At 33.2% G+C, this 104,500-nt stretch overlaps 3 protein-coding genes across 6 annotated transcripts; 1 reads left to right on the top strand and 2 right to left on the bottom strand.

Annotated features, from left to right (window-relative positions):
- Positions 1-7,147: 7,147 nt before the first annotated feature.
- On the bottom strand, positions 7,148-21,958 carry LOC148598881 (uncharacterized). Of its 4 annotated transcripts, none has more exons than XM_088561557.1 (8): positions 21,765-21,958; positions 15,769-15,839; positions 15,211-15,507; positions 13,812-13,960; positions 13,280-13,342; positions 10,233-10,305; positions 8,436-9,582; positions 7,148-7,741 (listed from the first exon to the last, which is right to left on the bottom strand). In XM_088561557.1, the coding sequence occupies exons 2-8, from the start codon at positions 15,825-15,827 to the stop codon at positions 7,694-7,696; spliced, it is 1,836 nt and encodes a 611-aa protein (XP_088417683.1). In that variant the 5' UTR covers positions 15,828-15,839; positions 21,765-21,958; the 3' UTR covers positions 7,148-7,693. The 4 variants fall into 4 exon arrangements, with proteins under 4 accessions (XP_088417683.1, XP_088417682.1, XP_088417681.1 ...); XM_088561556.1 differs by lacking the exon at positions 21,765-21,958 and adding an exon at positions 21,552-21,723 and having other exon boundaries at positions 15,769-15,842; XM_088561555.1 differs by lacking the exon at positions 21,765-21,958 and adding an exon at positions 21,552-21,723.
- A 27,364-nt stretch (positions 21,959-49,322) lies between these two features.
- On the top strand, positions 49,323-59,029 carry LOC148598880 (uncharacterized). Its single transcript, XM_088560283.1, has 8 exons — positions 49,323-49,445; positions 51,501-51,566; positions 52,528-52,809; positions 54,947-55,014; positions 55,591-55,665; positions 56,677-56,760; positions 57,078-57,153; positions 57,650-59,029. Exons 1-8 carry the CDS (start codon positions 49,429-49,431, stop codon positions 58,845-58,847), a joined length of 1,866 nt encoding a protein of 621 aa, XP_088416409.1. The 5' UTR covers positions 49,323-49,428; the 3' UTR covers positions 58,848-59,029.
- A 2,381-nt stretch (positions 59,030-61,410) lies between these two features.
- Positions 61,411-99,171, bottom strand: LOC148598879 (acetylcholine receptor subunit alpha-like). The gene is made up of 4 exons (XM_088560285.1): positions 98,912-99,171; positions 84,305-84,509; positions 65,391-65,491; positions 61,411-65,012 (listed from the first exon to the last, which is right to left on the bottom strand). Exons 1-4 carry the CDS (start codon positions 98,950-98,952, stop codon positions 64,520-64,522), a joined length of 840 nt encoding a protein of 279 aa, XP_088416411.1. The 5' UTR covers positions 98,953-99,171; the 3' UTR covers positions 61,411-64,519.
- Positions 99,172-104,500: the final 5,329 nt, after the last annotated feature.

Here is a 104,500-nt window from a genome sequence, read left to right as displayed (position 1 = left end):
ATTATTGATATTTTAGATAGGGAAATCTCAGAAGGCGAAATTTTGTCAGCAGTGAAAAATTTATGCAATGGTAAAGTTCCCGGGGACGATGAAGTAGTTAATGAATATATAAAAAGCACGGTACATCAATTCCTACCTATTTATATGAAACTTTTCAATCTGGTGTTTAATGCGGGGATTATTCCAAACTCTTGGTTAACAGGGATAATTAAACCATTATACAAAAACAAGGAAGACCCAAGCAATTTAGATAATTACCGTGCAATTTGTCTTACGTCAAATCTGGGAAAAGTGTTTACCTCTATTCTTAATTCGAGACTTAATAAATTGTCAGATGAGATTGGGATTATTACTGATGCCCAGGGTGGATTTCGAACGGGTTATTCTGTTCAGGATAGTATGTTCGTCATGCATGCTTTAATTTCATTATATTTGAATTCGGGTAAAAAATCATATTGTGCCTTCGTAGATTTTAGAAAGGCATTTGACACTGTGTGGAGGGTGGGACTTTGGCGAAAACTTGTAAAAAATAATATTGGTGGGAAAATGTTTAATGTTATATTAAATATGTACACTGATATTAAGTCTTGTGTTAAGAGTGGGGAATTAATAACTGAATTCTTTCCTTGTGAAATTGGTGTAAGGCAGGGAGAAAAGTTATCTCCCTTTCTCTTTGCCTTATACCTTAATGACTTGTAAGATATTTGTCTGAAAACTCTGTGGATGGTTTAAAAATGTTGAGTGAAAAGATTATGGACAACCTTAATATGTATATAAAGTTATTTATTCTTTTATACGCCGACGATACTGTTATTTTTGCGGAGTCGGCACCAGAGTTACAAAAGGCACTTTCTGTCTTTGAAAAATATTGTACTGATTGGAAATTGAGTGTAAATGTAGCAAAAACAAAGGTTGTTATCTTCTCTAAAAGGAAATCACATCAACATGTTTCTTTTAAATTGTTTAATCAAAATACAGAAATAAGACTCCTATGTTTACTTGGGTCTTTTATTTAATTACAGTGGAAATTTTGTCCAAGCACGGAAAAAATTGGTTGATCAAGCTCAGAAAGCTCTTTATGCACTATATAAAAAGATTCAAAATATTTCCATTCCAATTGATCTGCAATTAAAATTGTTTGATGTATTGGTTGTTCCTATTTTGACATATTCTTCGGAAATTTGGGGGTTTGAAAATAAGGCTAAAGTTGAAAAATTACATCTTCAGTTCTGCAAACGTATACTGGGTGTTAGATCATCTACGCCAAACTTTATGGTTTATGGGGAACTTGGGAGATTTCCACTTGAACTGCAGATCAAACTGAAAATGGTTGGATTTTGGCATAAATTAGCTTCTAGTGAAAATAAACTGTCTGGTAAATTATACAAATTATTATTCTACATGTGTGAACATGGTGAGTATAATTTTAAGTGGATTAACTATTTAAAATCTATATTTGATAACTGTGGACTCAGTGAAATATGGAATATCCAAGAGAATGTTGATGATAATTTTATGAAAATTAACGTTAAGCAGCGTCTTCAAGACCAGTTTATTCAAAAATGGTTTACTGATATGAACAACTCGTCTAGAGGTGAATATTATTCTGATTTTAAACATGAATTTCAATTGGAGCCTTATCTTTTAAAATTAAAATTGAGTTACCGGATAAATTTTTGTAGATTAAGGGTATGTAATATAAAGTTTCCCATTGAAACGGGGAGGTGGAGGAATATCCCAAGGGAAGATAGAATATGTAGAATTTGTGGAACTGGTCTTGGGGACGAATATCATTATTTTTGTGAGTGTAATAATAATGTAGTTTTAGACTTAAGAAGAAAGTTTATACCATCATTTTATACGAGGTATCCAAGTAGAGAAAAAATGTATGGCATGATAAAATTTTGCAATATAAAGGTATTAATAAATGTGTCGATATTCATGCAAAAACTGCAAAAGATGTTTAATTAGATATGCTATTTGTATGCAATAATATTGTGAAAATATTGTCTTGATAACTTTATGTGTGATATTTTGTGTTTATATGTATGTACTTTATATTTATATATACATTTATATACTCCTGTCACGCAGTACTCTGCGGCTGAGTTTTTCTTCTAATAAACAGTATAATCTATGTTTTCCTTTCGTTATTTACAATTAACTACGCGATTATACGAAGACATTCTACAGCTAGGATTCCCTATCATTAATATGCCATATCATTATTATGCTGAGTTTGCCGAAACTTTAGGTAGTGAAAGAAACGAATGATAAACATTGTCAAGTAAATGCCAAGAATTATAATAGCTGCAAGTACATGTACCTCATTTCGATAAAAAAAAAAAATTAACAACTTTCACTGGAAACTGTGAACATACCAGTTCAACCTCCGAGCCTCTTGTTGGAACATTTGTAGATATTGTTCTAGCTCACAGTGTACAAATATGTTGTCCAGTGTGGACACAAACTGGTATGGGCAAATATGGACGCAGATTGGTATTGCCCAAAGAGCAAATTTGAACATACATACGTTTTGTCTTGAATGTGTTTGAAGTGTCTAGAAAACTCCTCCATCTATTGACATCAATAATTAATTACATGTATGCATATGTTGATAAATATCCATTAACATATGTTATTAAATATCTACTGACATCAATAAATGGGAAACAAATTCCGCAATGGATTGCCATAACAATAAGACAAGTCATATACATATAACAATGCTTCTTTCTTGAAGGTGTACTTGCATGGATGTGTTGAACTTGATATGTCATGTTAAGGATTGACCATTTCACTTTATGTACGTTAGCTTGGTAAAATCCTGGACTCTCGGTTTTTTTTTTCTTTTAGATTAACAGAAACCAACAGCGTGGTATCTGTCAGTTGCATGGATGGCCCTAATTTGAAAACGGCAGAGGTCATAAACTCAAAATTAAATAGGAGCATTCCTTTAGTGGTTAGTTCAACCACATCCAAATTTCATATCAATTGACCAACCATAACTAAAGTCATTGCACGAAAACCAAGTGAATATGGACGACGACGACACGGACGCCGCCGACGATGACGCCGCTGTCAGCACCATATAAATATACGCTGCAATTTTTTTTGCGGTGACACTATAATTTATATATACATGTATATACATATATATATATATATATATATATATATATATATATATATATATATATATATATATATATATATATATGTATATATATATATGTAAGGGTCTGAACATTTTCCAACGATGTTAGAACTGTCAAATTTGCGAAGCAAATTTTTGGTCGTTCCCTCCGCCGTACTCAAACTCGTACCGCTGTGACATCTATTGCAACAACGCCTGCACAAAGTCCAGCGCCCTACACCACTAAGCCAGCTAGGCTATATAAATAATATAGCTTTCGCTGGCCGGTCGTTCCACCTCGTAAACGTTATGTTTTGAATGAGTAATCAAGGGAACCAAGGTTATAGCGGTAATCAAAAGAATGTAATCCAGGGACAAAGACCAGACATGGAAAACAGACATTCACAACAAAGAACATAAAGTAACTAAAATCATACATACAAAGTAACAAAAGTAAATGAGCAACTCGGACTCTACTAAAAACTGGGAGCATGGACCAGGTGCACCGGTAGGGTAAGCGTCCTCTGCTTTTCTAGAAACACCCGCAGAGTTGCTCATAAAAAGTCAAGTCCGGGGTAGACAAACGAGGAAAGGAAAACTATGACCCGTTGAATAAAATGTTCAGCGACGGGGTAATCTGTTTTTTAAGTTCTAATTAAAAAAAAAATTAAGTTCATCCTCTGGCATAACCGAGATCAAGTACGTTGGATATTCAATATCGGTACGGTCTTCACATCTCTTTGCGACAAACGACGCATCGATGCAACAAACTTTTGACAGTTTGTCTGATAGAGTAATCAATGGAACCAAGGTTATAGTGGTAGTGTCGAACTTCCTTGCTTTGTTCCGTATCACAAAATCCGGATAAGTTCACGATCTCGGTTCCATTTGTTTTTAAGTTCAAGTCATGCACTAACTTCTCGGTTATAAAGGACCTTTGCGCGCATTCGTCGAATAGAATATTAGCTTCTATTTGCTGTGTGTCTGTGCTAACTTGTGTAACGGCGGTTTTGAGTAGAACATTCGTATGCGTCTGTGAATGCGTACTCGCGTTGTGTTGAATAGTGCTAACGTTCACGTTTTTCCTCGCTCTGTTGGCTATTCCCTTTTGATATGTGCAGGCTAGTATGGTGGCATTTTTGACATTTTCTATATCTTTAATTTGATTTGCAGTCTGAAATTCTATGACGGCCTAGACAATTGAAGCAAAGACGATCCTTTTTACGATATCCATTCTCTCTCCAGGTAGTTTCTCAAGTATGATAGGGACCAATAACGAACCATATGAAGCGTTTGCATGTCCTAAAGACTCAAGACCTCTGACATAAGTTTCAACATTGTCGTAGAAATTCCGTTAACTTGTGAGAGTGTTTTTAGGAGACGGAATATGAATGAATTCTTTCATGTATTTCTGGACGATCTTATGGTCTTGACCATATTATTGTTGTAGTAAGGCCATAGCTCTCTCGTAATTTGAATTTGTTAGTGTAAATCCTGTGATTGTCTTTCGGGCCTCATCATACAATAACGATTTTAAATAGTTAAATCTCTGGACATTGTTCAATGTATTATTCAAGTGCACCGCGGATTCACATGAGTCCCAGAACGACTACCCTTCTAAAATGTCACCTCTAAAATTGGGTAAATTGAGCTAAGGAAGTTTATGGTATTCACTTGTGACGCTTGAAAAGGAATGGAAGTTAGAAGTGCGGTTTGCGCGTGGGTTCCATCAATGCAGGATTCATGTGTGTTTGTGTTATTACTTGCTTGCGGGACTTGTGGGATGTTTGCTCGTCTAGTTCAGCGTTGACGCTTCATTTGGATGTAAGGACGGACAAATATTTACTGATATGGCGTAGTTTGGTCTGTAAATTAAATGCATACTCATCTAACTCGATGATCTTTGTTTCCATGTCCTGTCCATTCAATCCTTGAACAATATCCTCATCCAATTTACGCAAGAATTCCTGTCTCCTTTTTAAAGTGTCCAACACATTTGAAAGTTCCTCAAAGTCAATGTCTTCCTGTTCATCGTTTGCATTTCGTCGAATTTCTTGGTAATTCTGGAAATAACGCCTCTGTGGCCAGCCCTCGCTGGAAAAAGAACGTCTTAATTATATCTATTTCTATAACATATCTAAAGACAGACGTCAAACTGGCGTGACGATACAACAAAGCGCGGCTATACGGACGCTGTCTCTGAGCATTATTTCTAACAGGCGCCAAGAATCTCCTCTGCCCGTCATGTATAACAAATACCACGTACGAGTGCAACCGGGTCTAACAGTATTGAGTATATGTGTTAGCACGAAAATGAAAATTAAACCAAGTATAGGAACAGCCAGCTGATGATCGGCGTCACTCATATTGTGCAAATGATTGGCCAACATTATTACGGAATATTTTTGGGGATTTTAGTGGTTTATTTCCACAAAGGCAGTCGAATTATCTGCTCAAAGCAACGATGTCCTAGCTTTATAATGCACGAAATGAATGGTGTAACTAATATACGAAAATTGCTATTTATTCAACTTTATTGTTATAGTGTTATTTAATTAATATCCAGAATTGTGGAATCTTCGTACATCTAGAAGATGATTTGGAATAGATCTTTACAAACTCTTAAGTATGAATTGCATTCGTATATTATTCAAAGTATCTACTCGATGAATAATATTATGAGACAAGTTCATATGTAGCGCCCTATAACACCATCCTATGAAAATATTCCTCAAATTTTGAAATGCATTCTTAGACCACCAGTCACTTGCAGTAAATTCAGCAATCTTAAATATTGAGTTAAAAAAAACGAAGTAAGAGGCGCAAAATTGCATCATGTAATAAAGAGGTTATTTAATCACATTAACCTCCATTTAGCGATTTCAAACAGAAGTCCATATTTTGCATTAGAAAACCAATAAAGTCTGGATAAGCGAAATAGTTAGGACACAACTTTGGACGAACAAACGAACGGACGGATATATATGCCGCTTTATGGGATGTAAAAAAGTCATTCATCTGATCACTTAATATTATTGCTTCAATCACGAGTAGGCATCAGCTATATAAGTGAGGAGAGTGAAGCATAAATACTGGGGTGGGCGCGTTTTTCAATAAACGGTCGTTATTCTAATGGGAACAAATTGTGTTCTTCTACTTGCTGTCCTATTCCTTCACTCATACATTGTATGAGGCTGACTTTATAATTGATCTGACCCAAAAGAGGGAACATTTTTAAGCTAGAGCAGTTTCCTCTTTATAGATGACGTATTATCATCAAACAGTCCTAGTTTCGAGGATTTGATCCATCGCATCTACCCCAAAGAACTTGAAATAAATTATAATACAGACACTGTGAAGTCGGCCTCATATCTTGACCTACACTTAACGATCGATGTTATAGGAAAACTATTGACCAAATTATACAACAAACGCGGTGTTTTTGGAAAATAAGAGGACGCCTACCCTACCCTACCTGTGCACCTGATCCATGTACCCAGTGTTTAGTGAAGTTCGAGATGCTCATTAACTGATGCTATTTTGTATGTGTTAATTTGGTTATTTTGTGTCCTTTGTTGTGTATGTCTGTTTTCGATGTCTAGTCTATTCTTTTGTAATCCACTAGAATCTTGGTTCCCTTCATTTCTCTTTAGTACCATTGTAAAACTGAAACTACAGGGTACATATTGATACATATACATATCAATTTACTTCGTTGTGTAGAAAGAAAAGGTTTGATGAATAAAAACAAACTTAGCAAAAAAGGTAGCCAAAAAAATATTCAAAAACGCTTCAGTTTATTTCTTGGCGACAAAATGATTCGTAAAAGGGAGGTACATTTATAAGGGTAGCTGAAAAAATAAAAATATTGTCGATGAGTGGGATGGGTTGAATGTTCACGAGAGTTATTTCAGCCCACATACTATCAGTGAATTCAAAGCAATGGAGAAGTGGAACAGCGGACAAAGATACAAGATCCCAATTTTCCCGAATTTTTTAAAAACAAATTAATGACATATTCACTTCTTTTAATTAGAACAAAAACAAGGAAAAACAATGACTATCACATAAGATGTAGTTACTTTTACTACATCATAGTATTATCCTTTACATGTATATATTTTTATTTGTTTGATTTAAAGAAATGTAAAGTTTCCTCCGCAAAAACAGTCAATATTTGTTGCTTCCGGGACAATTTTTTTGTCCATGTAGTATTGGTAGAGCTCACACCACTTGGCAGTGATCGGAATAATTAAAAAACTCAACAAAACATTGCTGCTTACTCAATCTCTTATTACTCGAATGGGACAGGGAAGTGTCGGAAGTGGCTGTAAATTGTCGAAGTAAATAAATTATTTGAACTTACAAAAAACATTTTACTTTTAAAGTTATTGTTCTAGCATGAAAATTTAAAATAAAACTTTAAATTTGGTAACTGGTATTTAATGTCATAAATCTAGCTACTGACAGTTACTATCTATAAATTTAATAAAGAAAATGCACTATCAGTTCAAGGCAATGCTAATGGTTATGGTCATTCGATTTGCCTTCCCTCTTCTAAATCATAACACAAGCACTCGACCTTTGTGCTTTATTCTTTGTGACCTACCAAAAGAAAACAAAGAACAGCTGATGATTATCATTTAAGTTGTATGTAAACTCTGACAACTTGCATTGTCTCTGATCCTAATTGCCATGGTAGCTTTTAATTAAAGCCTGATTTTACAATTGAAACTAAAAAAAGGACTATTCTTTGTTTCAACATTATTCCCGAATGTTAACCAAGATAGAATATCTTTTGTATGGTGTTAACATTTTAAGCTACTTTGACGTATTCATTGGCGTTCATCTTCAATCAAAATTTCTATGAATAATCATTTCCAGATAATTTTACACGATATGTGCTATGTGTGTACACATGAAGGCATTTGAATCGAACGTATTTCAGATATTCTTAATTTACTATCATCGATTCTATATACCTTATAAAAAATTTAAGGTTTCCTCGATTTATGATAATCTAAAGTTAAATCATTGTTTGTTCATTCATATTCGCATTATTTTACATCCACCGATAGCAAGGGTTAAATAACGACATAAATAGCCAGTTCATGGTATAACAATGATGAAATGGAGTTTCTGTGATTTACTTCGATTCTAATAGGACTAGTTCCTTCATGTTTTTGAATAGATGCAGCCTATGAGTTGCAAGAAGGTCATATGTTTATCGCTTTTTTTACCATGGCTGTGGTCTTACGAGCTAAGAAGCACTTTATATTAGAATTTGTTTTAACTATACCTTCAATTCATTATGGTCATAACCTGTGTTTAGTTCTTGTCCACAGGTTTGGCATGGCCACCCTTGATCGGGTCCACACAATCCATCACTTTTAAATATTGTGTCAGATCTTTCCGTATAAAATTCGTCATCGTATTTTTGTCCACAAAATACAGACCCGCTTAAACCTTGCCATCTGTTATCGTTTACAATGCGTTCTACTTTTTCTATCGGATCAATGCGATCATTTTCATTTTTTATGCCTTTAAATACACGACATGCTGGACAATTCGGCCCGTACGGTCCGCATTTTGTGTGCCAACTGGGTGGTGTGGTTTGATTGTGACTATGCATAACATCACGACCACAATAAAGTAGTCCATAATTCTCGTTTATTTTCGGATTGTACCAGTCTCTCACACATGGCGGGTACACCAAGTTTAAAGACACTTTGTTAAGTTCACTTAGTGCATCTGATTGACCTTTATTAGATGCACCTCTGACCTCCCAAATGGGATCGCCTCTATGTCTTTCAATGCCAGAACCTTCAGAATACATCATTATACTGAACGGATCAAATCTGGTGAGCATTCCGTAATCTATTGTTTCATAATTTGGACCATTGTTTTGTACAATAACTTGGTTCTCAGCATCATACCGCTGAAATTCATGCATGAATCCGAGAGCATGTAATAATTCGTGGGTAGATGTACCTTTTCTTTTGTCCTCAGGCCAAAGTTTTCCAAGATTCACTTTTACTGGCTGAGTAAATATTCTTGTGAAGCATTTAGTTTCATCTTCGTCTTTTATAATAATCTTAAAGTTTTCATTTTCATACAAATTTAACCCAGGTGCTGCGTCATTGATTTCTGCTATAGAATTTTTGATATGGGGTATCCATCCTTCATCTACACCATCAATAAATATCCCGACATCATAGGGTTTGGCATTTCTAATCAAATCATGTTGATATTGATTTTGATAAAATATTTTTGACATGGTATGGTAATCTGACGTTTCAATAGCTTTAAGGAGGGACCTGACTGATTTTAATTTCCCGTGAATCTTTAAGTGTCCTTCTATATTCCACTTTGTACTGTTCTTATCTAACTCATTCTGGAGTTCAGCTGATCTTCTGTTCATACGTATGAAAGGTATAAATTCATTACTAAAATAAATAATGGAAACAAGAATTACACAAATTGCAAGGCTTTGCATGTAAGTATTTATTGGACAAAACGCACATCATGCACGGCCAATTATTTGTTAAATGTTTCATATTTATGTATTGTAACTTTGCAAGAATGCAACACCGTCAACCCGGCAGTAAATCGAAATTAAATGGTCTTTTGTTTTTGCGAAAATGAGAGCATTTATGGGAAAAAATGAGAACTCAGCAGACTATATGATAGCAAAAGTATGATGGCGTATGTGCGTTGTAAGGTCAAGACAGAAAGGTACAAGCTAAAAATGAGACCAAATTCGATTTGATAACATTTGCTTTTTACAAATGATTGAGAAATCGGTACACTTTTAGCTCTGAATACTAGCAACTGTTTTTAGCTTGATCATTGTAACACTGAATGCTCATATTGTCATATAAATTAACTTAAATGTCGTTCACATCAGAGCGATTTACTTAGGCTACCCACTTATTTTCAGCGTAAATCCGGCTTTGGAACCGTAAACCTCCGTTAGGGTTTAGACACGGTGATATATTGTAATCAATATGCGCATTGTGATTTTATTTGTATTTGTAAATAATCATCGTCATTAGGTTATTATGATCTTGGTAATGGGTATCAAAATTTTTCTTACCTCACAAGCAAACTTCTAGACATTATATTTTCAAAACCATCTAATATTGTAGAACAAGTCTCCATTGCAGTATCTTTAAGCAAAGAAAAATGATAAAGCTTTACGTACATTAAATAAAAAAAATGAAATAAGTCGTCAAATCGTTTACTAATAAATATATGTCAGTGTTATATTTAATGAATACTTGATTGACATTGTAAAACATGCATGTCCTCTCTTCATGTACAATATTTATATTATACAGAACTCTGCACATTCCCTGATATGGTAGTGTTAGAAACTGATCAAAAGTTCAGATATATTCAACCACTAAGTCATGTTCACAATAAATGTTACGACATATCAAATTTTGAAATTGTTAAAAGGCTTTAATATAATATGACGAGTATTTCGGAGCCAGAGGCACGTAGTGTTTACCCCTTTTTTTCTTTGTCGCCACTAATATGACTTTGAGTTATTTTGCTATTGTCTGTTACAATTCAACTGGACATATATATGTTTCCGATTGTTGTTAAAAAGCATACTCACCTTGGTCAATTTGTAATATTCTTATAACAATATGAAGACCTATCCTGCCCTATTCATGTTCAGACAAACAATTTTGTACGTTTAAGGTCTTTGATTCGTACCATAGTTAACAGTATTTTCATTAAATCTTAACAAGGCGAAAATGATTAGTAGAAAGCAGAAGTTAAGCGATACCGGGCTTTATATAGATGTTCACAACAATACTAAGAATGCATACCAAAAGTTTTATTAAAGAGTAATCAAGGGAATCAAGGTTATAGCGGTAATCAAAAGAATGTAATCCAGGGACAAAGACCAGGCATGGAAAACAGACATTCACAACAAAGAACATAAAGTAACTCAAATCATACATACAAAGTAACAAAAGCAAATGAGCAACTCGGACTCCACTAAAAACTGGGAGCATAGACCAGGTGCACCGGAAGGGTAAGCGTCCTCTGCTGTTCTAGAAACACCCGCCGAGTTGCTCATATAAGGTCAAGTCCGGGGTAGACAAACGAGCAAAGGAAAACTATGACCCGTTGAATAAAACAGTTTTCATGGTGCTGATGGATACACCATAACGATCCACGAGTTCATGATGACGACCATAAAACTTCAATCTTGTAGCAACATGCCTATTTGTTAGAGTTCTAGCGCGATACAAAAAGTCTGCGTAGTTTCGGCAAGCTCTGGCATGACGTAAGAGTTGTGATATGAACACTTCATACGCAGGAGCTGAAGGGATGTTGCCACATATGAAAGGAAAGTTGACAATTCTGAATGAAAAGTCATCACGTTTGTCGTAAAGTTTGGTCAACAGTATTCCCTTACCATCGATTTATAGGTGTAGGTTAAGATATGAGGCTGACTTCACAGTGTCTGTAGTATTCTTTATCTCAAGTTCTTTTGGGTAGATGCGATGTATTAAATCCCCGAAATTAGGATTGTTTAAAGATAATACGTCATCTATATAGCGGAAACTGAGATTGAAGGATGTAGCCAAACGATATTCTTTCTTTCTGATCAGATCAGCTATAAAGTCAGCCTCATAAGAGTGAAGGAATAGATCAGCTAGTAAAGAAGCACAATTTGTTCCCATTGGAATGCCGACCGTTTGTTGAAAAACACGTCCACCACACTGGACAAATATGTTGTCGATTAAAAATTCCAGCATTTTGTAAACATCTTCCTCTGTATATTTGGAAGATGATTTGGAATTATTTCTTACAAAGTATGAGGAATCTCTACTAAGAACTATATATTTGTATCTAGGTGTACCATCGCTTTTGGAAAAAAAAACGATGTATAATGTTTTTAAGTCGGGATTTGAACTGAGTATGGGGAATAGAAGTATACAGTGTTGACAAATCATAGGTTTTAATACTATTATATTCAGATAATAGTCTTGAACTGATTGTCCCCAAAAGATCTTTCGAATTTTTCAGGATCCACATTGAATTAATACCACTATGGGAGTAACAAGTGTTGTGGTAGGACTGCAGACCCTCTTTAACAGTTGTGAGTATAGAAGTTAAAAGTTTTGAAAGAGGTGTGGTGGTTCATTTTGCAGAACAAGCTATGAAACGTTGTTTGTATGGATTCTTGTGGAGTTTAGGAATCCAGTACATAGACGGTAAATCACAATCATCGTCCTTGATAGAGAGACCAAAAGAGGATAGCACAGATTTATGGTTTTACACAACCTCTTCTTTGGAGAGAGTGGTAGCACTTTAGGTCTTATCACTGCTATTATTTTCTACGCCTACCTCTGGTAATAAACATTGGATATAAAACAATGTTGTTTTGGGCTTTGTCTGCTGGTACGACAACGTATTTGTCATGTATAGTAGACAATGTTTTTGCTACATCGCGGTCTTTGAAAAGTGATGTAGCCTTGGCACTCATTGACCTACTTAAAACTTTCATTCGTTTCAAAATTAAATACTTCACGGCCTTTAACCACCTTGACAGAGAATCAATATCTTCTAGTTCTCGTTTTATCCATTTTCTTGCATAGTCTTCTACGGCATCCACTTTAAAGTTATAATTCCAATTTATGGAGCGTGGTTCACGGTACTTGGGACCTTTAGAAAGGATATTACGCAGAGATTCGTTTTCGATAATGGTTAAATCTCCCGTAACGACGTGACCAGAAGGACCATATTTGAATGGAGAGGTTTTGCAAGAACAGTCAGATGGTTATAATTGTGATAGGGACATCGATCTGTGGTCATTAAATGATAATGGATACAGTAAAGAATTATTTCAAACCAGTCTGCACTATTGAATTTTGACTGGCCGATTTTACCACACAAGACGAGTTCGTACTTATCCTGCGTGTTACATTTGACGGCATTTCAATATTAATATTCATTCTTGATATAGAAAGCGTGAATACTCTTCGGCCAATTACCTTCATAGCATTTATACGTTAATTCTATCTTTCATCACAAACTATTTATATATACCCTACTCGAATCAATTAAAAAATGTGTACTTCTAAGTGTCATTGATACTATTAGCTTATTCTTATATACCAGTTATCTTGTCATCCTCGAATAGAGGGAGTAGTTCTTTCTTCTTTGTTGGGTCAAAACGTTCTATAAAGATATAAAAGTCACATATATCTTACACATGCTGTACATACAATTGATTTTTTTTCTTTCTTCTTTTGTTTTGTTTTGTTTTGTTTTGTTTTGTTTCTGTTTTTTTTTTTTGTTTTTTTTATTCAAAGTTTAATTTTACTATCTTTATGTAAAGAAAGTTAGAATACAGTGAAATGTTCAGAAAAAAAGTATGGTCGATCACAAAAAGACCATATTTTGTATACCAACTTTCTAAAGTGATGTGTAACATGCATACTACATTAACATAAAAATGGACAGTAAAGCTGATAATTACTGCTTATGCAATTATTCTGTTTATTATTAGTTTTGGTTTATTTTATTTTATTATTTTTTAAATTTATTCTATTTCTGTTAGTACCTTAGGAAAAAAGCTGTCATTTAACTACAAACTGCACTTGCCTTCCGCATAAAAAAAGTATGAAAGAAAAACACATGCTTTTACCATCGTTCCATGAATAAACATAAGATTCATATCCATCAGGTCGTTTTACTTCGTTAAGTAATGTCTGAAATTCCTTTTTACTTCCCAACACTCTTCCGGAGATAGCACCAAAATGAGACAAACTAGTCACATGTTTATCTAATAACTCTCTGAAAAATTGTGGAAATTGCTTTTTATCATTTAAGTTAAGCTTTTGTCTCGTGTAACTCGATATTTTTCAGGCAAGATAAGATCGAATGAAATACAATATATATATATAAACTCAGCATGTGACGACTCTATTTGCTACACTGCTCCATCGGATCAAATTGACACGGGGAAGATATATAAACGTATAGAAAGGTCTGAAAAATTCCCAACGATGTTAGAACTGTTAGATTTGCGATGCAAATTTTTGGTCGTTCCCTCCGCGGGACTCGAACTCGTACTGCTGTGACATCTATGGCAACACCGCATGCACAAAGTCCAGAGCCCTGGACCACTTGTTGTGACATGCATCATTAATTTGATCCTCTATCCTACATATTAACATCTAAATGAACTGTCCCGTACCACCATACATTGTGTACTAAGTTACAGCCCTAGAATAATACTACGAGGAGGAATGACCCGGCCAGCGAAAGCTATATTTTCATATAGCCTAGCTGGCCGAGTGGTCTAGGGCGCTGGACTTTCCAAAATGGGATTATCCACGACCAAGAGCACACTCATGTCATGTATTTTGTTTTAATTATCCTTTTTTTCTGAAAGACAATCGGCAGAATTTTTACGTTATTTTTTTTCTTCAAATTTCAAATAAAAGCTTATAAGTAGGGAGTCTGAAGGAGGATCAGTAAGGTGACCGAAAACATTTTTAGGCATAAACATGATTAATATGATTTTATTAACTACTAACGAAATGCCCTTTTTTGATTTTGATTTTATGGTCCCTACCATTTTAAAAAAAAGACCATCCATGTATCTTACAGATACTTCACTGTAGGTTTCTGTTAAATTGAGAGTCCGGAATTTTATCAAGTTATCCTATTTAAAGTGAAATAATGACGGGGTTTCAACAACGTTCTATATATGTAGATACAAAGAAATTTGAAAGACTCAAAATGGTTTACTCCAAAGATTATATAGCTCGGGACAAAGGCATCGAAGAAAAAAAAGATAAAGGTACATTATTAAGAAATAAAGTCAAATGTTACAAGTTTACATCTATACCTATCAATCCCCTCACAATATCGTAAAATGCATCAAAGGTTGAAACTGTTTTTATGTAATAAGGACGCAATGGACGTAAATTGTCAAATATATAAAATAATATGTGCGCTTAGTTCCTGCAATAGATATTAACTTTAAATCAGTGAAAAAATATGCGTTTGTATTGATATACATTGTATACTTTCCATACCTATCTCTCAATTTACGAATTATCTCATCAAAAAAATCATACGGTCGAAGTTTTTTTCGTGCCTGCATAAAAAACTTTCCAGCACGCAGGGCTTCTATGAATGAGTCTGCGGTAATAGCCTCGACATCTATGTGAGTTTCCTCAACACAGCTGAATTTCCACCGTGTAATGAACCCAATGTGACTAAACTTATTTTCATTTTTCATCTCACATCGCATGTTCCCGAAGTTACTTATTGATAAAGGAGAGCGATCACTTTTGCAAACCCATTGATTGTCTTCGCTCCTACTTTCAGATCTACAAAATAATACATGTTTGTTTCTTAGATGTTTAATTACAAAATAGCTGCACGATTGGGGGTTCTTTCATATAAGATTTGTTTTGGCTCTTTTAGATCCATATTTACTAAATGAAAACCTAAAATAAAAAAAGATGTTAATACACTACAATAAAATATATATAATGAATATTATCATTCAAAGTATACAACAAATCAGTATGACTTCATTGAAAAATACAAAATGATATCAAGAATTCAAAAAGCAATAATATACTTACTTTTCACAACTCTTTGTTGGACATCCGAACACTGCAGGAATCCAAACTTCCTCAGACATTTCCAGTTTAAACTACTTAGATAAATAAACATTACGATGAGTAAATGATTCTTAAAGATAGAAGAAAAATGTAGAGGGGGAAGCATTTTGCCGTTTACACATTAATATGGCATTGTGCGCGCTTTACCACCTAGAATGCTGGTATCGGAAATCACATTTTCGAATTCAGACGTTATTGAGTTATGCTTTTCATGATGTTTAAAACAAAAATGTCTTGTCTACTATATTAAAATATAAAAGTGTATATTTTACAATGTTCAGATGGTAAGCTTGGTTGATCTGCAACTGCCTTTCAATGCTTCAATGGTACACCTAGATACAAATATATAGTTCTTGGTAGAGATTCCTCATACTTCCAAATCATCTTCCAAATACACAGAGGAAGATGTTTACAAAATGCTGGAATTTTTAATCGACAACATATTTGTCCAATGTGGTGGACGTGTTTTTCAACGAACGGTCGGCATTCCAATGGGAACAAATTGTGCTCCTTTATTTGATGACCTATTCCCTCACTCTTATGAGGCTGACTTTATAGCTGATCTTATCAGAAAGAAAGAATATCGTTTGGCTAGATCCTTCAATCTCAGTTTCCGCTATATAGATGACGTATTATCTTTAAACAATCCTAATTTCGGGGATTTAATACATCGCATCTACCCAAAAGAACTTGAGATAAAGGATACTACAGACACTGTGAAGTCAGCCTCATATCTTGACCTACACTTAGAAATCGATGGTAAAGGAAAACTATTTACCAAACTTTACGACAAACGTGATGACTTTTCATTCAGAATTGTCAACTTTCCTTTCATCTGTGGCAACATCCCTTCGGCTCCTGCGTATGGAGTGTTCATATCACAACTCATACGTTATGCCAGAGCTTGCCGAAACTACGCAGACTTTTTGTATCGTGCTAGAACTCTAACAAATAGGCTTCTAGAACAGGGTTATGTTGCTACAAGATTGAAGTCATCACTACAGAAGTTTTATGGTCGTCATCATGAACTCGTGGATCGTTATGGTATATCCATCTGCATCATGAAAACTGATTTATTCAACGGGTCATAGTTTTCCTTTCCTCGTTTGTCTACCCCGGACTTGACTTTTTATGAGCAACTCGGCGGGTGTTTCTAGAAAAGCAGAGGACGCTTACCCTACCGGTGCACCTGGTCCATGCTCCCAGTTTTTAGTGGAGTCCGAGTTGCTCATTTACTTTTGTTACTTTGTATGTATGATTTTAGTTACTTTATGTTCTTTGTTGTGTGTGTCTGTTTTCCATGCCTGGTCTTTGTCCCCGGATTACATTCTTTTGATTACCGCTATAACCTTGGTTCCCTTGATTACTCTTTCTAGCATGTATGTCATGCACTTTGTAAGAATAGATTTTGCATACATTCGATCAAATACTCTATTTTTCACAATAAGCGTAAATTCCTCTCAGAGTAAGAACATGTAACTGACCCTTTATTTTCATTGTCCACTATTTTACCTGAAACCTTACAAGTGATACAATAGTCAATGAAACAGCAATAAATATATATATTTGTGATCTCGTTTTAGCAATAAATCACTGATAAGAAAATACAATAAAAGAAGGTACTTAAAAATGGAAAATGAAAACTTTATATAAGTATAGGGACTGATAACGTTAAAAGACATAGATTTAAATAGATTTACTTTTCTAAGTTTCTAAGTTTCTAATTGAATTTTTGTAATAATTCCACCCCAAGTGCAATGAACAAATTGTGGAATATCTTGGTAGTTGGGAATTTGTTTCATTGGTCTATAATCAATATCTTTCCTTACACGTTAGTTTTTTGTATATTAGAATTTCATATTGATGTTCTGTCATAAAATGTAAATCATTGTCATATGTTTAATCCTTCATTTGAGAAATGTTTGTTATATATCTATTCCCCCGCTTTGAAGTACCCTGCAAGCGTTCATTAAATATATTCATCTGAGGAGTCAACAGTTTGGCTGGCCATTTATTTGTCAGTTATTCATGCATTCTTCAGATAAACAAAGAATTTCAGATTTTAGTGTTTGCAAAAAAAAAAAAGAAGTTTACATTGTAGTTTATGTATGCGTTACTATCGGCAAAAACATATCGAAGCAGCAAAACAGAAATACAATTGAAACACTTCAAAATTGAATAAACATGCAATTATATGTCCAAAACATGAAAAGAGCAAACAGAGACGATCTTTATACAAAAGTGGATATCATAATAAAATATGATTAGAAGTCTACATTTAGAGCTTGTCGAAACTACGCAGTCTTTTTGTACAGAACTCTAACAAATAGGCTTCTGGAACAAGGTTATGTTGCTACAAGATTGAAGGCATCACTACAGAAGTTTTACGGTCGTCATCATGAACTCGTGGATCGTTATGGTGTATCCATCTGCGCCATGAATACTGATTTATTCAACAGGTCATAGTTTTCCTTTGCTCGTTTGTCTACCCCGGACTTGACTTTTATTAGCAACTTGGCGGGTGTTTCTAGAAAGCAGAGGACACTTACCCTACCGGTGCACCTGGTCCATGCTCCCAGTTTCTAGTGGAGTTCGAGTTGCTCATTATCTTTTGTTACTTTGTATGATTTTAGTTACTTTATGTTCTTTGTTGTGTATGTCTATTTTCCATGTCTGCGCTCGTTGTCCTCGGATTACATTCTATTGATTACCGCTATAACCTTGGTTGCCTTGATTACTCTTAGAATACAAAAATATTTAACATTTTAGATGCATCGAATTCAGGTACATGGACTGAACTTTATGACAGGAATTAAAGACTATCTACATAAACAATATAGCGAACAGAATATAATGTAATTACATATGAAAACAGAAAAGAAAGAAAAGAAGAAGAAACACAAAAATCTAAAGCACTAGCAATATGAACTTGGAGTTCTATTAGATGTCTGGAAGCGTAAGCATGTCCTGCTCCACAAGCAGCACCATATCACATTACAAGTATCTATAATACTGTAATAGTTTTGCTACAATAATGCCAAATATTTACTTGTTTTAATCATGCCATCCATATGCATAATTTTAAAACTCTTTACTAGAAAGTGTCTTCTTTATTACCCTTTCTGTTTATTTTTGCCATTGTTTTGCCTTAAACTTATCATTTTTCAGTTCTAATTGTATTGATGTTACAACCCTTGATATTAAAAAGACTGCGGTCTTTAACACAAATGAATCTACCCTGATCATACCATAATCATTCCTTATTGAATTATTATATTTGAAAATATCAACCTACACATGAATAAAACTATCCCATATAAAGACGTAAAACTTGTTTGATTTTACATTTTACCTTTGCTTATTTATTCCATTCACCACACCTTATTGAAGGATAAATAACTGTAACAACTTTAAGTCCTATACGGACTGAATCTTGAAGAAATAATATTTCCTTGATACGAAATGACCCACGGAAACATCAACAGTTTAACAAAATTGGAGCAATTATAATAACCGACTTTGTGTGCTATTCTATGTAAGAAGTAATTGTAAAATTCTAAAGAAATTACTCCTATAACCCGATTTATTCAGTACCTGTAGGGTTCTTCCAAAACTCGAGTTTCTCAAATTTGTAATGTATCAAAATAAGGCCAAAACTCACGTTACTTTTACATTGCCTCATTATGCCATTAAAATAGACATTAGAGTGTACTTTGGTACTTCTGGTGCAAAAATCTACATATCTACGGTTAATAACAATAGTAACTTGTATTAGATGATCTGTAAGTTAAAGAGTTTCCGATTAAAATCGACTGTATTGCAATACCAATAATTTCATTTTTTTTTTATATTAATAGCTATCCTACCGCCAAAGATTTATGCCATATCATAGTGATATAAACACTAAAAGCTAAAAAGAACCGGAAGTTGAATTAAAATGAAAACTAGAAAACCATTGTCCACCGGTCAAAATATTATGCACTCTCTTCACTATATGCAAATGCAAAATGCATCGGAAACGAGCGCAACACACATGAAACACGAGTCCTTCTACTCTGCGACTTTACTTCAAAGTGATATTCCAAAGATCGACAATGCTATTGTGTAACCTTACACAATGCCTATTTTTGTATTTCGACTATTCAACAATGTATTGTGTATAACAGTTCGACCTTTTGGTGAACTTTTCCTCAAGTTTTTAATACATGTATTTAATAGTTATATACATTATCTTACTTTCGCCTTTGTTAATATAGAAGATTGATTGAGCTGTGTCGCAAGACAAGCCATATCAGTCTCGTTTAAAGAGGTAAAAATCATATACCATGACAGTGACCTTAGGCCTGTATATAAGCCCTGTTCCACGTGTTATTTTCATTTTTTTTAATTGAGACGCAAGACAAGCTATTGTTAGTGAACGCCGTTCACATTTGATAATTGTTTGTCTTTTTAAGATTTTACATTTACTGTATTTTGTATTGAAATTTACCATGTTAACTTAACGATCATTCACTATTTCTAGACGTAGTCTAGGACTTTTATATTATTTTATTACATTAATTTGATTTTATGTTAATGTTTAATGTTAACTAAATATATATATATATGTAGTTTTAATATATCCATCTATTGCTACACGTAGTGTAGCTTTTGCAATGACTTTGTTGTGAGGTCTATAAATAGAATACATAATTTGTTCTAGTTTGTGAACTGTTAAAGGCCAATAGAATAACCTTTCCAAATTATTCGGTGGGAATGATTAATAAGGAAGCTGTTGGCATAAAACATGTATATATTTTACTTTGGATTTTTACATAGATTAATCCCAACACGAGTTTTGTTAGGACAAATTTAACAAGTGTGTACAAGTGATTGCAACGTGGTTTTGAGGATAGTTGTTGAAACTTAAATAATCAAGAATTTGCCATTTTGAATTCCTCGATCTTAAAGTAATTATACGTTCGCAACCTAGAATATAGGACGGTTTTCCTTCTGCAATCTATTTCTCTATTTTTTGAATTCTTGTCCCATTTCTGTTTATTTTTGTTTTGACCCCCTTATACCAGTACCCTGTTATTGACCCATGGCCAGTAATGACAAAATTTGGTTATGAATCTTTTAGAATTAAATATGCAGTATTTTGGCTGAGGTATTTGTACTTATTAAGACCTTTTTATATGGTGTCATTTACAGTGACAACTGCAACTTCATTTTAATACCTTAATGGTTGAGTTATATTAATCATGATAATAATTATCGTACATTCGCCTTCGTTAAAGATGAAGGGAACATTGTACAATCAAAAGTTTTAAACATTTTATAAGTTTTCTTACGCTTAAAGAAATAGTCCTTATCCGTGTGCATATGGATAACATGGAGATAAAAGGACGATTCATCAACGCTTTCTCCCTATTTCATCTCACTATATGCTTGTATTGTTCACCTGCTTTGTGTAATAATACACTGAACGAAATTTGAATTAGACAATTTACGCAATGTCCATTTTATGCATTTACTCATTAAGAATTTATGCACTATTTTTTAGTCTGTCAGTTTATTTTTATTATTTGATCTATATTGTTTTGTTCAAATTGTTTTTTTATTAATTTCATAATTACTTTACTTTACTTTACCAATAAATATTGGTATTCAGATTAGGGATGAAAAATAAGATAAAACAAGTTACAAAAGGTATACCTTCATGGTAATAATTGGTACCAAAAATTAAAAAAAAACAAGTTTACCTTGTTTATTCCTGCACGATGTGATATGAATCAAGTAGTATTTCTGAGAATATTAGTCTATTGGCTTAGCATCCTTATTCTTCTAAATCTAAGGTAAGAAATCCAATTTCATATCTTAGAAAAGAAATGGTAGGATAATTAAAGAGCATTAAAAACCTTTATACTATTTGATCGGCAGTAGATACGACCGGTTATATATGTAATCTACCTTACCTGTGCTTCAATTAATTTTTAATAAAAGATAAAACTGTTCCTCTTTTACTCCTACGAATCAGTAAATACTTATTTAAACTTCTATGTATACACATCAACTGTCAATTGATATTAGCATTTTCCTTCTTTTGTAAATTTGTTGATTTTTCAAGCATGAAAAGTGCATATTTTGTTTAACCCATTTTAAGCCCGTTGTTAAAAATGCGCATGACGTTTTAACCACTGGGATGTGATTGAAATTCTGCGCTGGTTTTCCGTCATTTTATATTTGTCAAGTTATCATGGGAGAAATCGATAATCATTCAACCTATTCTTGATTTATACTATTTTTCCACTTTCAAGAGAAATCAAAGTGCTGAGACACCGACTCAAGGAAGACCTCATAAATATTCATGTAACCAAATTGCAAGCTTAATAAACCGATCGATCAAAAACTTAGTCATTTTCAAGAGTAACCATCTGTTTTAATGAAATGCATATCAATACTGCTTGTTTTTTAATGTATATATGGGTCTACTTTTCTATTATTGCTTTTTGGTATTTCTGGCTGTGAACGTTTATGTCCTCAACTTTTCTTGACACTTTACACCTTAACCAGCATTTCGTAAAAAATATGATCTCCTCTGGGAATCACTGACTATCAATATTAGATGAATTTTCAAAGTAAGAATGAATCCACACTTTGGAATTTCGGGTTGGAGGTGTATGAAGTAGAAATGAATCATGTTAACTGGGGAGGTTGACCAAGGACCTAATCTAAACGAAGAAGTGATCAAAACCTTCTCATTATTTGTGCTCACTTTGACAGTGACTTGTAATAGACTAAATGAACAAATATGTAAATATTGTTAGTTTTCAAACAGAATTTACTTAAACTTGTACTTGTCATTGTTGTCTAGATAATGCCCTGAGTTGATCAAAGAAACTGAAACTAATAATCAACAAAACCTTGCCCAGTTTGTGCAAAAAAAAAATAAAATGTTTAAACTATACACTTTTTTTTTTAAATAAATGATTACCTGTCTCTAGGATTTTTTCAATTCAAGCAAGGATACAAACTCTTGTTATCAAAACTTCTATGCAGTTTAAAGATCTTTAAACTAAAAAAAAACTTTGTACCTCATATATTTTAGCAATTAAAGATTCCAATCAAGTTGGAAAGTCAAGGATAAAGAGATCTAGTGAATGCAGGAAATATTATGTCTTTCTTTATTACAAATACACTTTTAATATAAATCCATTTTTTCTACTCCCCAAAACAAAATGGTTACCAGTGTACCCATAGCCCATGACTACCACTTTTTATGATGAATAACTATTGCGCTTTAGCTGAGTGTTTTATATCGGTCTACCTTCAATAATGTATGTGCATTTCTTTCATTTTTTTTCTGCATGATTGCTTCACAAATATGTATAAAATTGCAATACAAATAACTCTTATGTTTTGCAAACAAATAAGTGTTAAGAAATCAGACTTCATATTTGTAGTTTTTATTAAAAGATGTAGACATGTACCAGAACTTGAAAATCATGAACTTTATTTCATGCTGAAATAGTGTCCCACCACAAAAATAGTCCATTTGGCTTTTGCTTTCTTCTCGCTACATGTAGTGAAACTTTAAAAATAATTACCACTGAAAAGAAAACACGGAAAAATAATAACAGTGTCTTTGATAAGAATCATAAATGCAATATGTTACAATGTAAATGCATGACAGTATATACGTGTATTTTAACCAAATGATATGGAATTACAGAAACATCCCCTTGATGAGAAATATTCTTACATGTACATATAATTGTGTGTAAAATCAGGCAAAATAGAGGTTAGCGGTTATCATTGTCCCAGGTTTTTTACTGGGTTTTAAGCCATCCGGTCAATATTATAATTTCTGTCCTACATTATAAAATGTTAATACAATAGATGTTTACTATATTTAAGAGTTCTGAAATGCTGTTCTTGAAATATCTCTATCAGCTGTATTAATAAAGAAAAAATAAACACTAATTTCCCTAAAATAATTCAAATTCGTCTTAAATAAAACATAACAAACTTTACAAAAATGTAGGGGAGGCTTTAAAGGTTGGTTTTGGAAAACGACCTCCATAGATGTCCTCATTAATAGTTCTAATTAGTGTCATTATATAGTATACTTTAAACATGTAAGTATAAGAAAGGGGGAGCAACATTATGACTGGAGTTATCTTTCTTTGTTTATATTGGTTTTTTTTATTGTGTTTTTTTTTAATTATTTTTGTGAATTAATTGAAATTTCATTGTCTTTGTGTAATAATGTCAAATTGAATGGCCACTTGGAATAGATTTTAAATTTTGATTTGATTTTCTCCTTGGGATGTTCAATGGATTGTGTAACTTGAATAGATGTCTCACAGATTAGAGATATTTGAAACTTTTCATTTTACTGGTGATGTCAATAGCCCATGTATTGATTTTTAACCGTTTTCATTCTGCTTTATGAATATAGTACAGGTGTAAGGACCTGTTGTGCAATGTTTACCACTAAGAAATGATTTGTTATCGTTGTTTTAATTATTTTTGTTTTAACATTTTTTGTATTCAGTTTGAATAATTAGTGTTTCTATTTTGACTAACGTCTAAAGACTATACGCACTATCTTAAGCTATACACGTTGTATATTTGGAACGTTAATAGCTTTTGCCTTCCATTTTTATTACAATTAGATTTTTATAGTCGACTTATTCATCACCAAAAACAGATGAATTATACCTTTTCATTTTTATGGGGCTCTATCGGGTAAATTCTTTTTTTCACACTTTCAATATTTACATGTCGCGTGTACTTGACCTGATGTTTTGGGTAAACCATTGACGAATTTTCAATTTCTCTCCATATTTTCATTTGGCGTTTGTTTTCTACGCCCTTTTTCGTTAAAGTTTGAGACTTAAATGATCGCTTAATGTTTTTCTTTTGTTATTATAAGGAGATTGATTTTTTTACTGCTATAGTTTTCGATATTTGCACGCAAATTTGCCTTGAATGTGTTATGAGGCTCTATCGGGTAAACCGGTTTCCTTTTCATACTTTCAATGTTTACATGTGGCGTGCACTAGATTGACCCGTTATGAGGTAAACCATTGAACTGTATACCAAATTTTATTTGTCTCTCCATATTTTCATTCACGGGTTGTTTCCTTCGCCCCCTTTTTTTAAGTATTTGTGATAGGACAGTGGTTAGACATTCTTGATTAAATAATGTTAGAGAGAACTTTAGAGATTTAAGTTCAACATGGTTCGTCCTCAAGAAGGGAGTCTTAAAATATATAACAGTATGAGAATCTGTTACTGCTATCTTCCAAAGAAAGAGTCAGAAGACTCCCTTCTTGAGGGCGAACCCTATTGAACTTAAATCTCGTAAGTTCTCTCTGTAATAAGTTCCTTCTTAGTCCTCTTTTTAGGTTCCCTATCTCCCTACATATACTAACGATTATGTAAAACAACTATGTATTGGTCAAACCCCCTGGTCATGTCTATGTTATGATTAATTTATCATGTTTATTTCCCCACTTTTAATGTGTCATTAATAGTGCCCTCTGTATTTGAACCTGTTCAACCACATTTTTCTCATGTACTCTTGTCATCTTAATGGTTTTATTCTTGTTTATATATACAGGTATGTCATATGTACATGTAACATATTTTTGATTTGCACAAGTATGTGGTTAATATTTGCTTTATTATCTGTTGTCCACATTGGAATTTCATTATGTATTTGGAGTTATTTTGTACTTGTACTCATGTTCTGTATAGTTGTTTACCCCTTATACATATTAATTTAATCAAAAGTTCACATATTAAAATATCAGTTATAAAGTCTCAAAATGTCCATACCCTCTCCTCCCTTTCTCAAAGACTAACATTATTTAATCAAGAATGTCTAACCACTGTCCTATCACATATTGTATGACGGGTGCTTTATAAGGAGAATGAATTTTTTCCTGCTACATAATGTTTTCAAGTTACTTAGACTCAAACTTTGAGCCGTGTTATGAGGGTCTGATAGTAAATATGTTTGTTATGCTGTCGCTTACGTTTTTATACTCTCCACCCTCTTTTTTGTAAGGAGGGAGTCTCTTTTTCTTTTTTTTGTGTAATTGTAATATACAACTAGATACACCTATTTTTATCTAGTTTTCATTTACGATTTCATCGGCATACGTTCTTAATGTTATTCAAAGACACATCTGGGCACCCATAATCAGAAGTGGCCACCGACCCTTTGGACTTCCCCGTGCGATCGCGGGGAGGATTAACACTCCGGACATTTTCGAAATCGTCATTCTCTTGCAGATTTCCAGAAGAGAAAAGGAATGAATCTTAACCTAGAAGTTAGCTTTTGGCACCTGGTTTCCTCCGGGGTTGGATTCATTGTAGTGTTTGTGAGTGTTGAACCCAAACATCGAAGTAAGTTTGCTTACTTGCAACCAGGGGCCCTCTTATGTAAAGTTCGATCAATTATGCTATTGTTGTTGTTGTTTTGTTTTTTGTTCTTTCACAACGCCAATTCATATATTAAACGATAAATTTATGTTTGGAACACCTGCTTCGGCAAATATCAGTCATTAACCTCGTAGATAGCGATTGATATAATCGTGTATTAAACGAAACATAGCAATTTTTTTTATTTTGAATAATTAAATGAAATATAAAAGCATCTTTACGTTATAACACATTTTTTCAAATCTCTAATAATCTTTTTTACCGTCCAGTTAAGTGTTTCGGTTTAGTGTCCTTGTTAGACGAAGAATTAGTGTACATCCTATGCAAGAGTAATCAATTCTATTTCTATTCTATAAATATAAATAAGTTTCATCATTTAGTAACAGTGAATATTGAACCAAAACTTTTTTTCTGACGCTTGGTATACTTAAACTTGTGTTTGTAATAAAAAAAAAAGGGAGATCACCCTGCTTCCTTTTTCAGAATGTCAATCAAGTCAATCCTATGTGAGGAATGCGAAGAGACATTTGAAAACAAACAGAATTTTATCCATCACCACAGAATTTTCCACGACCTTCCATCGTATTCCTGTCGTATATGCGGAATGGCATTTACACGCAATTATAACAGAAATCGACATGAAGGCAAAATTCATGGCGAATGTTCAACAAGTAAATGGTGTTCATGTGTGAATACGTCCAATATGACTCTAAATCAAAGGTTTCCTTGTTCTCGCTGTTCTAAAATATTGAGTCGGAAAGACAGCCTAAAGAGGCACATCCGGTTGGTTCTCTAGAACCAGAAGCACATGCACCAGAGCATCACCTTGCCATCCAGAACAATGCAAATAAACGTAAAATCAGTACACAGAGATGTTATGATATGGTCGATTACAAACCCGTTCGTCCATATGTGCACCACAGAACACTGTTACATTAAAACCGTATTTATATTCGGCCTCCAGTTGTCGTCATGGATAATGACCGTTTCAGGAATATGTTTTGTACACATGTATAACTCCACTACTTCGATCACCCATGAACATTTTAATATTTTTCTCGTATTTAATAATTTATGGATTAATTGATTAGCTTGATATATTGGTGTTCTTTCTATGTATAAGTAAGGACAGTGCCCTTTATGGAGTTCTGGAAATCAATCATCCGTAACTTAAATCTTGGTACCTCTATTGACATGTTCCTTCCGCTCTCGGCTATTATCGTTAAATTTCACTCCATTTCTGTGCATGTATTGTCGATAAGGAAATGAATTGTATCATTTAAAGTTATGGCACAATAATGTTTTTCGATACCGCAACTTCATAGATCTTCTGTTGTATCTTCTCCCTTAAAATTTACTTTAGTTTTTTCACAGTTGTCACAGTGACTCTCTGGATTGCCGTCTTACTCTTGGCATACTGTGCTAACTATTTTGTGCAACAAACAAGTTTGATCAATGTTCCATAGCTCCAAACGACAGTTATAACCGACTTAATTGGGCTCCTTCATCTGAGGAAATCCATGTTGATCAAACTTGGCTTTGGTCGTTATCAGGGAAATAAGGCTTCTCATATGAGAAAAATTAAGTGTTTTGAATTGAATTGAAAGTTTTACAATATCATCTTTTATAACTTTATTAGGGTGTCTTGCACTTGATGTCCTTGTTTGTAGATCCAGCCCTTCAATTTTGGTCATGAATTTTTTTGAAGTCATCTTGTACAACATATTTGATGTAGACTTTACTTGTGACTATGTATTAACTTTTTTGTGTTGTATGTTATTTGTAATAAAAGATATGGCAGATATTTCTTCTTGTTTCTTAACATCATAAAAACTGATTAAGAATAAAGAAGTGCAACATCATAACCAAATGAACAAAACCTGGGAAAACAAAGGAAGCCTTTATTTTAAAGCAGGAATATCTACAACTAAGAGAAAACATTCATTTTACTTTAAAAAACACATCTCTCCAAAAATACCACGAGTTACTGGAAAACCTCAATGAACCTCGCGAATAACATATAAACTAGCAGCTACAAAAAACGCAGCAGACTTTCGACCATATTCGAGCAGCAGCGGATAGAAGCAGCAGCAAAGATACCTCCAATATACAACCAGCAGCAGCAAGAAGGATGACCCCAAACACGAACAGAAGCAGCAGCATATTCTTCCATATACAAGCATACAAGCAGCAGCAGAAATATCCCTTAACATATAAGTATAACTGCTTCATCAGCCACTGAAAAGAGATTTAACACTAGAAGGTTCTTGCTTTAACAATAACATTCATAACACAAAGGTCTAGCACCAAGCCTTAACCAATACAAAACCTGCGATAGACGCAAGTAACCCAGCACAATTCTGAAGATTCAACCCCAACTCTACCTTAATAATTTCCTTTCAACTAACTTTATTCGACCTCAAGTGTATCTTCTTTTCCAACCGTAACCTAACCGAAAAATTATTTCTCACATTGGTTGGCCATAGTCCTAAACCTAACCCTAGACAAATACCATTGCTTCTATAACACCTAGATGAACTGTCCGGTACTACCATACATCGTGTACTAAGTTACATAAGTTACAGCCCTAGATTAATTCTACGAGGAGGAATGACTCGGCCAACGAAAACTGTATTTTTATATAGCCTAGCTGGCCGAGTGGTCTAGGACAAATTTGACAGTTGGGACAAATTTAATTCCCATAGCTCTCCCTTTTTTTGCCTAAAACATGTTGAGTTGAACATAAAGAAATTGCTTTCTAAAATGAATTTTAGTCCATATGTTATTATTTTTTTTTATCAATTCTGCTTGGAACAATATCGGGGTATGTTTCTAACCAGTACAATATTGCTTCTAATCCGAACTCGTGTAGAATATTTGTGTAAAGATTAATTACATCGAATGATACTAAAATCGTTTCTTCACTCGCTGTTTTCGGGAGGTATTTGAGCATATCAAGGTCATCTCTGACATAACTCTTTATATAATGAAGAAAAGATTTCAGTTAAATATCTAGAAAATTGCTCAATGAGTTTTGCATGCTTGTTTTTAATTTTAGATCTGGCGGTGAGTTCAATGATACGTACATTGATGTTGAGTATTTTTTTTACGGACTACCAAAACTCCATAAAAGTAAAATTATAAGTCTAAAGGAATCTGTATATAACGTCTCAGAATGTGGCGACTCTAAATTTAGCATCGCAAATTTGACAGTTCTAACACCGTTGGGAATATATATATATATGTCTGAAAAATTCCCAACAATGTTAAAATTGTCTAATTTGCTATGCAAATTTTTTGTTGTTCCCTCCGCGGGACAGGAACTCGTACCGCTGTGACATCTATGGCAACACCGCCTGCACTAAGTCCAGCGCCCTAGACCAATCGGCCAGATATGCTATATAAAAATATAGCTTTCGCTGGCCGGGCCATTCCGCCTCGTAGGATTAATCTAGGGATGTAATTTAGTACACTATGTATGGTAGTACGTCTCAGCATGTGACGACCCTATTCGCTACACTGCTCCATCGGATCAAATTGATACAGGGACGATAACGTAAACTTATAGAAGGGTCTAAAAAATTCCCAACGATGTTAGAACTGTCAAATTTGCGATGCAAATTGATGGTCGTTCCCTCCTCCAGACTCGAACAGAGTCTTTAATATTTTCTATCTCTCTTAAAAGACAATAACGGTGGTTCGGGGAATATCTGTTTCAAGCGCGGTGATTAATTGAGTGTTTTCATATTTTTTCGCAAGATTCTATGTACATTAGGCAGTGCTCGCGAGAAAGTTTAAACAAGGGGTATCCTTGAATTTTGTTTCTTTTCGTGGTAGCACAATAGATCTTCACGCTTTAAATTGTCTACTTTCTTTAATTGGTCTTCTCCTTAGATGTTTTTTTTTATTTCTCGACGTTTCTTTTCGTAGTCACTTTCTTCGAAACATATTCGTCGAACTCATACTCTCAAACCATACGGAATTGCTTTTTTAACACATAAAGTATGGCTTGAATGCGCATGTGAATATTGATGCGCATCTGTTTCGTTAGTGAAAAGCTCGGTTTTGATGAAAGCGCTGTATGAATGTCCTAAAATTCGATGCTTGAATTTGAAATTTGTAATTCTGTTTGAATTCTAGGGTGCATGGAATCAATGCGTTTATGAAATTCTTTCAAAGATTCTTCGCCATAATCCCATGTTCCCCATTTGTCATCCACGTATTTAAAATAGTTAGAAGGTTTCAATTTACAATTCCTTAATAATTCATTTTCCCAAACTCCTAGATAGGTGCAAGCATAGTTCGTCCCTAAGTGTGAACCGATGGCTGTTCCTTCTTTCTGTAGATAGTGCTATTCATTGAATGTAAAATTATTATTTTGTACTACCAGATCTACCATCTCTAGTACATTTTCCGTCGGTATTGACTTGTTAGCTCTTTCATTTAGAGCATCGATACAAGCTTCTCTTGCATCATTGCGAGGTACACTAGGAAATAACTTTTTACTACCAAGACAAAATAAAATTGTTTTTTTTTTTTTTGGTAACGGCTGTGATATGTCATTTACTTTTCTTAAAACGTCTGCTGTATCTTGTATGAAGCTTGGGAATGATCGTACGTGTTCTTTCAATTCATTCTCGACCAGTTCTGCAATTTTCTCGGTAGGGTGATTTCGGCCCCGTTTATAATTGTTCGAAACGGGTGTTTTTTTTTTTTTTTTTTTGTTTTTTTTTTTTTTTTTTGTGAAGTTTTGGATAACACTGTACTTTACCTGCATGCGATCCTTTTGGTAATAAATAGTGTTTCATTTCATTTGTAATAACCTAAGATTTATAAAGCTTATGAACTAATTTTTTTACTTTGTTTTCATTTTTTTTGTCACATCGGCCTTTACTTCTTTATCAGTATCATCTACGTTCAGTTCATTTTCTAATTCATTTGCATATTCCTCTCTATTTAAAATAATTATTGAAGACGTTTTATCGCTCGGCCGTATCACTATACTATAGGATCGTCGAGTCATGACAATGCAGCACAAACAAAAAATATATCTACGTCTAAAGGGTTGTACAACGATACCGATAAAGATGTCAATAAACTATAATAAAATATATAATGAGCAACTAATTCAGTCAACTAATTACCCTCTTCAGTGCCTTAAATAAACTGTGCTTGCGCAGGGAAACAGGCAAACGTATACCTTCACTTCACGAAGGTCCTTGGATCTTATATTAAGAACACCTAAAATCTACTCCTGTTACGGAAAACGGAGGCTTCTGACGAAGTCTTACGGCTGGTAGGGTGCTGGATCAGGGGTGGGATACGGTCTACACATCACTTTGCGGCAAACGACGCATCGATGCAACAACCTTTTGACAGTTTGTCTGATAGAGTAATCAAGGGAACCAAGGTTATAGCGGTAATCAAAAGAATCAATCCAGGGACAAAGACCAGAAATGGAAAACAAACACACACACCACAGAACACAAAGTAACTAAAATCATGCATACAAAGTAACAAAAGCAAATGAACAAGTCAAGTCCGGGGTAGACAAACGAGGAAAAAAAATCTATGACCCGTTGAATAAATCAGTTTTCATGGTACGGAGGGATACACCATAACGATCCACGAGTTCATGAAGACGACCATAAAACTTCTGTAGTGATGACATCAATCTTGTTACAACATAACCCTGTTCCAGAAGCCTATTTGTTAGAGTTCTAGCACGATACAAAAAGTCTGCGTAGTTTCGGCAAGCTCTTGCATAACGTATGAGTTGTGATATGAACACTCCATACGCAGGTGCTGAAGGGATGTTGCCACAGATGAAAGGATAGTTGACAATTCTGAATGAAAAGTCATCACGTTTGTCGTAAACTTTGGTCAATAGTTTTCCTTTACCATCAAGATTGTCGTGTTTTCATTAGTGGCGCTACTTCTAGCCATTACTAGTGTAGTCTGGTTGTCGTGTTCTAGATACGCACAAGTTCTGTACGCTTTCATACTTGCGTCAGTGAAAATGTGCAGTTTTGTTCCTTTGTTTTCTGAACACTCGTCGAAATAGTAACGTGTAAATTCAAGTTGAGTACATTCACTTGTTTCTTGTTCTATTTTTGTCCATTCTGTTACGATCTCTGACGGTAACGATTCGTCCCAATCTGATTTGTTTTCCCATATTATCTGTATTAAGATCTTGCTCCTCGCTGTAACGGGGCTAATGAGTCCTAACGGATCAAATATTTGTGATGATTTGCGTGTCTTCTCGTTTCGTTACGTTGCTGGTTGATGAGTTTGAACTTTGCGCAAATGTCAATGTATCACGTTCAGAGTCTCATCTCAAAACAAGAACTTTGATGATTTTGTTGTTCTCTGATACGTTTTCCTGTGCGGCATGTTCTCTAAGTGACTGATAGTTAGATGCCCACGAGCGCAACTTAAAATCTTCTGTACGTGACGCATAAAAGAACTTGATCAAATCTTCCTTGTTTTGAAAACTCGAAATTACGTTGTCAACATGTAAGTCCTTGTGTATAGTATCAGTCCACTTGTTTTGATTCATTTTCAAGTGTTTACATATAACGTATAAATAATGAGCAGGTTGCTCCAAACAGGACGGACTTAAATCTAGATGTAGTCAGTTCACTTGTGTGGTCCTTCGGATCACTAAACCAGCAAAACCTTGTTGCGTCCCGATCCTCTTCGTCCAAACCAACGTTAAGGACAGCTTTCTCTATATCTGTCGAAACAGGAAATGGGTGCGTTTGAAATCGTAGTTAGATTTCTGATAGTTCATTAAGATCGGGTGGTACATTCATCAAGCATTCGTTTAGACTCGGACTGTCGATGAAAGCTTTGCAACTGCAGTCAAAGACGATTATGATTGGTATAGTCGGACAAACATTCTTCACGTAATGGTGTGGTATATAATGAACTTTTGTGTTGTTTAGTGTGTGCTCCTCAACCTTCTCAATGAAGCCTCGTCGCTTTTGATCGACAAGGATTTCCCCGTATTACTGTAGAATAGTTTCATTTCGACTGACCCTTCTGACTATGTTTTCGATTCTACGCTGGGAAATCAGTTTATTTTTGGATAGTGGCAGGTGATCTTCTCTCAAAGACAACTTTGCGAAGTAACGGTTGTCATGGTAACTTATGTACGATTCCTCATACTGCTCTAGGAATTTTGCCTCTGTAGATGTATTAACTTTACCTTCAACTCTCGCTGCTTCTACTCCCCAAAACCACTCGAGATCAACTCCTGTTTTGTGCATGACAAGAACGTTCATCATTGACGTGGTTTGTGCTTCCCGCACTTCTCTGCTAAAGGGCCGGACAATAGGTAACCGACCTTCAATTTTACCGCTGTTGGACCATCGCCTCTAATTACTCTATCTTCGACTACGGACCAGTTACAATCAGTTTTTATCGATGCTGCGATTTCCGGGACGATCAATACTTTCATTTGCAATTTTCAAAAAAATTTACAAAAAATGTATGATGCCGGTTTTCTGGTGTCGAACTTTCTTGCTTTGTTCCGTATCACCAAATCCAGACAAGTTCACGATCTCGGTTCTATTTGTTTATAAGTTCAAGTCATGCGCTAACTTCTCGGTTGTAAAGGATCTTAGCGCGCCTTCGTCGAATAGAATATTAGCTTCCATATGCTGTGTGTCTGAGCTAACCGCGGTTTTAAGTAGAACTTTCGTATGCGTCTGTGAATGAAGAATAGTGTCCGATTCATGCATACTCGCGTTGTGATGAATAGTGCTAACGTTCACATGTTTTTCCTCGCTGTGTTGGCTGTTCTCTTTGGATATGTGCAGGCTAGTATGGTGGCGTTTTTGACATTTTCTATATGTTCGATTTGATTCGCAGTCTGAAATTCTATGACGGCCTAGACAATTGAAGCAAAGACGATCCTTTTTTTACGATATCCATTCTCTTTTTTGGGTCAGTAATCTTTTCACATTTAACGGACGGATGCTTGTCATGACAAGATGCACACACGGGGGACAGCTTACTTACGCATTTATATCAGGTGTTCTACTGTATGTTCTTCTCGGTGACTTCTGTGACTTTGCGTTCGTAAGAAATGCGGCGGTAGCAAGCGGTCTGTCTTATATGGCGTAGTATCTGTACCAGCTTCCATAATGTATAACTCATAAGATATGCACTCTCTCAATTCATCTAGTGTCCTGTTAGTAGAGCGATGTTCTCGTGTAAGTTTGCGACGTACATCTCCAGGTAGTTTTGCAAGTATGATAGGGACCAATAATGAACCATATGAAGCGTTTGCCTGTCCTGAAGACAGACTCTGGACCTCCGACATAAGTTTAAACATTGTCGTAGAAATTCCGTAAACTTGTGAGGGTGTTTTTAGGAGACGGAATATGAATCTTTTTTTTTCCATGTATTTCTGGACGATTTTATGGTCTTGACCATACCTTTGTTGTAGTAAGGCCACAGTTTATTCGTGTAAATCCTGTGATTGTCTTTCGGGCCTCATCATACAATAACGATTTCAGATAGTCAAATCTCTGGATATCGTTCAATGTAGTATTCAAGTGCACCGCGGATTCATATGAGTCCCAGAACGACTGCATTCTATAATGTCACCTCCAAAATTTGGTAAATTGAGCTTAGGAAGTTTATAGTATTCACTTGTAACGCTTGAAAAGGAATGGTAGTTAGAAGTGCAGTTTGCGCTTGGGTCTCCTTCTATGCAGGATTCATGTGTGTTTTTGTTATTACATGCTTGTGGGATTTGTGGGATATTTGCTTGTCCAGTTCAGCGTTGACGCTTCATTTGGATGTAAGGACTGACAAATATTTACTGATAAGGCGTAGTTCGGTCTGTAATTTAAATACATACTCTGACTCGATGATCCTTGCTTCCATGTCTTGTCCATCCAATCCTTGAATATTATCTTCGTCCAATTCATGCAAGAATTCCTGTCTCCTTTTTTTAGTGTCCAACACATTTGAAAGTTCCTCAAAGTCAATGTCTTCCTGTTCATCGTTTGAATTTCGTCGAATTTCTTGAAAATTCTGGAAATAACGCCTCTGTCGCCAGCCCCCGCTGACCTCATTTTCATGGTACTCATGCTCGTATCCTGGTCATACAGCACCAATATCGGAAAATGGTAGAATCGGATTTCTATATGGCTTGAGAAAAAAGACGTCTTAATTATACCTATTTCTATAGCATATTTGAAGACAGACTTCACACTGGCGTGTCGTTTCAACAAAGCGCGGCTATACGGACGCTATGCATTATTTCTAACAGGCGTTAAGAAACCCGTTTGCCCGTCATGAAATACAATTACCACGTACGAGTGCAAACCGGGTCTAACAGTATTGAGTAAATGTGTTAGCACGAAAACGAAATTAAGCCAAGTATAGGAACAGCCAACTGATGATCGCCGTCACTCTTATAGTGCAAATGATTGGCCAAAACTGTTACGAAATATTTTTGGGGATTTTAGTGGTTTATTTCCACAAAGGCAGTCGAATTATCTGCTCAAAGCAACGATGTCCTAGCTTTATAATGCACGAAATGAATGGTGTAACTAATATACGAAAATTGCTATTTTTTCAACTTTATTGTTATAGTGATATTTAATTAATATCCAGAATTGTGGAATCTTCGTACATCTAGAAGATGATTTGGAATAGATCTTTACAAACTCTTAAGTATGAATTGCATTCGTATATTATTCAAAGTATCTACTCGATGAATAATATTATGAGACAAGTTCATATGTAGCGCCCCATAAACACCATCCTTTGAAAATACTCCTCAAATTTTGAAATGCATTCTTAGACCACCAATCACTTGCAGGAAATTCAGCAATCTTAAATAGTGAGTTTAAAACAAAACGAAGTAGGAGGCGCAAAATTGCATCATGTAATAACGAGGTTATTTAATTACATTAAACTCCATTTAGCGATTTCAAACTGTAGTCCATATTTTGCATTAGAAAACCAATAAAGTCTGGATAAGCGAAATAGGTGGTACACAACTTTGGACGAACAAACGAACGGACGGATATATATGCCACTTTATGGGATGTAAAAAAGTCATTCATCTGATCACTTAATATTATTGCTTCAATCACGTTCATATGGAGTAGGCATCAGCTATATAAGTGAGGAGAGTGAATCATAAATACTGGGGTGGGCGCGTTTTTTCAACAAACGGTCGGCATTCTAATGGGAACAAATTGTGCTCTTCTACTTGCTGTCCTATTCCTTCACTCATTCATTGTATGAGGCTGACTTTATAATTGATCTGACACGAAAGAAGGAACATCTTTAAGTTAGATCGTTTAATCTCAGTTTCCTCTTTATAGATGACGTATTATCATTAAGCAGTCCTAGTTTCAAGGATTTGATACATGGCATCTACCCCAAAGAACTTGAGATATATGATACTACAGACACTGTGAAGTCAGCTCATATCTCTGACCTACACTTAACGATTATAGGTATAGGAAAACTATTGACCAAATTATACAACAAACGCGGTGTTTTTGGAAAATTAGAGGACGCCTACCCTACCTGAGCATCTGATCCATACCCAGTTTTTAGTGGAGTCCGAGTTGCTCATTAATGATGTTTTTTTGTATGTGTTAATTTGCTTATTTTATGCTCTTTGTTGTGTGCATCTGTCTAATCTTTGTCCCTGGAATACATTCTTTTGAAAACCACTAGAATCTTGGTTCCCTTCATTTCTCTTTAGTACCATTGTGAAACTGAGACAATAGAGTACATGTTGATATAACATATCAATTTACTTCGTTTTGTAGCATATTGAAGTTCGATGAATAAAAAACAAATTTAGCAAAAAAGGTACCCAAAAATATTTAAAAACGCTTCAGTTTATTTTTTGGCGACAAAATGATTCGTAAAAGGGAGGTACATGTATAAGGGTAGCTAAAAAAACCACAAAACAAAGCAAACAAAAAACAAAACAAAACAAAACATATCATTGTCGATAAGTGGGATGGGTAGAGTGTGCACGACGGTTATTTCAGCCACATACTACAAGTGAATTCGAAGCAATGGAGCAGTGGAACAGCGGACAAAGATACAAGATCACAATTTTTCCATACTTTTTAAAAACATATTAATGACATATTCATTTCTTTTAATTAGAAAAAAAAAACAAGGAAAATTTAAGACTATCACATAAGATGGAGTTACTTTTACTACAAAGTAATTTTAATCTATACATATATATAGTTTTATTTGTTTGATTTAAAAAATGTAAAGTTTCCTCCGTAAGAACAGTCACTTTTTGTTGCTTCCGGGACAAGATTTTTTTTTTCGTCCATTAGGATACATGTAGTATTCGTAGAACTGACACTACTTGGCAGTGATCGCTATAATTAAAAACTCAACAAAACATCGCTCCTTACTCATTTTACTTTTAAAATTATTGTTCTAGCATGAACAAAAACTTTAAATTTGGTAACTGGTATTTAATGTCATAAATCTAGCTACTGATAGTTACTTTATAAAGAAAATGCAGTATCAGTTCAAAGCAATGCTAATGGTCATGGTCTTCGAGGCAATGCTGATGGTTATGGTCTTCAAGGCAATGCTAATGGTTCAAGGTATTGCTAATGATTTAAGGCAATGCAAATGGTTCAAGGCAATGCTAATGGTTATGGTCATTCGATTTTCTTTCACTCTTCTAAATCAAAACACAAACACTTGACCTTTCTGCTTTATTCTTTGTGACCTACCGATCGAAAACAAAGAACAGCTGATGATTATCATTTCAGTTGTATGTCAAATCTGAAAACTTGCATTGTCTCTGTTCCTAATTGCCATGGTAGCTTTTGATTAAAGCCTGATTTTACAATTGAAACTAAAACAGGACTATTCTTTGTTTCTAAATTATTCCCGAATATTAACCAAAATAAAATATCTTTTGTATGGTGTTAACATTTTAAGCTACTTTGACGTATTCATTGGCTTTCATCTTCAACAAAAATTTCTATGAATAATCATTTCCAGATGATTTCACACGATATGTGTTATGTTTGTACACATGAAGACATTTGAATTGAACGTATTTCAGATATTCTTAATTTACTATCATCAATATATACCTTATGAACATTTTAAGGTTTCCTCGATTTATGATAATCTAAAGTTTAGATAAATCACATTATTTAAAAATAAATCACGGAAACACTATTTTATCTTTGTTTTACCACAGACTGGCCATTTATATTCGCATTATTTTACCTGCAGCGATAGCAAGCGGTAAATAACGGCATAAATGGACAGTCCATGGAAAACAATGAAAAAATGGAGTTTTCGTGATTTACTTCGATTCTAATAGGACTAGTTCCTTCATGTTTTTGAATAGACGCAGCCTATGAGTTCTAAGAAGGTGATATGTTTATCGCTTTTTTTACCATGGTTGTGGTTTTACGAGCTTTGAAGCACGTCATATTAGAATTTGTTTTAACCATACTTTCAATTCATTAGGGTCATAACCTAATGTCAGTTCTTGTCCACATGTTTGGCATGGCCACCCTTAATCGGATCCACACATTCCATTACTTTTAAATATAGTGTCAGATCTTTCCGTATAAAATTCGTCATCTTATTTTTGTCCACAAAATACCGACCCGCTTAAACCTTGCAATCTGTCACTTTTTAAAATGCATTCCACTTTTTCTATCGGATGAATTTGATCAGATTCATTTTTATGCCTTTATATACACGATATGCTGGACAATTCGGCCCGTAAGGTCCGCATTTTGTATGCCAACTGGGTGGTGTGGTTTGATTGTGACTTTGCATATCATCACGACCACAATAAAGTAGTTCATATTTCTTGTCTATTTTCGGATTGTACCAGTCTCTCACACATGGCGGGTACACCAAGTTCAACGACACTTTGTCAAGTTCACTTAGTGCATCTGATTGACCTCCCAAATGGGATCGCATTCCTTTCTTTCCACGCCACAATTTTCAGGATACATTATTATACTGAAAGGATCAAATCTGGTGAGAAATCCGTAATCTATTTTTTCATGATTTCTGTCTTTTTCTTGTACACTAACTTGGTTCTCAGCATCGTAGCGCTGAAATGCATGCATGAATCCGAGAGCATGTAATAATTCATGAGTAGGTGTACCTTTTCTATTTTCCCCAGGCCAACCTTTTCAAAGATTTACTGTTATTGGTTTATTAAATATTTTTGTGAAGCATTTAGTTTTATCTTTGTCTAAATCTTGTATTATTATCATAAAGTTTTCATTGCTGCGGTCTTCATACGACTGCAACCCAGGTGCTGCGGCATTGATTTCTGCCATAGAATTTTCGATATGGGGTATTCATTTTGGATCTAATGAGATATGATCTAGAAATATTCTGACCACAGAGGGTTTGACTTTCCTCTTTAAACTGTGTTGATATTGATTTTGATAAAATATTTTTAACATGGTATGGTAATCTGACTCTTCAATAGCTTTAAGGAGGGAACTGACTGATTTTAATTTCCCGTGAATCTGTAAGTGCCCTTCTATCTTCCACTTTGTGCTGTTGTTATCTAACTCAAATTGGAGTTTGGATGCTTTGGTTATACCTGTGAAAGGCAGCGCTTCAATTTCATTCCTAAAATATATTTTTAGAATGATGCAAATTGTTATTTTAACCACACAAGGATCTACGGCTTCTTTACCAAACAATAGATAAAAACAATGGATTTTCGACAGAACAATATGACGTATTGGACAACCTTATTCAGAATTGGCGCACTTTCGTATTTTGTATTTTATCAATTGGCAGTTTTGATCATATTTAGGATAATATTCAAACCTTAGTCTATAATAACTTTTATTCAGTATTTGATTCTGTTCTTAAGACAGAGGTTTTGTGTTATCTATATAATTAGTTTTACCGGATGTGGACTAATTGATCTGGTCTGATATTAATGTGAGTAACATATCGTTAAATTAACAGATATACCTACTCTGATAGCAACACTCTAGATACTATGTTTGATAACCATCAAGGATTGTTGAACAAGTCTCATCTGCGTTGTCTTGAAAAGTGAAATAGAAAATGTACATTTATTGGAGACAGAAAAAAAGAAAAATATTTTGTAAGATTACTTATAACCGTGTGTATATACATATAGACAAAAAGTTATAAAAATTATGTAAAGAATATAAAAGTATAATTGATATAATAATTCAGACATAAACGATAATCATTATTTACACTTACTTTCTTAATAAATAATGGCTTTATATCAATATATACCAGAAATATTATCATTTTTAAAAAGTGGCGGTGGGTCTCGTTTTCCTAATGTAAAGCGCTCTAAAAAAAGATTAATTGCAATGTTAAAAAAGTATACACAGAACCAATTTAATGAACTGCATAATCATGAATAAACAACAGAACAGAAGGTATATAATAGTTACGTTAAATGACTCATGACCAGTGGTAATCAGCGCCTTATAAAGGGTTTAATATAATAAGTGCGTTTGTTAACAGTTTATCATAGTATACGAGAAACCGAGCAATGTGCATCAACCAATGAAACGCCCAGTTCTCATCTTTTAAACGTTTTGAAACGAATTGAAAAGAAAAGTAAACATAATTTCGAGGCTGGCAGAGAAAGGCATTCTTACCCATCCAGCGCACCTGATGTCACTCCTGGTTTTCCTTTTAGTGGGGTTCCTATTGCTACTTCTTTAGTTTCTTTTGTGATGTCTAGTTTTCTCAGTTATTATATGTAGTTGTATTATATGTTACATTATGTATGTAGATCGTCTTTGTTTCCTGTTTTCATGTTCATGCTATGTATTTTGATTTTGATATAGCTGTTCCATTATAGACGCGTCTTTTTTGTATGCCGATACTGTGTTTATTTGATGAAAAAAAATGTGTTTTTCTCAAATTTATATCAATCTTTTTTTTTCAACTAAAGCTATCAATATCAGTATTCAGTTTTCTCATCGCACGTGTAATCTCTACAGTCATTTAGCTACAAAGCTCTTTGTCTTGAAAATGTCACAAAGAGTGCACATGTGTTCGTAATAAATTTACTTTTATTGGTGCTAGGAGAACACTTGATTATTCCAGCACTTCTCGCCTGGCTACTCGTTGACAATGCGCACATGACTAGATGACTTTTTTATTGTATTTAATGAATGATTAATGTAACAATAAAAATGAATGCCTATACCTGTAAGTATAAAAGTATATATCCTTGTATATCCAGTTAATTTGTTAGAAATTAAAAATAGAAAATTGTCCCATTTAGCAATGAGTTTTCCAATTTCCAATTAACCTTATTCAAAGTTTTGATAATAGTTGTGCTATAAATATGCCGTCTTCCCATGCATAGACATGTTTATCGTCTTTTTCAAAATCATTTGAAGACTCAGGTGTGGCTGGTCGGGGGTCATATTCAGAAGGTCGTACTACTTCTTCAAGTAAAGAAATAATTTCTCCTTCGTTTGCTACAACTCTTTCAGAGACTGCCGGAAGATGAGAGAGCGTAGTATCAAACTTATCCCATGATTCTATATATGAATCAGATATCAACATAATGCGATGCATGTTATGGGAAAAAATACAAACGGTCGGCATTCCAATAGGAACAAATTGCGCTCCTTTACTTGATGACATATTCCTTCACTCTTATGAGGCTGAATTTATAGCTGATGTGATCCGAAAGAAAGAATATCCTTTAGCTTGATTCTTTAATCTCATTATCCGCTATATAGATGACGTATTATCTAAAAGCAATCATAATTTCGGGGCTTTGATACATCACATCTAGCCCATCTATCCTTGAATCAGCCTAATATCTTGACAAACACATAGGGATCAATGGTAAAGAAAAACTACTGACCAAACTTTACGATAAACGTGATGACTTTTCATTCAGAGTTGTCAAATTTCCTTTCATCTGCAGCAACATCCTTCAGCATCTGCGTATGGAGTTTTCATATCACAACTCATACGTTATGCCAGAGCTTGCCGTAACCACAGACATTTTGTATCACGCTAGACTTCTTACAATTAGGCTTCTGGAACAGAGTTATATTGCTGCAAGATGGAAGTCATCACTGCAGACATTTCATGGTCGTCATCATGAACTCGTGGGTCGTTACGGTGTATCCATCTGCACCATGAAAACTGATTTGTTCCGCGTCTCACAGTTTTCTTTTCCTCTTTCGTATAACCAGGACTTGACTTTTATGGGCACCTCGGTGGGTGTTTCTAAAAAAAAGCACAGTACGCTTATCCTACCGGTGCATTTGGTCCATGCTCCCAGTTTTTAGTTGAGTCCGAGTTGCTCTTTTACTTTTGTTATTTTGTATGTATTGTTTTAGTTACTTTATGTTATTTGTTGTGTTTTCCAAATCTGGTCTTTGTCCCTGGATTACATTCTTTGATTTCCGCTAGAATCTTGCATTGGTTCCATTGATTACTCTTTGTATCGAAATATATTTCTTTTGAGTGTATTTAATGACTTACCATTTTTGTCTTGGAGTCCAGGTCAAATTATTGAAATGTACACGTTGGACGGTGGTGTGATTGAGCTACATGTATCTACAGCATGTCACGGCATCCAGGTCAAATTGATTACCATGCGTTGTCTTAATTGATTGCTACATTAGTCGTATTGTCAAAGTTAAATTATTCAATAACTTAAGTATAACAATTTGACCAAATTTGAAATGTCGGTCTAAACACTACTCGAAAATCTTGACATACGCTTTGGATTTCTTTTTTAAAACAATGGAAACGGGTCAAGCTTTGCAAGTGCTCGCTGAAAGAATGACGTAGGATTTGTACCATGCAGTTCACATTAGCCTTTTCCACTGTTTCATGAGATACAGATTTACAGCAGAACCGCCAACTTGATGCTAACCCCTCGTGACTGATAAAAGCGTCACATCTTATGTTTCCGTAGTTGTTAATTAGGAATGGATAATTGTCTGATGGCCTCTCCTGTTCAGACTATGTTGTCTGAACACGACTTTGATCGCATAACTTTTTGTGGAGAAATACTAGTTCGCTTGTGAACATATTGATGAGGAAAGTTAACAATGCAATGTGTACATTGTGTCCAGGTGTTACACAGGCAAAACTTTTTCACATGATTTTCGTACGAACTTTACATGCTTTTCATAACTTTGAGAAAGAATGAACGTGAAATTCAGGTGAATCGACCCTTCACTTGAAATTAACTTGAACTTTTACATGAAGTTCATGTTCAGTAAATTTCACGTGAAAATCATGTTAATTTCACATGAAGTATAAGTAAATATCTTGTAAAGCTTGATTCGCATGCATTCAATTAGAAAATTATTTGCCAGTCTAAATTGCAAATAAATTCTGTTTATTATGGCAATTTAAACAAAATATCAAAAATGAAAATATGTAGGCACTGAATTAAGATGTTTTTGACGAGATTCATGACTTTATGTCAGAAATAACAGTATGCATTTATGTAACTTCAACTTTTAACATTTCAACAATTTTAAGATGGTTTTTGTGTGGAACGAACTAGCCACATATCTTCTGACTCACGATATTTTTACAGTTGTAACTGACCATTTTACACAAAATATATGAATCTTGAGTCAACACACATGTGGCCATTGTTAAAAAAGTGAAACACTGCACAAATTTTGGTGTTTTCAGATTTTTCCAATTTCAACCAGGTTTGATGGGCATTTATGACCGTATATGTTCAACTTATTGCCATTTGCCAATAAAATCAATGTAAAACACATTAAAGAGCAGGAGAAACAACATAAACTTTTCTTTGTAGTCTTTGTTTTTAGGGCAATTTTCCCCTTACCGCACCAACTTCTTTCCTTAACTAAGTAGAGACAAAATTTTATTAAGGTGTTAAAGAGAATAAAACAGCAATCATGACTTCAGTTTTGTTTTTCTTTGTAACTATAACTTTACCTTTCACACGGCTTTGTAGGACATCCAAAAACCGCTGGAATTCATACCTCTAAATCTTAAATTGAACTTCATTAATTAAGAAAGGTAACACTATAATTACGAAATAGCTCGGAGTGTTTTGACCTTTTCAAAGGGAAGATGCGTTTAAGAATACGATTTTATTATATTTGAACACTATGATCTGTAATAATGGCTATGTGACAACCCAGTGTTGCTCCGTACCATTACAGTGTACCTTTGGTCATTATAATAGGCCTTGAAAATATAACTCGTCCATTAATATGTACCATTCTCAATCCCGCAATCTTTTTACTGTAAACTAGCAAACAGTCTATCATAATATGATGCAGGTGTAAGAGGACGAAGTTGTATTTTGGCATTTTTAAAGAATAATCATGCCTTGTGCAGTTTTACATTAACTAGGATTTACTTTACTTTATCAATTTATAAAAGTTAAAGGTATAAGCTTTAAACACTTAATGATAAAGCAGGGACATTACATAATCCCTGGTTAAAGATTGGAGACTAGTTAGATCCTTTCTCTTCATTATAGGTTTCCGACATAGATTTTACTGCACGTACTTATGTTTTTAATTTAGTTTACCAAAATACCTTCCTCAGATTAATTTTCTGTCAGACTGAAAATCAGGCTCCAGGTGCTTCTAAGGTCAAAGTGTAATTCATATATACCACTATGGAGACCTAGTCCTCTATTAAATATATATATTTAAATGAATTTTAATATGTTAAGCAAGCATGCAATATTGCAATGTAACATGTAATATTTTATCTTTAACCTATAAATGGTCTATTATGAATAAGTATTATCTATTAAAAAGATAAATTTTCTCGCTTTGTTCATTCAAAATCCGATTTAGGTTTTTTTGGGTGACTGGGTGATCACTGTGCTATGTTTTGTATTTCATTTATTTACATGTTATTTGTTAAGCAAGTAAGCTAATTCCTATTATTCAATATACCAAAGATTATTCATAATTCAATATATGAATTCCGGACACCAATGCCCCTAATGAATGCCCCTTGATCTTCACAGTTGGTATCACTTTTTTGTAATGAAATACAAGGTTGTTAACTATATCGATTATGTTGCCATGGTTAAGCATAATGTTAAAGCGAACTCAATTCCGACTGTGTCGAAAAACAAAACATCTATAAAATAATACACTAATGACGTGCGGCTTGTCCCGTTCGACTTGATTTTCTGAAACATGTAAATGGTGCTGAAACGGCCTTAGTATAACTCTACAAATGTTGCTCTTGCCAAAGCAAACCGCTTAAACGCAGTTCAAATATTAACTGTTAAAAATTTCGGAAGCATTACACAAAGTAACTAGTTATCAGCAGCATAAAATCCAAATACAGAAAATAAAAAGACATAGGAAGATAGAGTTTTGAAATGAATAGCATGTAGTCATGTAATCGAAACTCACAGCCAAATCACAGGCTCAAAAACAATTGCTTTTTAAGTTAGCATCATCATCTTCTTCTTCCTCATTATCATCAAGGATATGAAATTACTTTACCTTTTTTGTTAAAATCAGTACAAAAGAGTAATCAAGGGAAGCACATTTCTAGCGAAAATCAAAAGAATGTAATCCGGGGAACAATGACCAGACACGGACAAAAGACAAACACAACAAATAATGCAAAGTAACCAAAATAAGACATACAAAGTAACAAAGGTTATTGAGGAACTGGGACTCAACTACAAACTTGTAGCATGGACCAGGTGCATCGTTGTGGTTCTTAAAACACCCACCAAATTGCTCATAAAAAGTCCGGGATAGACAAATTAAGGCTTGTTAAGTGTGATTAAAAGCCTTTGCAGAAGGTAGTCTCGCAAAGTCTTGACAAAGGTTTAAGTCATATTATATTATATAAGCCAACAAAAGAAACAATAGAACATGTTTATCAAATACAATTGTTTACTTTCTTGTAGGAGCAATCGAAGTAAAATATTTAATTTTTATGTTCTACTTGACACAATATCAAAGTTTCGTATCAGTCTGTTTCTGCACCAAATACGGACGGATCCAAATAAAATCCAGCATTTCTATTTGTGGAATGAAAAAGCGAGATAAATGGATCTTGCAGCTGATCCTTAATTCTTTTGCCATGATGAACATATAGACCGTCTCTCTTCAATGTGTTCACGTTTATGCGGTGTTTCTTTTTTATTTAACGTATTTTAATATCATACCAATGGTGACTCTTCGGTATTTTTTTTTTGCGATATCACGCATGCATTGTGTTATTTTATCCAATCAAATGTGCAATAGCATTAACGGTATTATGTGGTCAAGACCATTTAATCATCATCTGGTGAATCAGTTTGCGTTAGACAAAATTTGTGTTCTTACCATATAATGTTTTGCGATGTTAGCTTGCGTCACCCCTCAGCAAACTATTCCTACTGTCTGTTCACGCTTATTTTGAAGTAACCATGGCTACCAAATTTGTGTTTGGACCCACTTTAAAGATCCATTTTTAACCTGGAATATTATCTAAAATGTGGACATCAAGTAAATCAAATCCTTTATTGATTCACGGCGAAGTCGATGATGGGACAAAAGGTCATATTCCGGACAAAGGATTAATAGATGCTTGATTATCCTATTTAGAGAAAAACGTTATCCAAGAAGCCCCAATTGAAAAATAAATATATATATATATACTGCTGTGACATCTATGGCAACACCGCCTGCACAAAGTCCAGCGCCCTAGACCACTCGATCAGCTAGGCTATATAAAATATAGCATTCGCTGGCCGGGTCATTCCTCCTCGTATCCTACATAATAATATCCAAATAAACTGTCCCGTACTACCATACATCGTGTACTAAGTTACAACCCTAGATTAATCCTACGAGGAGGAATGTTTTTTGTGTTTTGTGATAAAAGATATCTTATTTGTAATATTAGAAAATGAATTTGTAATATTACAAAATTATTTTTTAATATTAGAAAAAGCTCATTTTTGTCCACTTCTTCTTGTCATATTTCTACCTAGATGAACAATGAGTGTTGTCCGAGATTTATGGCAAATATTGTCTACTTTACATGCATTTATTGTCTTCCATAAATACGGATAGACCAGAGCTCGAGTTTAGAATATTCACTTTCAACATTTGGAAAGAATCGGCGTATATTTTCATATCTTCAGATAATCGACTGATACGATATATAACGTATAACGATAGAACAATATGTTATCCAAGGTTAACTCTTGCACGCCAGTAAGGAAAACCAGAAAAGCTCTTCTTATGAAATTAATATGTATATGTATTCGAGATATATTTGCTAGTTGATGAAATAGGAATTTTCGGCGGCTGTTTCTAGAAAAGCAGAGGACGCTTACCCTACCGGTGCACCCGGTCAATGCTCCCAGTTTTTAGTGGAGTCCGAGTTACTCATTTACTTTTGTTACTTTGTATGTATGATTTTAGTTACTTTGTGTTCTTTGTTGTGTATGTCTATTTTCCATGTCTGGTCTTTGTCCCTGGATTACATTCTTTTGATTACCGCTATAACCTTGGTTCCCTTGATTACTCTTTCAAACTGAATGAATCGTTTCTCGTCAAATTAAAATGTGTGTTAAATGTCAAAACTTGTTAAACATGAAGTATGTCGGGGTATCAGAGCAGTACTCGTAAATTCAATTTACACACCTATCATATGTTCATGATGTTGCTTTTTCATTGTGAAAGTTTAAAGAATCCTTGCTTTTATAACAAATTATATTGCTTGCTATAAAAATTAAATGTCGTCAGATATGTACTATTATTATTACGATTTGCAGATTAGCTGTGGTCAGACAAACCCCAAAGTGACTTGATTTTCGCCATTCCGATAAAATATTTTTTACGGCCATATGCACTACTTTATGGACATATTATACATTAAATGGAAGTAATGCACATGTATTTATTATCTCTTTAATAATAAACAACACATATTTTTGTTTGCATAATTTATTTTTTCCCTCAAAGACAAGAAGTACAATCTTTAGTCGAATAAGGCACAGATGAAGAGATATTATTTTAAGTAGTAGTCTTTGTAAGAATCATGCAAATTCTGTACAATGTGATACACTTACAAAAAGGATACATATTTTTATTTTTGATACGAAGTTGAGATATGGGTCTATATTATGATGTAATGATTCATTCTAACCTGCCTGCTCTTTAGAGATAATCAACATAGAAAATCTAATAGATTCCATTGTATTTGAGTGTCATTTACAGAGTTATCTCCCTTAATTTTAAAATCTACAGTGCATTCTATATAACTTTTATCTGCTAAGAGCATGAGCTATGTAAAAAACCGAATATTAATTTTTGTTTATTATGTCATTTCAAATAAAATATCAAAAATAAAAATATGTAGGCTTTTCACCCATGAATCACATTTTGCATGATTATTAGCTAGAGTACTACATAAACATTAAGCTCTGCATTTTAATCATTCAAAATCCGTGCAGAAATTCCATAGCTAGCACTGAGAGAATGAGTATGGGAGTGAGACGAATAATCTGCAAAACAAGAGTCAGTGCAAAGGGGGGTCCACCAATACCCGTTAAGTTGGTCGATGATATCCGGCAACAATGATTGGTATTAGAGAAACAAGTTTGTCTCACCGGGTTGGCCATTCTAAAATGTTGTTAATTGTTGCTAAACATTTATAATTACTCATGTGAAGGATCTTTTTTAGTATGATCGTCAAATTATGTCATTCAATTTCAAATTGCATAATTTATATATCGATGGTAATTATGTACTTGCTTATTATCAGTTCGGTTATTTTGTTATTACCTTTTATTAATAAAATGAATTCAAGTGAAATTCACCAGAATGTGGTGGAGAAACTGACCGTCTTTACAACATTCAATTAAAAGTGTATTTCGCATTTTCTATTTCTATATTTTGTTTCAACTGAATTTAAATTCTAAACCATTAAATAAGTAATACTTTGTATATTGATTGATTTTCAGAATTCGACAGTAACAACGTTATCCAAAATATTATCGTTGATAAGGAAGTTAACAGGTAAATCGATTCGTTTACTTGGTAAGATTATGTTTGTGCTTTCCACGAAAATATTTCTTAAGTATATAAATTATTTAATCTTAGTTTTAATACTGAATTCCACACCTTAAGACGATAAGAGAAACACTACTATTTGACTAATTGCTACACTATGCAGGCAGATTCAAGGTAGGACATATATTTTTGCCGTTAACATGACGAAAAAAAAATTGAAACATAATTCATTTTCTCTGTCAAAGAACAAAGAACGTTGCACAGAAAATTAGTTTTGTTTCAAATTCAACAAAAATTAAATAAGGGAGCTAAAATTATGGCTGTTGATACTGCAACAGCTCTATGTATCAAAAACCTCGAATCGTTGTCATATCGAAATTTTTGTCTATCAAATTGTATAAGGGTGTTAAGTCTGCGCCGGTGTTGCATTAGTTCTATATTTATTTATTGTTTTCACCGTTTTCTGATGAAACATGAAACTTGATGGCATTCAGACGCGTGCAGTTAAAATGGTTTTAGTTTCCTCTTTATGACTTTGTAATGTCAAGAATGGTCAGGTATATTTGAAGTATCTATCTTTCAGATAAACGAATGTACCCGGACAATTCTTGAGCATTATCCATCCGTTTACATTTTATATAGGAACACTTTATTTCCATGTTAAGGTGTGCAAAAGCATTTATTTATAATGAGGTTATATCTTTATTCGTTTGGAACTCATTTTCAAAGTTTTATTGAAAAAACTGGACCATGAAATAAAATAAATCAGTCAATGATTGTTCAGTAGAAGAAAACTCATATGACGAAGTTAGAATGGATGGAGCAGCTTAGCGAATAGAATACGTAACATTCTGAGACGTAGGTATAATGTCGATTTGTTGTGACTTGTTTTGTTAATATTTAATCCAATGCTATCTCACAAAATCAACATTGACATATTTTGTCACAATGTCTCGAAATTTAATAAGAAGGGGTCTTACACAACAAGGAAACAATCATCATGGTCCGATCAGTATCAACTTTTCTATCAAACGATTTTATTCCATGTATGTAAATGTTTGTGGACACGAAGTATAACGTCACACTTATCTTTTTTCCATAATTATTTGATCTCATCAGGGAGGGAACCAGATCTTCAAGTAAGGGGGTGTAAAAAAAATATTAGCCGAGTGTTGCAAGACAAGACAACTTTCTAGGGGTAGAATTTACGTAAAACAGAGATATAATGGAAAAACAATATTTTCCCATTTTAGGGGGGGGGGGCGTGCCATCTATGAATTCGCGCGTGTTGAAGATTGAATGACATGATAAGCCTGATAAAACAAAGTCTACTTGCATACATTTTTATCAAATAAAAGTCATATTTAGACATTTTATGTAAACAAACATGTTAATTTAGTGATATTGAAATACGTACTGTGTTTTAGATACATGTATACAGGTGAATTTTGGCTTTGCCTATGATTGACGGAACTTCTTTTGTTCAAATAATTATTTTAATATATAGCCATTGTCTCGAGTAACGGAAATGTTCATGACTTTCAAGCGCTGTACATGTGCGCTTGTATGAAGCTTGTATAATCATTTTTCTACTGTATTCATTATTATCGAAATACGACACTACCGACAGAACGATTTTTCGTCTACCCCGGACTTGACTTTTTATGAGCAACTCGGCGGATGTTTCTAGAAAATCAGTGGACTCTTACCCTACCGGTGCACCTGGTCCATGCTCAAAGTTTTTAGTGGTGGCCGAGTTGCTCATTTGATTTTGTTCCTTTGTATGTATGATTTTATAGTTACTTTATATTCTTTGTTGTGTGTGTCGGTTTTCTATGTCTGGTCGTTGTCCCTGTATTACATTCTTTTGATTATCGCTAGAACCTTGGTTTCCTTGATCACTCTTTCGCCATTCATATTTCGCAGCATTTTTATATAAAGATGGTACCTGACACTCTTTCCTTACAATCAATCTATTTTGAAAGAGTAATCAAGGGAACCAAGTAAATGAGCAACTCGGACTCCACTACGAACTGGGAGCATGGACCAGGTGCACCAGTAGAGTTGCTCATAAAAAATCAAGTCCAGAGTAGACGAAAGAGGAAAGGAAACTATGACACGTTGAACAAATTAGTTTTCATGGTGCAGATGGATACCCTGTAACAATCAACGAGTTCATAAATTACATACAAAATAGTTTCTCTACAATTTTACTGTATTGCTTTGCAGGGCTAACGATTCAAATGATATTTGGATACCTGCAGTTTTCGGCTGCCCTATAAAAAATTGTTCTAGGTAAGATATTTTACTTACGCTTGAAGTCTTTCTCTTTGCTTGTTTCATTTATTTGTAAGTTGTTTGCTGTAATCCGAAATTAAAAATTGTTGTCCATCAAATAACAATTTCGGTCATATAATAAAGTCCAATAATGACATATGATAATCATTGACGCATACTGAATATGAAATGAAAAATTTCATAACCTTTCAAAAAGTGTATAAACATGAACGCTTGAATTTTCAAAGGGAAACACAATAGTTGACATATATATATATATATATATATATATATATATATATATATATATATATATATATATATATATATGATTTTATAACATTATAGTCCATTTTAACAATTAATCTGAATACATGTACACTATTAAAGAAGATCAAAGATATGTTCAATTTCTAAAGTTTGAAATTTGAATGTTCTCATCATTATATTACAACTCATGACTTAGCATCTTATCACCTCATATGGAATGTCAATTATCAGTACTGAGCCCATTAAAATACATTTTTTAATGTTTGTCTTTGCTTGTGTAATAAAAGTATATATATTCTTCCACTGTAAATGTAATTTAATTTATACGTTGTCTTATTCAAAATTAAGTGTTGATTTTTTTTTATACAAAATTACCATACAGACCTAGTCTTTAAGAGCATTCACAACGGCGGAAACAAAAATAGTGGACAACTTCTATTCACGACGTGTGCACTTATACAGTTAATTTCATCTACTCCCTATTTCATTTATTTCATTCGCATTTAGTAGTTTGAAATAGAGTCAAAATTGTTGTAATAGCCATAAAAATAATATGGTTATCTTCTTAAAGTAAAGTAAAGTAATTAAGTCGCTATAGTTCGTTATGTGATATCTTAGTCGAAAACAATTTACCATGTCACATAGTCGCGTATATGCACTATATGCTGTGCTGCACTTTATTATATAATCAGCAGTACTTCTCATTAAGGTGGAAAGGCATACAATGGATATGTAAAGAGGACAGAACGCCATTATACTTAAACAAGGATGGTATAATACGATGCGAAAAGAAAGCCACAAAGAGCATTTACTGTCACTCAGCACCAATTCATAGTTGGAAATTTAGATGCGGGTCACATCGGGGTCTTTTCATAAATGCTGATCTCCAAACATGCGTCAAAATGTTTTACAACTCAAAATCGTTTAGATTGACCATAAAGACTCACAAAGGATTCCTTGATGATCTGAATGTAGCTGTGAAAAAACAGAGGTTGGTAAGGTCATATTTATTTACATTTTATAAACCCTTGTTAAAACAGGGGCAATAGCGTTAAAACAATAGACAGTAATTTCAAAACAAGCTCATTGAAGATATTTGTTGTCCTCCTGATGCATTTATTATGTACTTATACAAATTAAATTACAGTGATCCTTGTTAACATATTTAAACTATCATGCTTTTATATTTCCATTTACGTCTAAATGCATATGTGTTTTTGTTAATTGCATTATCAGAAAGGGAGAAAATGACCAGCCAATATCCTTTAAACAATTGACGGATTGTCTTTGTATCATCCTTTAAACAATTGACGGATTGTCTTTGTATCATCCTTACTTCAAGGATCGATTTCACTTGTTATACCAAAATGAATTTGAAATAAAAGACACAAAGGATGCACCTTCCTTTGTTTTATACATACACTTTAACCTATATATTGTACATTAATGACCGATGACGTTTCATTAAAAACTTAATAATTGTAAATCCCCCTTTCCTAACCCCGCCAGGAAATAGAATATAAACATTTCAAAGATAACCCAATATTGTCATATATTAGGTTATTAAACTAACACTCTTATTAGTGTGAGTATGCTGCCAAATAAGCTTCTACACATTTAAGACAGCGATTTGATCAGCCTCGGTTGCTATCATCACCACAGAAGATTGAAGTGTAGGTTCGCGATTTTTTTATTCAAGAAGGTTTCTATCGATTCTTTTTTACACCATAAACAATTTTATAAATTTATCTTACTATACAACGAACAATTGTTGAGAATTTGTTTTCAGTCTAACTGAGTCGCGCCGATTTTCAATCTTACTGAAACAAGCTCTTGTAATTTGTCCACAACGTTCCCGTGAATGTATTAGACACATTACAAGGGCTAGTTTTAATTATACATTTTCTGCACAAACCTCGGAAGTATTGATATCTAAAGCCCCCAAAAATGGGGTTTACAATGAAGGATCAATACGTTCGGTATTCGAAAAATTCACTAAACTTTTAAATACGCTTTAAACAAGTAAATTATTACTTATACATAATTAGCTATTGGTATTTATTATACAGTATAAAGATATTATGTATCAATATATAGAGTAACATTTTGGTTCTTGTTCGTCATATTTTAGAACATTTTTTGCATTGTGTATGGAGTTTCAAAACCGTTGTATACGCGGTCTTAATTGAAAAGTCACTTTGCGATTCAAGACAGTAAAAATTGTATAGGTATTTTAAAAATCAATTTTGTTGTCAAAATTGCGCATGTTCAGTAGGCATAAACAAGTTTTCTTCCTAGAAAACTAGAACAAGCTTCATGCATACCCAAATTTTGAAAAAAGAAATCGTGAACTTTTATGGTAGTCCTCAATATGATTTGATTCAGCGATATTAATTTATCACTGTTACAAACGTTAATGCTACCAGAAAACATGGTTTTCTGTAGGTCGTTGAAATTTTAGAATCCACATCTGATTCCCGCCATTTGCAGATAAGGGAAATCAAATAAACTCCTGATTCTCCTCAACAACGTTTTGTGTAAATTAGTATGGAATGGAATTGTAAAAAGGTCTGTATTGTGCATTAGGCAGACCTAGCGATACATCTCTCTTTATATCCAATGAAAGGAAACGATTGCATATTTTCATCACCTTATTATATACCAAAGGATCTTAGAACAGACAAGTATTTTTTTTATTATGCTCTCTTTGGGTATGGTGTAGTAAGTATGTTCCGTTTCAAGTGAAGTGACAAGACCAATTACCTGACAGTCAACGCTGTTCACAATTGCAATATTGGCGGGGGATTTATCTGCTGGTTTGACGACATTTTTTTTGTTATGACAATATGACAAAGTCGTTAGAATTAAGACTAGTTTTAGAGCTGAAAATGAACTGTACTTTTCTTCTTAGCGAAATAAAATAAAGCACATATGATAAGTTAATGCACCAGTCTTGTTCGGGTAATAGGGGTTAAAAAAAACATTTCTCAAATTATTTGATTTTCCTTGAATGTCGAAAACACTAGATGAACAGTTGTGGAAAAAAATTAACTTGAGAATAAATGAGGATATTAGTTTACTCAATGCAGTAAATAAAATCGAATATTAATAATGCATTTCATATGCAGAAATGAAGTTAGTGGAACTTTTGAACATCGAGAGTTTCGTGCAACAACAGAAGATGATAGTGGTGACGGTAATGAATAAGATTGTTCACGTTGTTTTACCATTATTGTTTTAATGATTCACAAAGAGTTTAATTACATTTACAAGGAGGCTTTCAACTATTAAGAATAACCAGAAAAAAAACTTCAACAAGCATAGTATCAACCTTTTGCAAGCTCGTTGAATTGCTACAAAAGAAAAGATCTATGTCATGTTTTGTTGGTTTTGTCTCGATTGTTGTTTTGGCAAGAGTGATCAAAGGAACCAAGGTTATAGCGGTAATCAAATGAATGTAATCCAGGGACAAAAACAGGACATGGAAAACAGACATACACAACAAAGAACATAAAGTAACTAAAACAAAACACGTCTGTATAATCTGTTTGCCAGAAACAGAATATTTTCAATGAAATATTGTTATCGGGCGTAAAAATGTTAAGGCAGCGTATGAGACGTATTTTTCTTTAACCTAGGTCTCGTCTCTTGACATGAATTTTCAACTGTAAGTGAATATATTTTCGGTTTTGTGGAAAAAAACAAATGTAGCGGCGCCCATATTTGTCATTTCATTTGTTTCGTTTAGTGCATTTTTATTGGTATTTTATAGAAGTACCAAACGAGGACAAACCATCAACTACTCTATCAAACTCTTCGCTTCTATTTTCCAAGAGAGAGACGCCAGGTAATTACTCCTTGTTCCTTATTTAATCCATATTTAAGACCAATTTCAGACCAATTGTGTGTAGATCATTGATAAGGTACTTCTCCGTCTAAGAATCAGGCAAAATGTGTATAAGGTGTGGCGCATGAAGGAAAAACATAGAGATTTTATTGCATTTAACAAATATTTATACCTGATAACCCCCAGAAAATAACCATCAAAGTGTTTGTAAAATTTGCCTTTTTTAAGATATTGATTGGTCAAATTTAGTTGAAATGCATAATGGAATAATGGCGGACAAACTTTCCATACATTTTCCTTATATGAGCAGTAAAAAAATGTGTACATCACACTTCAGGATATATTTAGATAGCTGTAAGGCAAAAAAGACCAAATTGAAAATTATGCGCCACCCATTGCCAGATTCTTACAAGAATGGTTCTTAAGAGACACACTCATTTGCGATAGAGTAACGAGGTAAAGTTGAGGTTTTATTTTTCTTTTTTGATTCTTGAAGCAATTCAAAAAATCACTCCATTGTACGCACTACAAAAGATCATACAGGCTCATGATAATTTCGCATGTAAATTATGTGTAGTGTCACCCGAGACACACCAAAGTTTAATGCAGGTGAACTAGTCATATTGTGGTTTCTTTCACGTGTATTTAAATATAGAACGTAGCCAATCTTAAAATTGAATAATATATGATAATAATCGTAGATTTGAAAGTTTCCGTTGAGTATACTAATTTAGATAAACCCAACTTACAATCAAATCAATCCAAGTTTGGCGCTCTTGATATTCATATATTCACAGTTATCTCCTAAATAAAAAAATCATGCCAAATGATAATACTTTTTCGATAGTTTTGGTTTTGTGTACTTCTTGTATAAAACTAATATTTTGGTTATGATCTTCCTATATATTTGATTTTAAAGCTGATGACGAGAGGTTACTCCTTGAAACACGTGTACAGCATATCGAAATTTACGATGTATAAATCTGGTATTTTTTGTATTTTAATACATAGGAATCACAGACCCTTGGGAAAATTATCCATTTTATTTTGAGAAAAAAGAATTGCCTCTTATGTTTGACAAAGGAGAAGTTACTGGTAATAGTATAAATTACTTATGTTTGACAAAGGAGAAGTTACTGGTATAACTATAAATTACTTATGTTGATATTGTATATTCTTAAATATAAACAGATTATATAATTTAAATATTTTTGCAATATTTCGAAGACACTAAAGACATTACTAGATGCTTAATGCCCTCCATGACAATGTATGACACTGCATCGAGGTATAATCTTTTTCGACAAAAAAGCCAAATTAATACAGACTTTAAGATAGGTGTACTATTACACAGTTTTAAGAACAATACTCTAATGCAGAAAATATTGATAATTGTTTTCTTTCATATACAGATAAGGCAAATGAAACAATCAACATAATGTATGCAGGTGTCGAGCAGATAATTTCTAGGCTTGCAATAACGGAAAGGTAATATGTGTTATATATAAGCCTTATTTCAGTTCCTAAATTTGTATTCACATTTTCAATTTTAAAACCATACAATACGACACTTTAAATACTTAACTTTGATACCGAAAATGAAATTATGAATTTAGAATACAACGAAGTCATTTTTCCATTTATATGACCTTTTTCACTAAATTTCAACACCGATGGCCATTTGTTTACTTTGTTTAAAATCTTCTTTTCCTAAGATTGCCAATGCATTTGATATAGGGCATATGAATGATGAAACCAAACAAACACCGTTTAAATATAGACTGGTTTCCCCCTGACTCAGTGAAAAATAAAATAGTTCCCGGTTAAAGAAAAAATTAGCATTCTGGATTTATCTTTAAAACAACTGATAGAAAGGATTAGGTGCGCCTTTGTTTTTCCTTTTAAGAAATACCTTTTGTTCCTTTTTACTATAAATCAGCAGAAAAGTCAGAAACATTTAATATATTTCGTTTTATGTCTAAAGAAACGTCGACATGGAACTCTTTACGGAAACAACAAATGGATTACTTTTATCCACGGAGTTACAAAAAAACAAGTCCGTTTGGTATAAAGATGGACATGACGAAATGCGTGCACGGTTTGAATCACTGGATAATCTTTTGGAGGCTATCAGAGAAGGAAATCAAGAAAAATTGTTACAGGTATTTTATCAAGCGCAACATCAGCATACTCTTCAGGGTCCTGAGAAGAGACTGGAAATTAAGGTTTACTGTGAAGATAAACTTTCAGACGTATGGAATGAACCAGTAACAAATGCAATAGAAAGTATTAATGAGGCCGCACCTGGTTTGCACCTACAGAAAGTTCCTTTTCGGAATATTGCAATGATTGTTATAGGAGAACATGTATCGGGAAAACCGGATGAGGCTTTTAAAGTTTCTCAATCTATTCAATTTATTCATTTGGGTTCAAAATGGCCAGGCAACAAAAATGGAACAGCAATTCACGAACTGTTGCATGCACTTGGTTTTATGCATGAACACCAACGTTTCGATGCACACCTGTATGCAGACATTGATTTCAGTGAACAAAATCCGAATAGGCTTCAGTATAAACCGCTTGAATTTGCTCTTTTGACAAGATTTGATCCTTTCAGTATTATGATGTATCCAGAAGACAAATACCTCAAACTGAAAAGAAAAAGCGATTCCTTGTGCCAGTTAAAAAAAGACGGTAATCGATGTCAAACTCTAAGCGAATTAGACAAAGTTTCATTAAATCTAGTGTATCCCCCATGCTCTTCCGATTTGTACAAACCTATTATAAGCCCTGAAACTAGAATGCTATATTGTGGGCGAAAAGTGATGGAAAATCATAATCAAAATACACGAGCAACTGCAGACACATTTTTGTGTGGACCGAAAATATGGGCGAATTGTCCGGCATGTCGTGTGATAAAAAATACCGGCACCACTAAAATTCAGACATGCATTAGAAATGGAAAATGGCAAGGCCTGAGTGGATTATTTTATTGTGGCAGGACTTATTCAAAAAAATGGTTCAGTAGTGGAGTCAAATGTATAGCCGATGGAGTTTGTGGACCAGATAATGGACTACCCTGCAACGATTGTGGCAGAGAACTGGATGCAAAGTACGACTGGCAGAACTGGAACATGGGGTTTTTAACTCCTGAACAACAAAAGTTTTACATGAACGAATAATTTTTTTTCAGAGGAAAAGAAAATATAGATGTGTTTCGGTTGAGCACGACCTATTTTGTGTTTTGTATATGTTTAATTAAGTTGCATTATGTTGTTCGTCGTTTCTTCTTTCATATTTAAAGTTACTGACATTGTATAGTACTGATTTACACACTTTTGAAATATAAAATTAAAACATTGTAGTCAAGTTTTTTATACTGATTTTAGCTTAACGTGCTCAAGCGGGCATTTATTGCATTTCATGAAAAAAAGTGTTTGGTCAATCAAACATAATTGACTTTGTATTTAATCTAACACGCTGAACCGGTTTGTAAATGTACATGCGAAGGGACACCAAAGGTGCAGTCAGGTTACTTGAAAGTCAACTTAGATTTGAAAAGGTGTTAAATATGCGATCCTCAACATTCAAGGCGAACATGCTACCGCGAAAACACTTAGCCACCAAAGAACCAAACAAAATATTTTATCAGATTTATTGTTGATCTGTTAGGAATACTATAGTAGCGAACCTTTCAAAACTGAAATATTATATGCTCTAAAATGGCCAAACATTCTTCTGAATTTTTACTAGAAGATGAGAACACGTATACATTCAGACGACGGTAGAAGATAGGAAAAAGTGACTATAAATTTGCGAAAATATTGTAGCATTAAGCACCATATAGAAAGAGTAATCAAGGGTACCAAAGTTCTAGCGGAAATAAAAAGAATGTAATTCAGGGACAAAGACCAAACATGGAAAACAGACATACACAACGAAGATCATAAAGTAACTAAAATACATACAAAGTAACAAAAGCAAATGAGCAACTCGGACTCCACTATAAACAAGGAGCATGGACCAGGTGCACCGGTAGAATAAGCGTCCTCTGCTTTAGAAACACCCGCCGAGTTGCTCATAAGAAGTCAAGTCCGGGGTGGATGAAAGAGGAAAGAAAAACTATGACAAGTTCAACAAATCAATTTTCATGGTGCAGATAGATACATCGTACTGACCCATAAGTTCATGATGACGACCATAAAACTTCTGTTTTGATTACTTCAATCTTGAAGCAACATAACCCTGTTCCAGAAGCCTACTCGTTAGAAGTCTACAAATAGTCTGCGTAGTTACAGCAAGTTCTGGTATAATTTATGAATTGTGATATGAAAACTCCATACGCAGGTGCTGAAAGGATGTTGCCACAGATGAAAGGAAAGTTGACAATTTTGAATAAAAAATTATCACGTTTGTCGTACTTATTTGAAACACGTTTTGAAACTTTTGGTCATGTGGATGATCAAATACGTTATTTAAAAGTTATTGTATGAAAAAGACGTTATTTTATTCAATGGTCTGTCTGTTGTGGCAACTAATGAATTCGGTAGACGTTGAATCTATTGTAAAAATAATAGTTCTGCAGCGTTCTTGAAGATTTAGTTGCACGTAGAGCTAAGTCATGAAGTTTTATACATTTCCAGTTGAAAACAAACATGACACACTTTATTGTCACCGACCTACCAATATCGGAAGATAACATGACAAGTAGCATTGACTGAAGGATAAATATGGTTTTATCTAGTTTAGTCAGATAGTTGTCGCGTTTGTAATGAACATATTAGAGGTACCTGACAACACGTTTACACCTACACGTCTAAAATGCTTTACGAGAGATCTGCCTATTAAAAGATAATTTTGTAGAGATGGTTTTCAGGGTTGGAGTGTGTCGTCTATGTTTGAAATGGTTTATAATAAAACTTCACCACAGAACTCATTAGCAGACTAGATTTAAAACTTCTATATGAAACCTAAACTTTGAATTTGAAATATATTTTAAATGTTTTGATTTCTAGTTTTGTCCTATTGTATCATCATCCTCATTTAGAAGAAGTGTGTCTAAATTTAATGTACCGAGTTGATATGAACATTTCTGGTAACGTTATTGTCGTTGATGTAATGCACAACTCATCATAAAACGGCCTTTAAATTCTGTTACTCTTATATTCATGTTAATATTCAAATAAACATCCATCATGGACAATTGTTTTAACAATTGATATAATATCACATTAGTAATCATTTTGTGTTTGGTAAGATTCCCAACCCAATAAAAGTAATATAGGCATTTAATGTTTGTTATAAAACGTATTATTTTACTCAATTTAAGGAGAATGGATGTGGTGAATATGTCAGCCACTACAACCACTCAAGTAAGAAAAATGATAGCTCAAGGCCACCAATGGGTCTTCAAGGAACGACGAGGAAGCCCTCTAATCACTGGGCAGGCTGTAGGCTGTCCCAAAAGAAAATTATACACATGTATGGGAAAACACTTGCCTCTATATACTCTAAGAATGTAAGTAAACTGAAAGTGAAAACGAAACAAGACATATAGAGACGATTACACTACTCTGTAAATCTTCTTTTTATTAACTTGTATGATTTTGAATTATTGAGCTTTATATGGTCATGTGTTCCTGTCTCTTATGTAGCTTCTTTTTGTTTCTCTTGGAACATTTTTACAATAATTAATAACTCTTATATGAATTATCTCAATTATATAATAAAATACGTATGAACACACTCAACTCAAATACTTTACTATCAATATTCAACAATGGATTCAAATCACATACACACGTTTTAAACCTTGTTTTCTTCTAAATGCAATGCAGGTTTAATACAGGATAGGACAATGTAATGTTCACATATAATTTCTTTTGTTAAGAGGTTAATTTGCTGAATTTTATGACTTCATCTATAAGTATACAGAAACAAATTTAGTGGTTACTAATAAATGTGCCAGAGAACTCAATACACACTACGACTGGCACAATTTGATTTTTTAACTAAAAAATCAAAAGTTGTACATGAACAAATGGAAATATGTCTGCTTTTAAACTAAAGGAATGCATGATCTATAAGACAAGTTATGAACAATCTGTTATTTTGTGCTTCTTTTCACATTATTAATGTATCGAAAATTTAAGCTTTGCCAAAAGTACCGCTCTACAATTCAATTCAGGCACTCAGTCAGCATTCGTACATTTATACAACTTAATGAAAAAAAAGAAACTGTGCACATCTTTCTATCTAGTTTAATCATTTTAAGACGAAATTATTTTTCTTCAAAATGTTCACACATTAATATCTTATTCCCATAATATAGACATCACAATTCGCGCTTTAACGATTGGGAATCGGCAAAAATATCTTAACAATAAAGGAAAGGTTATGCGAAAATCTGATCTCGAAAATAGCGTACATTTTTAAATATCGGATTATGATTATCAGTTCCGACGAAAACATTTGATTATCATTCTGTGGAGAGTGACACAATTGGGGTAACAATAAAGTATAATGTATTTCTTTTTTTTAGGGTTAAAGTGTTTTTTGTTTTTGTTTTTTTTTTTTTATTTTATTCTCCGAAAGTTGAATTCACGCATTTTCCGATTTTTGCCGAAAAATGAAACTATTACTTTGACATTGTATGAAAAATTCAAGCGAATATCTGCAATTATAAGGTTTTCAGCGCATTTGAAGTTTCGTTACTATTACATTTGAACAGGAAGCACTGTTTCTTGTTTTCCATTAGTATAATACATAGGTATCTATAGATACATATTTTATAGCATTACAGTACAAAATAACTAACACAAAGTACATACAAATTATGAAGGCTTGATCGGAAGTAGGCTGATCTAAGTAATTCAATTTAAACATGTTCAAACTATCTGGGTATTTATGGTTGTAGAATGAGCTTATTTATTGTAATTCGGTTTTTTTTTCAAAACAAAAGATATTATATCAACGACCTAGGTGTGGTACAAAGGCAAACAGAATTCATGGGGTCCACGTCAACTTTATCTAGACTGAAACGCTGTGATTTACTCATGAAATTTACATCTTATGTTTTTCATGTGATAGCTCGCTTCACGAATGTTTTAAAGAATTTTACAACATCACATACTTCAATCGCTTAATTCATACTTTTTCAGTACTTACATGAATATCTTTCAAATGATCAAGCTTCCCCATTAGTGTGAAATACGTTATATAAACATTTAAACCAGTGATGGGTACACACATGGACGTATTTCAACAACAAGGAAATAATGATTAAGTATTATGTATACATTATAATATAATACAATTATGACAGTTCACGATCACTTGAACTTTATTGCTTGATAACTTAATTTCAAAGGTAACACGCTTTCTGATTGGAACTCATAGACCAAATTTTGTAATCTGAATATGACGTCATCAACTTTATCTAATGATTAACTCGTTTAATTTTGAAACTAAAATTAAATTATAAGGAATAACTGTTATATTCTGTCGGTTTATTTAATATAAACTCAATGTCCTTGGTGCACACTTGAATATAACCTGCTATGCAGGTTATGTAGTGTGAACCACGTGAATGAGGTTATTTCTTCACAGACCGAAGGAATAAATCAGTCACCCCTTAATATATTACAAAACAGGTTAAAAAAAGTCCGTACCAAAAGGATTTTTTTTAATTGTTAAAATTATGTTTTACCAACATTGTGAATTTATCTCGACAAATCATAGAGTTTAAGAAGATAATATACAGAAAATTTTAATTTGGCGAGCATTTAAAAAATGGCAAATTTAAAGAAAAAAGTAAATTGTACGAATGTTACTGGAATATTATTAGCTGATAATTCTTCATTTGACCTTTTCAAGGTTCTTCCACTTACATTATTAATTCACGTATCAATACAATATTATATAATTTAAAATGATTCATCGATGTTATAAGACATAAAGGGTTCAATTGCACTCAGAAAAATATCTAATATCAATATTACCCTTTAAGTAGCAATCTTTCTAAAAATCAGACAGAAGGTGATCCGTGCATGTCAGAAACTCACCGAATTCATTTTTATTTCTTGTTCAGACAAAGTTACTGATCACAAATCCAGTCTTATTTTTTCCTACTTTTGTTTGTTACATTTTTGAGATAAAAATTATATAGATTGTACATGAAATTCGCACTTTGCAAGAGTTATCGTTCTTGATTAGGCTCAATTTTGTTGATTATAGTGGGAGATGAATGTATGGTTTTCAAAAAAGTGCAAATCGGAATGCAGAAAAGATGGTTGTTATATAAAAGTATAGCATATTTAGACTGAAAAAGCATTTTTTGTTCGGTGGGTTTTTTTTTCGCCATGAATCACTTCACCATTGGCAGTGTCTGAATTTTATGTGGACTGGTACTTAATACGTTTATCAATTAGTTGGAATAAGTATTGACATATTCAGTATAGCTCCTTTAACGAAATCACGCAGAGAATGATGCATTAGTTCATGATTTCCATAATAAAGTAAGGTAAAATAACATAAAACAGACCCTCAGACAATGAAATGTTGTAAGTTGGTTAATTTCAATGAAATAGATTGGTCGGTGAATAGATTGATAGTATTTTTTCCTAATTATTTTTTTTTTAAATATTTAGTCAAATTATTTACATATTCCAAAACTGTTAAAGTTGTACTGACATATTCATTCATGAAAATTGTTTATTTTTAATAGTTTTTGGTCCAAAAGATTGTTTACAAAAATGATACATATGTACTTCTGCATGATCTGTTGTCGTAACAATACTGAAATAATGCCGCAAAGAGATCATAAAAGAGAAAAAGAATGAAGACTTATTTTAGATCAAGAAGCAACATATAAACAAAGTCCAAAAATAAGTAGTCCTAAGCGCTGTATTGTTTTTCTGGCATTATTTGTATAGTTGTCGTCTTCCTTTTCATTATCATTATTTTGGCGGGAAAACTCCATTTTAGACATTTCCTTCTTATCGAAAGTCAAATCGCAGGATAAAACTGAAAATGTATTTTCTGTAAATGATGGTGAAAATTTGAAAGGTCCCTTCAATTGGTGCTCTTCTACAGCAGACATATTTGCGGTTATGTTTTTTACTTCAATGTGCATGTCTGATGTCAGTAACTCTTCACTTGCTGTACACTGAGTTTCATTGAATATTATTTCAGACGCTGGGAAAAAATTTGAACCTAGTTTCACAGTGCAAGTGTTGTTCGATCCCCTACAAGCCGTTTTGACTCTATACCTGTGATTTGTATATACATCACCATTCTTCTCTATAACAAGGAATCGAGGTTTCATCAAATATTGCCATGGTTCGACCCTATCAACAATAATGTAAAATATTAGCATTGCTTTACGACTTAAAGGGTGCTTCCAAGAAATTCATTGAATGTAAAACGTTTGAATGTTTTATCGTTGCAGTTGTCAAATATTTCAAGGAAATGACATTCGCATCCAATTTCCAAAAATATAACTTCACATTAAGCTATAAACAAAAAAAATCTATTCGTCATTCAACTCTCTACATCTCTAGGTAGATATTCTAAATGCAGTGTTTGTCAAAAATTTCGAACATTAACTTGTAAAGCAAGTATATTGACAAAAATAAAAAAAATAACATTAACGAAAAATATATTTTATCAACATCGGAGCGTCCAGTTAAATTAATAACAAAATGATACTAAACGTCTTTACTTACGCGTTTAAAAACTCAATGTCAGGAGTCCAGATTGTAGTTTCGTTAACTGTAATGTAGAATATTATTTGAGAAGTCCATATCAATCGCTTATCTGCCCATTTCTGAAATAAAAATAAAAATACCGATTATTTACTCAAAGGCATTGGCATACGACTTAGTTCCAGTGCGGCAGGGCTATGTAATTTTCTAACCTTGAATGAGAAACTCTCATTGTCAATAGTAGATATGAATATGATGTGTAAAATTCATGCAGTAAGTGGAACATGGTATGAAAAAAACCATCATTTTGATAGTTTAATGTGACGATTTGCACCATCAGTATTAATGAAAACAGACAATACTTTCCATATCATGCTGGACCATTGATTTATGATTTCATTGAAATGCACGGAAAATGAACATTTCAAGTGCAGATACCTAAAAAAAACCTCATTTTTCTAATATTCTATTGAAAAAATTCTGGGTAATGCAAGTGATGCCAAGATCAAATAATATACAAACACTTGCACTTAATAAAGATTTATTCTTGTCGTTGAAAGACAATATCCAAACGTCGTCAGTTTTGATTATGCCCATTTTTACATGACATTCGCCACGATTTTAACCATAAGTACCACACAGATGGAATATTAAATATAGGGAGAGTTATTTCTCAAAACTTATTAGAAATTACATTTTCCAGTATTCAATAAAAAGCTTCCGTAATCTGACGTAGAAAAATAAATATTTCTCCCCAATCACTTACGATGTGGTATAAGATTGAAGTCATCAAGTTTTATGGTCGTCATCATGAACTCGTGGTTCGTTACGGTATATCCATCTGCACCGTGAAAACGGTCATAGTTTTCCTTTCCTCTTTTGTCTACCCCGTACCTGACTTTATGAGCAACTCGACGGGTGTTTCTAGAAAAGTAGAGGACGCTTACCCTACCGGTGCACCTGGTCCACGCTCCCAGTGTTACGTGTTTCTCATTTACTTTTGTTACTTTGTATGTATTATTTTGGATACTTTATGTTATATGTTGTGTGTGTCTGTTTTTCATTTCTGGTCTTTGTCCCTGGCTTATATTCTTTTGATTTCCGCTAGAACCTTAGTTCCCTTTATTACCTTCTCTACTTCAAACTATGTGCATTTCTGTAGTACACTGTTTAGTTCAAATCCTGTCTCTCCATGTATATTAGTGTATTGTATCGGGAAGTTTCCACCCAGGTTTTGGAATCGTTGCGTTCAAGCATTTTATATATTTTCATATTCATGAAATCATAATTAAGAACCTTGAAGAGTAACATATTGTGCAATTGCATATGGAAGATGATATCAGGTATGTTTAGGAGATAAATTTGGTGATACTATGGTTCTCATACCGTGCAGCGGGTAATTTCCGCGGGTCGCTTTTTAGGGGTTTTTGGCGGTCTGTCCAAAAGCGCCAAAATAAATTCCGTAGCCTTGGCCTTAACCAAAAAATATCATCCGTCAATTTATTTTTCTTTCGATTACCTTATTGCATCGTGATCGCTAAATTTTACACCCGTAAAAGTTACCCGCCATGCGGTATAACATTTTTTAAAACATCACCAATTAAATAACATTGCAGATGATAGTATAAACTCCTGGTAGCCAGGGGTAGTTTTGGTACGCAGTGTAATGAGTTATATGTATTTGAGTTACTATTAAATTTAATTTTGGCACGCAAGCTTTCATGTCGGTTATTCACCCGTACTTAGTTAAAAAGAAATTTTATGATTAACATTTAATTCTTCTTCAATATTGCAGACAAGATATGAAAATCCTTTGATTCGTTTCATGATTTATTTTCGGACGTTCCCGCCTTATGTATAAAACTTTGTTTGATGTAAAAAAACATTAGACACTTTCCTAATATTATCACAGCCAATCTATTACATGAAACCAGCACGAATTTTTGTCAGATGATTCAATCGAAATGATGTTCAGTCTAATATTACAGCATTTTATTTACGTCTAAGGCTCACAAATTGGTGAAAAGGAGCAATCATTTAGAATCTCAAAATAGTATGACTTCGGATATTAAAAGTAAGGTGTGTTTTGTGATGTACCAAATATCGATGGCTAAATCTACAGTACGTGATGTAACAGTATTAGTTAAATTACACAAGATAAGTATAAAAAGATGAGACGTGATTTCGATTGATAAGCGGCACAAACCACGAATTTTCCACTACACCCACCGAATCATCAATTGAACGGTGAATGATAAACACCTTACAACATTTGGATATAAACGACACAGGCAAAAAAGATGAGTAATGCCTACTGTAGCATCTTAAGTATCAAACAAAGATCATAATACCAATACACGATAACAGTTATTCTAAGAAACAGCAATGTTTTTTTTTTTTTTTTTTTTGAATAAATGAAAGATGCAATTGACACCGACCGAGAGCCAGCAATATCCTATATAAGTATATATTGGGGGCTTAAACCTGAATGGCTGGCAATCGTTTCGTAATATGTAAATTATATTTTACTCAGGCGTAGGCCATCCTTACAATCTCACGAATAAACAAACCAGAAATAAGACTAGTTACGAACATATTACTTTTTACACCAATAAAACGCAGAATGGGTGAGTCAATATCATACGAAAATTCGCAAAGATCAAAGAAAACTAATTTTATATGATATAACCTAAATCAGATGGTCTCAGTTGGAAGTCCTGAATGTAATTCATTTTACGTTATTCAAATTGTAGTAAGTCATTAAACACAGCACCTTAAATACAAAATGGCTCTGCATTCGTTCAAATTGTGCTAAGTTCAAATTATAGATACATTGAATAATTAGTAAGAGTAAGTTGTGCAGTTAAGAGATGTTTATATAAAGTCATCCCATCACTCACATTTATTGGTAATACTACGTTGATAAAGTATTTGATAAAGAATAACGGTTTTTTGGGAAATGTTATTTTTAGAAATACAAAAACGTCAAGCGTGAAGAACTCCGATGGAAAGGGTTATCATGGAACAAAGAGAAACCTGCGGGGAAAACAAAGGTTGACACGAGCTAAAATCCGTGGGATAAACAAAAAATAGTGCAGATAAGGACCATCAATTACACACAGCACATAAAAGTACACACAGAAATTATTGTTTAAAACAATTTCATTGTTAGGTTACATCCTGGCTTTTTCAAGTTTAATTATGATACCGAAACACGTTCAAAACCTAAGGCACTACGCTTTTAATGTTTTTTATCGGTGAGAGTGCCTTATTGGCTATCAAAAAAGTCACATGATAGCAAATTAACTTATATCAGGTAGCGAAGAAACGAAAAACAAACACATACTTTCACAACGACCAAACGGCTAACACGATGACAGCAAAAAAGGGATTTACGGCATAATTCATTTTTCAATCAGAAAAAAAACTAAGAAAGGTCTTTAAAAGACACATATTCAAAATTAATTTAAGAAAAAAACTTATTTAAACAAAAACAAATTAGACTATAATACATTCAGTGTAAGTGAATGTCCAATAATGGCCACATATAAATAGCTGCAGCGTCATGATTTAATACTGTCTAGTAAAACAACATCTATTTCTATATATGTAAGGAAAATGGATAGAGTGAATATGTCAAAGAAGCAACAACCCCAGCGAGATGACAAATGTCAGTTCGGGCTAGCCAGAAGTCATCCATGAGAGAAGAGGAAACTGTCACACTATAAGGCACGCACGATAGCACCAAAACAACATACAGGTAAAGCAAATTGTTGTCTCTACATACTCCAGCAATATAAAAGTACATAGAAAGTGAAACCTAAACAAGACATACATACATTCCTGACTTGGGACAGGTGCAAAAAACACGGCGGGGTACTTTGGCGTGATACCGTCTAGAAATCTGGCCACTGTATCTGCACAATATATTAAAAATATTACACATTTAAAGACTTGCATAACAAAGGAAACGTAAAGATTTGAGATAGACAGAAAATAATAAAACAATAAAGATACAAATTATGTAATGTTTAATACATTTACTGTTTAAACTTCATAAAATCCTTTTTATTTCATAATATAATACACCTGTACGAATTATATAACTGTGTTCAAATGTGCGTGTAAACCTAAGAATTTAGAATTATTTATCTAGAAAACTTTTACTGTTGTAAACTACTAAACCAGTCAACCTTGCTACACAGGTCGGAAACAAAAAACAATGTCTACAATGTTGATAAATCAGATCACTTTGAATATGCTACCTGTACCTGTAAGATTTATGTCAAAGATTTCTTGAATAAAGTATGTTTTGAGGTTAAATAATAGTACTTATTAGGAAGTTTATTTGTTAATGCCTGTAACATAGTAAAAAGACTATGAAATATAAAATCGATAAGTTAAAAGATGTTCGGCTTTGGTAGGTCAAATGTATTTTACAGATTTACAGTAATACTGAAAGAGAAGATGCTGAGTTTGTGCCAAATGTATTTTACGATCGATTTGCATCAGGCACTGACTGATGTTGTTAGTTAAAATCAGACAGGTCTCTGACAGAAATTGGGCATATCACGTAAATTAACTCCCTTGTTATCAAAGGCTTTATGCAAAGAAAGATCTGAAAGATTCACCATCAAAGGTTCTGCCTGACCAATTTAATTTCAACAACATTTACTTAATCTGAAAGACAGGGAAGGATGTTTTATATTGCCTTTGCTCTCCCTTCATCTTCTTATTTTGGTCTAATTGATAAACTGCTTGCTTTCTACTTACAATAGATGTCGGGCATTTTTACAATATAGTTACTTAACATCAATAAGCTATTTGTAAGGAGAGCTTGTAGCTGCGATGACAGAAGAGTCGACCCTGAAAGTTGTATCTGTATGATATATCCACACTAATCTTATTGAATCTTTTAACATACAATTAGTAAAAAGGATCGTTGATGCAAGAAACCGTTCGAATTAATATGGACTTCCCTTTTGTATTAATCATTTTATATTATGGTTTGTGTCTTAGACTGGTATGCAGAGTTGATATGTGATAGATATTGTATATTTTGTCTCGTTTGTACTTTGATAGTATACAGTGCTGGTATGTGATAGATATTGTACATTTGTCTCGATTGTACTTTGATGATATACTGTGTTGGTATGTGATAAATGTTGTACATTTTGTCTCGTTTGTACTTTGATGGTATATTGTGTTGGTATGTAATAAATATTGTATATTTTGTCTCGTTTGTACTTTGATGGTATACTGTGTTGGTATGTTATAGATATTGCATATTTTGTGTCGTTTGTACTTTGATGGTATACAGTGTTAGTATGTGATAGATATTGTACATTTTGTCTCGTTTGTACTTTGATGGTATACTGTGTTGATATGTGATATATATTGTACATTTTGTGTCGTTTGCACTTTGTTGGTATGCTGGGTTGGTATGTGATATACATTGTACATTTTGTTTCGTTTGTACTTTGATGGTATACTGTGTTGATATGTGACATTCATTGTATATTTTGTCTCCTTTGTACTTTTGTGGTATGCTGTGTTGATATGTGATATATATTGTACATTTTGTGTCGTTTGTACTTTGATGGTATACTGTGTTGATATGTGGCATTCATTGTACATTTTTTCTCCTTTGTACTTTTTGGTATGCCGTGTTGATATGTGATATATATTGTACATTTTGTGTCGTTTGTACTTGGTTGGTATACTGTGTTGGTATGTGATATATATTGTTCATATTTTATATAGTTTGCACTTTGTTGGTATGCTGGGTTGTTATGTGTGCGCTTTGTTAGCATTGAAGATCTTGGTAAACATATATAAATAATATCACAACGGTTAAAACTACAATCAAACGAGTTATCAAGATTCTAGTGGAAAACAAAAGAATGTAATCCAGGGATATAACCAGACATGGAAAACAGACATACACAACAAACAACATAAAATAGCCCAAATATTAAATACTGAAGTAAATGTATTCGTACCATTATTAAAACATGTTTTTTTAACTGTTGAACTGTAAGCCTAGAGTACTGATATTGCTATTTCGTGTCTATGCTATGTGTATGTATAAAACAGAATGGAGTCTTGTCTTGGAGTATTGACTTTGGGTTTTGAGTTTACAGACTTTTTTAAAAATTACATAGTTTTTATTCTCATGTGTTTACTACGTCTATTGCAAAACCTTCTCCAAGCACTCCATTCAGTGACTTCTCCACTTTAACACTCTACAATCAACCCCAATACTCCATATAGTGATTCTATTCTTACACTCCATTCATTGAGCCACTCTTAGCCTCCACGTAGTGATTCCATTGCAACACTCAATTCAGTGGCTTGATTCGACTCGACTCAAGCACTTCACTCGGTGAGTCAGCTACAAAACAAAACTCCATACAGTGATTCCACTCCGACATTCCATTCCATCTTACGTGGTGCCCTTTTATACACGTGTTTACATTTCTTATTGATAGTAATGTGTTTTAGCAGATTTAAAAATGTTTTGGTTATGATAATGGTTATCATATGTTTCTTTTTTTATTATTTGACCTTCACATGCCGGTATGACGCCGTTGACCTTGACCAAATGTTACGCATTTATATGCGTGATAAGGGTATATGGAAGCAAGAAGTATTTACACCGTCTTTTTAAAACAAGTCTTGTATTTGACTGCTATAATATCGACGAAGCACTTCGATTACCTCTATTATTGATGGTTTTAAATACTCTAAAAATTAAAAGCCATTTTTCCCAAGTTTCCTCCTCCGCCCTTGTGAAAACACTATGATGTTGATGAGGAAAAATAAAAAATTACTTAAAGTCTAGCAAATACATATGTAGAAGATAAGATGCAATATTATTTCAACAAGACTGTCTATCATTATGAACATAAAATAAAAAATATATAATATATAAAATAACTTTTCGGAGAGAGAATTTCATAATTAAGTGAAATACATGCTTGAGTAAGAGAATAAATATAGTATACACCCTACAGTACAGATACAAAGCAGATTCTTATACATCAAGTTTCAAGTTTTCTGTCCTTGATAATATATCTTCCTTTTAAAACGACGTTATCTTCATTTTAGAATAATTTTACAAATGGACACACAGTGACTGTTTATTTCTATACTAATTATCTACTTTTTACACGAAGTAAACGTTTGTTTTGTTGTTTTGTCAATAAATCACCTCAAACAAGATGTTATCACATGTTAATACTTTTCGTACAACAACAGAGGCTCTGAAATGTGAGGCACGTGCTAATAAGAGACATTGACATTTACAACAAGACGTAACATTGACGTTAACAATACAATTAATATTTACACTTTTGCCAACTCAAGAGTTTAAGTCAGTACATATATTTTTAAAGTATGTTTTACTTACAACTAGAATAGATAATTTCATGAAATAACTTCTCAATCTATTCACGGTAAAAATTCAGAATGAGCCTCATTCAAAATTTTATCGAGGCATTTGATAGGCCGCTGACCTGTATACCATCAAGACATGGTTTAAGCATTAACAACTTAGGTGTCAGTCTCTGCAAGAATCAGGGCAGTGAGTGAAATATGGAGTAAAAAAACACCATTTTTAAAGTTTACACCATCAGAATCAAGGAAAAAAGACATATAATTTCATTGAAATACACTGAAAATGAACATTGCAAGGGCAGATAAATCTGTAAAAAAAATCAGTTTGTATAACATTCTATTGAAAAATTTTTTTCGGAGCAAATCCAGTGATGCAGAGATCAAATAATAAACTTTTCAAATACAGAAAGCATCCTTGATTGCAATTATATTGTTATTTCGGTGGCATTATAACATGCATATTTTTGACTTTTCACATTTTGCCTGATTCTTACAAAATCTTACACTTAATAACTTCTCCTACAACATGAACATCATTTCACTAAGTGAATATTTTGGTTCAATATCGAATATTCGACATGAATAATTTCATTGTGTTTCACTATAAACGTACTTTGTGATGACTTTGTTCATCTCAAGAAAAATACTTTTTCTTCACACAGACAAAACAAAATGAAGCAATGACTGTCCGAAAATGAGATCGTATACAAGAGCCAACGACCAGGATTTAAGAACTAAATATGCAAAGGTTACATAAGAAAGGTTTTTTCCTAATTCTAACAGAAAAAAATAATGCTCTCATATGGGAAGGGTTGTGATGAAGCAATCAATAAAATAATTATGCCTTTGACCCATGCTACTAAATCTCAAGTTAAGTCCAAGTACTTCATTCAGTCATTAGTTTCTGTCTCATTTCTTCTAATTAGGATGTGTATTTCATTCTGTTTTGTATATTTACTTTACCTAATTCTTGTTTTTAACAAGACTTTATTGTTTCTCATTCTAATCATGTTCTAAAAACAATGCCATATAATTCCACGACAAGTTGTGTTCCAATTATTCATTGCCAACTCAGTTTACAGTAGGATATTTGAAAATACATGTGTACGCGGTAACCTGGAACGTAAATTATTGACGACAGACTTGTCATGTATATGACTACCACAAGCGAGAGATAAGACTGTGACTACAATGTTTTCCCTGCCAACAATAGCAAATGTTAAGGATTTTCACCCTTACAAAAAAGTCTTGGCAAGATATGTTCTTGTTGTATGAACACAAGAATGTTAGCATTTTTCAATTAGAATAAAATCTAGGTGAATAATAAAAATAGTGCATGGCCATGTAATATCTTCAATTTTAAAAACTTCAAAATATCAAAAAAATACCTAACTTGAAAACATTGATTACGCATCAATCTTACCGATGCGAACAAGTTTGTTAGGTCAATTTATTAGTTCAGCTGTGACTTAACATGATGTGTGCAACTCGGTGATCCTTTTTGAACAGCCAGTCCATGCTCGCAAATTTAGTAATGTCTGCTATCCCACTTTTTTATTATTATTCTTTGTGTAATTTTTGCTTGGTTTTCATTTGACATCCAAAGGCATTGTTGATGTAAAAATTGCTACTCGTTCTGTTACCGTAATCATTTTTTACCTTTGTAGGGCGGGCCTTTATGAGCTTGATTAATTGTGTGTTTACACTTATTGAAGACCATTTGGTGCTCTCAGGTATTTCCGTTTTTGGATTTAGGTCAAACGCTGGTGCATTTCATCCTATCCGTTCTTATTCCAATTATTACTTTTCTGTGTTTTTTCTTGCAACATGTGTCTGGTAGTAGCATAGGATATGGCACATTTTATTTGCAGATAGAGATTTGTACAAAGCATTCAATTATTATTTATGTTGTTAGTAAAATGATATTTGTTTGTGTCTTTACAAGCACAGTGTCCATGGTTGTTATGTTTATGAACCAAACATTACGGACCATTATAGTACATAAGACAGATATAAACATGTATCAACCTGTTCAAAAATAACAAAATATCAGTGTCTGTAAGAAGGCCATTTGGAAGTTTGTAATGATGAGTCACTTATTGTGGTTTTTGATTCAATTTCGTAGAATAACATAGTAACTCTTTAGGAGGACAAATAGCAGTTGCTTTTATTTCCAACCTAACAAATAAAGATAACGTTAATGGATTTTCTTTCAAATATTTAACGAAGTACTTTTTGTACTTTCCCCAAAAAACGTTACCTATGATGTTCGTAATTGTTCATTAAACTAATTAAATTTATGCTGAACCACTTGACAGGATCATAAGTATATGTTTACATAGGTTGTTTAAACAGTGCCATGTCTTTGATATAAATAGAACAGAAAAAAAATGTACCCCTAATGTTCATGTCATCATTTTGGCTATCTTCTTTTAATGTTTTGACCTTGCCAAAATTTTAAGAAGTCATCGACTTCAACGAGACACATTTTGAAGTTAGTTTGGTAGTCATAGTAACATGAAAAAACGGAACGGCAAACATGGAAGTAAAAAAAACAAACTATTAATGTAAATACAATTTATACAACCGCTATGGGTTAATCATACATATAGCAAATCATTATAGAAAAACGAGTACCCTCATTCAAAATTTAATGTACACACATCATACAATATTACGGAATTTAAAACAACCTAAATGGTAAAGTATGAATAAAACGTAAAAAATATTGAAAAATATATGAGCCCAATGTTTCGGCCTCACGGCCTTCGTCGGGAGTATAAAATAATGAGATACTTTTGCCCCTGACGAAGGCCGTAAGGCCGAAAATTTAGGCTCATATTTTGTTTCAATATTTTTACGTTTTATTCATATTTTATTTGCATGTATTTAGTTACTTTTTGATCATTTAAACGTTGTTACTGTTCACCAATTTATTATTAAGTCGCCGAACACGAAGTGGCGGTGACTTATGGTTTTTACTGTCTGTGTTTCTTATTATAACTATTATTATTATTATTTTAATTCTCCTGTTATCAAAAAAATGCTAACGTGTTCGCTCTTTTTTTCAAGAGTGACTGGTCCGATTGAGTTGAAACTTTGCAGGAAGTCAAAATGGCCGTCAGACTGGACGTACCCATTTTTTACACCGGAAGTTTGAACATCATATATCTCAAAAACCGCAGATCAGAATTTGATAAAACTTAGTGTAAACATTGAGCTCTAAAGTCCAAACAAAATCACAAAACAAATCGCTTGCCTCTCGGCCGCCATTTTCAAAATGGCCGCCAACGCGGTCGAAAATAAAAAAAATTGTCTGACTTCGATGAAAATTGATATCTAGGTTCTTTGAGTCGTCCTCATTAACAATATGCGGCTCAATAGGCACTTTGAGCTATGTGTCGGACGCCATTTTCAAAATGGCCGCCACTACGCGCGAAAATTAGATATATTGTCAGGTTTTGATGAAAATTGATATCTATGTTCGTTAAGACGTTCCGATTAAGATTATCAATCGATAATTTGAACTACGGATCGACCGCTATTTTTCAAAATGGCTGACACCGCCAGAAAAATTCAAAGTCGTTCGATTTCGAAGAAATTTGATATCCAGGTTTTATGCGCTGCCTCGATAAGCAGTTCCATTGACGATTTGTTTCTCAAAGGTTGATCAGAAAGCGGGAGGCGACTGCTATATGTTTCGCAGAAACGTAAATTTTAATTCTTATTTACGTTTACGTTAACCACTTCATAACATATATTATTTCTAAATGGCATCCCAAACTTGAGGAAAGGAGATTATTATTAGAATTGTAAATGAAAAGAAGTAGAGTCAATAAGTAGGTAAAGAAGGTGAAATAAACAAAAAGTGTGTATCGAAAAAATATAATATCATCCTAAACTGCGTTTGCAAATGGTAATTTCTAACATCTGAATACCTTGAATATCCCTCTCTAAGCATAGTAAGCATAAAATGAAATTGACCGTATTAGTCCATGGGCTGGGAGGGTCAACCCCCAATCATCAACTTCAGGGTGATTTGTAGGTACCTTTATATCTCCCATTACCGAATCAATTTGTCGCCAAAGAATATTCTCGGATTCTTCTTTCAGTATAAGCCTATAGTTATACACCACTGGGACAAAAAGCCAAGATTTTTGTGACTCAATTGTTTGAACGTCTAAGCCTTCCTGGGAAAGCATGTGTGAACAAACAAACATATTTAGGAACTATCATGTAGCCCAATGTCTCAGCTTTCCACTGGTACCAAAACACTTGGAGTTAAGGGGTAAAATGAATAAATTTACCCCTACCCAGCCGAAAAATCGCTTAAATTGACATATTTTTCAATGTCAAAACCCCTAGAGTTTTTATGCTTCAGTAAAAAATGACTTATTTGGTGTTTTCTGTTTAGTATTATCACAAGTTATACTTCTGAGGTTCTTTTGATGAATTTTGCCGATTGTCGTAGTCAGAATTTATCCAAAAATGCACAAAATCGGATTTTCGAATTTTCCGTGCAAGTCAGATAAATTCTACTCTACAATTTATTCCTCAACTGAAACGTCTAAAATCTGGTATCATGTAAATAGATAATTTTATTTTCTACATAAATAAACCACTAATTTTCAAGAAAAAGTTTTCAAAAAATGGTAAAAATATTACCCTACCCCTAGAAAACTGGTCACAGTATCAAACATAATTCTCATTTACATCATACCGACAGTGTAGAACTCATATTTTAAGCATTCATAATTAAGATTAAGATGTACAAAACATATCTGATCCATCCAGGTGCTTAGTTTTTCCTTTTAGGGTGACAATTACTATAAAATCATAGAAAGATAAGTTGCTCCATAAATGTGTGTGAATACACAAAAGCTTGTTTGAAGTAGGTAACTTCAGAAAATTCCCCATTTTATGAAAAACTCATTATTGTCATCTTCAAACTAAAAAAAAATATTCGCCTGAAATGAGAACACATGTATAATACATTGATATATAAAACATAAGTACCCAATATGTCTTTTTTCGCATCGATTATATGCTAAACATTAACATTTTGGTCCATGTTGAGGTATTCTTCTCATGGGTAGGGGTGGCAATATTTACCTAATTGGTCTTGGAAAAGTTCAAATATTTATTTCTTGGGTTCATTAGAAAGCTAAGACACTATATAATTTTGTTTGAATATACAAACGCTTGTTTAAAGTACGTTATTTTAAAAAATAAAAAAAATTCAATTATAATTGTGAAATTGAAGACAATATTAAATTCCGGAAATGTCCCCTTTTTATGAAAAAAACTATTATTGTTACATTGAAACTGAAAACATCGCCTGAAATGAGAAGATATTTAAGAGACATCGCTAATTAAAACAAAAGAACCCAATACGTCTATTGAACACCCTTTATTTGCCAAAAATTAACATCTAAATTCATGCTGGGGCATTTTTTTCGTGGGTAGGGGTGGTATCTTCCCACCTAACATGACATCAAAAAGTTCAAATATTTATTGCTTACAGTCATTTTGAAGCTTAGACATAATATTAATGTGCAGTATCACATAAGGTTCTTTAAACTAAATACTCGAAAAATGGATTTTTGCCTCAACGAGGTATAAAAAATAGCCAAAAAATATAAAAATCCTTCAGTGAATTTTTTGGCGACAAAAATATTTTTAAATGGGAGGTATAAGGGTACCTGAAAATCATATTTTGAATGATGATTGGGGGTGCACGAGGGATTATTTCAGTCCAAGTACTATATGCAATTTAAAAAAAAATGATATATTAAGGCTTATGACATCTTTAGCCTAGTAAATTTTGGATTTGGAATTTCAATGCATATGCAGCTGAGATAATCCCTGTGTGAACAATATCTTGCACATAACAGGTGATTAACGTAATAATCTACCTTTGTGACGCATTACAGTTATCGTGCAAATATACTGGACACATCAAAATACAAAAATGTACATTGTTCCATGAAAACAATCCATCTTGGGATACTCCAGTGTGATATAAAATAAAGACCATCATTTCGTAAAAATAGTTTATAAAATTGGGCGTTTATTTCCTAAGAACTTTTGATAAATTAAAGAATTCTGTTTTTGTTAAGTTCACATCACTTTAGCACACCAATATGATTACCATGAAGAAAATGACATTTGTTTTATTCATTTCATAAAATAAATATATCATGTTTTATAATATCGAACAGCACAAAAATGGAATAAAAAGCAATACAAACATTTTTAATTTAAGATTGCTGTCTGCGTACAAAAATGTAGCTTCTTTTGAAGTGTTGTCATAAGTGCAAGTTGCAAATTGGTGGCATTGTTACCTCAGTGAGATCATTTTACTGACCTCAACTTCATACAAAAATATAGAACAACATATAGGATATATGTATAAACAGGAAAATGTCATTCTTCGCGTAATTAAGAAATAATTCATGGAGGGGGTAGATTTGTACTCATTTTAACATGGGTACGGCATTTATATTCGATTATTTAACACCGAGCGACAGCCAGGTCTTTAATGAAAATATAAATACCAAAGCCATGTTAAAATAAGTACAAATCTACCCCCGGAAGGAATTGTTTCTTTTCTAAAATGACAAATACGGTAATTTTTGTGACAAAAATTCCCCCAGGCGTAGCCAAAATAACAGCTGTTCTGTTCAACCTCCCCTGTATGGAAGTTGGATTAAATTTGAATATTTATGTTATCGTATGTGTTAAATGTGTGTATTTATATAATTGATTTTCAATTAGATAGCCTTTCAGCCATTATATCATCGCGTCAACGTTTTTAAATGAGTGTTTTGTCTCGTAGCGACAGTGAAAGAAAAGAGACAGTGTGCAGGTGCTAAAGGTGGAGTTGTACCGACATATACTGTTTGACGACATGAAGACGCTATATTAGAAATCAGAAATAAAGGATGGCGAGTAAATCATATGGAAACGGGTTGGTCTTTATTTAAATCTAATACTTTCTGTTTCGTTAACACATTATTGCAATTTTTTTCATGTGTTGGTATTGCAAAATTGTAATTAGTAATGTGAAATTGTTTCTAGTGGGGGAGGATATTTATGTAAAATCCCCGAGACAGATGTTCCCATGCTATTCTATCATTAATTAGAAAAAATCTGTACATTATTGTATTTGAACAGGCAATTTCCAATCCATTATTTTAGATTGCTCTAGCATAAGTAAAATAGGGAAGAGTGTAGTAGGTTGAATTGGAAGCTACTTGTAATTTACCAAAGCGAATAATAATAGGTTTAACTTATTCTAGTTAACATGACGAGTTATTGACCAATTTAAAAAAAATATATGAAAAATGTCTAAAACCATCCTCCTCCGCAAACCTTACAGCACTTTTTTGACTAACTATGTATCACTCTACTAACTTAATTTGTGGCTATTATATACCGGATGTGACATTTCACATGGCAACAGTTCCCCAAGGTGCTACTTATTAAAATATGCAAAGTTTTTTTTCATGCAAACGGGTGAGGTACTTGGTTCTAGGCAGGCAGGTTGTTACGTCTCTTAAATAACGATTATACATTATTGAAGAAGATTTGTTTTAGATAAAAGTTCGAAATTGAACATTATTTGGAATTTTCAAAAAAATGTATACAAAAAGAAAATGTGATCTATATTTCAACAAAGCTATGATTCAATATATATGATATTTAATCCAACTTATGTACCAGTCCATATAAAATTCAGACACTACCAATGGTAAAGTGATTCATGGTGTAAAAGTACCCACGGAACAAACGATGTTTTTTCTTTCTATCTTCAGATGCTATATTTGTAGGGAACATATAGTCTTTTTGTATTCTTATTTGCACTTTTGAGAAAATCATATATTTATCTCCCACTAAAACTAACCAGATCAAAACAAATCAAGAGTAATTACTCTTGCAAAAGTGCTATTTTCATGTACAATCTATATAAATTTTATCTCAAAAGCGCAACCCCCAAATAAAAAACCAAGGATTGATATGTGGTCTGTATCTGATTCTGAATAAAAAATAAAAGTAAATTTGGTGGGTTTTTGACATGCATGAATCACCTCCTGTCTGGTTTTTGTAAAGACTGCTACTTACAACTTTTAGACAAGATACCATGTCGTTCATATGTAATTGTAGTATCAATTATAGTACTCGTCTATTAAAAACATTTTATTACTTTCGTGTGATTTATACAATGAGGAGTGCTTTATATTTTCTATCTGTGTGCTACAAAAGCTGAATTACGAATCAAATGCATCACAAAGTTCCGTGCATAACCTCCGTATGACACAATTAAAGAGTGCTTCTGAAGGAATAAAAAAGACTGCAAAAATCTTGGTAACATCTGTTTTCGTGCTGATATTATCGTTAAAACTGAGTAAAACAATCTGTTTTCCTTGTTCTATGTGCTATTGTTTATCATAGTATTAATGTAAAATTAGTGATATGGCACGGTAAAATGTGTTTTAAGATGCTTAGAAATTTTCTCATGATCATTAACAAATTGTCAGAAAGAACACGAACAACCTCTATTATTATGACATCTTCAGATGATTTTCCTATCAAGCTATACATCAAAAATAGAAAGGAAAGCTAATTTTGTCTTTTGATTAATTATCGTTATAAGTTTTGTAATTAATCTTACACGTATCACAGTTTAAAACTGTTTTTGCTGTGCCATCAAAGAAAACTACTTAAATAATTTGAACTTATTCATTCTGTAAACATGGAAAATCTAAAAAGGTTATTGTTGCTTGTCCATACTGAGTCTGTTGGATTTTTTTCCAATGTTAGATTTAGGTAAGGAAATAAAAAGACATGATATCTTTTTAGTTTTTTTTTTTATTTAATCATCATAAGTTTTATGATTGATCTTATGCGAATCACAGTTAAAAAGTGTTTTGGTGTGCAATGAAAGAATACTCTAGCAATTTAAACTTCCAACCAACTTCATTCAAAGAAGGTTATTCTCGCTAACCTACACGGTGCATTTGGGTTATGCTTTCAATATCACATCAAGTTAACTGTAAAGTAACCGTTAGAAGAATAGAGTCAATATCACATCAAGTTAACTGTAAGGTAGCCGTCAGAAGAATAAAGTCAATATCACATCAAGTTAACTGTAAAGTAGCTGTCAGAAGAATAAAGTCAATATCACATCAAGTTAACTGTAAAGTAGCTGTCAGAAGAATAAAGTCAATATCACATCAAGTTAACTCTTAAGTAACCGTCAGAAGAATAAAGTCAATATCACATCAAGTTAACTGTAAAGTAGCTGTCAGAAGAATAAAGTCAATATCACATCAAGTTAACTCTTAAGTAACCGTCAGAAGAATAAAGTCAATATCACATCAAGTTAACTGTTAAGTAACCATCAGAAGAATAAAGTCAATATCACATCAAGTTAACTGTATGGTAGCCGTCAGAAGAATAAAGTCAATATCACATCAAGTTAACTCTAAAGTAGCCGTTAGAAGAATAAAATCAATATCACATCAAGTTAACTGTAAAGTAACCGTCAGAAGAATAAAGTCAATATCACATCAAGTTAACTGTAAGGTAGCTGTCAGAAGAATAAAGTCAATATCACATCAAGTTAACTGTAAAGTAACCGTCAGAAGAATAAAGTCAATATCACATCAAGTTAACTGTTAAGTAACCATCAGAAGAATAAAGTCAATATCACATCAAGTTAACTGTATGGTAGCCGTCAGAAGAATAAAATCAATATCACATCAAGTTAAATGTAAAGTAGCCGTTAGAAGAATAAAATCAATATCACATCAAGTTAACTGTAAGATAGCCGTCAGGAGAATAAAGTTTTCATACTTGCCTTCATTTGTCATTAAACAGTGAATAATGAGAAGTTAATCTACTCCGTTCATTTCTTTAAATAAAAAAAGACAAAGTCTTTACTCATAAAGGAGTACATGGAGGGTGCTGAAATAATTGAAATATCAAAGTAGAATGTATCCGCCAAGAGCTCTGTCATCCTGATGACTTAGTGGTAAATATTGACTTCTGGACTGTCACATGTGTTTTTATGCATTCTTAATGAAATAAGAAACAATTTACTCCTGTCCATTAATTATACAATAGGACAGCCTTTACATTAGCGGATTGATACACAAAAAGTTAGGAAACGATTACTGGTCTGTGGATAAAATTGCATATATATATACACAGAGTGTTTAAGCATGCGGAGTGATACGTAGTTTATCAAGTCGTGAAGACGGGATTGTGGCGTAAATTGGCGTGTAAAACGAGAAACACCCATTTTATCGTTAGCTTTGAAGAAAATTAAACAAATGCCTAATTTGATCACCATTTTAGAAATGTTAAGCACTGCTTGATTACGTAATGTCATCTATATGATTTGCATATAACCTGACTATCTTCTTTATTGTTGTAATAAGTCTCATAGAGTAAAGGCATAACTAATGCACATTAATCGAATGCATTGACAGTACTATGATGTAACTCAAATGAAAGTACAAATAATTCTTCTTGGAGCAATCAATATTGTTTATAAATTATAAAATAAACATTTGCGAAATTGGGCGGCAAATTATTTTGTATATGTTTTAAAAGCATGTAGAATGAATGTTTGGCAATATATTTCAAATTGTTTGTATGAAGATTTCATTGTTATGACATCACCAAATGATTTTGCTATCATGCAATTAAACAGAAATAGAATCAAATTCTTATTTTGTCCCCTCGGTCGCAAGTGCTAAACAATTTAATGGAAACTCGTATTGTTTAGTACTTATGTTCTGTAGTTGAGAGTCAATGTTTTACTCTTGTCAGCACGTCCATATTTGTGCATATGCAGGCTTGTTGTATTAGGCTGCTTCCATTAAATCGATTGTGTGTATGATATAATCATCGTGGCGCGGGAAACATTTGAATAAAGGATAATACACTTAAACCCGTCTAAACCGATCCTCTTTAGAATTTCCAGATTTTGGCAGTTTAGACATGTGTTCGAATTGTGCAGGTTTAAAATATATATTTAAAGTTATATCAATGGCCTTAAAAACTATCTGACTGGACAGGTTTATCGAAAGTTTGGTTTAGACAAGATAGAAATTTGACTTAAAAAGATACACTGTAACTTAAGTATTACTAAAACGAGGTTTAATTCTAAAGTTGACAAAAAAAACATTATTTTTACAATAACCGTAAGTGTACAATAAAACATGATCAAAGATGAAGAGATTGACAAAATAAAGGCAAGTTTGACGATGTTTTATGTTTGTCGGGACGTTTATATCCGTTTATATCCTTGCCATAAGAAAAATAAAAAAAATAAAAAGGCAGGATCTAATATTGCTCTAATAATTTTTGTTTGTATACAAAATGGGCTCTTACCGCCCAATTAATAAGAAAAACAGGATAGTAAATTTGATCATAGTTCCCCCATAAAAATCAAATGTTCGCTCCCTTATATCAAAATGCAATAGGGTTTGAACAATAGGTCCATAATATTTTGTATTTTAACTTACCAATCGGAGGTCCACGATACTGTCCATAACGTGTCGCTTGGAATCTATTGACATAACATCTACGAACTCTAGATTGGCCCATATCTTGATAGGATTCAAGCCTTCATTGTATGGTCGATTTCTCTCGTTGTATTTGTGGAAAACTGTCGTAAAAATGTGTTTTGTTTCTTCTTTGTAGTCAACTTCAGAAGAAGAGAAAACAGTCCTGGAAATAGAAATATCTTCAGTAATAAGGCTGTTTGTGATATTTATCTCAAGGATTAATTACTTTTGCTTGGGCCTTCTTTGTATACCGCCTTTTCAGTATGGTTGATAAAGTGGTGTTTATTTTAACATATACAGATTGTTCCATTTGTCAAGTAATTCCCATTGCAGTGTTGGGAGTAAGCATTGTTCCCTTGTCTTTTTTTTTAATAATCGATATTTTTAGGTTGTAATTGTTTCATGTCTTAAAACTAACCTTGTGTCTGTTTAGAGGATTCAGTATTGCCAAGGTATCACAACACGGACTAATTCAATAATATTTAAAAAAAACATGCAATTTTTATATCTTTAAAGAGTAATTTGTTTTTAGACAACAATCAACTAAGTTACATATGATATATATTTACAAAGTCATGTTCAACACTTGTATCTCTTATAACATAAATTTTGTACAGTTTCAAATATTACTATATCATGATTGTCCATACTTGTAAAAGAGATGTAACACTCGAACTCATTAAAGATTTTTTTTAATATTCTCATGAATAAAAAATAGCTATTTTCAATGTAGTAAAATTATCACATTTCAAGTTACCGTTTAAACAAATATTTCTATTTGCAGTTTACCCTTAACAAAACTACAGAAGGCTGACATTTTTGTCATTCGATAACAAGGTAGACGGGATTAACCCTTTTTTAATATTTTTTCTTTCTGACTATTCATCTCGAACAGAATCAAATTGAACAGTGGATAGTTTTAAAAGTGTATGATACCTTTCAATGTACATTTCTTAATTCTTCAAAGATAGAACGTTCGTGAGATTGGCATGATTAATGATAGACACTACCTTGTTTTACAGGGGTCACTTTATTTTCGTTTAACCATATCACATCAGAATTGAATTCTTCATTATGTGTGAACTACGCAAATATCACTTTAAAGTTTCTTAACTCCGTCATAATTTATAATGTTATTTGGATTAAGCATGAGCATCCCCCCTTTTTCCAGTGGCAATCAAAATTTGTCGACCCTATTATCCTTGTGACCCATCCTTTTTTTCATTTCATGTTCATTGTCTGAATATAGCTGAAATATTGCTGCTCGGACGTTAAACCCCAACAAACAAACAAACAATACTCCGAATACCCAGTTAGTAGCAAAGAAACTGGTGATCCCTTTCTTTTCACATAGAAAAAAAAGCCGGCATCTGTATTGCTGTAGTATGGATTTTTACATACACCTACATATTTATTCTGTCAATCATCAAGACATCACATAAAGATACGAATTTATTGCAATTATGTGATGAAAGGTTGTAGGCGTAGACATGGGAATGATGAAACCTATACCACAAATCTGATTGCACCTAATGGACATGGGAATATGCATGATAAGTATAGCTTTTACTATGTATCAAAGGTAAACAAAGGGATATCAACAAGAGACAACGTCAATCTTTGCTAAATCAAAAATAACAACAGGTACATTCATGGTTCGATTTCAAAAGGATTTTCTCGTTATGGTGGAGTCTGCAATATATACTTTACCGTGCGAAACAATAAATAATGATTAATTTGACACTCTTTCTTGATCCCTGTATTTCTATAGAGGAGCTGGTAAAAACAAACACATTGAAATAGATCATGAGCGATTTTAAAAAAAGCTTTTTTCGCCTTTTTGGATCAAAGAAAATGTCAAATGGTTGTTATTAGAGAAGGAAGTATATCCCATAGTCTATTAAATAAATATAAGTCGGATTTTTTGTTTTATTTGATTCATGGTGAGAACAGACGGTTTTGTTGGATACAAACCACAGTAACGTTAGAAGATTAATCAAATGAAAATAGATGGGATTTTACCTTTTCAACTGTTTTAATGTATCGAAAGAATTCAATGAATTAAGCTAGATCAGCAGTAAATTGATTAAGACGCGGATCATATATTACGTCATGATTTACGTCATTTTAAACGTAAGAAGCTTATCTTGTAAGCCATCCACGTGATAACTGTCATATGTTGGAACTCTCTATCAATTATAAAAGTTTTTAACCATAGTCATACAAAATCATCACTTTTAGACAAAATTTGGTTTATAAGATCACATTTATAATGAAATTTTTAGCCCACTAAGAACAAACCATATATAAACTTCCGTCTTGCATTTTTAAAAGTTATAATAGTGAAAAAGTATTCAAGGGAACCATGATTCGAGAGGAAATGAAAAAGAATATATTCCAAGATTAAGGAGTGGATAGCAAAAACAGGCACATACAAAAAAGAACATTAAATAAACAGAATAAAACCAGAAACAAAAGTGCCAGGTCATCGGTAAGGTAAACGTTCTCTGCTTATCAAAAAACACCCGCCGTATTAACGGTTGCATTTTGTTACTTACATAACGTGTGTAAGTCACCAAAGACATTTGACTTCACGTCTTCTAAGTCTTCGCTGTAATCAGTTGTAAGTTAGTACCAAATAGTATTAGAGCTTGCGCAATTAATTATTATTATTTTCACAAGTGCATTACTAACATGACAAATCTCTATTTATTCTGGAGATAACTTTGGTTTATCTTGACAAACACACCTTTCTGTAGGATATTTTTTCAGACATTTTTCGCCTCGCTTGGGTGGTTAACGTCAAATTAGCTAGCTTCTATACCTGAAGAAGCTATTAACACCTGCTAATGACATCAAAGAACAACATTGTCATAACTGCTAATCGCTAAGGTTATAAAATATACATTATTTACCTGTCGGTAGCGATAATGCTGAATCAGCAGTTTTACCGTTAAAATCATTTGAATTTATGATAATTGGTTATGATGATATTTTCGTACCGATTCGTACGTCTGTTTGGTATCAATTAAATTTCATAAATAGCAACAGAATGTGATATGGAGATGTTTTATTGGATATGATGATATGAAGTAAGATATCTTAATGTTAAACATGCTGTTCGGATAAAATAATGATCAACAAAAGAAAAAGGCTGGTTGACGTATTGGTATTTCTGTAATGAAATGATTTAAGTAAATGTAGCATTGTGAATGATGTACTTAAATGATTCAGGTGTTAATTGTGTTATTGGTGTGATGTAATCATTTTTTGCGGGAAACAGAAAAACGCCAAAAATTGTACCCGCCAAATTAATTTTTTACAGTATATAAGTATATAATTTGTTTTTGTAAAACTGCGAATATGTTCACTTAACAGAATCCGCATACAAATTTTGCATTTACAGTATTTAAGATATACCGTTACAATGAATAAGAGGGACTAGAAAGTAGACTACAATATATATAATAGATATTCACTTGTCAATATATGTCTTGCTATGTAGGGTGGTTATTAACGCATACTTTCTGAGGATCCTGTTTGCAAAATTTGTAGTAAAAGGGACAGAAGATATCACGTCATATTTAGGTGATCTATTGCAATGCCGGTAACGGACAAGAAAAGGTCAAAGTAAAGTTTTACTTTAGACTAATTGCGACAGAAGATGTTGTAATGTAATTTATCGAATGTATCATAATATACACACAAATCGAATGGTGGGAAATATGTTTGTTCCTTTTCATTTGTTTCCTTTTGTGTGTGGGGGTGTGTGTGTGTGTGTTGTTGTTGTTGTTGTTTGTTTGTTTTTTTTTTTTTTTTTTGTTTGATATGGTTTGTTCTTTGACAGAAAAATGTCATGTTTACTTTTGAATTACAACAACTTTATTGTCCGCTCGGTAAGTATCTGATGTTGAAACCAGAAGATTCTACCTACAGCAGACTGCCCTAATGGTAACTAATTTATGAAATACATGTGCATGTAGGTGTTTCTGGTTCTGTGTTTAATTTTTATGTTTTATTATGTTTTGGAATGTTCACCCTTTTTTATTGATTAATATAGTTATTTTCTTCTCTTTTCACTTTAAAACAAAATTAACCAATCATTTATTGTAAATTTTGAAATGCTGTACACGAGTTTGAAGGATTGACCTCTCATCAGCAGGATAAGAATCAAATATGTAAGAAGAACAAAATCTATTAGCTAGTTGTTGAAGTACCCAACACCAAAACTATCGAAATAGGAAGCCAAATTTATCACCAAAAGGTTCTACAAGGAAAGGAGCCTCATTATTGTAGGTATTTGTAATACTGCAAAATATGAAAAATATGTTAAATGATATCTGATACAATTTTTATGATGCCAAGTAGTGTGTCGTCCGTCAGTGCAAGACTCGCTAGTGTATTCAGCTACGTTAACATATAGAGTAACACTTACAGATTAAGTAATATATAAACTATAACACTCACGTCTTAAAAAAATTCTATGCATGTTCTATACCTTAAATTACGTGTTACAAGTGTATAAAATCAAACATTTATTACTGCATGAAACTCTATATTCTTTGTTATTGTTTTGGATTATTAACCGAATTTCCGTCTGCGTTAAATCTGATGTTATAAATATAATAGCGTTATTTCAGTGCTATCTGCGTCTACAAGTAGAAAGTTATGTTATAATATCTATTAGTTCAGATGTGCTTACTTTAGGACAACGTCTTGCTTAAGTAGCAGTCCGCCTAAGAATCATGCAATTTTCTCTGTGATTTATTGATGTCAGGTATTTTATCCGAATTGACTTTAAATCAGTTGGATATATTGGAAAAACAATAAATGAAATGAAAAAATGAAAAAAAAATATTTTCACCGTTGGAATAGCAACGACCACTCCTTAGCAACCACCAATTTAGGGCCTAATTATCACAAAAACATCACAATTTGAATGTAATTTCACATATCTAATGGTGGAAATTTATCAAACTACATAATTATATTAATGAAGTGTGTCTTAAGGAAAACAATGTACAATAAAGTACAAAGTAATCTGATTGGTTTAGATCTGGTTACCATAGCAACCAAAATTCCTAATTTTTAACATTTTGAAATATACGAAAATAGGCAATGTTCATCCGTTTTGTCAGCACTAGAAAAAATATATTATCCAAAGGTATGCATGGATGTGAAGCGAGACCTTTCCACTGAAACATGTCAAAAATAAAAATATGTAACCTGTTTTTGTTTTTTGCTCATCAAAGACTCTAACTCATCACCCATAAAGACTTTTCTTCTTCTTAATGCTATTCATACTAACATTTTCCAGACCATAACTTTTTGGTCATTTGACCTAGACTTCTAATATTTGGTATGTTGGTATATCCTATCACGGCAGGGTGTCGCATACCAGAGTAGGTGATCTTTGACCTTGACCTTTAACCTCAAGGTCAAATCACATACAAAAATTTTGGCATAATACCATACATAATATTGCATGTGCCATTATCTTTTGGCCTTTTCATTTGATATCTGATCTTTGGCATTTAAGTATACCACACCAAGGCAGAGAGTAATGTTTTATGTAGATGACCTGTGACCTTGACCTCTGATCCTAAGGTCAAATAACATAAAGATTTTGGCAAAATACCATACAAAACTTTGTCTCGGCCATAATAATGTTTTTCGTCTTTTTACTCAGATATCTGATATTTGGTATGTAAGTAAATCACATTAAGGTAGAGTGTAATGATGTTCCAAGGTCAAATGACTAAAAAATGTTGGCCAAATACCATACAAAATTTTGTCTGGGCCATATTTTTTTGTCTTTTTACTTAGACACTTGATATTTGGTATGGGATTATATTTTCTCAAGTCAAGGCGTCACGTACTAGAGTGGTTGACATTTTAACCTGACGTTTGACCTCATGGTCAAATAACATACAAATTTTGACGCTTTTCATACAAAATTTGTCCAGACCATAACTTTTTTGTCTTTTGACCTAGACTTTTATATTTGCTATGTTGGTATCCTCTAAGGGTGGAGTGTCACGTATTAGAGTAGGTAACCTGTAACTTCAAGGTCAGACAACATAAAAAATTTGGCAAAATACCATCCAAAATTTTGTCTGGGCCATAACTTTTTTGTCGTTTTACTTAGATGTCTGACATTAGGTATGTGGCTATTTCATGCTTAGGCGGAGCGTCTTGTACCAAGGTGTGTGACCTTTGAACCTGACCTTTGACCTTATGGTCAAATGACATACAAAATTTTGGCTTAAGTCAATGACTCATTTCATGTAATATTTCACCTCGTAGTATGTCATAAATGTAAAGAATCACTTGCCCTTTATCTATCACCCGATTGTGCTTGACCCCAAGTAGTAGGGTTAATAATCATTTAAACATCATTCTGTTATGAACAGTGTGTTCTCTACATTTTAAAGGAGAACTCTGAAGAGTTTCAGTAATTATACCCCATATAATGTTTTTGACCCATCTGTCTGTCCATCAGTCCATCTTTTGTTTTCCGGACTTTTTTAGAAGCACTTGCAGGTATTGACATGAATTTGTGGTTGAAGTTCACCATGAAAAGTTACGAGTCAAGTTTACGTTTCGTTCCATTCCAATGATTTTTACTTTTGATTAATGAAAACTTAAAGATATTAAAGTGTGGACTTTGAAAGTAAAATTCTGGGTACCAAACTTTAGTTAGAAGACAAAGGTTTGTTTCCTTATCATACATATTAAGCTCACCTGAGACGAAGGTCAGTGTGAGCTATTGCCATCACTTTGTCACAAATTGTGTCTGTGGTAGCCATCTGTTGTTATTGTTACCTTTTTCAAAAATCTTTTTTAGATTTTATTTTGTCACAATCTTTTCTAATGCCTGAAAAATCATTTTCAAAAATCTTTTTTAAATTTTATTTTGTCATAATCTTTTGTAATGCCTAAAAAATCATTTTCAAATATTTTTTTTTTAATTTTATTTTGTTGCAATATTTTCTAATGACTGATTTAACACTCTAATTCCTTTTTATCTAGGTCCTTCTACATGTATTTCTCTTACGAACAAATTTACTTGAGTATCCAACATGGGGATGCGGTGTGTGTGTGTGGAGGGGGATACTTTAACTTAACATAGCCGATGAAATGTAAAATATAGGTTGCAAATAGTTCACTTTTGCCTGGAAGCTAATTCACGATCTTTGATGCATCAGTGTATACCTTCAGTTATATGATTCTACCTTTTATATTTAATGAGGTATGATACCAAAAGTACTAAATCATGATGTTGCTACCAAAAAAATAGATTTTTGTCTTTTTTGACATATTCCTGTATATATTTTACCTATTCAACTAGGATGGAACACAGACATAAACATACACATAGATTTTCCAATGTTTCTTCATCAACTTCTTCATTCGAAGATTTGCTTCCTTCAATGGGTAATAAATGATCACACATAAAATGATTTTTGTATGCTATTCAAATTTATTTCAATATGACCCTAATGTCTTATATATATATACAAAAAGACGAGACAATATTGATTTTCTTATTGTTTATTTTCCATTCCTAGATTGTGATATTCCCGAAGCACCCTCCTACGGTATCAACATTTACAACTGATCTGTTTTGCTCGTATTTGTAATAATGTGTCAGATTTTATGTAACACAACAGATTCCTCATCTGGCCAAAAGCCAAGTAAGCTTATGCCATCACTTTGCGTCCGTCATCGTCGACGAATTTTCGAAAATCTTCTCCTCTGAGAATTGTCCACAACATGACTGTTGGGATCCGCGAAAAAAAACATAACCACCGTTATTAAAAATGAACATAGGGTCTAAAGGCACTTTTTGCAAATAACTCAAAAACCGTTTCCTTTAGCGAAATTCTGGCTGGGATAATATTGTTCAGCATCAAGAGACAGACCTATGCCGAAATTCAGAAAGCGATATTGACAACCAATGTAGGAGTTATGACCCCTAAAACAAATTTTTTGGCATTCTTTATATGTACAACTTTGAAAATATTCTTCTCAAAAACCATTGTGGAGAATTCAATTAAAGTTTGCGTAATTGTTTCGTAGGGTATTCAAAAAAATGAATGCTGGGATTTTTGATCCATGAAAAAACATAACCCCTGTTACTAAAAATATAACATAGGGGTCAGAAGAATTTTTTTTGCAAACAACTCAAAGGTTGTTGCCCTTAGCAAAATTCTTGCAGAGTAGTATCGTTGAGCCTCATGAGACAGACCTATGCCGGAATTTTCAAAACAATTTATCATATGATTTAAGAGTTAGAGCCTCTGAAACAGTTTTTGCCAGTTTCTGAAGGAGCAACTTCGAAAATCTTCTCTAAAACCATTGTACATAATTGAATGAAAGTTGGCGTATTTGTTCCCTAGGGTATCACACACAATATGACTGTTGGCACTTTTAATTCGTAAAAAACATGGCCGCTGTTACTAAAAATAGAGCATAGAGGTCAGAAGGCAGTTTTTGCAAATAACTTAAAAGTTGTTGCCTTTAACACATTTTTGTAGGGGTTGTATTGTTCAACATCAAAAGACTGACCAATTCCGAAATTTTCGAAACGATTCATATACTAATGTAGGAGTTATGGTTTCTGAAACAATTTTTTTTTCACATTAACTTTGAAAATCGTCTTCTCTAAAACTAAATAAGATCATTTAATGGATATAAAGCATATTAGTTCTTTTGCGTATTTGTGATGGAAATGACTTGTCATTTTTAATCCATGAATTGGCTGCCAATACTAAAAACGGAATATAGGGGTTGGAAGACAAGTTTTTTGAAAATAATTTAAAACTGTTGCCTTCAGCAAAATTCTGGTTCAGGTCATAAAATGCTATTAAAAGTATTTCCTGCATTTGACTATTCAGTTGATTATAACTTAGCCTGTCTAATTGTCAAGTTTTTCTAATAATCAAATGGTAAACCAGGTGAGCAATTCAGGCTCTCTCGGGCCCTTAGTTATACAATTATAATATTTCTGTGATATATTTATAAATGTTGGTTTTCCTATTGTTCTTATTTGAATTTCTACCACCAAATTACATGTTGAGTAAGTCACAATATTGTGACATTATGTTTAAACAACAAAATTATAAAACATTATGAAATGTTCTATGAAAAAGAATCTACATATTCATGTTTATAAGAGTAATCAAGGAAACCAGATTCTAGCTGAAATCAAAAGAATGTAACCCTGGGGCATTTTGATAAGGAAATGTGCATTTCTTTATGGGTGGTGATTTCGGGTCCAGATGAGTGAAAAACAAAGATATGTTACATACTTTTATTTTTGACATGTTTCAGTGCAGAGGTCTTGCTACACATCCATGCATACCTCTGGATAATATCTTTTTGCTAATGCTGGCAAAACAGGTCTGAACATAGCATACTTTCGTATATTTCAAAATGTCAAAAATTAAGAATTTTAGTTGCTATAGTAACCAGATCTAAACCAATCCGATTACTTTGTACTTTATTGTAATTTTTTTTCCTTAAGACACACTTCATTAATATAATTATGTAGTTTGTTAAATTTCCACCATTAGATATATAAAATTACATTCAAATTGTGATGTTTTTGTGATAATTAGGCCATAAATTGGTGGTTGCTAAGGAGTGGTCGTTGCTGTGGTGAAAATATGTTTCATTTTTTTTTTTCATTTTATTTATTGTTTTTTTCTAATATATCCAACTGATTTAAAGTCAATTTGGGTAAAATATCGGACATCGATAAATCACCCACTGCATGATTCTTAGGCGGACTGCTACTTAAATGTGTTTAAATAACATAAAATAAGACGACTACTTCGCCATCCAAAAAAAAAATATATTTATCTAAATTATTTTTATTCGTGTATAATGGTGAAAAGAGTAAAACATACGATAAGGGACATAACTCTTGAAATAAGTAATTCAGAACATGCTATATTTGAAATAGAATTGACTAAATCTAAGCTACTTAGATTTTAAGTCAATTGTTTTACACACAGGTAACAATAACTTGTAAGAGTTATGTACCTTTAACCAATAGCGTTAAAAAAATAATATATAATGCGCAAGTAAATTTTGCGGTAGATAATAACCATTTCATATCAAAACCACCAAGCTACTATACATTAAAGAACGTATCTCACCGACAAAAGTTTGCCAACGTAAACTTTTACGTTTTTGCGTAATGGTAAGTGATATCTGTTTTATCTTTGGCTCATAGTCGTCAGCAATGTATACATCTATCATCAGCAGATAAGTTGTACTGCTGTTATACTTCAAAGACTATAGTCAATGATAACACATAGTGATAGAGGTTTCTTTCTAACCAAGTGGTTTCCTACGCTGTAGTGAACAACCGACCGCTCTATTAATATATATATATATATATATATATATATATTTGTGATCAGGGTTATATTTTGTATATTTTGTTATTTTTGTAGGTTTTTATAGGGTTAACAGCTGAAGATAAAAAATAGAGTTGATATAAAAGTTAAAAGTTGATGTATAGCGATGGTAAGAAACGTGTTCAGATTGTGAATTTTAAATCTGAAGAGCATATTGTTGTAAAACTGACAATAATCGCGATTTCAAGAAGTCAATCTTACTACTGAATTTTAATGTGCGTTTGTTTTTTATTTATTTTTTTTTAGGTAAGTTTGTATGTGTCTAGACCCCTCTCAATTATATCTATATAGATAAAAAGGTGGGGTGATATATCTATAGGGAAACATGTGGTATGAAGTATTCTCATGTCATGATGGGATATTTCTTTTACCAGGACGACAGGACAGAAAGATTAACTAATTACTAGTTTCAGACGTTCACTTTGTCAGCATTTTCAAAAGCACCTTCCCAGACTTTTAACCTAAAAATCACTCATAATGACCAATCGATACTTCATTTATTTTAAATAAAAAAAATGTTTTAAGTATCATATGGAGGTATACCGGAACAATATTTTCTTAACATGCACTAAAATCCGTACATATTGCGACAAACTTGGCATACTGCTTTAAAGCATATTCAATTCCATTCAATCGATCAATAATATGTTCAATTCCAGCATGCGGAAATATAAGTACCAGTTTTGTGACAAGAGAATTGTTTTCAAAGAGAATAGCAAATACAATGCTCTTTTACAAGGTAATCTCATAGGACCTGATATTTTGATTTTATCGATAAGTATGTAATAATGTCTCTTATGCTATTGTCCCCTACTTATATGTTAAAGAAATGAAATGATAAAACTGCAGTGAATGTCAAATTCATAAAGCAAACATAGTATTTATCGGTTTAAGTTACCGTTTTGGCACAGACAATTGCTAAAATTTAATTTTCTGGTAGATGCCATATTCACAATTAATGACATAAAATGCCGTCTAAAACAAAACCATGTGAGGAATTTTAATTCAGAAATTAAAATACGTCGATTTCCGCTGTAGGAAGGCAGAAACAGTCGATTAATGTCAATGTAAATAAATGCCTAAAATTAAAGTAAAATCTTCTAACACAATACAATGGTCATCACTATGATCAACAGATTTTGTATGAATTACAAAAAGTATCAATCACATATATTGCAAGTTCCGATATGACAAAGTTTTCCAAGACAATCAAAAAGACGTTAGGCCCATTAGGCAAGGAATATGTCACAAATACTACAAATAATTTGAAAACAAACAGATGAATTAGCAGCATATTAGGCAAAACATTGTTTTCTTTTCTTTTTTTTTCGGGGAGAACATAGGTGTCCTTGGCATATTGATGTTCTACACTGCCTCCATTCCAAAGAACTCGAGATGATGGCCAGCACAGACACCGACCAAGTTGTCTGTCTCTTGTCCTGACTTTCTAATACTAACGATCACCATATAACTTAACTATACAACAAAATCGATGACTCGAATTGTCCATTGTGAATTTGTTTGTTGCAATAATCTTTGTGTATGGAGTTTTAATTTCACATCTCATTATTAATACCAGATATTCATAACATCTCTGTGTATGGAGTTTTAATTTCACATCTCATAATTAATACCAGATATTCCTAACATCTCTGTGTATGGAGTTTTTAATTTACATCTCATAATTAATACCAGAACCTGCTGGAACAAAAAGATTTAATTTCAAACAAATTCATGGTAATGTTGCTTTTATGTGCATGTCAGAGCCTTTCAATACCAATATAATCTGTCTTTGGCTAGTCAGTGCTTTGACTGGTGCGTTTTGGGCGATTTATTTTGGTCAAAATAATTTCATGTCGCGAGTTTTTTTTCGGGATTTTGACCATCAAACATTCTTAACGAGACAGTGTTTACGTTCATTGACGCAATCAAAGCCCCACGAAATTTTAAGTACATACTCAATCTTTGAAATTCGGTCGTAATAACATCAGATTGCGCCATGAGGGCGGATAAATTTGATGATATTCTTGTTTCTTCCCGGATATTACATGATTTCACATGAACCACTCATTCATAAACTAAGAGTTTTAGTTTTGACATGGGAAGTCTCTACTGATCATTGGTATCAAAGATCGTTAATCCATTGCGATTTCCCACCGGCAGTGTGATTTGCACCAGTAAACGTATTCCGGTGTCAAACGAAGCGCCTAATTAGCACGACTGTTTCATATACAAAAGAAATACAAGTCCAAGTACTAGGTGACAGGAAAACGATTATCTAAACATACTTGAAAAGCATTTAATTTCAAGTCTCAAGTTAACAGTTGGTGCACCTGTGATGTCTAAATTTTAGGGCGAAATTATTGGAGTTCAGGATTCAGGTAAAATCAAACTTAAAAATCCAATAAAACAGACAAAGCAATCATACAAAAATAACAAAGATAAAATGAAAAACACGAAGTTTCCAAAAGGAGCAACAATTTGATTTTTATCGGGGCTAGGATCAAATTTGAAATAAACGGAAGGATGATGGTGAATGGTTAAAATCCGCATGAACAATTTGATAAATCAAAGACACTTAAAAGTCAGGTTTGAAATCATACCAAAAAGAATAATGCAGGACAAAATATTTGATCCTATATATATAGTCAATGACAAACCGGTGAATCTGATTCACATTAACGCTTCAGGTACGTATAATAGGAATAAATTTCATGATTCCTACAGTTTTGAAATCACTTTTTTCTACATTACTGATTTATCCCAAAATTTGTCAAAAGCGTTCGACAAAAAACAAAATGCGTAACAGATTGTTCCTTTTCACAGTTCCATAAATCAATCCCGGCAAATATATGTCATCTGTTATTCAAAACACGCCAACGTACGAACAAATATACAGTTATTTTTGTAAACCCTTTACTTTGAAAATTGTCTGGAGCTAAACAAAAAATTGGATGACAGGTGCGTCAATTTCTTTCGAGTATTTATCTAATGAATTGATACCATTGCAATGCTGTAAATTCAAGACGGTAGAGAAAATAATGCTGTATGGCGCTGACTGGGTGAAACAATAACCTACTGTCTGATGTATGGCCGGCAAGTGTTCAAATAGATCGTGTTGGCAGGTCGAACAACTGTAGGGATGACTGCCTTTAGTGAGATTAAGACACAAACCAAATCTTTGCGAATAAATGTGTAATTTGATTTATTGTTATTTCATCAACTTCATCCAAATTTTTTCGTGAATCATATGTATTTTAATTGTTATAAACTGATATGTTAACAAATTTATGGGTGAATTGTCCATAAAGATCATGCAGTGGGAACCATACAACAATTTATAGAGATTCCACCAGGCTGGTGATGAGCAGTATGAACCCAGCATTCACTGATATCAAATCATTTTAATGCAGTTGACAGATAAACGTAAATTTTAAATTTCAAACTAAAATTTATCCCACAGTACTAGCTGAGTGCAAGTGGATATCTTTAGGTTAATTATGATGTCAGTAGATTACATAATGATGCTGCACCAGAATTATATGTCAATATTCTATTAAAGTCGACAATTAGCAATTAAGCAATAAAGGGACATTCCTTACCATGCTAATATAATTGCTAATTTAGATATTTGCTAATTTCATCGTATGTCCCACTTGTGCTATTCGATGTTGTACAAGGTCGTTTGTAATTAATGTATAGGATACGGAGGACAATATTGCATTAAGTGTGATTCGGATAAATGGTGAAATTATGATAAATATAAATACTTCGTCAAAACTACGACATGATGTTTAAATTCAAGTGGCCCTACACGTCTTCAGGAGTCCACGGACGTACTAATGTCATATATACATGTATATATGCTTGGGTAATTTGTTTTTAAGGTGTCAACATGCATAACACAGTTGTTGTTTATATTTATTCTTTAATGATCTTAGTTTAATTCTGTAAATTAAATAATTATTAAATTATATTCTTTGTAACACAATGACATCTTATAAAACTTAACATCGCAGAAATTAAAAAGACATCACATTTTGTTCTGATGTTATTTCTTATTAATTGGTTAATTATGTTACACGTATTACTAATAAGATTATAAATTTTTAAAATTTGAAATTCTTGAACTTACCTTGATATAAATGATAAAAATACGAATATATAAACTTCCATAGTTATGTCAATTAATTTTACAAAATTCTTCCACTTTCTAATTATCCTAACACGTCATTTCAGTACTTATTATAAAACAGCTAGAAAAAGCTTTCTAGTTTGGTAAGTTGTAAATCAAGCTTCGGAGTGAAACAGACTGTCAGAAATCATACGCTTACAGCACCTTTATAGTTCAGCATCTATCATCAGGCCAATGGCTTGATTGCCTTAACACTTACCATACTAACTACTTGTACTCAAGTGTAATTGTAAATACATTTATATAGCATAGTATATAACAAGGTATGGAATGGATTCGAGAAGTTCTGCATCTATGGGACATTTGGCGAAACAAGTCCAGACTACTAAATATCTGAAAAATATAAGTAATGTAAATGCACTAGAGTATTGGGGAAGGTATAAGGTTTCTGTTTCGAAAGATATATCTTTGAAATTATGTTGGAAAAATTTTACACCCAAAAACTTGTTGAGCGAAACAAAGTTTATATTGCCCCAAAAATTTCTTACCAAATTAGACATTACGTTTAAATTACTGCATACACAGTGTACATGAGAGATGTTTACTAAAATCCAATGCTTTGAACATCTGTACAATTGGAACTACCCACACTTTTCTATCATAGTGTAGTGGAAATGGTCGAGTAGTTCCGACATCTGTGAGGCGACCAACGGTTCTGATATCGTGAAAGATTATAGAAATCCTAATCCGTACACACTCTTTTCTGTATCACTTTTTGAATAAATTGGTGCTTTTATTTTATTCTATTATTTTTGATTGAACATCCTAAACTTACTAGTAAATGCGTGTCGCTAATTTCACTTCATTTCTGGTAATGGCTACACGTAGGCTATTGAGAAATAATATGTAAGAACCCTTCAATCAATAATTCAGTAACTTTTTCATTAAGGTTCAGAGACCGTCTAGCTCTGTCAAAGCGGCGGTGTGCACAAAATGCGGGTGAAATCGTACCTATGCCTGCCAATGAAGCCTGGGAAACCTCTCGACTATACTCGGCGTCACATAAATAACATACTGTTAAAATTTGAATAAAAATATTTTCTACGACTTTATTGACACCAACCGTCGTTTAAATTGTCTTAAATGACTTGCTCATTCGTTCAGCCAAACAGCTTCTCAAAAACAAGTCGCTTATTAGCTTAAATCATGCGTAACAAATCCTTACGGGAAAATCCCATACTAATATCCGCCATGTTGGTTTTTACGGGACGATTTGTTTACAAACGAAGTGCGTAAGTTCCCGTCGAACTCCGGTGACAATCGTCTGCTTGATCAACTTCTCGGTATTATACGTTGTTCGCGTAAAATAAATCCGAGATATCCGAAATAACGCCGAATTGCATTCTGGGTTCTTCGGTTTTTGGACAAACCATTTAAACGTAAACAACATCTCCTAGCAACCCGATCACTGTAAACATGGCCGACTTTTTACAATGTAAATATTGCCACCTAGAATTAAAATCTGACCGGAATTTAACGATTCAATGTTTAGGGAGAAGCCGTTTGGCTAAACGAATGAGCAAGTCATTTAAGACAATTTAAACGACGGTAGGTGTCAATAAAGTCGTAGAAAATATTTTTATTCAAATTTTAACAGTATGTTATTTATGTGACGCCGACTATAGTCTCCTTGACACCATTTGGGAAAATACTGTACACCCCTTCGGGGCTTTGAAAATTGTGTAGCACATTTGTTATACTTTGTTTAGGAGTTAGAAAGAGGTCCCATGACTCACAACGGAGCAAACATATATTTTCCGTAATGTATTGAAATGTAAAACTCAATCATCCAAACATCATCCAGTACTCATGTCGATCGTCATTGAATAAATCTATGTAACTAGTCCTTAAATCCAGTTCAGACCATAGTTTACATTATGTCCATTTATATTTATTCCTAATTACATTGCATAATCTTCTTAAATCCACAGTAACTGTCGTAAGTCAGGTGGAATTTGAAGGCAACAAGTTGGCAGATATAGATGGCATGTAAAAAAATGAGGATACAGTTAATATCTTTGAGGAGCCCAGATCTGACAACTTAATTGACAATTAAAGTAGATAATCACATGAAATTACAGTTGTATTGCTAATATTTGTATATGAGTAAATTTTAAGGCTCGCGAATCTCGGTATTTATTATCACGTCTTATTTCATTTCCTGTCTGAATTATTCAGATACAATATTAGACAAGTTTTAACCCGTGTATTACCTATACCATTATTCAGTGACTACTATCACCGAGGTTTGAGAGTACTTTTTATTTTCTGATTTGGTCAGTCGTTTATTTCCTTGTATTTTAGTATATCATTTTGTTTTGCTTTTTTATTGATTTTGTTGTTGTTTTTTTCTTTTTTCTTTTTTTTCTGTCCTGCAAAATCCGGTTGAAGTCGGTTATGTATACAATTAGGCGGGTTTAACTTTTTATTACTGATAGTTTGCAATACATTTTTTTACATTTTTGCACTTTAAACTAAGCCTTCACTAATATACAAAGAACATCAGGTTTTTACGGATCGAATGAACTAATATCTATCATATCATTGCACCTTTAAACTTTTACTGTAGTATACAGGCTTTCCCTTTCATTCAATATTATGTATACCTAACCTGCCATGATTAAATCTTTGATTATGACTTCTTTAAATAGAATAAAAATGTAATAACTTTTATAAACTTAGTGTGGGTTTTACCTACCACAATATAATTAATGCGTACACACACTGAGATAATTCGGAATCACTCTGAATTGTAAATAATTTATTAGGGACTTTGTAGGTAAACCTGAATTATATTGTCATGACAGTGAGAGGGCTAATGTATTGCATTGAGAGGTTACATGTATCACACTGAGAAAGGTACATGTATCACACTGAGAGGGTACATGTTTCACGCTGTGAGGGTTATACATGTATCGCACTGAGAGGGGTACATGTATCACACTGAGAGGGGTACATGTATCGTACTGAGAATGGTACATGTATCATGCCGAGAGGGGTACATGTATCGTACTGAGAATGGTACATGTATCATGCCGAGAGGGGTACAAGTATCGTACTGAGAGGGGTACATGTATTGTACTGAGAAGGTTACATGTATCACACTGAGAGTGTTACATGTATCGTAAAGAGAGGGTAACATATACATGTATCACACTGAGAGGGGTACGTGGAACGTACTGAGAAGGTTACATGTATTACACTGAAAGGGTTACATGTATCGTACAGAGAGGGTAACATATACATGTATCACACTGAGATGGTTGCATGCATGTATCGTACTAAGGAGGTTGAAGGTATCGCGATTAAAATATTTAATATTTTTATATAACTGCTAAAATCTGCAGCGATATTTTATCAAGAAGTAATTTCATTAATTTTAAATTTAGGTAATGATTTTAAGAAACAAACTGTAATTATCATACTCGTCTGAATATAGCTGAAATATTGCTGCTCGGACGTTAAACCCCAACAAACAAACAAACTAACTAATTATCATATTAAACTGCTACAGCCTATAATAGAACTTATTGATGTTCTGGACTTTGGATATGACGATATTGATGATATATATCAAAAATTAGTAGCTGTCCTGATAAATGTAGCTGATGAATCAATTCCAAAATATATTTATGATTCCCATACAAAGTCATATTGGAACGAACATGTGAAATATGTGAAAGAACTATGCGTAAGTTATGGGTTCTAGATGGCCGTCCAGAATTACATACGGAAAACCTATGATAACATTAACACACCGTACAACCACTTTGTATCATTTCGATCAACAGCAGCATGATACGTTCAACATTGTTTGTTTACCTGTGACATGTGCATTATCGTTGGTAAGTAAATCTTTATTATTTACTTTTAATATGAAAGTTATGTATTGGGTTTTGAGTGAGAATGGTGATTATATGCTATTTTATGAGACTACTATTTCTTTTCTCTTATCATCGCATTTTCATGACTTTAAACCACTTTTTGTTCAAAAGATCACATCAAACCTTAACGTAATGAACTTCCACTAATTATATTATAAAACTACGTACTTTCCAAATTATCAAAGATCATATATATGAAAGTATTATGTATAACCTTCATTTTGAGGTATGAAACAATATCCTATCTTCAACCGTTTTAGTGTAATTCGCTGTTATATAACGACTTGTGCGAAAAAAACGAATGCGATCATCGTCCGATATATTTTCCTTCGTGATACATTCAACAGCAGTGTTATGATACGATCAAAAGTTGTATTGTAAAATGTCAAACCTGTCGTTTTCTGTAAAATTGTGAAGATATTGAATGTTTTGATTGACACGAGTCTTAAGTTTTTGTTTTGTAATAACAGTTTTCTGTACCGTATGATTGATTGATTTTCTTTATTTCCTCCAAAAGATGAAAATTCATAAAACGAGAAAAAAAATCACAAATATAATACAAATATTACTTAACAAAATAGAAAACTACACACACATAATTATATACACAAACTGATGCAATACATTTTATACCATGAAATAATACAGTATTAAAAAAGAGTAGATAATACAAAATTTTAGGTAGCATATATTGAGTATGAAACACTTACATGTAATTGAATATTAAATACTAGTATTGAATCTTAACTCAAAAATAACTTTCCTGAAGTTAGTGTACAATTTATTTATGTGATCTGCCACGCATAGCATTAGCTGGTAGAGTCTAGTTCATTAGAAAATTCAGTAATGCCACCAAGGAATGTTAAAGGATGTCATCATCCTCTTGGTTAAATAATTTAACTGAATCGTGTACTGGAAGTAAGTCTACAATTCCGTAAAACATTGAGTTTCTATCATTCATAAGCGATTCACAATGAAGTATGGAATGTTTGACTATGTCGTCAGTAAATCGGTCACAAAGAGAGCATTGTCCACTTATAATAGCCAGCGACCCTAGATAAATTGATACCATAAGTTCATTGCGTTTGTAATGGTGCTTGGAACAAAGTCTAATCAATCTGTGTTCTGTTAAAGAACGGTGGACTTTGAAATATCGCCAAAGGTCAGGTCGTTGTTGTACCAATAATTTCCATTTGTTTTCTTCATAAATAGTTATTGTTTGACTTACGACTTTTGACCCGAGTCTCTTGTCCGGAATGAAAGCTTCGTCAATGAAGTGCTCAAGGAATGATGACATATCATATTTCAATAAAGTTCGAACGAGATCGTAAGTCAAAGATGATTTGTCAGGTTTGCCAGATATTACATTTGCAAGCCTTAGGTTGAATAACTGTTTATGAGTTGTCGTTACAGACGCTCTACACAACCGACCAAAGAATAACATTTTAAACTTGTCTATCAAACCCTCTATAGACCACAGTCCTAAGTTACTTACAGAAGAAGCACTTGGTGAACGTTTGTCAAAACACAATATAAAACGAGTAAAGTATCTTTGAGTCTGTTCCAACATAGATGTTTCAGTTTTGTTCAAATGACCCCAAAGTTCACATCCGTAAAGAGCTGTAGGTAAAATTACACGTTTCCA

The sequence above is a fragment of the Perna viridis genome, chromosome 14, assembly GCF_037379345.1.
Source record: "Perna viridis isolate PV_CMFRI_1.1 ecotype Kerala chromosome 14, ASM3737934v1, whole genome shotgun sequence".
Classification (NCBI taxonomy): domain Eukaryota; kingdom Metazoa; phylum Mollusca; class Bivalvia; order Mytilida; family Mytilidae; genus Perna; species Perna viridis.
This window is presented reverse-complemented; position numbering and strand designations above follow the sequence as displayed.

Excerpts from the sequence above, each read along its gene's own strand:
- LOC148598881 (XM_088561557.1), bottom strand. The coding sequence starts at position 15,827 with ATGTCTGAGGAAGTTTGGATTCCTGCAGTGTTCGGATGTCCAACAAAG. Across the intron at positions 9,583-10,232 it reads TCTAGAAGTTTGCTTGTGAG|TAATGAATTTATACCTTTCA; the intron begins GTAAGAAAAATT and ends TATTTATTTTAG. Across the intron at positions 7,742-8,435 it reads ATGACCATAATGAATTGAAG|GTCACAAAGAATAAAGCACA; the intron begins GTATAGTTAAAA and ends TTCTTTTGGTAG.
- LOC148598880 (XM_088560283.1), top strand. Across the intron at positions 52,810-54,946 it reads GTAGCTGTGAAAAAACAGAG|AAATGAAGTTAGTGGAACTT; the intron begins GTTGGTAAGGTC and ends TTTCATATGCAG. Across the intron at positions 55,015-55,590 it reads AGAAGATGATAGTGGTGACG|AAGTACCAAACGAGGACAAA; the intron begins GTAATGAATAAG and ends GGTATTTTATAG.
- LOC148598879 (XM_088560285.1), bottom strand. The coding sequence starts at position 98,952 with ATGGAAGTTTATATATTCGTATTTTTATCATTTATATCAAG. Across the intron at positions 84,510-98,911 it reads TTTTTATCATTTATATCAAG|GACTGTTTTCTCTTCTTCTG; the intron begins GTAAGTTCAAGA and ends TTCTATTTCCAG. Across the intron at positions 65,013-65,390 it reads GACATTGAGTTTTTAAACGC|GGTCGAACCATGGCAATATT; the intron begins GTAAGTAAAGAC and ends TATTGTTGATAG.